We start from the raw sequence: 121,726 nt of genomic DNA, 5'->3' as shown, positions 1-121,726 counted from the left end.
CTGCTGCATCTTTCTTGAAAAGGTAGTCGAAATAGCGCCTGAGAACTGTCGGACATATATCAATCACGAGATAGACTATTTTGCAATAAACAGTCGCCATTTATGATTTATTTGACTCCAATTTCCCAAGTGTACCTATTTAAGGATCTGGAAAAAATATAAAAAATACCCGCGTTTATTTCACATTTGAATTATGTTATCTTGACAATGAAAAACGAAATCAAACTCAATACAAAAACCTTAAAAGAACCTTTGAATTGTGTTATTTAATGCAGGGATATTACCTCTACCATTCATTGTTGAATATAATAAATTACTTTCGATGCATTGCATAATTTTCTCCTGAATAAGATTCCAGTAAAGTTTGGCATTGGATTTTAAGTGTCAAATATTGTGAACAAATTAGAGATCATGCCATAAGTTGTAACATGTTGTTAATGTATTTCATATCGACACAGACAAATTAACTCCAGAAGAATGTTCTTTTGGGAAGACATTACACTACACGTCACATGAATGAATAAAACAGATGCGAAGATGTCAACACTTCCTTACGTCGACTTCATAAAACAAGCATTTGTAAAATCAAAAAATGGTCATGGCTCCTAGCGAAAAGCTTTTATTAAATGACACAGTTAATTTTTGCAATGTGCTTAAACTTTACATATCTGGATTGAACCTGTTATATTGATAACAATCTATAGATTAAACCAATTGAAAAGCTGATTAACATATCTAACTGAGGGTCGAAAATAAAGCTACAAAGCTGGTTTCTGTCCTTTTATTCTGACCTTTTGATTTTCATCAATATTACATGTTAAAAATTACAATGGGGAATCCATTAATTGGGTTTGTCGGAAAAACATCAGACATGGGTATGTTGTTTACAAAATTAGTAGCCGCGGAGCAGATAAGCGAAACAATACTCCCACGGCATGTACATCTATTCAAAAGATGAATGGCAACGTCAATTGCTGTGGCAGATATGCAAGAAGATCGACTGTTTTGTGCGCTTGAACGATTATATGCATTGATCTGTTTTATTATCGCTTTAATCAAAATCAATGATATAAACTCAGATAAAAGTATCAATAAGCGGTGTTACTGACAAAGGGTACCCTCCGTATTGGCTTATGTAGGGAACTTATATTAAAAACGGCAACTAAACAGTTTATATTGATAGTGTAGGCGTTTGTATACAATAACGTTTTGTCATTTAACATAACTGGTCGTTTACTCATTGATCTGAAATGTATAGAAGAATTTTGTTTTAAGGATAGAATAATGAACAAAACATTTTTAAATTGGCCAACATAACCAGTCTTTAAATTCAAACTATAGTTGAAATAATGTTTTTCCAAAAAATATAATAATAATATCAAAAACCACTACAAGCGTTATCATATATTTGCAGGTATTCGTGGAAATTAGACAAAGAACCAATTTAAAAAAGCAAGTATACCATACGTATCACAATAAAAACAACTCATTTATAATATATCTTGAATAAAGCAGGTATTCAATAGGTCTAGTCTATACTGTATATCTACGAATGACCCAATTTACGTACATTATTTAGATTTTTGTCGATTTGATAACTACTTTAAACAAAAAGAATACTATTTATTCTTCGTGCAACCGCACTACAATGATATTAAACAACTCATTGATCAGATACCTTAGACTTTTAAAAGTTTGACACGACATAATTAAAAAAACATTGTATATAAGTTGTTCTTATCATGATCAGTGGAATGCACATTTAACAAGAGTTGTTTGTCAAACAGTATGCACCCCCCCCCCACCTTGATGGTAAGGTTGTCAGGAGTATTTGGACAATTAAATACAATATACATAGACCGAAATGCCTGCTGATTTGACCTGATCACCTCAGAATCAAATCAATAGGGGTCATCTACTGGTCCACTCCCTACCTCCATGTCAAATTTGAGGACCGATGGCGAAGGCTTCAAAGTTCATGGTCATTATGACCCTGACCTTATTACTCTCAAATTAATAGGGGCCATCTACTGGTAACGCCTAACCTTCACGTCAAGTTTTAGGACCGTCGGTGCAGGCATTGTCAAGTTACAACTAGGACAAGATGTTCGTGTTCAAAGTCATTATGACCCAACATCCATGTCAAGTTTGAGATAAAAAGGTCTATGCATTGTTTTGCTATAACTCGGACAAGCTTTTCGTATTTAAAACCACTTTGACCTTGACCTTTGACACAAAAACCTCAAATTCAATAGGGGTCATCTACTGGTCACACCCTAATCATTCATGTCAAGTTTGACGGTTATGTGCGCAAACATTTTCAAGTTATCACTTGAACAAGCTTTTCGCACTGTGACATTGACCTTTGACCTGACGACCTCAAAATAAACAGGGGTAATCAACTGGTCATGCCCAACCCTAATGTTAAATTTGAGGACCATATGTATAGGCATTGTCCAGTTATCACTCGGACAAACCTTTGTGCATTCATGGCCGCAGTGACCTTTGAGCAGATGACCGCAAAATCAATAGGGGACATCTACTGGTCACCCTCTCCAGTTCAAGTATGAGGACAATAGGTAAAGGCACTCGGACAAGCTTTGGTCACGTGTATACAGCTAAATGTTTCAACATATTTGCATTTTCAGATTTAAACAGATCAACAGTTCAATAGTAAACTTGGTATTTCTCTGAAGCATTTCTTAATATATGTACATCGTACGTTATCATACAAGGGAGGTTCAATGAACAAGTGGCATTCATCATTTAACTCATTACACGCTGTGTAGAAACGCTTTGCATTTTTGTCCATGTTGTCAATACTGAACCGGTGTGACGATATTCGTAATTATGTTAATGCTATCTTAATAGTCTAAATAATAACAAGTTATACAAATTCTCTAAAAAAAACGTTGTTTTGGTAAATGGTAAATTTTTCTTTCACTACAATGTACTATTTTAAACCAGTATTTCAAAATATATGTAAATATATATGTTAAATGCATAGAATCTTGGAGAAGGTTCATTGGTCCCAGATAGAATATAAGTCTTTTATTCAAAGCTCTCCATATATAAAATAATTTACGCCTAATTGTTTCAAAGCAGTGTATTATTTCTATATTGTTATACCTCAGTTACAATATCAAAGCAATTTTTTTTACGGCATCGGTAGATAACAGAACTTTTTACTGTCTAATGAACTGTCAACCAGTATAGAAGTACACAGCTATGCCGATGTCAGTGCGCATGCACATTCAGCGATTTTTTTCATTTCCAATGTACACATACTGTTTTAAACTATTAGTAAGCGATTTGTGAAATACATGAGAAAGATTTACATTTTTGAATTGGTGTTGAGTGATATTGTGGAAAGTCCAAGTGAATTATAAACTTCACATGAGTTCTTTTACTATTTTTGGTAGTTTTCATGTTTGTTTTTTCGTCAAAAGAATGATTATGAACGGAAGAATGGTACGCCTTGATACCCTGCTGTATGAGATTTGTAAACATTTCATTGACAATATCATCAACAAGCAACACAAATACATATGAAACATAAGCAAATTAATCATTTTTTTATTTGGAATGATACACTCAGGTCATTTTATTAATAAATAAGTCAACACTTCAATTTCAGACAGCATCCTAGCCACTATTGTTTTTTTTAGATTAGTCTGTTTTTCTTAAATAATGTAAATGTAGCTTTATCTTGTAAACTGAACATTAATATCTTTAGTCAGCGAACATAATTAGCGCAAGTACGGATTAGCAAAGCAGGCTCTCCAGACGTTCCTAGTTTTTCCTATTTTTTTAAAGTGCTCATAGTTTTGCCTAGTTTTTCTAAATTCTTCCTAGTATTCCTAGTTTTTCATTTGCAGCATTATGTCTGAAAGTTTCAATTTTATGGTTTCATAGTGTTTTGAAGATTAACTCACCCGTTGTGAGTTAAGTTTGAACAATGCTGAAGTGACGCCAAACAGAAGCAAATTTACAGTCAGCTGAACACTTATATGTAAGGTAATTGGACAGTAAAGCAGTAGTAAGGTTATACTTTATCTGATAATACCTCCTAGTTTTTGTCTCAGTATTCCTAGTTTTTCTGTCTTCTGCTTGAAAAATTCCTAGGTTTCTCCTAGTTTTTGGACTAGGGCACTTGTGCCATAGTTCATAGTGGTGCAAACGATATTCGCATCTCTACGGCGAATACAGGGGTTCACTGACGTAATGTATCCATACGCTGTATTTTGATTGGATGTCCGTCAGCGAATTTCAACATGGCCGAGGAGTTGCGAAAGCAAATTTGAATAATCAAAGTAGTACCAGGTCTGAGCACCATTAATATTCTGGAACGTGAGAAATAGTCCAACAGGATTATGTCAAAATAACAACATAGAAATGACAGCAAGCCTACCAAAATGAATGACGTATTCAAGTTTTGCATTATAAAAATGAAAGTAATCGATTTAATGATATACAACGGTCTCGCGGAAATTGACATAATGTCGACGCTTGCATCTGATTCTATACCGTTCAATGCTCTGTATTGATAGATTGGTACCCTCTTTTTCTTTTATCCATCAGCTAACCCCGGTGACCGTCACGCATTCAAATGTCTTGAGAATACGTAAACCAAATCAAAATTGCGGTCTAAGTAGTAAGCAACCAGATTAAAATACGTTATTGTTATCTTTTGTATAGAATGTTGATATATATATTTTTTATTTATCAAAACGATTACCATTGTTAACTTCAGAAGTCGGTACCTGTACTTTTTTCGACAAAATTTGCATGTCGATAAAATGTTTAATTTTTAACTATTCATTGCATGACACTTAGTACTTTTTAAATACATCATAGTTTAATTATTTTATTACATCTGAATATTCTCGGCATTTTTATTATTTTTAAAATATGTGCCCTCACTTTTTCGAATAGTTTGAGGTTTCAAAAATATGTTAACGCATATCAGCCTTATGTGCAAATGGTTTCGGATACTTTTTTGCATATTTTCATGGATTTTTAAATGTTTTTTGGTATTAATTGTTTAAATATTATTAATGTTAACTAATAACCATATGCCGTGTACATGGCCCGTACCTGTCGTTATATTTTTGAGGAAAAAATTACTTAGGGTACCAGTCTACTATATTGTCCTCATTGACTCTGATCAGAGCGGCTGAATGATTCAGACATGTCAACACTACTTCCGGATGCGGATGATGTGAATTTTATACGTGTTTTATTGAAGTAATTTATCAATAAGGCCGCCCATGGAATGATTACCACCATCATACGGATTTTCATCTTACCGTGGGTAGCATGTATAATTTGACACGTAAAATTACATGCAATACAAGTTCGTTTGATCCCGACTTAATCATGTAATTTAAATTTTGCAAACTGGAGATAAGATAAAGAAATATCAAATATGCGCATAATTATTCACTAAGTTTCTTTCTAAATGAAGCCAAATGTATGAATATGTGCATAGCACCTGGTTTATGAATATGATGGCTGTTTACTGGTGCAAAGAAGTCTTCGGAAACATTTTCAGTGTCAGTACATATTTACTTCATACATTGTATTAGTATTTTTTGTTCAATGATATTGTGATAAACCATCGCTATTGGTAAAACTGTCTTATCTGCTAAATTTTGATTTTATATCTTAAAAATTATCAGGTTTTTGTTCTGGCGACTCTATGGGTCCATATCCCACTTTCCTAGCCAAGAATGAAAATCAATAATCAGAAATGGCGATGCTTTGTTGATAGATCGATACAAATTTGTGGAATATTTAAAGGCCTAGTTTAAGCCTTCTATAAGTGACCCCCCTCCCCCCCCCCCCCAAAAAAAAAAAATAATAACAAAAAAACTGTGTATAGAACACAACCTCTGTTTATTGATCTTAATCTACTTGCCTTGATCCCTCTTATCAGATCTCCGATCAGAGTATCCTGATGTGCAGTTTTAGAAGTTTCATTATAAAAATAACCCCAAATGGCCCTGAGCCAACAAACGAAAACACAGGAAATGGGCCCCTACTGTGACACCAGTGAAATCAGCAGGAGATGCACAGCAGGGTATTATCATGCCAAACATTCCTTAAACTAGGCCTTTAAGAGAAAGGTATTCGGTAAAATAATTTACATGTGTAACTTTTGAGTTTTTATTTAACAAAGCAGTGTTGAATATTGTGGAGTTAGAATCGAAGAATATATTTGACATTTGTATGAATCAGTCGACTTGTGGCGTTTAGGGAACAAAATGAAAATCAAAATTTTCAAAAATGTTCACTATCACGCATTGCTGTGACCTAGTAAATAATGAAGATTTAACCTCGCAACAGTCTTTCTAAAATTCCGTCCAGTCTTTTTTTATGATTTAGACTAACTAACCTAGCCATGTCAAACTAGAAATCGTCTTGGCTTGAGATTGGATCATTGGCTTGTGTATTCAGATTCAGGGTTTCGGTGTGCAGTTGACAACTTAACTCCAACCTGATAGTGAAACCCGCTACTTTTTAAATCAGATGATCCCTTAGAAAGGGCAATCCAACAACTGCTTTAAGGCAGAAGTTAGGAATATATTAGTTATACTTGGCAACCTAAATCAAAGATTTGAAAAAGGTAACCTGTGTCAATAAATCCAAGTATACATTAATAACTGTGCAAATCTTACTGTATCATCCAAATATGAATACCTCTCAGGGTGAACGTTATTTGTAAAGATTATACTAAGTGAGCTTTCCAGATCAGCTCTCCAATAATCGCATACACTTTTAAAATGCAGTTTGAAACCTGGATAATTAAAATAAATCTTGATTGCAGACCATTACTATGAAAATATTTGATAAGCCACAGATATTATAAGGAGCAGTTATTCACTAAACAACAAGGGAAGCCAATTCTAGAATTTAAGACAAACACAAACAGAACAGTACAAAGTTCACAAACTGTGAGCAATGTGAGAATACCTTACATAATTTAAAAAAATTCATTGCAATTCAGACAATTTTAATGCTGGAAATCACAAAAATCACTCACTTGAATTATCCCCGTCATAGTTTAAACTCATAATCTAATTTCACTAGGCACTGCATAATTTGATTGAAATAATTTTACACAGATGAAAAAAAATGTTATTTTTAATAAGCACAATATATCCTTTATGTGACCTTACATTATAATAAATTAGATCATAATTAAATGTAAACTGACTTTTCTTGCACTAAAATGTGAACAAGTAAGTATGCTTGGGATTGAACACTAAGGGATACAAATTTCGAAGTATAAGTGAATCGCAAAACATCATCAAAATCATACACACAAATGTTCTTCGATTTATAAAAAAATGATACTTCCTATTTTAAGACTATTGAACATTTAACATTTACTATACACGGTTACATGAAATGATGAACACATTTGGAGGATAAGATATTCTACTAAAGACAATTCAGCTTCGCTCATTTGTCTAAACTTTATCTCAGTGATAAGGAATAAATTGTATTTAATGCAGTTGTTTTCTATGTTCAAGAAAATAAGTACAAAGGAAACAATGCATTAACTACTGTTGATCAGTGCAGATTGTGGAAGGTCATGGTGAATTTCAATGAACCACTGATAAGCCCTGACAAATTTGGACACTGATTGGTCAGTCGGGTATCTATCGGCTGGCTTGGTTTGCAGGCCTTGCCTTAATGTAAATTTACAATGTAGTTATGCTTATGGTAGGCATGATAAGCATGATTCTTCATTTCAACAATCATTTATGAATGTTTACAAAATCATTGAATAATGAAATAAAACAACAAGCAAAAGGTGAGTTTGAACATGAAAGCCATCTTTACTCAGAATATGTGAAGTATTCAAAAAAGACCATTTTCCGGTATAATTCTTCATTGTTTGTCAGGAAAATGTTGAAATCTCATATCTAGGCCTATAGTGATCATACTTGATTGCTATGTTATTGCAATATGTTTTATTCATTGCAATATTTATGTAAAACATTATTATGTTCACTAAAGTTTGTAGATAAGAACTAATGGTATAGGATAGGTAATGTAGTTACATGTAGTTGTCTTTTACAAAGATTGTTGAAAGTATGGCCCTGTGGTTTAAAGATGCTCTGTCCAAGGGGTGACAGGTTTTCTATATAATAGGGTTATTAGTACTGTGTTTTGATCCAGTAGGTTGTATTCGACTCGAGTAAAATTTTGCATATTCGGATTTCACAAGGCGCAAGCCGAGTGAAATCAAAATTTGCAAAAATCCACGAGAGTCGAAAAAGACATTCCGGATCAAAACGCAATACTAATAACCCTTTTATTATACATATTACTGGTTTTATCACTTAAAAACCACATGTTTTCATAATAAATGTTATTTTAAGGACACACTCTGGTTTAATGACGTCATTTTAACATCGTGCAACGATACTTGCTATGACGTGACGTCACAAGAGTGGAATACGGCTGTATTGCACTGGAGTGGAATACGGACTACAGATTTTTGCGATATGTATTGCGTGTGGATTTATGATGGATATATAATAAAGAATATTTTTATGTTTGGTATTCCATTCTCACTTGCAGTGTGATTTACTTCTGACACCATGTTATGAAATTTGATGGTCAGTGTATATAAAGACAATTCAATGTTTCATATTTTAATAACGATATACATCTCATGATAGTCAACACGACTTTGCTATGTACAAAAGTCTCCAGCAGTAATAAGAATAACATAAGACAGTAGGCGGAGCCTAAAATTCATCAGCAGCTCTTAGTTATCATAGTAACAGTTTATATGAATGGAATACCAAGCACAAATTAAGAGGGAGAAAATAATTCTTCACTTTTCCAATTAAAACTTCTTCTTTTGTGTATGCAGTCTGACATACATGTACAATGTAGTTGTCTTTAACAATGATTGTTCAAAGTTTTGCCCTGTGGGTTAAAGCTGACCTGTCCAAGGAGTGACAGGTTTTCTATATAGATTATAATTACATCATTGAAAATCTTCTTCTCTGAAACTGCGAATAACAGACCTTTGATATAATGATGTATAATATCATTAAGAGGTCCTTTACCAAGCTTGTTTAAATTATGAAGATTTGGTCTTGTCCTGGCCCAATGCCCAGTTTTTTCTATATAATTATACACTTAAGCTTAAAAAATGTTCTTCTCCCAATTATTTAGTTAAGAAACTCCATTGTTACTGTCAAATTTCGAGGATTTATGTTTCCTTATTTTTTTTATTTAACGAACTTGACTGTCAGTTTAATTAAGGCATGGCCGCATTCAACACACTTAGTGATTTAATGTATGCATGTGTTTTGAGATAGGTAAAACTAATGCAATAACATAATAAATTATAATGCATATTGTTTGGAAATAAACCCAGAAATAAAGAATTATGTGTACTATGGTTATTATACGTCAGCCACGTAAATTAATTGGTATATGTCTGATTTTACGACATTGAGAAATTCAAAAGAACTATGACTTTATCTGATTTAACCCTTTATCACTCCCACTTAACGAGACTTTAAACATTTTCTATGCAGCTTGCAAACAGTTTTAGTCTAAAGTTTAAACTAGCCCATTCAACAGTGACCCCTTGTGGTGTGAGCCGATTTTTTCAATGCTTACAACATATGTGTCGACATTCCCCTAAATGAAGCCCTAGTCCATCAGTTCTTTCAGCACTGATTTCAGATGTATTGCAGGAGAGCCTGCCAAAGTAATCCCAGGCATGTACAAAAAGCCTTAATTGTTCAGGCGTTTATATGTTTGGACTTATATGCTTTAACCGCATGATTAATTGCTTAGTTTCATTATTGTTCCTTTTTTTAAATGAATAATGGCTGTTTCGTTGCTGATAAACTTTCCCATTGTTTGTATTTCTTTGAACAATAAAAGTTCTCTTGTTTCGGTGTATATAGTATATTTTAGATCGTCTCGGGTTTGTCTCGGTCGTTCCTTCGAGTTGACAATTATACGATCATTCGGTCAGACATCTAATATGTATATATTATTGGCTTGGGAAAATTCCCTTATTTCACATTCATAAAATAGATAAACTTTTCTCCCACCTCAGATAAGTAGATCCATTAATTTAACCATGCTAGAAATTCTTGTCTTGCCCACGGGCGAAGATAAAATGCCCGTATGGAACTTCTTTTTATGGTCACCACATTGTAATTACCTCCCTTGTTGAAGACTGTCGTCTGTCGTCTTACACTCTCGGCCATGGAAGATACTTATAGTCTAGTTTATCAAATAGATCAGACACATGTTCGGTTGATATGTAAACAAAGCTTAGAAGAAATTTCTTCAGTTTAAAAAAGGCCTTATTTGCCTGGCCTAAAACTAAGTGTTTTCAATAAACTTCAGAGAGGGATAACATACAGTTTAGCTAGGAGGAGTGACCTACTATACACCAAATAGTAATATAAGAACACATTTGACAACTTGACAGGGGGAGAAACTCCTTACTATGAAGAGCCACCTACTTTAAACCAAATAGTAACACATATTTATAAGTTAAACAAATACGATAACGAGATGGGGAAGGAACTCCTGACTACTTAGATTAACTAACCATACGCAATAAAAGTGTGTCCAAAATGCGACAGCTGGATGAACACCAGACTAGAAAAAGGCAACCTCACGAACACAAATATAAGAAAATATTCGATAGCGTGACAGAGATAGGAACTCCTGACTATACACCAATTAGTTTTCCCCTGTCCTTCCATTTGCAGATTTTACCAAACCCTTTATTGTTCAAACTGATGCAAGTGGTTATGGATTAGGCGCCGTTCTAATGCAGGAGCAGGATGATGGAACTGAGTGAGTTATTGCTTACGCCAGCCGAGGGCCCCACCCAAGTGAGCGGAAGTACACAGTCCATAAGTTGGAATTCATTGCGCTTAAGTCGGCAGTAGCTAATAAGTTCCATGATTACTAATACGGTAATCAATTCACAGTCACAACGGATAATAATACGTTGAACTATGTCATGACAACAGCGAAGCTCGACGCAACCAGTCACCGCTGGGTCGCTGCTTTATCAGTACAGTGTATACAATTTTTACATTGTCTACAAATCGGGCAACGGTGACTGTGATAGCTCGAGTCGACAAATTGTTCTCTGAAGCTACATGTATCAAAGCGCTTTGTCATATTATGGTTCTCCCTATTTCTTCAGCCGAATGCTTATCAGGATCTGAAGTTTCCGAGATAGAAGGAGAACTCCTCCCATTGACAGCTTCAGCAAATCCACCAATCAATCGGACTATAGAACATGCCAAAAAATACGTTTCTGTTCTCTGAATGGTATGATAAGTAATTCACTAATCAAGATCAAAATAGCACATTCATTTTAGCACATTCATCATATCATATTACAGGTACATTACAGATGTTCAGTCCTAACGCAGTCGGATGTGACCCCCAATGGCCTGCAGAAACTCTTCGACCGTCTTCTGTCCATTGGATAACTGCTGGCACAGGGTCTTCAACGTCTTCTGGTATCGTACTGTTCCCTTCCTCGCTGGCTTCTTTGATGGCTGGCCTCTCTGGACACGGAGGATCTCTGCTTCCACCATTGCAGCGTCCTTCTCGAAGCAGGAGATGACAGTCCAAAGCGAGGGATTGACGTGGCCGACGAGACACCGGAACCCATTGTTCCAGGCTTCACACACGTTGTTGGTCCTGGCCTCGTCGTTCAAAGTGGCTGTGTTGACGTTCCAAGTGGCTGGCTCGAACCTTGGTTGAGTGCGTCGGAAGATGAGGCCACCGGTCTGCGATCTGACAGATCTGAAACAATAAAACAATAACATATTTAGTATACATTAACAGTACATGGATATTGTTATGGATTAAGAAATAATCGTTTTGTAATTATTGACTCATTGATCGAGGTGACAATTTCGAAGCCCATCCTCCGAAGCGAACACCAGTACCCGGTCAGATCCACTGTCGTTGTCATATACTAATTGGTGGGTGTAACTCTCTGGTAGTGGAGACGGAATGGCATCCAGCTTCTCGGGGTTGTTAGGTGCATCACCGGCTCTCTTTCGTCTTATACCTCTTTTGATTGTCTCGGTTGTTCCGGCAGCAACTCTAACCTGGAATCAATGAATATAGTTTATATTAATAGACTTAATTAACTACGATTTATACTTAGTTCGAATGATAGATGTCTGGACAACACTGTTCTCTGCCCAAACATTAATATCAAACGTAGTAATGATATGGTATGCACGCATTTTAGGATTACAACATGAACGCTCTGTCGTTTCTGAGGTTTTTAGCTATTATGACAAAAGGGTAGATAACTCTCCATGCTGTTCGTGTTCAAAATGTATGACTAAACTTTTTTTGTTCAGCATATTATTATTTTTTTTTTATTAAATTAAATTCACTAAAAAAATATTTTTTAATCTCAAAAATATCACATAATTCGACTTACCTCGACAGGTTGAGAGAACATCTTGTCGGCGATGATCTGACCTGGCCACCCTCTGTTCGCCTGAACGCTGAGCTGGATTTCTTTCCGGACCTTTAAACCACCGACATGGGAGTCGTCTTTCTCGTGGTTGTGCTCTCGTGAGGAACGAATCTCTGTGGCCTGTAATGAATTTCTTTTATTTTATTAACACGCTGGACGACACACTCTATTGACAAGATTTCTAATTTCGAAAGAGTTATAACAGATTTATCTTAATTCAGTGAGTATTTAAAGAAATAACTTACTGGACTGTCAGTAATAACTGCTCCTTTGCATTCCAAGGTGCGTCTCTGTGAGCACTCCCAGGTGATGGTGGTCTTGCTGCTTTTCTTCTTCGTGTACGTAAAACTATCAAAGCAAAGCTTTGGTGCGCCTCTACTACTCGTAATGAATTCCATGTTGCTTCGTGGAAGTGAATTGTGAGTTGTAATTTGTGATAGGAAATACGTCCATTATATGAGTCCCGTGTTCTTAGTTTGTATTTTGAGCAAAAGTACGTCACATTTTTCTCGTTAATTATCTCTTCTTTGATATCATGCAAACAGAGGTAAATAGCGCGATCGAGATTGCTTTAATTGTTTCTCATTAATTAACTCTTCTTTGATATCATGCAAACAGAGGTAAATAGCGCGATCGAGATTGCTTTAATCGTTTCTCATTAATTAACACTTCTTTGATATCATGCACACATAGGTAATTAGCGCGATCGGGATTGCTTTAATTGTAGTGTTGGATCGCACTTTAATACAAACACATGTTTGGTGTTGATAGTTTGTAAGATTATTAAAGTTATCGCAAATGTCCGCCCCATCGAAAATGGAGGGGGGGGGGGCAAATGTCCGCCCCCTCGAACATTGAGGGGGGGCAAATGTCCGCCCCCTCGAAAACGGCGGGGGGGCAAATGTCCGCCATGGTCCAAAAGGGGGGCAAACATCCGGGGGGGCAAATGTCCGGGGGGGCAAATGTCCGTTTACCTACTCATTTATTCAAACTGTGACTTTGCTTAAATTATTCTTAAAGCCCAATTCATATTACAGTAAACTCTGCATGTTCTGACTGACTGATATTTCATTGTATTGAATGAATAAATGATCAGCATTTACAATTTAAGGGAGAAAACTCAAATATATTGTCTGCAATCACTGCAGCAGTACTAGCCCTTGTTGTTTAACTGACATTTCATTAATAATTTAAAGTGACTCGCTCATGTTTTGGACCAAACATTAGTTTTCTCGGTAATGCATATAAAAACACTTACTTTCTATGATATCGAAATTGCAGAAAAAAAACAGTTATAGCTCAAAAAAGTATTTTGGTTGTAGTGTGGATCAAGCCCACGCCGGTAAAGTCATAAAAAATTAGAAAACTGCCGCTTAGTCCACACGACCACCGGGACGGAACGGTGCCGACCTGTTCAGCTTTTATCAGCTGGTAAACAAGACAAATAAAAAGGAATTTTTGAATATGTGTTAAATTGTATCTGCTATTCTTAAACAAACATTACTATTCTCATTTATCTAAGACATTTTTGCATATATTAGTTGACTCTCCCATTGTACTTAGACCATTTTATAATTCGTAAACTTTAACACTGCATGAATCCAATGATCCATGTGCAATATTTATTCTTACTTCTGTTAAACGGGACTATCTGGTCTTTAAATATTTTATACCCTTGAATGTATGTTATGTCTTTGAATCCTCAATTTGAACCTCTGAATTGTATTGTCTTTATCAATTACCTCATTTTTTTCCTGTTGGGCATGAATTTGAGGGAATAAATGTGTTGACTTGACCTGTTGACTTGGCTTGTTCACGATTAATTGATAGCATGGTGTGTTCCCACTTTGCCAACCGATTATTTTTCCTATAGAAATTGTAGGTGGGGTTGGGGGATGTATTGTTTGTGGTAACAATAGAGTTGATAAGTGCTAATTGGTGAAAATGTTAGACTGGCCCCATTTTTTATTTAAAAAGTTTTAAGACAGCTGAGCCGTAATAGCATTTTTGCTACCATATACAGTATCAGAATGCATAATGAGTTTATAACTGTATAGGCTAGATTTTGACTCGTAGAATGTTGGTAATTTAGCCATAACTTCCTGGGTGGAATCATCCCACTCCATGGATCATGTGTTTGCCAACATATCATTGAAGATAGAGGGAACAGATTGTGCTGACCCCCTGACATGCTTTCGGACACCACTCATGATGTCCGCAGCAACAATGGCACTGACATCTCTGGGATGATTGTGTTCTCCAGATACTTTGGTAGTAATATCATTCCTAGTGTTTATCTTAGCGTTACCGACTGTGTCTACACAGCGCCAATAGCTACTCTCATTTTTCCTGGTTTTCAGGCTGTACATGAAACCATTTAAAACCAGTGTTCGACCTTCTCTGCTATTCTCAATGAACTTTACATTCACTAATGCGTTTGCCATTTTTGGTTTGACATGCCTGCTTAGGTGAAACTCCTTCTTATATACCATGTTAAACAATGACTTACAGCTAGTGAGCTGTTTGTCTTAGTTTTCATGTGTAAATTATCAGGAATGTATTTATTAATTTTAATAGGGCTGACTTTAGTGTTCTTTGCATTGTTTTATGTGAATTAACATAACTATAACACAATGCTATGGAATGGTAATTGTTAATTATAAACATTCCAAGTTTAAAGTGGATAATTGTACAAGCTTATTAATTATAGTTGTTGATTAATTAAGATTGATTAATGATAAAAATCATTTGGTTTATTGTATGATATAACTGTTACAATGAACAAGTCAAAATCAACATTGTTTTTTGTTGAAACTAACTTTTAAATTTTAATACTAAAACATTTTATATCTGATAAGGAAGGATTAGAAGTTAATTTCAACTACAAATAAATTTTGGTGCCAGTCTAATTGTGAAAATACAGGTAAGTTGGAGGTGCGAGGACAAAATTGGTAGTAAGTTTAATTGGAGGCAATTAACGGTTGGCAAAGTGGGAACAAACCGATAGCATCACGTAATAATTTCAATTTACCAATCACGCAACACCACAGCCGTAATTAATTTTCAATCGCGTTTTAAACGCTAGTGAACAATGTGGTCATTAAACACGATATTTGAGCAAAAAATGACATTTGCTGAAGGGTTTCAGCTTTTGGTATTTTTGTTTTAACACTCCTTAGCCTTATGATTTGCCACACTTTATTCTTTCAACTGGCGTGAATAAAGAACACCTAAAATGTTTTTATATATTGATTTACGTATAAATAATTATGCACACATAACCATTCATCTAGCTCAATGATTGTATAGTGGAAAATTTGATATCATGTTCTTATAACATTTCCATTAAAATAAAAGAGTTGAATAACTCATCTAATAAAATAAAATGACTTAAAGGTGCACCCTTACTCCCAAAAATGATTCATCACAATTAATAGTTTTGTTTTAATATTCCAAAAAGGATGAATAAATGTCGAAAACAATGGTTCTTATGAAGGATACCAAGTTTAATTTGAAAGAAATGAGCATAGAACACGGTATTTTTAACTTATTAAACTATAGAATATTACTGCTAAATACAAGAATAATATTTCAATTTGAATATTTGACTCCATATAAATTGTCCCATCGCATCATGTAAAAAACATAAAATTAGTGTGTGTGTGTGAATGCAAGATGAATGTACTAAACCGTTGATTCGTCAAGAGACTATCCTTAACATCTTTACGTTTTAAAAGCGATTGCTGAAGTAAAATAGGGTTTCATTGTTGCGTGTCGGTATGAAAGTAAACAATCTTTAGTTAAGATTTGTCAAGTGTAGGAATATTCAGACATCTAAGGTAAGTTGACTCTTATTTACCTGTTTGAAATGAAACGATATTTAAACTGCTTATTTCAGTATGCTACTTCACACGCTATGTATACGTCTAATTTAATTCCTCTTTTGCCTATGATTTAATTGTTTATCATCAATCAGAAAGTAGGGCAATATACAGCATTTAAGGGGAACCGTAAAATAACTCCCATGTGGACGAAACTTTACTCTTAGGGCGCTTAATTATTTATGCAATAATTCACTTTACTGGCAATTAATTTAAAATTAAATTAAATTAAAACACTACAATTAACATATACCATTATTTAAAAGTTTAAAAACTACTTATACAGATCCGAGGTTGTTTTCGAGATCCGATGTTGTTTTCAATGGAATATGGTCGAGGATTTCCGAATGTTGTATAATTTAAATCGTTGTATGCTTTATCTGATCAGTGGGCCCGTTATTTACAGTCATGTATACCTTAAACACTCTTTACATTTGATTGCTCTTGTAAATCGCTAACCAAGTCAAGGTAAAGTAGTTAAGCGAATCGAATAATCAAACAGCAATAGGTTTTACCAAAGTTAAGAAGTTATATATCCTTATTCAAAAGAGATTAAATCCTGTACCATTTACTATTGAGTCAAAAACAGCATTATCAGCAGCAGGAACAATATATATTACACTTTTTATGAACAAAGTCATTAGGAGTTTAATCATTAAACTAAAAACACAAATCCTTGGATAAGTTTTGCTGAGTTTAAAGGGACTAGACACCAGATGATACATTGCAAGAAAAAAAAAGGTTTTGAAAACGGACATAAAATTAACATCGTTGTATACAAGGCAGTGAATCGTACTTACTGATGTATCACATCGCTTACCACACATGCATCTCTCGCAGTGTTTGCGCTCTTTTCCTATTCGAAATTTACTGAGGTTGTCTATCGCATAAATCCCGGCTGGGAGTAGGATTAAATATTGGTCTCACATCCCAGTTTGTTTAAAAATAGTGTCGATGTATTTATCTGTGCTAATAAACAGACACGATTTAAACTGGGAAACCATTTTTTTCGCTATTTTCAAACGGGGAATCACAGATGAGAGAGAAACATTAATGTTGAGTTTATTATTTTTATCATGTAAAGTGATGTATTATCGGCCTCCTACTAGCTCACATTAACAATTCTAGGCTTATTTTGATGAAATACTGTATTTGACAGTTTTGGGACCAAGTCAAGCCTCTTTAATGGAAATATTTCAAACATTTACTGCCTGGTTTAAGCCATCTGTAACATTTTTTAAAAGGCTTTAAGGTAATATAAACATAATTAGGATGCAAAAATGTGTTAGTGCATTTAAGATATGAACATAGAGACTATGTTAAATTTATATTGATTAACCATTTAACGATTTTTGAGTAGATTGCAATTTTGAATGACATAATGACGTTACTATTATGATATTGGGCCGATTTCTCAAAACTTTTTAAGTCTATTATAACACGATTAAGCTAATCTCACTATATCTGTTCTACTGTTGTTGTTTTTTCAATTGTTACTTTTAAGGAAGTATTTTGACTGTTTAGAAAAGTTTTCTGTCTGATAATCACAAAAAAAGAAGTTTTATTTATCAAAATAGGGTTAAGGTTAAGAAATTTTGCTAAATGAAAATAAGCTACTTCGAGAAATTAGGGCATGATTTATTAAAAGGGAGATAATAAAGCAAATTTTGACTAAAATTATACAGGTATTGTATTAATTTGTTTCTGAAATAAAATAATTCCTTTATCAAACAAACTCTCTTTGAAACTAACTAAACATTTTGAATGAAACTTTATCAGAAGAAAATCTTTATATTCATGGTGGATGGCTTTCTTTAAACGAATAGATTGGAGAAGTAGACATGCATTTTAAGTTTCAGGCCATTAATTCAGCATGCGTATTATATTCCTAGATTTTATGTCAGAAATCCGGGTATTTAGTTACATTGAATACTTCTGATAATAAACCTTTGTTAACAAGATAAGTTTTTTGCAGTACCAAAAGATTTTAAAATACGTGATTTGAGTATTATAAATCATCCCTAAAAACATCCACACATTCAGAACTGTTAAATAAGCTTTTAAATTAGTTTTTTTTTCAAGATATTGTATTATGATAGATTGCAAAATTATGCACTATTTTATTGTGTTGTGTGTGTGTGTGTGTGTGTGTGTGTGTGTGTGTGCGTGTGTGTGTGTGTGTGTGTGTGTGTGCGTGTGTGTGTGTGTCGATGAGCTATATATGCATAAGTTCATAATACATTCTGTTCTGTTCTGTTCTGTTCTGATATTGAAGCAATCAGCGGTCATCAAAGATAAGTGGAGTAAAATATAACATTGACAGTACGAGCAAACTGCAGACGACTAATTCAAATTGTTTCACATTTGTCTTTAAAGGTACTCGCTCATGTTTTTGGACCAAAAATAGTTCTCCCGCTAATGCATCTGAAAACACTTATTTTTATCATTATTTACTCTTTGATATCAAAATTGCAGGAAAAATACAAGTGTAGTTAAAATATATATTTAAGTTTAGTTTAGTTTAATGACGCCTTCGCAACTAGACCACCAAGACATAAATGTTGGATTAACAATACATTGATAACATCACGTGGTAATCCCACCAAAAATTGTTTTCTTCAAAGACGATATTTGAGCAAATATCAACATTTGAGGAGGGTTCCAGGTTTTGATATCTTGGTCTTAAAGCTGCACTCTTACAGATTGAACGTTTTGACAATTTTTCTATTTTTTTGTCTTGGAACAACCCAATTTTTGCGAAAATCAATAAATCCATGGAAACCGGTTATATAAGACGGCTGACAAAATAATAGATCGCGGATTTATATATTTAAGTTCAAATATCAATGTTTAATACATTTTTTTAAACCGTAAGTAACGGTTTAAGCCATAAAACATTAATTTTCGAACGGAAATATGCACATCTGCGATCTGATCTTTTGTCAGCAATCTTTTTTCATTGGTTTGCAGTTATTTACGCAAAAATCTGCTCTTTCCAAGACAAAAAATAAAAAAAAGTTGTAAAAATGGTATATCTGTGAGAGTGCAGCTTTAACACGAACGCATTCACTTTTTACCACGGTAACACATCGTTTCAACAGTCATGTAATAAGATATGCAGACAAATTGGTAAAGAACATGACGGGAAACACAAATTTACCCTCGAGTACAGTGACAAAATTTTAACAGGCTAGTTTCATGATAAACATGGGGGAGGACGTAATTTCGTTTCATGCAAACATTAAGTAAGAAAATTGTATGCACCTGAAGAGAATCAGTAATACAAATCTTAACATCTGAAGCATTCATGTATAGTACTCGTTGATTTGCTGTCTGATATGTTATCATTTTTTTCTCTTTTAAAAATGGCCAAACATGGCATCAAAGTCGAGGGCTAAGCTATGCATTGTCATCAGAATAAAGCCTTAAAGGGAAGATCGGCTATAGAAAGCAGTGTTTCTCTGTGCTATATGGATTACAGAGCCTAAAAATCACTCAGTAACTACAGTCGGCGGCCCTGAACCTATAAATCCCGCCAAATACACATCAGTGCTTAACATGTTAGTTCCATTTCCCATTTTTCCGTGGGGAGCAGCCCCCTCCCCCCTGAAACCATACGGTTACAGAGATTTCATCCTCCAATACCCTCCCACTATTGTGCGTAACATTCAGCACAGCCTGGCTACGCCCCTGTTCATATTTAGAAGATGCCAATACTATCGTGAATGGAAGTGTTTTTCTTTGATCTTGGAAATTTGTACATGGACTGATATCTCTTGCCAATACGTAGCGCCCCCCCCCCCCCCCACTACAAAAATACAAAATACCGGCGCATCTGTGTATGCTGAAGTAGTGTATTTAAAAACGTTCCAAAGTTATCATTGGAGTGAAGTTACAGGTTTATTGCCTTATCGTAAACTATTTTAAAGCTATATTTGTTTGCAAATGCCATCATGTAAGTTATATATTGGGTACATTAAATCCGAATATTGCCGAGTATATACAAAATAACCCGTACATTAACGATAAAATGATGGATTCACAGCTTTTTCGTCCGTTTTTTTGCACTTCTATACTTTTAACATGACTATTCCTCATCCAATAAACAATACGTAGAAAATCTGACACTCTGCTAGGACCCCCGGGCAATAAGCAAATGTAGTAGTAGCCAGACATTTCTAAAAGGTGCACTCTTACAGATAAACCGTTTTGATAACTTTTTTTTATTGTTTTGTCTTGGATCGAGCTATTTTTTTAAATGCATGGTAACCAGTGATATAAGACTGCTGACAAAAAAAACGTAGAATTTTATATTTATGTTCAAAATTTGATGTACTTTTTTTCAATTTTCATAAAACCTTAGTTACGCTTTTAGCCATTAAACATTATTTTTGGAACGGAAACATAAAAAACTTCGATCTAATCTTCTGTCAGCAGTCGGATATCACTGGCTTTATATATTAACGCAAAAAGGGCTCATTCCAATGGCCGAGGAGTTCCGAATGGAAATGGCTAAGGTGTTCCAATTCGACGTAGCAAGTTGCTGACATTTGACATTTTTTAATTAAAGCACAATTTATTGTATATGTACAGATATGCACCACGTGCAAAATGTATTGATATACTATGGGGGGCTGGGCCACAAGTCATAAACAACATAAGAAAACGACCCTCCCAGCTTTGACGTTTATTCATTCAAAATTGAAAATAAACACGAAATATCGCAATATGTTTGATTGCATGACACATAAATAGCCATGTGTGGCTTGTTCTGTCGCAATATTTAGTGATCGGGCTTTATCCAGTGTGTTTTAGTAGAACAGACAGCCAATTATGTTGTTTCTTGGTATCAAAAGATTAATGCAGTCAATTTACAAATAGAAATACACTCGAAAAAGCAGAAATTCAATTACTCGAGACAAACGGTATGACAAGAATATTTGATAGAACGTCCGTCTTTTGATGTTCCATCCGGAAAAATGGTCAGCTGTTTTGTCATTTGAGCTAACATAATACGTTACTCGACGTAAACAAATGTTCTGTGTAAAGCCTCACATTTAATTCTTATTGCAACACCAAATTGATATTTCTTTCGTCGGATATACCGCACCATTTCTTACAGAAAAGGCCAAAAGTATCGAATTTTAAGTATCCGAATGAATCTCAAGTTTACTCACATTTAAGGAATCCGATATAAAATTATTGATATTTTGATGCCTGGTGTCACCATTTAAGGAATGAATTGCGGGGTGGATGTCATTATCGGGGAATGAACGCAATTGGGCTGGTCAAAGTGTTTGTCCGAAGGACTCCACGCGTACTTTGACCAGCCCAATTGCGTTCATATCCCCGATAATGACATCAACTCCGTAATCCATTACTTATATTTACACCAATAGTTCATTACGTCATTCAATAATTGTTAAAACATTTCTTCATTTCATTTAAACCTTTCAGTAACCCTTTCTTATCCATTCTGTAAATAGAACGACCCGACTGTAACCGGAAACATTTTTTTCAAATGACGTCACAATAACGCGGGAAAAGATCAACCACTTGAAATCACTTTAAAACGTAAAAATTGAAACACTTCTGGCACCAATATATTCAAAATATAATAAACTAACACTTTCTAAAATGTTGATCTATATTTTACGGGACCTGCTGACACAATACATCCAATTACAAGATCAATAGCTTTCATGTATATTGTTATGCAATGAATTACGATCCGAACATATCCGAATATGATGCGTTCATCGATTGATGAACGCAATTGCCGCAAGGCAGTTCATTTAAGGAATGGAAGTTGAGGTGTAAATATATACATGTATATTTACAAAGTAACGACAAATAATAATAATAATTCAACAACAAAATCGCCATTCCTAAATGTTAATCATAAAACTGCCCATGCTCCAGTTAAATCACATGCTTCGAAAATGGTCAAAATATCTTAATCCGAAAGAAATCAGGAAATAATAAGCACTGACAACGAAATTGACTACCATGAAAATGACCTTCCCTCGTAAGGTGATTATTTGTATCTTGCATGGCATTTCATATAAAAAGGTTCATCCATACCCGAGCCTAGCGTGTTATGCGGAAACAAGGTTACACAGTTTTCACTTTGCAAATATTACCATATGACAATGTTTCCATTGTGCTGCAGACAACGGTCTTCAACAATTTTTGAATCTACTTATCTGTGGAGGGGCGGGGAATTGAAATTGATAGCTTTAACGCTATAGAAGAACATATCACCAACCAGACACTTTAAGTGGAATCACAAGCCTCAAGATGTGATAATAAATTTTCATAGTTTATTCAAATGCATAAAGGCCATATGCCCATGAACATTACATATATCAATGGAATTCCTAAGATATGTATAATTAATTCATAAGATATATATAATTAAATGCACTTGCACTATGATATTTATTAATACACGTATACTTATCTTAACTAACAAGGTACATTCGAAACACAAATTAAACATAGACAGTACACATAAAATATAATATTACCCTAGTGAGGTGACAGTGGTTACAAATATCATTTCAATGAGTTATTAAGCAATCATTATAAATACAACAGGGACTCTCAATTAAAAAGATTTGTGGATAAACATTGCCAATTTCCTGTGAATAGTCTAATTGGTATTTGTAAATGCTCAACACAATTGGTTATATTTGGTTTATTTAAATAGTATTGTCTTCTTCTATAGCATATTAGTTAAGGTATAGATGAAAATGCCAACTTGGCTTTAAACTTAAAAGGAAGCTGGCACTAATGCCAGTAGTTTAGCCTCCTTACTCTTCGAATAGTCATAAATGACCACATATGTTAAAGAATATCAAATCATGAATTACTACATTACAGCTGATCCCTGAAATCAATCACGGGCACATCCCACACGAGAAACAAATCATTGGAATTTGTTGTGGTCGATTTCTTTAAGAATTAAACAAGTTTCAATCACGTATAATAGCATTTATGAAATGCTATCTTTTTTGCAAATTTTAGGGTTGGAATGGATATGTCCATAGTAATCCTTATTTTTTAAAATTTTATTTTGCTATATGTTACAACCCTTTTAATTTTAAGCCTGTTTAGCTCAAGTCTTTTTCAATAAATCAGGCCCATCTCCTTTTTTCATGAATGACTATTAAGCATCTTATCTTTACAAATATAAGTATGTATTTTTCCATTGTAATAAAAGCCATTTGTATGAAGACTTAAAATTCTTACAGAAGTAAAATAACAATAATAAGTTTAGCAGTACAAAAAGTAAAATAAGTTCAATCCTATGAGACCTTGGAATCTTGAGGAATATGCTCCTGCATAAAAGTCTTGGGATACAATTAAAAGATAAAACCTGACCATGATGGAAGTTACACTGTTAAAATTAGGATACTGGTACACATTGAAAATTGTTAAAACATAAAAGGCACTCAATCAAGGTATAAAGTTAAAAAATATAAATGATGAGCACATTGAAATCAATTTGATAGCTCTATCTTGGTAATGTAAGCTGAATTAACAATGGAATTTGTAAGTTCAATGTTTCAAAAATACCATGTTCAATTATGTGAAAAAAATGTTTTACTATCAGCACTTAATAACATTTTATTTAAATGATCAGTTTCTTGAAGTTCATTTTATAACTTAAGTACTAAAAAATTGACATTGCAAATGCACTTAACATCAATAATTATATGTGAACACACATATAATAGGTTATTTGTCTCTAAACAGGTTGACATTTTACAGTAACTATACAGTTTTTTGTTCTGCTCTTCAACTCTTTCATTTTGGATATATTGATACTGTAAATCTCTTTGTAAAAACCATCACAACAATAAGTGTTTTTTCTCAAATACAATTATTTTTTGCTATCCAGATGAATTCCATCCCAAAGATTGCGTCAGTTCAGCAGATGCTATAGGATCAGTCTCAGGCAGGCATTTGGAAAAATCTCTGAAAACCAAAAGTTATTCTTAATTAGGCATATGTTATGTGTATGTTTGAAGTTATTTAGTATTGTTGTTGTTTTCGGCCATATTGTTAACAATAAAAGCTTAACACCTCAAATGTTGATTTTACTCAAAGTAGAAAATTATTGAGCAAAAATAATTAAATGAAAGATGACAGCGGAAAAGCAACTCGCTGTTTTTTTAAGATTTTTTAATAGATGATTTTAATGATGATGTCATAATTAAACTAAAATACATTTGTATAAACTAAAATAATCATTTGAAACAATTGAAAACAATGTAAATAACTGTGTTACCATATTTTTAAAGTTATCTTGTCTAAAAAATGAATGAATGTTTAGAAAAGGGTAAAACAACAAGACACTTTATTAAGGAATGGACATTCTTAAAATCTTGAAAAAGCAGTTGATACCATTTATTATGTTTTCCTGTTGTTATTTCTTTGAACATTATTTTGCCAGTCATTATCCATAATTGCTAGTGAAGTGTCTGCATCATGTTAAGTAAATGAAGACAGTGTTGTGTGTTTTCAGAAATATGGTAACAATATGTGTGTACTAAGAACACTTGAAATAAACAAACAAATTTACCCTGTGGGTCTTTTTAATATCTGTACAAGTGTACAGATGAGTTAGTTTTTTGTTCTCTAAATTAAATTACATTGTTACAATAAGCACTCATAATTAGTGAATACTACCACACTCAAAAGGAATATATGTCATCAATACATCCATTTGACTTGTAGTCCCATGTGGCTTGTTTTATTTAATGCATACATACCAACAAGTAAGTCACAATAAGAAATACATATCACTTAAAAGTTACTTTCTCTTAATGCATGTTCTTCTAGGGATAAGCAGAAAAAACATCAATGGTGCCTGTATTTCAGGTTCTGCCCAATAGGCTGTTTTCAAATTAAACAAAGGAGTAACTAATTTGATCAATCACAACTACTTTAATCACAAAACTATTAAACATCTGCAAAATAATATGATAAAACTTGCTTAACATGTTCAAAGCATACATACTTTTCTGATCCACTTTCCGGGCTTTATCCATACCTCCCTACTTCTACCATAGAATTTTCATCTTTAACGATCTCTGTCTCTTCAGTCTTTTCTTCTTCTCCACTGAAAATAATAAACACTTTTACATCTCAAGTATCCGTGACGTTCTTTCATCTAAAATCAAATAAAAATGATATACATATGAAGATTTCAGCATGCTAATGTCGCTTGATTGACGGGAGACATGGAAAAAAGAATCAAAAACTAATTGCAGAATATAACAAAAAAAGTAAGCTCACCAATCAAAAAATCCAAAACTGATCCCATGTTAGTCAGAAGTCCCATAAGACCAGTCAACTGGCTCTCTCTCTGCAAATAAAATCAAAATGTGCATTAACTCATATAATATTAATAAACTTGTACTTATCTAGATGAAGACTTACGGTGTCACAACAGCTCCTTTTCATATTTTTAACCTTTACTAATAAAAGGGTCAATTATTTTATATGTTAAATGTGTATTGACTATGTTTAACTTCCATTACAAACTGACAATATATGGATGCAAAAAGATGTACATTATATTGCTTTAGTTTCTTTTTTTCATTTTTCAAATATCAAATATGTGGTGTTTTAAAACAAATGCATATACTTATATCAACTATGTGTTATTTCCATCAGGGCTGAGGTAGAGCCTCAAAATTGGTCTCATTTTATTTGTTTGACAATACAGTACTCACCTATACCTAGTTGTATGGGGTCACAATCGCATTCTTGTTCAACTTTTTTTACTAACAGAGTCATATTTTTCAAATTTTCAATGCACACCCTCATGCCATCTATGTGTTTTTTGCTATCACGGCCGAGGTAGGGCCTCAAAATTGGTCTCATTATGATCGTATAAATACACAGTTCTTACCTATACCTAGTTTTATGGGGTCACATTCGCTCCTTTACCAACTTTTTTATAACTTTTTTAATTACATGGTCATTTTTTTTTAAATTTTCAATGCACATCCTAATTTCAACTGTGTGTTTTTTTCCATCACGGCCGAGGTAGAGCCTCAAAATTGGTCTCATTATGCTCGTATTATTATACAGTACCTACCTATACCTAGTTTTATGGGGTCACATTCGCTCCTTTACCAACTTTTTTAAACTTCTTTACTTCCAGGGTTAATTTTTCAAATTTTCAATGCATATCCATATTTCAACTATGTGTTTTTTCCATCACGGCCGAGGTAGAGCCTCAAAATTGGTCACATTATGCTCGTATTATTATACAGTACTTACCTATACCTAGTTTTATGGGGTCACATTCGCTCCTTTACCAACTTTTTTAAACTTATTTACTTCCAGGGTTAATTTTTCAAATTTTCAATGGCATATCCATATTTCAACTATGTGTTTTTTCCATCATGGCCGAGATAGAGCCTCAAAATTGGTCTCATTATGCTCGTATTATTATACAGTGCTTACCTATACCTAGTTTTATGGGGTCAAATTCGCTCCTTTACCTACTTATTTAAACTTTTTTACTTCCAGGGTCATTTGTTTTCAAATTTTCATTGCATATCCATATTTCAAGTATATGTGTTTTTCTATCAGGGCCGAGGTAGAGCCTCAAAATTGGTCTCATTATGCTCGCATTATTATACAGTACTTACCTATACCTAGTTTTATGGGGTCACATTCCCTCCTTTACCAACTTTGTTATAACTTTTTGACTTACATGGTCATTTTTTTCAAATTTTCAATGCACATCCTAATTTCAACTGTGTGTTTTTTCCATCACGGCCGAGGTAGATCCCCAAAATTGGTCTCATTATGCTCGTATTATTATACAGTACTTACCTATGCCTAGTTTTATGGGGTCACATTCGCTCCTTTACCAACTTATTTAAACTTTTTTACTTGCATTGTCATTTTTTTCAAATTTTCATTGCATATCCTTATTTCAACTATGTGTTTTTTTCTATCAGGGCCGAGGTAGGGCCTCAAAATTGGTCTCACTATGCTCGTTTTATTATACAGTACCTACCAATACCTAGTTTTATGGGGTCACATTCCCTCCTTTACCAACTTTGTTATAACTATTTTACTTACATGGTCATTTTTTTCAAATTTTCAATGCACATCCTAATTTCAACTATGTGTTTTTTCCATCACGGCCTAGGTAGAGCCTCATAATTGGTCTCATTATGCTCGTATTATTATACAGTACTTACCTATACCTAGTTTTATGGGGTCACATTCGCTCCTTTACCAACTTTTTTAAACTTATTTACTTCCAGGGTTAATTTTTCAAATTTTCAATGCATATCCATATTTCAACTATGAGTTTTTTCCATCATGGCCGAGGTAGAGCCTCAAAATTGGTCTCATTATGCTCGCATTATTATACAGTACTTACCTATACCTTATTTTTATGGGGTCACATTCCCTCCTTTACCAACTTTATTATAACTTTTTGACTTACATGGTCATTTTTTTCAAATTTTCAATGCACATCCTAATTTCAACTGTGTGTTTTTTCCATCACGGCCGAGGTAGAGCCTCACAATTGGGCTCATTATGCACGTATTATTATACAGTACTTACCTATACCTAGTGTTATGGGGTCACATTCGCTCCTTTACCAACTTCTTTTAAACTTTTTTACTTACAGTGTCATTTTTTTCAAATTTTCATTGCATATCTATATTTCAACTATGTGTTTTTCTATCAGTGCCGAGGTAGAGCCTCAAAATTGGTCTCACTATGCTCGTATTATTATACAGTACCTACCTATACCTAGTTTTATGGGGTCACATTCGCTCCTTTACCAACATTATTATAACTTTTTTAATTACATGGCCATTTTTTGTCAAATTTTCAACGCACATCCTAATTTCAACTGTGTGTAATTTCTATCACGGCCGAGGTAGGGCCTCAAAATTGGTCTCATTATGCTCCTATTATTATATAGTATTTACCTAAACCTTGTTTTGTTGGGTCACATTCGCTCCTTTACCAACCTTTTCTAACCTTTTTACTTATAGGGTCATTTTTTTCAAATTTCAATGCATATCCATATTTCAACTATGTGTTTTTTCTATCACGGCCGAGGTAGAGCCTCAAAATTGGTCTCATTATGCTCGTATTATTATACAGTACTTACCTATACCTAGTTTTATGGGGTCACATTCGCTCCTTTACCAACCTTTTTATAACTTTTTTACTTACATGGTCATTTTTTTTTCAAGTTTTCAATGCACATCCTAATTTCAACTATGTGTTTTCCATCACGGCCGAGGTAGAGCCTCAAAACTGGTCTCATTATGCTCGTATTATTATACAGTACTTTCTTATACCTAGTTTTATGGGGTCACATTCGCTCCTCTACCAACATTTTTATAACTTTTTTACTTACATGGTCATTTTTTTTCAATTTTTCAATGCACATCCTAATTTCAACAGTGTGTTATTTTCATCACGGCCGAGGTAGAGCCTCAAAATTGGTCTCACTATGCTCGTATTATTATACAGTACTTACCTATACCTAGTTTTATGGGGTCACATTCGCTCCTTTACCAACTTTTTTATAACTTTTTTACTTACATGGTCATTTTTTTCAAATTTTCAATGCACATCCTAATTTCAACTGTGTGTTTTTTTCCATCACGGCCGAGGTAGAGCCTCAAAATTGGTCTCATTATGCTCGTATTATTATACAGTACTTTCTTATACCTAGTTTTATGGGGTCACATGCGCTCCTCTACCAACATTTTTATAACTTTTTTACTTACATGGTCATTTTTTTCAATTTTTCAATGCACATCCTAATTTCAACAGTGTGTTATTTTCATCACGGCCGAGGTAGAGCCTCAAAATTGGTCTCACTATGCTCGTATTATTATACAGTACTAACCTATACCTAGTTTTATGGGGTCACATTCGCTCCTTCACCAACTTGTTTATAACTTTTTGACTTGCATGGTCATTTTTTTTTCAAATTTTCAACGCACATCCTAATTTCAACTGTGTGTAATCTCTATCACGGCCGAGGTAGGGCCTCAAAACTGGTCTCATTATGCTCGTATTATTATACAGTACTTTCTTATACCTAGTTTTATGGGGTCACATTCGCTCCTCTACCAACATTTTTATAACTTTTTTACTTACATGGTCATTTTTTTCAATTTTTCAATGCACATCCTAATTTCAACAGTGTGTTATTTTCATCACGGCCGAGGTAGAGCCTCAAAATTGGTCTCACTATGCTCGTATTATTATACAGTACTTACCTATACCTAGTTTTATGGGGTCACATTCGCTCCTTTACCAACTTTTTTATAACTTTTTTACTTACATGGTCATTCTTTTCAAATTTTCAATGCACATCCATATTTCAACTGTGTGTTTTTTTCCATCACGGCCGAGGTAGAGCCTCAAAATTGGTCTCATTATGCTCGTATTATTATACAGTACTAACCTATACCTAGTTTTATGGGGTCACATTCGCTCCTTTACCAACTTGTTTATAACTTTTTTAATTACATGGTCATTTTTTTTTCAAATTTTCAATGCACATACTAATTTCAACTGTGTGTAATATCCATCACGGCCGAGGTTGGGCCTCAAAATTGGTCTCATTATGCTCGTATTATTATATAGTATTTACCTATACCTAGTTTTGTTGGGTCACATTCGCTCCTTTACCAACCTTTTCTAACCTTTTTACTTATAGGGTCATTTTTTTCAAATTTCAATGCATATCCATATTTCAACTATGTGTTTTTTCTATCACGGCCGAGGTAGAGCCTCAAAATTGGTCTCATTATGCTCGTATTATTATACAGTACTTACCTATACCTAGTTTTATGGGGTCACATTCGCTCCTTTACCAACTTTTTTATAACTTTTTTTCTTACATGGTCATTTTTTTCAAGTTTTCAATGCACATCCATATTTCAACTATGTGTTATTTTCATCACGGCCGAGGTAGGGCCTCAAAATTGGTCTCATTATGCTCGTATTATTATACAGTACCTACGTATTCATAATTTTATGGGGTCACATTCGCTCCTTTACAAACTTATTTAAACCTTTTTACTTCCCGGGTCATTTTTTTTTAAATTTTCATTGCATATCCATATTTCAACTATGTGTTTTTTCTATCAGGGCCGAGGTAGAGCCTCAAAATTGGTCTCATTATGCTCGTATTATTATACAGTACTTACCTATACCTAGTTTTATGGGGTCACATTCGCTCCTTTACCAACTTTTTTATATATTTTTTAATTACATTGTCATTTTTTTTCAAATTTTCAATGCACATCCTAATTTCAACTATGTGTTTTTTCCATCACGGCCGAGGTAGAGCCTCAAAACTGGTCTCATTATGTTCGTATTATTATACAGTACCTACCTATACCTAGTTTTATGGGGTCATATTCGCTCCTTTACCAACTTTTTTGTAACTTCTTTACTTCCCGGGTCATATTTTTCGAATTTTCATTGCATATCCATATTTCAACTATGTGTTATTTCCATCACGGCCGAGGTAGAGCCTCAAAATTGGTCTCATTATGCTCGTATTATTATACAGTACTAATCTATACCTAGTCTTATGGGTCACATTCGCTCCTTTACCAATTTACCAGGTGTAATGAAAAGAGCATGCTACATGTAGAATAACCAAGTCATTTGAATGTTAAATGACAGTGTTCTTAATTTGTTGTTGTATTTTTTGCTGCTTATTACATGTACATTCATGTCCAAACTAAAAAGGCACAGGCTTTAATAAAAAAACAACAAGAACACTTACTTTGCCATTACTATTGTTTGACTTTGACATATGTATGCAGAAAAACTATCGCAATTCCTTACCACTTGCTGTTCATGTGTGGTCTTGTTCTGGTACTGGCTATGCTTCTGGGGGAATCCCATTGCCAAATACACCGGAGGCCTTGTTTTCACCAAGGTACAGGCAGATGTAGTAGTGCACCTGGTATGGAGACTCTTCCTCTTTCATGAAGGCGATGAGCGACGGGACTGGAAGGGAGAATACATACTTTCACACACCTCTTGTATGAATATTGTGAACTTTTGAAGCACAAGGAAATATGATTTGTAAATTAAAGAATTTATTTAAGACTTTTACTTTTTTTCAAAAAAAAGAAGAATGATTTATATATACATGTAGATAGTACTGACTTCTAATACCTACAATCAACTGATGTAATCATGTTGTTGAGCTAACGTTTACATCAACGTGTTGAAGTCATCCTCATATGAGCACTAAACAGCCTTTTGAAAATGCACCATATTCATGATTCATCATCTGTTCACGTTTGGCTAAATCTCGAACCGAAGTTCTCAAGTCTTATTAAACAGGATTCAGCTCATCTCACTATTTTGAACTGCTCTATTTTACGATATATTTGCCCCTATAAGAGACTTCAAGCCAATTGTGTGACTAACCATCATACTAATTTAACATATTGTGAGCAGAAAAATATTGTTGACATAAAGCTGTTTCGACAGGATTTTTTCTATATACGTACCGTTCAAAACATATCAAGCGGGACAACTCTTTTCTTATCGGTCGATGAAGTTGGTTGGTGGTCGTTACTATCGGTCGCTAGTTTGTGCTCACTCGAGATGGGATGTCTGACTATTTGCATCAGGGAGATATCGCGTAAAAGTATGGTATACCATTTGGGTCAAAATCGCTTAAAACCAAATGGAGAGCAGAAATAGAGGTGAACATCTATGAAAATAAGAGCTGCACCTCTATGTAGTTTGGAGGTTCACATCTAAATGTTTGGAAGCACACTTCTTTATGGGACAAAGGTGCAGCTCTTAATAATAAGGTGCAACCTAATTTCTACGAATATCATAACAACTAGTAGAATGTGACTTTGGGCCCAAGCGGAAGGTCATATGGTCAAGTGTATACATATACACGTGTTCTGCCTTGCAAAGCCCATTTTGTCCGTATTCTTTGAACAAAAATTAGTTTTCCTTGTGATGCACCTGAGAACACTTATTTTTTCATTATTTTACTCTATGATATCGAAATTGCAGAAAAAAGACAGTTCTAGCATATATTTTTTTTATTTTGGTTTCAGTGGGGTGCGAATCCACGCCGGTAAAGTCAAGAAGAAAAAGAGAAAAAAAACGACCCCTAAACCACAGGGCCACCGGGACTTTCGGAAACTTGAACTCTCAACTAGACGCATGTTCAGGTAAGAATTCTGGTTGCTATTGAAAGAATGTAGGATAATGTTCATAATTATAGGCTGCATGTTTTAATTGAAAGAATGTAGGATAATATTCATAATTATAGGCTGCATGTTTTAATTGAAAGAATGTAGGATAATATTCATAATTATAGGCTGCATGTTTTAATTGAAAGAATGTAGGATAATGTTCATAATTATAGGCTGCATGTTTTAATTGAAAGAATGTAGGATAATGTTCATAATTATAGGCTGCATGTTTTAATTGAAAGAATGTAGGATAATATTCATAATTATAGGCTGCATGTTTTAATTAAAAGAATGTAGGATAATATTCATAATTATAGGCTGCATGTTTTAATTGAAAGAATGTAGGATAATGTTCATAATTATAGGCTGCATGTTTTAATTGAAAGAATGTAGGATAATGTTCATAATTATAGGCTGCATGTTTTAATTGAAAGAATGTAGGATAATGTTCATAATTATAGGCTGCATGTTTTAATTGCAACTTTTTGTAAGGCTACTATTCTTGGCATGTTTTTTGTACTCAAAACATTTCGATCAAATTTAAGACGTTCAGATATTAAAGCATTTCGAAATTTCCTGAAATTGTTAAACTGCAGCTATCCATAATAATTTTATGCAAGATAGTTGGAAGGAGTGACCCCTAAATCTGAAGAAAAAAATAATTTAGGTTAAATGTCACTAAATTTTGAACAGGTCGTATGACACCAAAGCAGTTACTTCCAATCAAACTACTGTGATGATTGGCTTTGTAAACGATAATAAAAAATGTGGTCTATTAAGACGATATTTGAGCAAATGTCAACATTTGCTGAAGGCTCAAGGTTTTGGCATCTTAGTTTTAACTCTCCTTATGATTTGCCAAACTTTATTTCGTCATACAGAAAAGGGCATTTTACAAAAACATGAGCGAATCCCTATAAGTGCACTTTTGTACAGACATGAGCATTGTCAGATTGTGTTTTCTGCTATTGAGGTGTGTTGGTAATATGTTCCTTCGTAGCCACGCCAACATTTCCGTCATAAAATGCATGTCCCTGTATTGTATTTCCATTTCAAATGCATTTTAGGCTGTCACATTACTTGCCTTTTTTATTTGATAAAAGATTGATTTTCTCTTGGTTTTAAAACAGATGGTTTTCGGATTAAAATGAGAATTAGTGCGACGTATCATTTTTTACTCTAATGGGCAAATGTTTTATGACGCAGATCAAACGACAATTTATTGCGTGTGTTAAAGGATTTTGGTTTTCCTCGAAGTGAACACAACCACGTAAGCACACACGTATTTTATTTGTATTCACCATTCGCCGATCACCATAGAAAACAAAACAAGAAACATAACCTCTGAAATATATATTTGAATACGACTTAAAGGGACTAGACACCAGATGATACAGTTGCAAGAAAAAAAGAACTTGTCAAAAACTTACATAAAATTGACTATAAGTATCTTCCATGGCCGAAAGTGTAAGATAGGTTTATTCCGACCCGAGCGTATGGTGTTTTGCGGAAACGAGGTTTACCGAGTTTTCGCAAAATACCCTGCGCGGGGATCTGGATGAACCTATCTTACACGAGCGGCTATGGTAGATGCTTTTTCTCCCACCTCAGTTAAACAAAATAAAGTAAATTTGTATTTTTTGCTGGAACTCTTTTGTGCTTTTCAAAAATAAATGCGAATGGATATGTGATAATTCATGGTTGTCATGGAAATGCGCGCAGTGATTCGGGTTATGTTAACAGTCAAATCGGTCTTTAAATACAACATTAAGGTCTGAGGAGAGTGAAGCATTTTTTCTTGAAATGTGCGTGAAAACTGTTTTATAGTGACATTTGAAGCGAGAAATAATTATTCAGCATTCTAAATATTGCCACTAGACAAGGTTTTCATGGTGCTACAGACGGCAGTATTTAACAAGGGAGGTAATTACAATGTGACCGACCATTAAAAAGGAGTTCCATACGGGCATTTTCTAGCATGGTTAAATTATTGGATCTACTTATCTGGGAGAAATTGTTGTATACAACCCATTGAATCTTACGTACTAGTGTGTCACATGCATCTTTCGCATTTTTTTCGCATTTTTCTATTTCGAAATTTACTGGGGTTGTCTACGACGTAAATTCCAGTCAGTTTAAAAATAGCGTCGGTACAGTTTATCTGTACTCATATACAGATATGATTTAAACTGGGAAACCATAATGCGCTATTTTAAACGAGGAAACACAGATGAGACAGCAACACTAGATTACTATTTTAACCATGTAAAGTGATGTATTATCGGCATCCTACTAGCTCACACTGACAATTCAGTGCTTGTTTTTAGAGAATACTGTATTTGTCGATTCTGGGGCCATCTGGTGTCTAGTCCCTTAAAAGGGGCACATTATAGATTTTCACTTGCTATATGTAAAAAAAAATCAAAAGAATGCTGAACTCATTTGAATTTAATAATAAAACAATAGTAGCTTTTATAATTGGGGTTTTCAATTAATAGCTACGTGGCCACTCATTTTAAAGGCGTTTTACAAATCAAACCACTGTGGAAAAATATTTCCATAATGAACTAGTTATAAGTATTTAAAATTTAAATAAAATCGTTTGAAGATCAAGTTATGTACATTTTTACGTTGAACTGCCTTTTTTTGATAAAGCAAAGACACGGCAGTATTAACTTCATACACTTTCCAGACAAGAATCGATTATGAGCTTATTCTAAACAATTGAGACAAATCTTGTTTCAGAAGAAAATGAATCCAAAGTGCATTTTATGCTCGCTTCCCCAGCCCCTGTCATTAAGTGGCGAACAATATATCACGGTCAGTCCAAAGACGAGATGCCTACGATTTCGGCTTTAGGAAGAGTTTTCTTTGATAAAAAGGATCGATAAAATAATGTGAAAATATATGGCACTCTAGCAAAGAAAAAAATACATACAGATCGTTACAGTCGAACCCCGTTGGCTCGAACTCGCTTGGCTCGAACTCCCATGAACCGGCAAAAATACTTCGAGCGTAGAATTTTTTTTCGAGTCAAGCGGAAATGTTTTGTATAAAAATATCGGTGATTTACATCTTGTTTGAGCCATCAATGAATTCGAGCCAAGCGAGTTCGAGCCAACGGGGTTCGACTGTAACGATCTTCACTATCGAGCTAAAAACTATATATTTATTATTGTTAAGTTTAATAAACAATGAACCGTATTCTCGGCACTAAACAGTTTCTAACACAAATCGCATGTCCACATGTCATGACTTTAGTCAGCCAGACACGACAGCCCAATCATCAATGTCAAATCTGTCCTTCTGTCATTCAGTAATTTCCTGCAATACAAATTGTGTGCCTGAAACCAAAATTGGCATGGAAACTGAATAACCCGCTCCCTACAGCTTAGTAAGGCATGCTTTTTTGAGCTTATGTAAGATAATGAAGTATTGTCAATAACCTCCATTACAATGCCTAAATCTGGAATTCTCAGAGGCCAAAACTGCTGGAAACTCCATGAAATTCCTTAAATGAAGTACCATTTGTGACAACATTCAACGAACCATATAGAATTAGAGACAATTGACTGGCTGTTCAAAACTTTGTTAATGTAAGCAATGTGATTAACGGCATCGATATTAAATTTTCAAAGCGAATCTTTGTATGATTTGATAATACAGCTGTTAATTCTACTGCCTCTAAAGCTACAGCTGCTTGTACTACTACAGCTGCAGCTACTGTTGGCGGTCATACAACTGATGATATTACAGCTGTTAATTATACTGCCTCTACAGCTACAGCTGCTTGTACTACTACAGCTGCAGCTACTGTTGGTGGTCATACAACTGATGATATTACAGCTGTTAATTATACTGCCTCTACAGCTACAGCTGCTTGTACTACTACAGCTGCAGCTACTGTTGGTGGTCATACAACTGATGATATTACAGCTGTTAATTATACTGCCTCTACAGCTACTGCTGCTTGTACTACTACAGCTGCAGCTACTGTTCATGATACTACAACTGATGATACTACTGCTGTTGCTGTCAAATCTTGTTAGAAGTACCGCATATCACATATGTGCCCTTGCAAGTTTCAGAGATTATATTTAATACTGGTCTTAATTGGATCTTAGAACGATGTAGCTAAACGGATTGCTAGACCTAAATAACGGACATACACAGTGAATGGAGTCAATGATGTATGACCATAAGATTGACTTAAGTTGAATACTGAATACCACCCCAGACCTATACAGTGAATGGAGTCAATGATGTATGACCATAAGATTGACGTAAGTTGAATACTGAATACCACCCCAGACCTATACAGTGAATGGAGTCAATGATGTATGACCATACGATTGACTTAAGTTGCATATTGAATACCGCCCCAGACCTATACAGTGAATGGAGTCAATGATGTATGATTATAAGGTTGACTTAAGTTGCATTCTGAATACCGCCCCAGACCTATACAGTGAATGGAGTCAATGATGTATGACCATAAGATTGACTTAAGTTACATATTGAATACCACCCCAGACCTGTACAGTGAATGGAGTCAATGATATATGACCATAAGATTGACTTAAGTTATATATTGAATACCACCCCAGACCTGTACAGTGAATGGAGTCAATGATGTATGACCATAAGATTGACTTAAGTTACATATTGAATACCACCCAGACCTGTACAGTGAATGAAGTCAATGATGTATGACCATAAATTTGACTTAAGTTACATATTTAATACCACCCCAGACCTGTACAGTGAATGGAGTCAATGATATATGACCATAAGATTGACTTAAGTTGCATATTGAATACCACCCCAGACCTGTACAGTGAATGGAGTCAATGATGTATGACCATAAGATTGACTTAAGTTGCATATTGAATACCACCCCAGACCTGTACAGTGAATGGAGTCAATGATGTATGACCATAAGATTGACTTAAGTTACATACTGAATACCACCCCAGACCTATACTGTGAATGGAGTCAATGATGTATGACCATAAGATTGACTTAAGTTGCATATTGAATACCACCCCAGACCTATACAGTGAATGGAGTCAATGATGTATGACCATAAGATTGACTTAAGTTACATATTGAATACCGCCCCAGACCTATACAGTGAATGGAGTCAATGATGTATGACCATACGATTGACTTAAGTTACATATTGAATACCGCCCCAGACCTATACAGTGAATGGAGTCAATGATGTATGATTATAAGGTTGACTTAAGTTGCATTCTGAATACCGCCCCAGACCTATACAGTGAATGGAGTCAATGATGTATGACCATAAGATTGACTTAAGTTGCATTCTGAATACCGCCCCAGACCTATACAGTGAATGGAGTCAATGATATATGACCATAAGAGTGACTTAAGTTGAATTCTGAATACCGCCCCAGACCTATACAGTGAATGGAGTCAATGATATATGACCATAAGAGTGACTTAAGTTGAATACTGAATACCACCCCAGACCTATACTGTGAATGGAGTCAATGATATATGACCATAAGATTGACTTAAGTTGAATACTGAATACCACCCCAGACCTATACTGTGAATGGAGTCAATGATGTATGACCATAAGATTGACTTAAGTTGCATTCTGAATACCGCCCCAGACCTATACAGTGAATGGAGTCAATGATGTATGACCATAAGATTGACTTAAGTTGCATTCTGAATACCGCCCCAGACCTATACAGTGAATGGAGTCAATGATGTATGACCATAAGATTGACTTAAGTCGCATTCTGAATACCGCCCCAGACCTGTACTGTGAATGGAGTCAATGATATATGACCATAAGCTTGACTTAAGTCGCATTCTGAATACCGCCCCAGACCTGTACAGTGAATGGAGTCAATGATATATGACCATAAGATTGACTTAAGTTGCATTCTGAATACCGCCCCAGACCTGTGCTGTGAATGGAGTCAATGATGTATGACCATAAGATTGACTTAAGTCGCATTCTGAATACCGCCCCAGACCTGTACTGTGAATGGAGTCAATGATGTATGACCATAAGATTGACTTAAGTTGCATTCTGAATACCGCCCCAGACCTATACTGTGAATGGAGTCAATGATGTATGACCATAAGATTGACTTAAGTTGCATATTGAATACCGCCCCAGACCTATACAGTGAATGGAGTCAATGATGTATGACCATAAGATTGACTTAAGTTGCATATTGAATACCGCCCCAGACCTGTACAGTGAATGGAGTCAATGATGTATGACCATAAGATTGACTTAAGTTGCATATTGAATACCACCCCAGAGCAGTTAAGACTTGAAAGGTTGTTAATAGCGATAAGGTTGAAAGCGTTGTGAACCATGGGCCCATTAGTATCTTTTTATGCACCAGTCAATTGTAACTACGCCCCCCCCCCCCCAGGTCCGGGGAATAGCGAAAACTTTGACTTTCAGTCCAGCCAATCCCGGGTAAAATCACCGTCCTGTGCGGACAAACTGCTGGTAAAATCCCTGCAGAATACCCCCGCATCCCGGAGATATCCTAGGTAAGGCCAATTTTCCGCTATTTTCGGTGTGAAAACATAACCACCGCAGTTACTCAGCACTGCGGGGCCACCTGGAACGTCAAAACACGGCCCATTTCCCCTGATTCCCCAGTATATCCCGGTATATCCCCGGACCTGGGAGAGTGGATACAATTGACTTGGGCATTAATTAAAAGGTCTATGACTGTATTTAAATTTGGTAGACAGACAGATCCGTACTTTTTCTCAGAATCCGAACAAATGCGCAATAAACCTTTGCAAGAAAATAAATAATTCGCTGATGAAGATCGGTATGGAGGTCGAACATTTCCAGCTTATTTAGTTAGATAGGCAGTGAATTTGACATTTATGGACTATAAGCAGACAATTGACTGACATAAATTGCCAGATAGGGATTCATTTAAGGGGAATGTTACGTTTTAATTAAAACTTTTGTAACAGAAAGACAAGTTAGAACAGGTCAATGATAATGAGGTTAAATCCATACACAAAATTGGAATAAATAAAATATTGCAGAACAAAACATCTGCTGCTACCAATATTTACTTTTGCTTTAGATTATCAGTAACAGGTGCGTGTGACGTCAACAGTCAATGTGCCTCATCGGAGTGAAGAATCACGTGACTTAAAGGGGTTCTCACATTGGTCACCACGGGTCACAACCGATATAAACAAAAGTTAATTGACATTAATTTTTAAAAAGCTATTATGACCGAAAATATATGAAAATACTTCTTAGCCTATAAAAGACAACGTTATTTTCTGCTTCTTCACGTGTGAAGTGTTTTAGGTTTGCTTGTATCTCAATAATGCAATCCTTGGCCAAAATTTTAACATGCTTGAAATTTGTGCAAAGATTCCTCACCCTGTCATATATGGGTAATGATTGTGTAAGACCTCTATGTTAGCTCATAATGGTATTGGCGCCATTATAAGAGTCCAGTGTGGCCCTTCTGAGGTTTTGTCCCTTTTGGTGTTTGTCCTTGTAATTCAAGCTTATTTTGGAAAAGAATCCAACAGTCATGATCCTTTATACATAACAGACAACAACAACACCGCAAAGTTGTGTTTGTCCCTGTAGTTTAAGCTTAAATTGGAAAAGAATCGAACAGCCATGATCGTTTGTGCGTAACGAACAACAAAAACACCGCAAAATTATTGCGTGAGTTATATCTGATGATTTACAAAATGATTTTATTTTCTTCCCTGACTTTAAATTAAATTTCGTGAAATGAACTTATGCAACCTCCATCACAGGACTTCACATCATTGGCACCCTATTTAAAAGAGATCGTACAGCTGATTGACAAACAGCTACGTATTATCTTACTGGAGCACCAACAAACGTTGTTTTACTAGACTCCGGGGGTTGGTAATTGAGTTTCTAAGCTATTCTTTGGTTTTCCCTACATAGTTTGTATTGCAGAAAATTACTTGGTAACAGTGAGACAGATTTCACATTGATGATTAGACTGTCTGGCTTACAGAGGACGTGATATGAGGACATGCAATGTGTCAAATATTTCTGTGCTGTGCAGTTTCTATTCATTTTGCATTTTTTTCTTGTTATTATAAAAATATGAAAACAAATCCATTTTCCACTTCGCCTGTTCTCGTCATTTTTTTTGTGATTTCAAAAAGTATGAAGTTATTTGATAAACTGCTGTTTAACATTATTTATATCGACAACAGTCAAACCCCGTTGGAATGGTTTCCTTCAGTGTATGAAAAAAAATCCTTTACATACAGTTCGAGCCAACGAAAAATTCGAGCCATGCGAGTACGAGCCAACGGGGTTCGACTTTATGTTATTTCGGATACAGAAATCACCTTTAATTGTTACAATAGCACCGTTGATATAGTCTTTAATCCTTTATTTAGCTGTTTTCTCATGTTTGTGATGAATGCACTCACCAGCTATCAAGATATCATTGGAAGATATTTGAAAGAGATTGGACGGCAAATTGATATACAGTTTCCTATTATCGCACACAAGCCAAACAAACATGATTTAACTAGCCTCGGGAGAATGCGTAATTGAGTTTCTAAACTGTACTTGGTTTCACGGACACGATTTGTTTTGCGGCCTTTTCCCATCGAAAACAACCTCGGATGTATATGATGGATTTGCAATGTCAGAAATCTTTACATTTAACTACGTTGCAAGTAGATCGCGTAGTAATTTCAATTTAGCAATTCAATTTTACGACATAGCTCTTGGGAATCTGTATAATGTATGCAATAATAAACTTCACTGGCAATCATTTTAAACTTAGTAATACAAAATACACGTGAAAACACTACAAATAATTAATACTGTTATTTAAAATTATAATGTTTGTCAGAATGGACACACATTTATTATCACAACAAAGATGGTTTTCATGATTTTCTTAATTATTTCTAAATGTAAATGATTGTTACCTAACGTAAATGGTCTTTGTGTATAAATGATCTTGGAAATGATATTTGACCGACCTGTGAAAATGATGTGGGAGTTTTTGTCCACCTAGTCAAAAATGACATGTGGGCATTTTTTCATAGGATTTTTTATCCTACATTCGTCGAATGGCTATCTGGAATCATAAACCGGGTACAAACAAGTATTATTTCGCCCCCTATTGTGAATGGAAGCAGGCGAACAGCGACACGATACACGATATTAATTTTTAAAGTTGCACTTTCAGAGATTGACAAAAAAAATTGTCAGCTGATATAGGCACCAATGCTTTAAACTCAGTCATTTAAGATAACTTATATTTGAACAGATCTCAATTATTTGGAAAACTGCCGAAAACTTCATGTTTCATGTTTATTTCATGCCATACGACCTAAGAACAGTTTAGAAACTCAATTTTCCACTCTCGAGAGTTTACTTATTTAATGGAAAGTATAAATATATTATACAATGATAACTACATAGGCAAACCCTGTAGTCAAAATCCAGTTGTCAAACATGTAAATAGAAACGCTGTGTTTATGCACAAGGCTAGGACAAGGAAGAAATTGAACGGAATGTTTACTGGTGTTTCTGCTACATACTGATACTAGAAACCTTTTCACCAATTTGCTGCATGCGGGATGCGAATCCATTCGGAACTCCTCTGCCATTTTCCATCGAAAACAACCTCGGGGACATCCAGTATCAAATTTGAGCTGTATTACGCTCAGATATTAAGGCATTTTGAAATTTCCTGAAATTGTTAACCTGCAGTTATCCATAGTTGGTTTATGCTAGATAGTTGGAAGGAGTGATCCCTTTGATAACTCTGAAGAAAAAAACAACTTAAGGTAAAATGTCACTAAATTTTGAACACGTCATATGACACCAAAGCAGAAGTTAATTCCCATCGAACTATTGTGATTATTAGCGTTGTTAACGCTAATAAAAATAGGTGTCTTCAAAGACGATATTTGAGCGAATGTCAACATTTGCATTTGGTATCTTAGTTTTAACTCTCCTGATGATTTGCCACAGCTTATTTCGTCGTACAAAAAAGTGCATTTTACAAAAAGATGTAAAATTGCTCAAAAATCGTCTTTGAAGATCACAATTTTTATTAGCGTTAATAAAGCTAATGCTCACTTATTAATTACGGCTTTGTTTTTGCATGATTGGTTGATTGACATTATCACCTGATGCTATCAATGTATGGTTAATATGTCAAAATATCCATCACTTTTGTATAAGTCCTGATGGAACACCGCTATTTCCGATAAACCGAATTTATCGGTATTTCGAACTTTTTTTCGGTCCAGATTGTTTTTCCTTCTTTATTCAATGTAAAAATTAATGTTTATAAACCAAACTTCACTATTTCAAATAAATCGATTTTTGGACCAAAATATTCGGTCCCAAATATGTTTTCACGTGTATTTATCAATCTTTATTTCGAATTCGAAACTATGCACAAAAAATAATCGATGTAATTTTCGAATCCGCTAGCAGACGACCCATGCTCCTCGCTTTGTTGTGTTTTCCCTCCTACGCTGACATCGGCGTGACAGACCAATTAACGCTATAATAAGGTGCAATTATCGCGGTTTAAGGAATGCCTTGGGTTAATTGGCGCGTATATGGAGCAAACAACGGTATCGAATACATAGAGTGATTAATGTTGAGTGATATTATTTGTATATAACGGATGTTTTTTTTTTCGGTAAAATCGTCATTCGAAATGTCTGCCACTACAACACCGATCGATGCTTTATTCACTCGACCCACTGCCCAGCAATCTGGAGAAGGGCCCGTAATTTATGCTATTATATGTTTCTGTTATATATAAATGTAACTTTTACATTATTATTTGTGTAAATAATATAATAAAAAAATATATGTTTCGGAATTTTATTAAACATCGCTTTACATAGTGTAAAATACAATGGTATAATGCAGCCATTTGAAATTTCACGACACAAATATTTTTGTGACGCCGGTAGAGTAGAATTCGGATGCGCCGGATTTCAGAGACAATCGTTGGTGGAACTACGGATTATTTCTCTCAATGTTTATTTCGAATAATCGTTATTTCGAAGTAGTTAGCTGGGTCCCGACGACTTCGAAATAACGGTGTTCTACTAGGGTGGGCTTCCACCCCAATGAAACCAAAATACTTCGTATTCTATTCTGCAATTTCGAAATCATAGAATAAAATAATGATCACATAAGTGTTTTCAGATGCATAACCGGGAAATCTAATTTTTGGTCTTAAAACATGAGCGAGTCACTTTAAGAGCTTTATAGGACAGACATGAGCATTGAAAAGAAAAAGGCCAAGTAATGTGACAGCCTAAAATGCATTTGAAATGGAAATAAAATACAGGGGCATGCATTTTATTGCGGAAACGTTGGCATGGCAACGACGGAATTTATTAGCAACAATAGTAGAAAACAAAAGCTGACAATGCTCATGTCTGTCCTATAAAGCTCTTAAAGCTTTTGATAAAATATTGATTTTCTCTTGGTTTTAAAACAGATGGTTTTCGGATTAAAATGAGATTTAGTACGACGTATCATGTTTTCCTCTAATGGCAAAGTTTTATGACGCAGATCAAATACCAATTATTACATGTTGAAGGTTTTTAGTTTTCCTCGATGTAAAGACAACCATGCAAGCACACACGTATTTTGTTTGTTTTCACCGTTCACCGATCACCATACAAATCGAAACAAGATACAGCACCAATGAAATATATATATATATATATATATATATATATATATATATATATACACCTTAAAGGGAATAGACACCAGATGGTCCCCAAATCGGCAAATACATTATTTCCGCCAGACAAGCCTAGAATTGTCCATAACAGCTAGTATGAGGCCGAAAATACATCATTTTACATGATAACAAGAATATTTTGTCGCTGTCTAAGCTGTGTTAACTCGATTAAAATGAGCTCATAATCTATTCCCAGTTTATAGTGCGTATATTGAGCATTTGAAAGTCACGTGATTAGTACATATTTATATATATATATATATATACCGACGCTATTTTTAAATTGACCGGGGTTTCCTTGGTAAGCTCAGTAAATTTTGAATTAGAAAAACACACAAAATCTGCGAAAGATAGATTAGTCATAAGCGGTGTGTTGCATCGGTAAATAAGTTCAATGCTTTGTACACAACGATGTCAATTTTATGTAAGTTTTTGACAATTTTCTTTTTTTAGCTCCACTGGCCGAAGGCCATGGAGCTTATGTCGTCACAGATTGTCCGTCGTGAGTGCGTGCGTGCGTGCGTGCGTGCGTGCGTGCGTAAACTTTTACTTTAAACGACATCTCCTCTGAAACTGATAAGCGGATTTTGACAAAACTTCACAGGAATGTTCCTTTGGTGGTCCTTTACCAAAATTGCTCAAATGGTTCCGGTCCATTGCACAATATGGCCGCCAGAGCTAAAAATAGCAAAATCTTTAAACGACATCTCCTCTGAAACGGTTCGGCAGATTTTGAAGAAACTTGACAGTAATGTTCCTTGGGTGGTCCTTTATTAAAATTGCTCAAATAGTTCTGGTCCATTGCACAATATGGCCGCCACAGCTAAAAATAGCAAAATCTTTAAACGACATCTCCTCTGAAACGGATAGGCAGATTTTGACAAAACTTCACAGGAATGTTCCTTTGGTGGTCCTTTATTAAAATTGCTCAAATGGTTCTGGTCCATTGCACAATATGGCCGCCACAGCTAAAAATAGCAAAATCTTTAAACGACATCTCCTCTGAAACGGATAGGCAGATTTTGATGAAACTTGACAGAATTGTTCCTTGGGTGGTCCTTAACCAAAATTGCTCAAATGGTTCCGGTCCGCTGCACAACATGGCTGCCAGGGCAAAAAAATAGAAAAACCTTTAAAGAACATCTTCTCAGAAACCGATGATCAGATTTTGATGAAACTTAACAGAAATGTTCCTTGGATGGTCCTTCAATGGTTTCGGTCCACTGCACAAGATGGCCCCCAGAGGTAAAAATAGAAAAACCTTTAAACGACTTCTCCTCAGAAACCGATGATCGTATTGCAATGAAACTTGACAGAAATGTTACTTGGGTAGTCCTTAACCAAAATAGCCCAAACAGTTCTGGTCTGCTGCACAACATGGGCACCAGAGCTAAGAATAGAAAAAAAAACGTTAAACTACATCTTCTCAGAAACCGATTATCAGATTTTGATGAAACTTTACATAAATGTTTATCGGGATGCCCTTTAACCAAAATTGCCCAAATGGTTCCGGTCCGCTGCACAACATGGCTGCGAGAGTTAAAAATAGAAAAACCTTTAAGGACTTCTCGTCCGCAGTCTTCACGAAAAACATTTTAACCTACTAGCCAGTTGGACTAGCATAATGGCATATTTTACTAGTCCGAATGACAATCTAGTAGTCCGACTATTTTGCCACATTATAAAACTGTATGCTTGAGGTAAATACCTATTTCAATTGAGCAGCTTGCAGTTTGAGTAAACATTTCTTTATTATGATGCTCATGCAGTGATAGGGAGTGACATCCTTCTGTTGGGAATAGTGCTCCTTGTTTTTCAGAACCTATGGGTACTATGTAAAAACAAAAGGCATCTTGCTTGAATAGACTGTAATAATATCAACATGGTTAGAAAAGAAATGCCATGCTTTAATAGCTTTGATTACATTTTACTACTGAATTACCTCCCTTTAATAGAAAAAAAAATAATGTCTTAATTTTTCACGTATAGCATCTTTAAATAATTTTTAAACAATAATAATTTATGAGTAAACATATAAGCATAAAGTTCTCACAAAAAGATCAATTTAAAAACCTTACATTTATACATAGGAAAGTATATATAGACTGAACATTAATTTTCGTTTAAGTGACATTCTGAAAGTTTATGAAACAGCTATTTTTAGTAACTTAAATGGCCGAAAAGTGTAAGTGAAACACCAAGTCGATTCTATCTCGTCAGTTCTTGTTCAGGTTAGATATTTGCTTCATAATCTATTCAAATTAAATGTTAACCGATGATCAGATTTTGATGAAACTTGACAGAAATGTTCCTTGGGTGGTCATTAACCAAAATTTGTTAAATGGTTCCAGTCCACTGCACACCATGGCTGCCAGAGCTAAAAAATAAAAAAAATCTTTATACGACTTGTCGTCGAAACCGATCACCTTTTTTCGATAAAACTTGACAGAAATGTTTGTTTGGTGCTCCTTTACTCAAATTGCCCAAATCATTTCGGTCCACTGCACAACATGGCAGCCAGAGCTATTAAGTAAAAAAAATAATTAAATAACTTCTCCTCAAAAATTGATGATTGTATTTCTATGAAACTTGACGAAAATGTTCGTTAGGTGGTCTTTGCTTGAACCTTTTGGCCAGTGGAGCACAGGCACTGATGTGCCTCTTGTTCTTGCAATCGTATCATCTGGTGTCCAGCCCCTTTAAAAGGGCACAATATAGATTTACACTTTATACATGTAAACAAATATTTTTCACTTTAATGCATTATTATGTTTAACTCATTGAATTTAATGATAAAAAATATTAGCCTTTATAAATGGTGTTTTTAATAAATAACAACGTAGCCACAAAGTCTTCAGTTTGAAAGCGTGTTACAAAAACAAACCACTGTGGAAAAATATTTCAATTATGAACTAGTTATATATAAATAAGTATTTAAATAAAGCTGTTTGAAGATCAAGTTAGGTACTTTTTTACGTAGAACTTCCTTTTCTTCGATATAGCAACATACAGGAGTATTAACTTCATACACTTTCCAAACAAGAATCGATTATTAGCTTATTCTAAACAATAGAGACAAATCTTGCTTCGGAAGAAAATGAATCCAAAGTGCATTATATGCTCGCCTCCACAACCCCTGTCATTAAGTGGCGAACAATATATCACGGCCAGTCTAAACACGAGATGCCTACGATTTCGGCTTTAGGAAGAGTTTTCTTTGATAAAAAGTATCGATAAAATAATGTAGAAATATATGGCACTGTAGCGAAGAAAATATACATACTGTCCAGCGCACATAATCCCTTCACCAAAAAGCCATGCCATTTTACCATGATCAGTTTTACATACCGTCGAACTGCGTTTGGCTCGAACTCCTAGGGACCGGAAAAATACTTCAAGCGTCGAAAAATTCTAGCCAAGTGGGAATGTTTACCTTAAGTATAAAAAAACGGTGATTTACATCTAGTTCGAGCCATTGATGAATTCGAGCCAACGGGCTTCGACTGTAACGGGGTTCGATTGTAACTGTCTTCACTATCGAACTAAGAAGTATTTATTTATTATTGTTAAGTTTAAAAAAGCAATGAACCGTATTCTCGGCACTAAACAGTTTCACAAATCGCATGTCCACATGTCAAGACTTTAGTCAGCCAGACACGACAGCCCAATCGTCACTGTCAAATCTGTCCTTCTGTCATCCAGTAATTTCCTGCAATACAAATTGTGTGCCTGAAACGAAAATTGGCATGGAAACTCAATACCCCGCTCCCTAGAGCTTAGTTAGGCATGTTTGATGGAGCTTATGTAAGGTAATAAGGAACGTTTCAGCAATTTGCTGTTGAATGTCTTTAAATGTTGATGTTGATTACCATGTAATGGCAATTTAGTGGGCATTGAAAATAGATAAATATATTAATTGGTCATCGAATGAATCGGTCAAGCTGGTTTCACCATTAATTTATAGCTAAAGGAAAAAAAACCTGTATCAAACCGCAGTCAACATTCGAAACACCATGGTCCTTTTCCGAAAACAACCTCGGATGTATACGGACTGTTTACAATGTCAGAAATCTTTACATTTAAATACACGGCAAGAAGATCGCGTAGTAATTTCAATTTAGCAGATTAACTTAATGACTTTACTCTTTATGCTTCAACATACCTGTTTCCAAAATAATGTTCTGATAGTGCTCCTTCAGACGGACGTTTTGTCCTTCAGACGGACGTTTTGTGAAAAGGTTTGTCTAAATGTTTTAAGAAACTAATCTCTAAATCAAGCTCTAGTAAAGAACGACATGCGGGACTATGTAAGCGGCGTAGACTGTGCTATATTTTATTTAAAATGGTGAATAAATAGTGAAGTTACCTTTGTTTAAAGTCTCCATTCGAAGGAAAATGTTGCCTTCCGACGTAGCATTTATGACGTAATTTACCACGTGGTATGACACGCACTGACACTGAAATTGCGCCTTGGTATACACAAACTGATTTAAATGGTGAAGCCTAGTAGCAAAGACATTTTACTTTTGTTAACACATTATAAAATATTTTTTAGTGTTTTACAAACATGACTACAAACTCTACAATTGACAACAAATTTGCATTCATGTAATCAGAGAGTAAAGTGACACTCTTACCCAAAACCAACAACTTACTGAATAATGCATTTATGGAAATATTAATAAATGATAACAAGATTGTAACCGTGTATTTAATGCTAAAAATGCACAGATATAAAATGAGTGGTGACTAGCCAAAGATTTACATTGATCAACTATCGTCTTACAAGGTCGAAATATCGTGTTTTCTGTACATTTCTTTCAAATTACTCTCGGTATCCTTCATAAGAATCATTGTTTGTGATATTTATTCATCCTTTTCGGTAAATAAAAACTAGTGCATGTTTGTGGTACATCTTATTTGGGAGTAAAAGTGCATCTTTTAAATATACATCGCACACATAAAGTTGATACAGTGCGTCAATGCAGTGCTTATTGCCTACTTGAAGTGGGCCTGAAAGTAGGCCCCATAAACAATTAAAAAAATCTATGTTTTGCATAGAAAATCGAAAAATGTATGTTACATGTTGAGTAGAAACCCCCATGTATGTGTACTTTAAAATATAATTTATTGCAAGCAATGTTATACGCTTCATTTATAGCTATGTCATGTTTTACTTTTTATTATTAAAAGCTGCACTCTAACAATTTGATCATTTTGACAACTTTTATTTCTTTGTCTGGGAACGACACAAATTTTGCGTAAATGTCTTAACTTGCGATTTAAGGCTGCTGATAAAAGACCAATTCGCACATTTTAAAAATTGATTTTTACATGTTTTATGGCTAAAAGCGTTACTACCGCTTTCAAGTGATAATTTGTGCATAAAAACAGTAAATATATCATTGTTTAAGAAGAACAGGCATGTTTAATGCTTTGAATTAGCTGACTGCTTTATCGACGTTTTTTGAAAAAAAATGTTGATAATCGCTCAATGTGTTAATGTGTGCATAAAAACAGTTAATATGTCATTGTTTTAGAAGAAAATGCATGTATACATGTTTTGAAACAGGAAACCATTTTAGGCCGCTAGGCCGCCAGGCCGCTAACTTCACGCCGCTAGGCCGCTGAAATGCTCGATCGACTTTTTGGAAAAAAGTTGGAAAATGCTTCAGAGTGATAATTTGTGCATAAAAACAGTAAATACATCATTGTTTTAGAAGAACAGGCATGTTTAATGCTTTGAAATAGCTGACTGCTTGATCGACTTTTATGAAAAAATATGTTGATTATCGCTAATAGTTCAAAGTGTTAATTTGTGCATTCAAACAGTTAATATGTCATTGTTTTAGAAGAAAAATGCATGTATACATGTTTTGAAATAGGAAACCATTTTAGGCCGCTAACTTCACGCCGCTAGGCCGCTGAAGTGCTCGATCGACTTTTTTTGGAAAAAAAAATGAAAAATGCTTCAGAGTGATAATTTGTGCATCAAAACAGTAACTACATCATTGTTTTAGAAGAACAGGCATGTTTAATGCTTTGAATTAGCTGACTGCTTTAACAACGTTTTTGAAAAAAAAAATGTTGCTAATCGCTTCAATGTGTTAATGTCTGCATAAAAACAGTTAATATGTCATTGTTTTAGAAGAAAATGCATGTATACATGCTTTGAAATAGGATTCAATTTAGAACGCTAGGCCGCCAGGCCGCTCATTTCACGCCGCTAGGCCGCTAGGTCGCTAAAGTGCTTGATCGATTTTTTTGAAAATAGTTGAAAAAACGCTTCAGAGTGTTAATTTGTGCATAAAACAGTTAATTTAAAATTGTTTTAGAATAAAAGGTAATGAAAAATGTTCTGAATAGAAAACAATTTAAGGCCGCTATGTGAATGAATAAAAAACTTTGATTTATCATGGTTTAAAAAAAACGCATTAACAATTGCTTGGAAATAAAAAATAAATAAATAGGCCGCCAGGCCGCTAGGCCGCTAGGCCGCCAACTTCACGCCGCTAGGCCGCCAGGCCGCTAACTTCACGCCGCTAGGCCGCTAACTTCACGCCGCTAGGCCGCTAGGCCGCTAACTTCACGTACATATACACATCCGAGGTTGTTTTTGATGTTAGAAAGTAAAAAGGCCGAGGAGTTCTGAACGCTGCAAAACAAATTGTGTGCGTAAAACCAAGAGCAGTTTAGAAACTCAATTACCCATTCCCCAGAGGCTAGTTAAACCATGTTAGTTTGGCTTGTGTGCGATAATAGGAAACTGTGTAACAATTTGCCGTTCAATCTCTTTCAAATATCTTCCAATGATATCATGATGGCTGGCGCATGAATCACTCACAAACATGAGAAAACATATAAAATAGGAGAAGGAAAGACTATTACAACGGCGCTATAATGTAACAACTAAAGGTGATTTTTGTATCCAAAATAACATAAAGCCGAATCCCGTTTACTCGAACTCGCATGGCTCGAATTTCTCGTTGGCTTGAACTGTATGTAAAGGAATTGAGTTTATATACTGAAGGTAAGCATTCCCTCTTGGCTCGAATTTTCCGAGGCTCGAGGTATTTCCGCCTGTCCATGGGAGTAAGAGCCAACGGGTTTCGACTTTAGTCAATATAGAGATTATGTTAAACAGCAGTATATCAAATTACTTCAAACTACTAGTATATGAAATCATTTAATATGACGAGAACAGGCCAAGTAGAAAATGGATCTGTTTTTACATTTTTTAATGATTACAATAAATAAAATGCAAAACGAATAGAATCAGCCCATGTAACCAAGCAAAACACAAAACAGCATAGAAATATTTGACACATTGCATGTCCTCATGCCATGTCCTCTGTAAGCCAGGCAGTCTAATCACCAATATGAAATCTGTCTCACTGTTACAATTTTCTGCAAAACAATGTTTGTTTTTGTTTTTGTTATTCTAGAAATTATGTTAAACAGCAATTTATCAAATTACTTTAAACTATTTGAAATCATAAAATATTACGAGAACAGACCAAGTAGAAATTGGATTTGTTTTTTTTCTGTATTTATAATTACAAAAAAATAATACAAAACATATAGAAACTGCACATTGAAGCAAGCAAAACACAAAACGGCACAGAAATATTTGACACATTGCGTGTCCTCGTGTCACATCCTCTGTAAGCCAGACAGTCTAATCATCAATATGAAATCTGTCTCACTGTTACCAAGTAATTTTCTGCAATACAAACTAGGTGTGGGGAAACCAAAGAATTGGTTAGAAACTCAATTACCAACTCCCCGGAGTCTAGTAAAACAACGTTTGTTTGTGCTCCAGTAAGATAATACGAAGCTGTTTGTCGATTAGCTGTCCGATCTGTTTTAAATAGGATGCCAATGATGTGAAGTCCTGTGATGGAGGTTGCATGCGATCATTTCGCGAATTCTAAAATACTTTACCCGTGAAGAAGCAGAAAATAGCATTGTTTTTCATAGGCTTAGAAATATTTTCTTATATTTTCGGTCAAAAAAGCTTTCTAGAAATTAATGGCAATTAATTTTTATTTATATCGGTTGTGACCCATGGTGACCAATGTGAGAACCCCTTTAAGTCACGTGATTCCTTACCCCGATGAAGCACATTGACTGTTGACGTCACACGCACCTGCTACTGGTAATCTAAAGCAAACGTAAATATAGGTAGCAGCAGAAGTTTTAGTATTTAATATTTTATTTATTGTGAATGGATTTAACTTCATTATTATTGACCTGTTCTAACATGTCTTTTTGTTACAAAAGTTTTAACTAAAACGTAACATTTCCCTTAAATGAATCCCTATCTAGCAAAAATGTCAGTAAATGTCTGTTAATAGTCCATAAATGTCTAATTCATTTCTTATCTAACTTTACTAGCTGGATATGTTCGACCTCCATATCGATCTCTATCAGCAAATAATCTATTTTCTTGCAAAGGTTTATTGCGCATTTGTCCGGATTCTGAGAAAAAGTGCGGCACTGACTGTCTACCAAATTTAAATAAATTCACCTTGAAAATGTAACATCGATGTCGTTCATCACGTTGATTAATTAATACATTTCTGAACAGTCAGTCAATTGTCTCTAATTCTATATGGTTCGTTTAATGTTGTCACAAATGGTAGTTCATTTAAGGAATTTCATGGAGTTTCCAGCAATTTTGGCCTCTGAGAATTCCTGATTTAGGCAGTATAATGGAGATTATTGACAATACTTCAATGTTAACTAATAACTAGAGAGGCAGTTAAACTAGAAGCTGGCTGGAAGTCGGGCCGATAATTAATTGTCTGATCATGAGTTTATTATCTGAAGAAAACTGACTGAGTCAAAAGTCTTTGAACTATATATAAATATAGTAATATAAACAATCCCCTTGTGCTTAACTACACGAAATGTCTATTTTTACAATCCTTTCACCTTTAAGTGCATTCAATCTTTTAATATAAAACACCTTCAGAAGTTCAGAACCTCTATGAAGGGTATATAAACATCCATTGAGAAATATTATAAAACGTCTGGGAATAACGGCATATGTTGTTTACCAATCTAATACAATATTGACAGAATCAATATTTTTTCCGTTTTGAGGAAACAAGGAAGTCTAGATTTTTCTGAAACAATGTCGTCATAAACCCGACACAACTGTCAGCAGAAGCTAGATTGGTTGCATTCGGAACTCCTCGGCTATTTCCATCGAAAACAACCTCGGATGTATGCCGGTATATCAGTAGAAGTAGTTTGTAAATTTTTAGATAAAATTATTAATGAATTAAAGTGTGTTAACGTGTATGTTGTATATATAAGTTCAAATTGATTGTCAGCGAAGTGTTTTATTGCATACACAATGAAGATTCCGATAAGTCAAGTCAGTAAATTTAACTGCTGAATTGAAATTACTACGCGTTCTACTTGCAGCGTTGTTGAATGTTAAGATTTCTGACATCGTAAACCGTCCATATTTTTGATAGAAAATGGTCAAGGAGTTCCGAATGGAATGGTTGTACCAAGATGTTCCAGGGCTCACATTTACTTATTTTCACCGTCTGAATTCCATATTCAAGACTCAATAGTGCAAATCTTTATTTGCTATAGCCGTATTAAAATAATGATGGAAACATTATATGTAAATATAAAATATAACAGACTTTACTATGATCCAAACTTTTTTTTTATCGATAATAATAAAAAAAGTTTTGTTGCAATAAACCAAATGATCTTCTGGGCCAGAGTTTCATAAAACAGACTTTATGGGCCCCTACTTCGACCAATCTTTTACAAACTTGCAGGATTTGTTTTAAAGCAAAGAAACTATTGATGCCGATTGAGATAACAATTCGTATTTATAAGGTAGGATTTGTAGAAAAAAGTGTTGAATGTTTAAGATAGTAGAAGAAAGAGGGAAACAGTATTTGTAGCAGTAGTAATCGTAGCATTAGCAGCGGCTATAGTGCCAGCAGCAGAAGGGAAAGGACCAGTTACATTAGTATCAACGGCTGTAGAATCGGCATCAGTAGTACCATCAGCTGTAGTGCCAGCTTCAGTAGTACCAGTAGCTGTAGTATCAGCAGCGAATGTATAATGAGTTGTATTATCAGCAAAAGTAGCTGTAGAAGTAGTAGTACAAGCAGCAGTAGTTGTAAAGGAAGTATAATTAACAGTTTTAGTACCAGCAGCAGTAGTACCAGCAACAGTAATTGTAGCAGCCGTACTACCAGCAATAATATATGTACCAGCAGTGGTACCAGCAGCTGTAGCTGTAATAGCAGTGGTACAAGTAGCGGTAGCTTTAAAAGCAGTGGTACAAGTAGCGGTAGCAGCAGTATGTCCAGCAGCGGGAGCTAAAATAGCAGTAAGGGGAAAAGGAACATGAGCAACAGAGGAGGAGGAGGAGGTGTAGGAGGACTAAATGGAGTAGAATTTCAATAGAATTTCAATTTTTATAGTGCTCGTAACAATATGATGCATATATAGCGATAGTGGCTTTATCAAACAAACGTTTGTTCTTTGCCGTCTCTTCTAAATTTGATCATAAACAGATTCTTCTTGAGCTGCAGGTAACTGTAGTGGTTACTATGGAGACAAACAGAGGACTTTATAGTATTGATATAAAAATACTTGTCTTTGTATCTAACAGTTAGTTATAAAAACAACGAGCGCCATGTCTGTATTCATCATATTGGACTTGCTAAGATATCTGTCAGTTTTTCATGTTTGCCGATTATCATTTAACAGTATTTTAATCAAATATTTCATTTCGAAGACATCAAAACACTATAAATTGCAGCAGAGTACTCGCTTTGCGAAGTGTTCTCTGTTGATTCAGTTTTCTTTAGAATGTAATATATTTTTAGGCAGATGTTTTGTCAGGAGTTCATATTTAAGTCCATTTCAAATTTTACATAAATAATGTCAAAATTCGCTATGAAGTCGTTCGTACCTTTTAAATACTTCGAAATAACGAACATTCGATACACCGAAATACATAAAATGAATAATTAAACCGAAAACAAAACGACATAACCATACTTTCGAGTTAACAGAGTTCGACATAGCAAGTTTCGACTGTATACGTGAATGTCTTATAACTTCAAATTTAATGTTTTACGTATTGTCGATATAAGCGTAACTATATTCTCAATCAGTATCATACCCATAGGACAAAGGCAAATCAGGAACTAGACCATCTTTCTCTATGTTGGAGGTAGGCTATTTGACGTCTGATAAATCGTCTCCGATGGGGGCCCCTCCGGTCGCCCATTTCTGTAATTACTGTTTACGCTCTTGGAACTCCTAATAATAGCTACCATCGGCCCGGCCCGATCAATGTTGATAGTCTATTGCTCTATGGTTTCTATATGGTGCGCTACTAAAGGTTACAGTTTTCATATCTTCTATAAGAGCATCCTCTTTTATCTGTGTGGGGATTGATCAATGCTTTCTTGTCGATCGAGCATTCAGACAGTTTGAAGATGAGAAATCAAATTTATGTGTTCCTTTTGTGTTTTGATGTCCATTGTTTGTCTTGGCGTGGTAATACAATAGACGGCGGCCGAATAATATTGCAACCCAGCAAAAGGCAAGCGAAAATGTTCTTTTTCACACAGTTCGTCCGAAATCGTAACATAAATAAGGGAACTAAACCACAAGGCATAATCCATTATTAATTAATTGATGGCATGAAAAGACAAGGTTTCGGTAGAAGTATATCACGACTGTCGTAACATATAAATCAAGGTTTTAGACGAGCCTTCTCTTAATTGAGATTGTTTTTAGAATTGGAAAACACTGTATTTGAAGTACAGTCAAATCTCGCTATGTTGAAGTCGTTGGTACCTCTAAAAATTCTTCGAGGTAACGAACATTCGATTTAACCGAAATTTATAAAGTGTATAATTAAATTGAAAAAAAAAACGAAAATATTTCGACATTACCTGACCATCGATATAATAGAGTTCGACATAGCGAGTTTTGACTGTATTTATATTGTACAAATATTTATAATTTGATACAATTTCAGTCCATGCTTTGTGTGTTCGTGAAGAGTCTTATTTAATTTTAACTGACATTAAAATGCCTGTCTGTACAGGTGTGTGTTGTTTGCGCTATATAATGGAACATTGGAGCCTTTGTTAAAGTACGAGCTAAAAACGACACAAATGTTTAATCGTCCGTCGCTATTATTAATACATGGTTTATGCAATATCGACAACATTCTGTTCCACATTCAGAATAATCCAAAGTTATTTAAATGCATTAATAAGAAAACCCACGGGGGTTTAATCATTAGGTCTAATATAGGTTCCCTTAGAATGCCTGTACGCCCTCTTTATCCATTTAGAGGATGGAAATTTTCTCCCGATATTGAACTTATTTTCTCCTGGAATAGTTTGTTCAGATTATTTGTCACAGTCTGCGATGCCGCTTAAGCCAGGATGTATTTAAGGAATTAATATTTCTTGGAAATTCTGTTTGGGAACTATACTCGAGGTATTTGATTTGTCACTTTATTGTCAGAGATAATTACGTCTCCTTTCAGGGACTTTCTTTCTGTAGAGATGTTTTAATGAACTGTGGAGTTGTATGTTTATCCGTTCTGCTCTGCTCTCTTCTATTCTGTACACAGTTGTTGTTTTAGAGGTATGCATATTTTTATCTCTTTAAAGGGGCTAGACACCAAGGGCGGTATTCATAAAACTTTTTAAGTCATTTCCTAACTTAAGTCAATTTCTTAATTTTTTTAAAGTCAAATGAAAAGAAATGTCTAAGTGTTTTTAACATTAAATTATGTGTTTTTTGGGGCAAAATTGTCAATAGAAATAATGTATTTTGGAAAGTCTTTACTTTTTTATTATATATGACTAAAGAGATACTAATATTAGAAAAGTGACATAAGTTAGGAAATGACTTAAGTAGTTTTATGAATACAGCCACAGATGATACAACTGCAAGAAATAAAAAGAGAAAATTGCCAAAAATTTACATAAAATTGGCATCATTGTGTACAACGCATTGGAACTTACTTACTGGTGAATCACATCGCTTACGACACAAGCATCTTTCACAGATTTTGTGTTGTTTTTTTTTCAATAAGAAATTTACTAAAGTTGTCTACCACGTAAATTCAATTAGGTTGAGAAATAACGTCACCAGCATATGTATTTGTACTCATACACAGATGTGATTTAAACTGGGAAACCATTACGCGCTATACCAAACGAGGCAACACAGATGAGACAGCAACACGATTGTTGCATTCATTATTTTTATCATGTAAAGTGATGTATCGTCGGCCTCCTTCTAGCTACCATTGACAATTCTAGGCTTGTTTGAGGAAAAACTGTATTTGCTGATTTTGGACCATCTGGTGTCTAGTCCATTTAAATATACATAAAATAAATGTATAATTAACGTTCACGGGTAATGTAATAGTTACTTCTCTAAATACTCCAGTTACTGATATGACTATACTAGTATATGCGAACGCAATGCGCGAGTTTTATCATTTCAATCATGAGGTTGGTGTCAAGTACAAAGTCGGTTGTACGGTTAGCGCAGTGGCTAGCGCACTCGCTAAAGCGACCCGGGTTCGATTGAGTTTGGTTAGGGGTCACCAAGCTGGACAAATGGGTTTTCCGGTTTCCCCACAACACAAGACCACACTCTCGCGCAACGTCGTGCCAACGAGAGTGACTTAGTATAAGCATTCATAGCTTTCTTCACAGTCGTTGTAAAATATATTTCGTTATGAGTGAGTTCAACTTTCCATAACTAGCTTTATCACTGGTTTTCAGACATTTACGCAAATTTTGACTCATTCTACGACATTTTTTTTCACTGAGTTGTTTTTACACTTTTGCTAGATGACAGACCTTTTATTACAGATCGAAGTGTTGTTCTTGATTTTACGGGAATAGTAGAAAATGTCGACAATTTCTCTAAATATTCTTCAATGCAAAATTTGAGAAATACAGTGTTTTCTGCACCTTTTTTCAAGTAATACACGGTATCCTTCATAGGAACAATTGTTTTTGATATTTGTTCATCCTATTAAATTAAAACAATTGTATCAACTGTAAAACATCATATTTGGGAGAAAGAGTGCATATCTTTAACAATTATCTTTCTCTCTGTATTGATTAATATTGGTCATTAAAGATACTCTAGAAATAGATATTAAACCCTGCATTTTCATGCACTTCTTGGTAACTTTCCTGCCATGGAAATACAATTAAAGAAAATTGTCATTGTCTTTGTCATCTGCATCTACTTTATATAACGTGTTAATATATACAAGGACATTTTGTCTTCGAAGAAAGACACATTCCTTGTACATTGGACATGACTTTGTTTATTCTGATTGTATCCTTGATATATTCGCAGTTTGCGTATGAAGTAATGTTGTTTGTTTTGAAAAGAAAAAACAACAACAACAACTGTAACTGGTCATGCCATATACATACATTATTTTACATAGAATTGCTATTTTTTCTATATCCAATGTGAATCAAAAAGATTCTATGCGATAATTTAATGTCCTTTCGATATTTTTTATTGAAACACAGCTTTCGCCCGGAAATTTACGATTTAAGCCTTACCGTCTTATTTGAAACGGGGCCCTGGGGCCATATTCACATAGCATATTACTGTCGAAACTCGCTTTGTTGAACTCTGTTATCTCGATGTTCTGGTTATGTCCATTTCCCCAAAAGTTTGGGTTAAAAAGACAAGTATTTTTATTTTGGTTATATCGAATATTCGTTACCTTTTTCAACTTCGGGAAACATTACTCATTTTTCTTAATTGATTTAAAAGAAAAGTACAAAAATGGTCAATAAACAGTTATTAATTAAATCATCATTAATTAATGAAAAGACGATGGTATTTTAAAAAGTCGTTGTCAAAAACTCAGGAATGTTCACTAAGTTGAACATTTTCTCTCAGAAGCTGTATGAATGCTGTCCGTGAGGCAATGACTGATTGGGCTGGTAAAAGATACTCGCCATACAAAAACATTAAAACAGTTCGGTTAATGATAAAACATACAGAAAAAAAGAAGAAAAATAAGGAAATCTACAAGTCGTAGTGTTGGCATTTCTGACAGCCATCAATGCCTCTTTACGATTTGTTCATTACGTCGTATATTTTGTCTGGAATTATTTCATATAAATATTTTATTCCAAGATCAATGAACATTCATTTTGTTAGCGCTCAATTGCCCAGATAAGGTTTTTATTATTGTCTTATTGTTTACTTAAACAAGCTTTCAGATTCGATCAGCAAATAGAGGCGCAAAACCTCTGTGTAATTGGGTTTGCAGTGAACGGAAATGTGGGTGTTTAAGTGCAGCCTTCAATGAATACAACGTCATAGGATTAGAAACCGCTTGGATCAAACACATATTCCCGTATAATTAAGTTATATTTGATAATTTGGTTAAACAATATTAATTTAGATAAACACTACATGATAAAGATTACGAACATTAAGCGTAATCAAACTCGTTCAAGTGAAAACTCCAGCTCAATTACATGGAAAATGCATAGTGTTGTCGAATTGAGAAAAAATAAGGCTAATACAATGTCAAGTTTGTGATAATTTCATTTCAGTTCCAAGCTTTCAATGCTTAAAACGCCAAAGTGTTACAAACTGCTTGAAACAAAATTATTTACTTTTCCTGAAGTAATATTTTATCATTTAATTTAGGTTCCAAATAATTTCATCCAATCGCTTTTGCCTGTCTTTGCGGCTCGATTTAAAATGAATTAAAATACAAACACTTAAAACATAAAATAGTTCATCCTTTAACTTGATTATCCAGCAAAAAAGATTCCAGTGTGAATCATTCAACATTATGTTCGTTTCCTTTCTGTTCAAAGATATTGACCATTTTATGCTAGTAAATGATCGGTACATCTTGTATTTCCGTTGTCAATAGATATTTCTTGGAAAAGAAAAAGATCATGCAAATTGCCAATGAGCCATGCATATGAACTGCCTTAAGCCTTTTCTTGAACATGCTTACAAATGATGCTTCATCGAGAAATGACACAATTTATCCGGGAAAGACGACTCATCGCGTCATTGGCAATGTCGTTAAGTAGCTTGATGAAACACATAAATCAAGAGCATTCATTGAAAAAGAATCGCTCGGAATTTGCTCCAGTAGAAAAACGGTGAATGCGACGTTTGTTCAATCTTTGTATACGGATTATTGAGCATGGTAAGGCCGTGTCAACTTGATATCATGTTTAGCGTCCACTGTTTAGTAGCTGTGTAGCTTTTCCAAATAGAAACACAACAATTATCAGAAATAAAGTAAATTAGAAAACTGTATTTAGTGAACAAGTCATGAAACAAGCTTAGAAGTATTTTATTTACCATACTAATAAGTCCTTTAGAAATATATGCGCCTGCACGTTTACTTTATCAAGTTTCACATAGCGGATTGCTTTTTCCGAAGCACTTGGCCCCAATTTCTCGAAACTTTTAAGTCCCTTATAACAGGATTAAGCTAAGCTCACTTTTTTGTTTTGCAACAATTTGTATGATAATCACAATAAACCACTTTTCAATTATTAAAAAAAATCAATTTAAATATGTATTTTGGCTAATTGAAATAAGCTACTTAAGTCTGTTTAGCTTTAGAAGTTTCGAGAAATTGGGAGCAGGATTAAGCGAAATTCACTATTTTTGTTGTTCTATAATATGCGTTATATTTACTTCTTTAAGAGTTTTCAGAAATTGTATAAGAAAAATATGTATGCTAATTTGAAGAAACCATTTTTCATTTATCAAAATTCATTATTAGTATGTATTTTGGCTAATTGAAATAAGCGACTTAAGCCTGTTAAGCTTAAAAAGTTTCGAGAAATTGGGGCATGATGTATTTAAGGGAGTTAAATGTATGTGCTTGTTTTTTCATGGGGTTTTGTTTGTTTGTCCTGCCGCTTTGTTAGGCTTTGAAGTTGGAACCATACGTTCAACGCAGAATACATTTGGTATTGCCTTAACGCTATACTCTCACAGAGTGCCCGTTTTGACATATTTTTGTTTTTTTATGCCCCCCTTCGAAGAAGAGGGGTATATTGCTTTGCACAGGCATGTCGGTATGTCGGTCGGTCGGTCGGTCGGTCGGTCGGTCGGTCGGTCGGTCCGTCGGTAGACCAAAGCTTGTCCGAGTGATAACTCAACAATTCTTGGACGTATGGTGACCTGGAGGTTGGGCCTGACGAGTAGATGACCCCTATTGATCTTGGGGGGTCATCAGGTCAAAGGTCAAGGTCACAGTGACCTTTAATGTTAAAATAATTTTAAAGCTTGTCCGAGTGATAACTCGACAATGCCTGCACCCATGGCCCTCAAACTTGACATGGAAATTGGGCCTGAGCAGTAGATGACCCCTATTGTTTTTGGGGGTCATCAGGCCGTAGGTCAAGGTCACAGTGACCTTGAATGGTAAAAGGTTGTCAGAGTGATAACTCGACAATGCCTGCACCCATGTCCCTCAAACTTGACTTGGAGGTTGGGCCTGGCCAGAAGATGGTCCCTATTGATTTTAGGGGTCATTGGGCCAAAGGTCAAGGTCACAGTGACCTGGAATAGTAAAAGGTTATCCGAGTGATAACTCTACAATGCCTGCACCCATGGCCCTCAAACTTGACTTGGAGGTTGGGCCTGGCCAGAAGATGGTCCCTATTGATTTTACGGTCATTGGGCCAAACGTCAAGGTCACAGTGACCTTGAATGATAAAAGGTTGTCTGAGTGATAACTTGACAATGCCTGCACCCATGGCCCTCAAACTTGACATTTAGGTTTCTGGTGACCAGCTGATGACTCTGGATTTTGAGTTAATAGAGTCAAAGGTCATGGTCATAACACACTCTATCCTCATACTTTAATGGTCATAATCTTAAAACTGCCTTAACGGCAACAAATCAGCTGTCATTTCGGTCCATGCATATTTCATTCAATTGTCCATATAATCCTGACAACATGGCGCTCAGGGGGGGGGGGGGGGGCATAATGTTTGACAAACATCTCTTGTTTCTTATAATGTGCCAATTTTTGCGTAATTGTGCTATAAAAAGGCTGACTAAAGATTAGAGCACAGTTCTTCATACTAAATGTCGAAAATTGATTTTTCTGGCTAAAATCTTTACTAACGTATAAGAAAATTGAAGGTTTTGGCCGTTTTTCGAACAATTCAAATCTGTCATATTGGGATATTTCTAACGTTACTGAATTGAACGGATTGATGCCAAAATCAGCTGATTTTGAGATAAAAACTAAAACAATGTCAAAACTGTCAATCTGTGAGTGTGCAGCGTTAAGTGCTTGTGCTAATTAGGGGCATTACAGATGTCATTTTCATATGCTCCAAACCTAATCAGATTCACAATTCCTTGATTATTAGTGCTCCCTCATGGTTGTATTGATTTTCTACACATTATTATCTATAAATGCCGTATAAAACTGATTTTTGAATATGAAAGCAATAAGTGAGATCAATTCTTTCCTTGTCTGGCTCATGTACAACATTATAAGTAATCCGAACATGTTCCATATACTCGAACGCAACTTTTAGCCTTTTCATACATATTATTTACAACACTAAACAACTTTTCCTAAATAAAATATGTCTGCATATTTCCGATTTTAACCATAACGAATTTCTATTTATAGAATCAAATTTAGCTTTTAGGTCAAACATAAAGGTAGTCTAAAAGCATTTTTCACATATTATCTTCTGTTGGAAAACGTCGATCTGAAATCGGCTTGATAATTACTTATCAAAATATCTCTTTCAACATTCTTTAAAAGTATATTTACTCGTATTAACGTGCATAACTTTCTTAAACAATTTAAGTGCTTGTACTCATTAGTGACATTACAGATGTCATTTTCATACGGATCCACACCTAATGAGATTCATTATCCCTTGATTTTTAGTGCGCCCTCACGGTTGTTTTGATTGTCTACACATACTTCTCTATAACTGCATTATAAACCTGATTTTGGAATATTGAATAAGCATAAATTCTTACACAATACAACACAATTCTGTCTGACAAGGAAGAGAGATCTGGCATTACATCTGACTGAATGACGCCACACGGGGAAATAAATTGAAAATTTTAGAAATATTGGAGTCATATTTGATTGTTCATAGCAATGCAGAACACTCTAGAGTCATAACCTCTGTGTGATTTATGTTTTGTTTTCTAAATGTTTTCCGGTGATTTATCAGTGACTGCTTCAAACATAAAAAATATCAATTTCATATTGGTTACTGTTTTCAAATCTTAGCCTGTTTTGCTGTTGTAATAGAACGTCAGCAATCACAGGGACGGGTCAAAATATCAACGACATTATTCTGGATATGACCTTACGTGTGCATACAGTCTAGTGCGTTTTTTTCCAATAAATTGCGATTTTATGTCTTTAAAAATCACTTTAAAGCATACATTGAAAAGAAGAAACAAATGTTTCTTTACGATTTGTTCATTACGTCGTATTTATTGCCTGGAATAATTTCATATTAATGTTTAATTCCTAAATCAATGGACATTCATTTTGTTAGCGCTCAATTACCCAGATAAGGTTTTTATTATTATCTTGTTGTTTACTTAAACAAGCTTTCTGATTCGATCAGCAAATAGAGACGCAAAACCACCGTGTGACTGGGTTTGCAGGCAACGGAAATGTGGGTGTTTAAGCGCAGCCTTCAATGAATACAACGTCATAGGATTTGAACAAAACATAGTTCCCTTTCCTCAATTAATAGTTAATAATTTTGTTTAAAGAATATTAATTCAAATAAACAGTACAAGATAAATATTATAGACATTAAGGATAATCAAACCAGTACAAGTGAAAATGCAATAAATATTTTATTTTAAATGCATAATGTTGGTCGAAATGTATTGAAGTAATTGAGAAGAAAGCTAAAAGCGTTTACACTATCTAGTTTTTGATAATTTCATTTCGGTTCCAATATTTTTAGGAAAAAAATACAGCAACAAGCTCAGTTGCCGAACGTTTTAACATAAATCCCGTTTACCGGCACAGGGTAAACGCCAAAGACATAACTCATAAAAACAAAAAAATCACAAACCAGAAACATGAAACAACAGCACAAAACACAGTACATATATATTTTTTTTAAAAATGGTGTGTCTATCAAAGATTGTTAGGTACCGCCTTGGAACAGTCACTAAAATGAAAATTTACTGGGGGTAACTAAACAAGATTGTGTGCACAACCTTACCCTTATCCCAACAATCCCGAATTAAATACAAAAAGTAAATCTTCAATGCCTACAACGTCAAAGTGTTATAAACCGCTTGAAACATAAATATTTTCTTTTCCTGAAGTTATATATGATCATTTCATTTAGGTTCAAAAATAGCTCATTCAAGCGGTTTTGCCTATATTTGCGGCTCGATGTAAACGAATTAAAATACAAACACATAAAACATAAAATAGTTCATCCTTAAACTTTATTTTTTCTAGCACAAACATTCCATTGTGCATAATTTAAAATTGTGTTCGTATTCTTTCTTTTCAAAGACATTGACTATTTGAAACTAGTAAATGATCGGTGCATTTCATATTATCGTTGTCAATAGATATTTCTTTGAAAAGAAAAAAAGATCATGCAAATTGCCAATGAGCCATGCATATGAACTGCCTTAAGCCTTTTCTTAAACTTGCTTACAAATGATGCTTTATCGAGAAATGACACAATTTATCCGGAAAAGACATTTCATCGCGTCATTGGCCAGGTCGTTAAGTAGCTTGATGAAACATATAATTCAAGAGCATTCATTGAAAAAGAATCTTTCGGAATTTGCTCCAGTCGAACAACGGTGAATGCGACATTTGTTCGTTCTTTGTATATGGATTATTGAACATGATAAGGCCGTGTCAACTTGATATCAAGTTAAGCGTCCTCTGGTTGATAGCTCTATCGCCTTCCCAATTAAAAACACAACAATTATCAGAAATAAACTATATTTGGAAATTGTAATTAGTGAACAAGTCATAAAGCAAGCGTTGAAGTAGTTTTTTTTTACCATGAGTATTATTCTTTTAGAAATATTATGAGCCTGCACGTTTTTATACACGGCGGATTGCTTTTTCCTAAGCGCCTGATGTATCTTAAGGGAGTTTAATGTATCTGCTTGTTTTTTCTTCATGTTTTGTTTGTTTGTCCTGCCGCTTTGGTAGGTTTTGAAGTTGGAACCTAACGTTAAACGCAGAATACAGTTGGCATTGCCTTAAAACTGCCCTCTCACAGAGTGCCCATTTTGACATTTCTTTTTGCTTTTGTCTTAGAATGAGCCAATGTTTCCATAAATGTCTGAAAACCAGTGCTATTATAATGCCGACTAAAGATTGGTTCGCAGTTCTTCATATTTAAAGTCGAACATTGATGTTTTGTGGTTAATTGAATTTTTTGGCCTTTTGTCGAGCAATTGAGATCAGTTCTATTGGGATTTATCTAACATTACTGATTTGAAGGAACTGATGCCAAAATCAGCTGATTCTTAGATAAAAACTAAAACAATGTCAAAACTGTCAATCTGTGAGGGTGCAGCTTTAAGTGCTTGTGCTCATTATGTGTATTCCAGATATCATTTTCATACGGCTCCGGACCTAATGAGATTAATTATCCTTTGAGTATTAGTGCGCCCTCATGGTTGTATTGATTGTCTAAACATAATCCTCTCTAAATGATATATTAATCTGATTTTGGAATATGAAACCAAAAAAGGACACGACCCCTTCCCTTCTCTTACCACTATACAACATTGTAGGTAATCCGAACATGTTCCATTTACTTGAACAAAACATATTTCCTCTTCATACATATTTGTTTACAACACTATTTTCCCCCTGAATACAATAATTTTCCAATTTTAAACATGACAAATTTCTATTAATAGAATCAAATGCAGATTAAAGGTCTATGCACGCGCAGTATAATTTGATGCTAAAGTATACAGGCAGTCTATAAGCATTTTTAATACGAACGTATTATCTTCTGCCGAGAACGTCGGTCTAATCATGTTTCTCACCAAATTTTAGACGTATATTATTAAAGCATTAACGTGAATAGCTTAAGATATTGTACTCATTAGGGATTTACAGATGTCATTTTCATACGGATCCAGACCTAATGAAATTCATCATCCCTTCATTATTAGTTCGCCCTCAGAGTTGTATCAATTGTCTACGCATAATTCTCTATAATTGACTAATACACCTGGTTTTTCAATATTGAATTTGCATACACTCTTACACAATACAGCGCAATTCTGTCTGACAAGGGAGAGAGGGCTGGCAATAAATCTGACTGGATGACACCACATGGGAAAATGAATTGAACTTGTATAAACATGGGAGTTACGATTGATAGTTCATAACAATGTAGACTCTAAGGTAATAGCCTATGTGCGATTTATGTTATGTTTACTATTTGTTTTCCGGTGGTGTATAAAGATTTATCAGCGACTGTTGCAAGCATTACAAATATCAATATCATATTGGTCACTGTTTTCAAATCTTAGCCTGTTTTGTTATCGTTATGGAACGTCAGAGATCAAGGGCTGGGACACATTATAGTACAATAATGCATATAGTTCAGCGCTTTTTCCGATCAATTGCAATTGCATATCTTTAAAAATCACTTTCAAGCATACATTGAAAAGAACAAAAAAATGAGCCATGCTTATGAACTGCCTTAAGCCTTGTCTTTAACATGCTTACAAATAACGCTTCTTCGAAAAATAACACAATTTATCCGGAAAAGACGATTCATCGCGTCATTGGCCAGGTCGTTAAGTATCTTGATGAAAAACATATCTAAAACATTCATTGAAAAAGAATCTCTTGGAATTTGCTCCAGTCGAACAACAGTGAATACAACGTTTGTTCAGTCTTTGTATATGGATTATTGAACATGATAAGGCTGTGTCAACTTGATATCATGTTTAGCGTCCACTGTTCGGTAGCTATTAAGCCAAATGAAAACACAACAATGATCAGAAATAGATTAAATTAGAAAAATGTATTTAGTGAACAAGTCATTAAGCAAGTTTAAAAGTATTTTATTAACCATACGAATTGGTCCTTCAGAAGTTTATGCGCCTGCACATTTACTTAATAAGTTTTCATGGCGGTTTGCTTTTTCCTAAGCGCCTGATGTATCTTAAGGGAGTTTAATGTGTCTGCTTGTTTTTTTCTACATGTTTTGTTTGTTTGTCCTGCCGATTTCGTAGGTTTTAAAGTTGGAACCTAAGGTTAAACGCAGAATAGAGTTGGTATTGCCTTAAAGCTGCACTCTCACAGAGTGCCCGTTTTGATTTTTTTTTTATTTTTGTCTTAAAATAAGCCAATTTTTGAGTTATAAAAAGGCTGACTAAAGATTATATCGCAGTTCTTCATATTTAATGTCGAAAATTGATTTTTGTGGCTAAAAGCTTTACTAATTCTGTAAGAGTATTGAAGTTTTTGACCGTTTTTCGAACAATTGAGATATGTTATATTGGGGTTTATCTAACACTACTGAATTGAATGCATTGGTACCAAAACCAGCTGATTCTAAGATAAAAATGTCAAACTGTCAATCTGTGAGAGTGCAGCTTTTAGTGTTTGTGCTCATTAGGGACATTCCAGATGTCGTTTTCATACGACTCCACACCTAATGAGATTCATTATCCCTTGATTTTAGTGCTCTCTCGTGGTTGTATTGTTTATCTACACATAATTCTCTATAAATGCCTTATAAACCTGATTTGAGAATGTTGAATAAGAATAAACACAATACAGCGCGATTCTGTCTGACAAGGACTAGAGGTCCGGCATAACATCTGACTAAATGACGCCACACGGGGAAATAAATTGAAAATTGTAGAAATATTGGAGTCATATTTGATTGTTCATAACAATGAAGAACACTCTAGAGTCATAACCTCTGTGTGATTTATGTTATTTTTTTCCGGTGGTTTATAGTGATTTAACAGCGATTGTTTCAAAAAGTAAAAAAATATCAATTTCATGTTGGTCACTGTTTTCAAATCTTAGACTGTTTTGCTATCGTAATGGAATTTTAGGGATTTCAGGAAACATTTTACTTTGAGTAATTTCAAATTATGTTCGTATCCTTTCTTTTCAAATTTATTGACCATTTAATACTAGTAAATAGTCGGTACAGTTTGTGTTATCGTTATCAATAGATGTTTATTGGAAAAAAAAAAAGAAAGCAAGCGAATTGCCAATGAGCCATGCATATGAATTGCCTTAATTTAAGCCTTTTTTCTTAACATGCTTACAAATTACGCTTCTTCGAGAAATAACACATTTTATCTTGAAAAGACGACTCATCGCGTCATTGGCCAGGTCGTTAAGTAGCTTGATGAAACACATAAATCAAGAGCATTCATTGAAAAAGAATCTCTCGGAATTTGCTCCAGTCGAACAACGGTTAATACAACGTGTGTTCAATCTTTGTATACGGATTATTGAACATGGTAGGCCGTGTCGACTTGATATCATGTTTAGCGTCCACTGTTTGGTAGCTATTTAGCCAAATGAAAACACAACAATGATCAGAAATATATTAAATTGGAAAAATGTATTTGTGAACAAGTCATAAAGCAAACTTAAAAGTAGTTTATACTATAATTATTAATCCTTTATGAATGTATGAATCTGCATATTTTTTATAAAGTTTTACACATGGCGGATTGATTTTTCCGAAGTGGCTGATGTATATTAAGGGAGTTAAATATATGTGCTTGTTTTTTTTAATTTGTTTGTTTGTCCTGCCGTGTTGATTGGTTTTGAAATTGGAACCTAACGTTAAACGAAGAAACAATTTGGTATTGCCTTAAAGCTGCACCCTCACAGAGTGCCCGTTTTTGACATGCCTTTTCTGTTTTGTCTTCATATGAGCCAATTATTGCGAAAATGTCTGGAAAACAGGGCTATAGCAAGGCAGTCTGAAGATTAAATCGCCGTTATTCATATTTTTGATCGGATATTCATGTTCTGTGGCTAAAAGCTTAACTTATGCTTAAAGGAACTTAAAGTTTTCGGCCGTTTTTTTCCCCGAATAATTGAGATTTGTTATATTGTGAGTTATCTTATATGACTAAATTGGATGTATTGGTGATTCTGAGATAAAAACTACCAAAATATCAAAACTTCCTCTGTGAGAGAGCAGTTATAAATGCTTGTGCTCATAAGGGGTATTACAGATGTCATTTTCTTATGTATCTTGACCTAATGAGATTTATTATCCGTTGATTATAAGTGCCCCACTCGCTTGTATTGATTGTCTACACATTATTTCCTTTAATTGCCTTATAAACCTAACTGAAATATTGAATTTGCATAAACTCTTACACAATATAGCGCAGACAAGGGCGAGTGGTCTGGCAATATATCTGATTGGATGACGCCAAATGGGAAAATGATTTGAACTTGTAGAAACATAGTAGGCACTTTTGATTGTTCATAACAATATATACCGCTCTAGAGTTATAACCTCTTTCGCTCTATATTCATAAATATAAGTCATTAAGGATACTCTAGAAATAAGAATTAAACCAGGCATCTTGTGCACACATTTAATATACTTATTTACTCACAATGATCCTTGATATATTTGCAATTTGTCTATGGTATGCCTGTGTTTGTATTAAAGAGAGAACAAAACTGTAACTGGTTTTGCCATACAGATACATGTGTGATTGTCATTTAGTAGAAAAGGAAGCTCCAATTCGTAAAGCACCTGGCTAATCAACCAAAAGAGGTCTGTTGTACAGGTTTAATGTAATAATTTGAACACATGGTCGTCTATTGATATAGAGGCATTGAACCGGATTGCCAGAAAATATCAAAAAAGTGTTTTACACAACGCACATAGGACTTGCGCTAAACCTATTTACGTAGAGCCTTTATGAAGTGAATAAATATTACTTAAGGAAAAGAAACTCTTTTTGTTTCAAGCGGTTTGTAACACTATGGCGCTGTAAGCATTGAAGGCTTGGAACATAAGTGAAATCATCAAAGACTAGACATTGTAAAACCTTTAAGCTTTTTTCTCAATTATGCATTCTCCGTGAAGTTTAAGTGGAGTTTTCACTTGTATAAGTCTGATAATGCTTAATTTTTGTATTCTTTATCTTCTAATGTTTATATAAACTAATACTGTTTAACCCACATTATCAAATAAAACATGAGGAAAAGAAAGCAATTTTTGTTCCAGGCAGTTTCTAATACAATGACATTGTTACAATAAAAAGCTGCATTTAAACACCCACATTTCCGTTCTCTGCAAACCCAATTACACAGAGGTTTTGAGCGTCTATTTGCTGATCGAATCAGAAAGCTTGTTAAAGTAAACAACAAGACAATAATAAAAACCTTATCTGGGTAATTGAAATCTAACAAAATGAATGTTCATTGATCTTGGAATGAAATATTTATATGAAATAATTCCAGACGAAATATACGACGTCATGAAGAAATTGAAAAGTGACATTAATGGCTGTCAGAAATGCCAACAATACGACTTGTGTATTTCTTCCTTTTCTGTATGTTTTATCCTTAACCGGACTTTGGAATGTTTCTGTATGGTAAGAAGCTTTTACTAACACAATAACTCACATTACCTTACCACAGGGATCGCATTCATAAAACTTCTAACAGAAAATGTCAACAAAATTATCTTATAAAAAAAATCTTGATTTTGCCATTTTTTAGTGTGAAAACATTGTAACTTTCCGTTCAATTGAACTTAGAAAAAAATATTGTATCGCTTTAAGCTGCTCCCTCACTCAATGCACTCAATGTTTTTGTCTTTAAATGAGCGAATGTTTGCGTATATGTCTTGAAACCGATGTTATAAGAAGGCTGACTAAATATTAGATGGCAGTTCTTCATATTTAAGGTCGAAATTGATGTTTTGTCGCTAAAAGTTTTACTAACCAATTAAGGAAGTTGAATTTTTCGGCTGTTTCCCAAACACTTAAGATCTGTTCTATTGTGAGTTATATGACTGATTTGAAGGAACTGATGCCAAAATCAGCTGATTCTTAGATAAAAACTAAAACAATGTCAAAACTGTCAATCTGTGAGGGTGCAGCTTTAAGTGCGTGTGCTCTTTATGTGTATTTCAGATATCATTTTTATACGGCTCCAGACCTAATGAGATTCATTATCCCTTGATTATTAGTGCGCCCTTACGGTTGTATTGATTGTCTAAACATAAGTTCATTCTATAAATGCCTTATGAACCTGATTTTCAAGTATGAAAACAATAAAGGAGATAAACCTTGTCTGACCCCTATACACCATTGTTAGTATTCCGAACATGTTCCATTTACTCGAACGAAACTTTAAGCCTTTTCATGCATATTTTTTCAACGCTAAAACACTTTCCCTGCATACAATAATTTTCCGATTTTAACCATAACAAATTTCTGTTTAAAGAATCAAATGCAGCTTTTGGATCTATGCACGCAGAGTTTAACTTTTTGGGTGAAATACAAAGGTAGTCTATAAGTACTTTTCATCATTACATATCATCTATTATCGAGAACGCCGGTCTGAAATCGGCTTGATAATTACTGATCAATTAAAAAAAAAATTGATATAGTTTTAACGTGAATAGCTTTCAAAAACAACAGAAGTGCTTGTACTCATTAGCGGCGTTACAGATGTCATTTTCTTACGGTTCCAGACCTAATGAGATACATCATTTCTTAATCATTAGTGCGCCCTCACGGTTGTATTGATTGTCTATACATAAGTCTCTATAACTGCATTATAAACCTGATTTTGAAATATGGTATTTGCATAAACTCTTACACAATACAGCGCAATTCTGTCTGACAAGGGAGAGAGGTCTGGCAATAAATCTGACTGTATGACGCCACATGGGAAAATGAATTGAACTTGTATATAAACATGGGAGTCCCATTGGATTGTTCATAATGATGTAGACTCTAGACTTCAGCGATTTATGTTAAGTTTATCATGTGCTTTACAGTATTTTATAAAAATTATATCAGCGGAAAATTAAAAAAAATATTAAATTTTTACCTTTTCAAAAAGTAAAAATTTCAATTTCGTATATGTCACTCTTTCTACGCTACTTCCGAAATGTAACTTTTGATGCTCACTCGGTAAAATATACTAAGCTCTGAAATTGAAACAAACATTATCCTCTATATATTAATATACATGTATGGTCTTGCAACTCTGCCTTAGAGTAGCTTTGCAACGTCCACAATCTGCATTGCGGACTAAGGGGCAGGGGGGCTTGTACTCGGAGCGCACCCCTCTACACCCCCCCCCCCCCTCCCTTTAAATCGTCCAAGTATACTTTTAATGTCGATCTCGAAGAAAGAAATACATAAAGTAGTCTACAAATGTACCATTTCGGACTAGAAAACTTTCTTTGGGGAAGAACCCCAACCCTTACAAACATTTCATGGTATAAACATTTCGGTTTTGAGGTATTTGTTTGTATTTGAAAATAACTTCATTAGTATTTGACATCCCATTTAATAATAGCATCTCAACTAGGTTTGTCTTGGTATCATTTAAAAGATGGTAAAAATATGTCATTTCATGTACGATTTCATTTCAATTAGCAAGAACATTCCTTTAACAATGAATCTACTAAGTATATGTTATCGGGAAGTAGTGCCCTTTCAAATAAGATACAGTCAAAACTCCATAGTCGAAATCGTTTGCACCTCTTAAAATCTTCCAGATAGCGAATAACGATAACATTTATTCTGTATCACTTTAAAGAGTATTGCTTGCTGAATACTTGTATGTTAAATAAATGGCCGTAAAATAATTATAGATAATGTTATTCCAGTTTGCGGTCTTTAATCTAATAAAACTCAGACGTGAAATGACCTTATTTGCAATATTTCAAGACCCAAAAAGTTAAATTATAATATATTTCTCCTTTTCAGGTTTTTTAAAACATTTTTTCTACCTATGAAACTATTATAAACGATATGGGGTCTTAAATATCTGGTTTGTGTACTCAATCCCTAAGGCTGTGTGTAAAAACCTTTGGTTGAAAATAGAAGAGGCATGGACTGGTATTCAATATTTGTCCTAATTGGATCAAAAAAATGATGTAGCTAATCGAATTACTTGTTATTAATTACTGAACAATAGAGTGAATGAATTCAATGATGGATTCCTATAAAATTAAAGTGACTCTCTTATTTAAAGGCCGGGGTGCTTGACCCCAAATATCCTACCGGACAGCAATAAAGCCTATTTGGCAGAGGAGGCGTGGTTAATCGGGTTTATGAGGTCTGCTCTGGTCAGCAGTTTTGATTGTAAACATTCACATGGCGTGTGGTATTATATCATTCAGGATAGAGTGGTACATAATAATTCGTCCATTGGTTTCTCATTTGAGATTAGATAAATAAAGTTTCGTATACCATGACCAATACTTCACGAATTTTGTTACAATAAGCCATTTGATAGTATATATCAACCCAGATAATGGATGTTTCCCACCATATGGCAGTTACAACCTCATACTATGATAGTAAACCTGTAGTAAACAGGAATCGGTAGTGAAATTCAGTTGGCTGTTAGAGGGTCATGAACTTTCAAGATCTGTCAATCAACATTGCTGGGAAATTTGAATTTGTTTGACAGTTATAAAAAAAATAATTGAAAGTTGTATTTATAACTGTTTGAGAGACTTGAAATTCACAAAATATGTTTTTGATACATTTAATGAACCATCTTGCAAATTTTAGCCTTTTTTGTTCGTTAATTATTTGTATATTTGAAAAAATGTACTGGCAGTCTGTACTAGCAGACAGCTCTGTGAGGTCAAGTGAAGTGGCCATTTTTCTGACTGTCTGCCTTTTATACTATTACCCCGGCCTTTAAATACATATACATGTTTAACAAACATTAATTTTGAGTGATTAACTTTCAATTACTAACTAAATAATGCATTTATGGAAAATATTAATTACTGATAACAAGTTTATAACCGTGTATTTAATAGCAGAAAACGCAAAAATATTAAATGATTGGTGAATGCTAAAAGATTTACTGTGATCTACTATCGCCTCATGAGATAGAATTAACGTGTTTTCTGCTTCTTCCTTTCAAATTCAACGCAGTTCCCTTCATAAGAACCATTGTTTTCGATATTTAGTGATTCTTTTTGCTATATCAAAACAATTGTATTAAATATGGTAAATCTTACTTTGGAGTAATAGTGCATCTTAAAGTTGAACACTAGTATTGAAAACCACCACTGAGCTTGACTGCAATCTTAAGTGAAAAACCTTTCTCATTTGAATCCGTATTTAAAAAACCTGATGTGACAAACCAATTTTTCGTGAAAGACAAACGTCTTAGGAAATAATATACTATTATGCAAGAGAAAAACAAAGTATTAATATGTAGGGGCCACTTTAATTAAAAATACTAGACATAAAATGGTTTCCCGCCAGAAAATCTATAATCCGATAAGAGAATATTAAAAGTAAAACCAATCAGGAAGCCGGAAATGAAATAAGTGATAGGACTTCAGTGTATTTGTGAAACCCCAGAAAGGAATTAGTTTCACAATAAACTTAAGCTACGCAATCCCTTTGCGTTTACATAATTGGATGGTTATCAATACTTACTAATCGGATTCTAAGATTTCAGGCGGGAAAATGTTTGTGTTTTCGTCAAACCGTTCCGGTGTCCAGGTCTGGTATTCAATATTGATCTTAATCGGATAAAAGAACGATGTAGCTATCGGATTACCTGTTATTCATAACTGACCAATAAAGTGAATGAAGTCAATGATGTATGACCATGAAATTGCCTTAAGTTGAATAATTTATACCAGCCCTGGTCATAACTGTTTATGTTATAAAGCATAGAAGCATATGCATGTTAATTAAATGAATTGGTGTACATTTACAGTGAAGCTTGGAAACACTAAACGACCACGTGACTACCAGGTGTCGCCATGGCAATCCACATCCCTGGTTTGATCTCCATTATTGTGTTTTACTTGCTCATCCTGGCGGTCGGGATATGGGCGGGACGGAAGGCCAAGCAGACGGGGTCGGACGCCAACTCCGAGAATGTGATGTTGGCTGGTCGTAACATTGGTCTCTTGGTGGGGGTCTTCACAATGACAGGTACGAGGCTTTGGGGTAGAGGGATTGAGGACGCAGCCTTTATGTGTATAAACATTTAAATATGGACCACCATCTGATTCAATTAAGATTTAAATCGCCAATTTCAAAAGGCAATGTTAGTCAGTTTGGTAACATATTGCCTTGCCTTTCGTAGGGATTGCTTGTGGCTAGGCTTGTCTTTTTACTGCTCATATTTACGGTTTTAAAAAAGTACCATGTCATTATTTTGAGATATTTTGTTTCCTTTTGATGCATAATTATAATTATTATTATTTTTATGATTATTATTATTATTATTATTATTATTATTATTATTATTATTATTATTATTATTATTATTATTAATTATTATTATTTCTTTTGTTATAATTATCATTATATTCATAATTATTATTATTATCAATGACTAAACAATATAAGCGTTCTTTAAATCAAATAACTGTACAATTATTGGTAACAATAATAATGTCTAGACAAAAAAGACACAGAGGAAACTCTTTCCGTATCTCATCGTGTTTGTGGATCGATACTCTCAGAAAGACGTATGCTCTTCTCTTGTCCAAATGTTTGACCTCGCTATGTTGGCGTTGGTGACGCTCTAGATCTTATAAACATATTGAGTAATTCAAAATTTGGAAACCATACCTTACAATACAACCTACATTTACAGCCAATGAAATGGCAGATAGGCAATCATGAAGTACCAGGCTTAATCATTAAGAATTTTAACTTTGGCAGGTGATTTAAGGGCCAATCATCCGATACACAATCACTGCGTCAGATTTTGAGCTAGGCTCACTCCGCCCATTCTAAGTCATTAAAATGTTCCTTCATCGAACTATTCCATAAACCACATCATGAATATCAAACCCTTAATACTAAAACAAGCATCTGCCTTATCATATCTCCATATTACATCACCATCCTAATAGTCATATTACAATATATCAAAACCAACAAAAGTGCTTTTGACATTTATGAAACTCTGTTTCTCCCCAGAAAGAAACCTTATTTCATGCCTATCATCCTCTTTCGTTCTTTAAATTAACGAGAAACAACCTACATGACTTTCTGAATGCGATTTGGCATTTGTGCCAATTGGAAATTACTGCTCACGCGGTTGGATCAATACAGAAAAAACTTCACGATTACAGCATTACTCTATATGATCCTGAATTGCAATCTATTGAGAATATGATTAATATTCCTTGTGAAAGATACTGCAGACGGTAGTCCGTGTGGTTGCCTTAAGATGACGTCACAATTTGAGAACTTTCTCATTTACTAAAGATTAATGGTCGCCTACGCACTAAGTTATTGTTTTGGTCTTAAAGGTCATTTTTGCATTTGCTTTGCGAGGACGCTCGCGTAAAATTATTTGAGATTTTGCCTCATATACTATTCATATACTTTTTGTTAAGGTTATAGCTCGTTCTAATTATTTACTTTTTTATATTTAAAGTGTGTGGGCAACGTATCATATCACCGTCGGAAAGCTTGTGAAAAGTTAAGCTATGAAATCAACTTGTGGTAAGAAAAAATTACAGCGAACTAAATAAAGTAGGACGTTCATACAATTTCATCAACAAAAAATGAAAACGTGTATTGTCATTTTTCCCTAGAAAAAGACATGAGTTCATGCTTTTCATTATTTTGTATTACGTTCGTTTAACAAGCGTCTTTCTGTATGCGATTTGGCAGTTGTTTCAAATTACCGTTCAATCTCTGCAATGCGTTTGATCAATACTAAAACAACCTTTCGATTACGGCCTTCTTCTATGATCTAGAATGTCATTTAAATAGAAAATATTAAACATGTTTGAAAGTAAATGATGAGTGTAGTCTTTAAGCAAAAATATGAAATTTTGAGAACTTGTGTTATGAACTTAACATTAATGTTCACCTTCGCACAATTATTTTGATTAGGTCCAAGCGTCATTTTTTGTAATTGCTCCGGTACATGTATTGTCAAAGTATGGACACTTGTTTAAGAAGAATGCCAGGATTGGGCTGATGTGCTAACTATAATACTCTGAGATTAGTTTCTTTTTTGCAGAAAATTAGTTATAGATCGTTATAATTATTTACCTCAGATGCAATTTAAAATCTATCATTGCACCGTCGAGATGCATATTAACAAGGTATGAACTCTTCTTATAGTAAAATTTAGAATTTGGGTTTCGAATGAAATGAAATAGGAACATCGATTGCACAATTGCTTTAAATTTAGCGTGTTTTTATGTTCCATAAACATCTTTTACCTGAAAGTGATTGACAAAATCTCATCGGAAAACAACTCTTACAAATGATATAAAAGTGTTGAGTCCCAAATCATGTCCATACAAACAGAACATTACAGAACACTTACTACATAGCTCGTAGTGGTCAAGGATGCTACCAAAAAGATCAAATGTTTCCATAGCTGACCAAATATTTGACGTCGTTTTGTTGGCGTCTTTGCCGTTTTAGATCTATTATGATTCTGAGGCTATTCTAAACTGAAAGAAAACAAGCAAAAAACAAAAACAATAATGTACCGATTGACCACACGATGCTTTAAGAAAACGAAATATGTGTGAAACCAACGAAATAACGTACGTAGTTGATATATTTCACAATTTATTAGGACCTTTTCTATTCAAAACACAGTCAATTTATAAAAAAAGTTAGTGCCTATGTTATTTATCCAAATGTATCGGAATTTCTCCTGGGAAAAGGCATTATTTCATGATGATCATTATTTTTCTTTAACAAGCAGCAATATTTGCTATTTTCCAGATGTGATTTAGCAGTTCTCCAGCTGATTTGAATGTACTGTTCAAGGTCGGCTATGCGAGTGCATCAATGCATAAAAATCCTAACGATTACGGCATTGTTCTATGATCTAGTATTGTCATTTCTAGAGAAAATAATAAAGATGAAATCTCATGCATAAATTCCATATAAAGTAAATGTAAAAGGTATTGTCTTCAAGCAAAGTGTTATTGTCTTAAGATGTTTTCTTTTATTTGGATAGGTTCTTAAATGCCAAAAAATAATGGTCGTCTACGCGCAAATGGATTGTTTTATGACCCAGGGCCCTCTTTGTGCATCGGTATTGTCAGCGTTTGGATAGTGGAGTGAGGTTATACAAAGATTATGCTCCGTATGTTCATTATACACTAAACGTTTATTTTTTATTCTCAAAAAGTTACTGATCTTGATCATCTTCCACCACAATTACCATTTTAATCGAGAGTTTTGAAACCTGAGTAACACCTCACAGACGAGAATTAAATAAAATTTTCAAAGAAATATCATTGAAAAGAGGTTTAATTTGTTAGCAAATTTCATCAAATACAAACGATTGTATAATTATCTTTCAAATAAACGTTTTATCAATATATCAAAACATCTTTGTAATTGAAAGAGATTAACAAAATCAGATTCAATTCTTATCCTTACAAATTGAAATCGAAGATAAAACAAACATCTGTTCAATTTTGGACTTTCTTCATATAAATGAAAAGAAAGACAACTCCTTCAAAGCATTGCATACATATGTATCCACACATGCCCAAAAATATTTGATATCGCATTGTTCATGTCTGTGTCGCACAGAAAAAAATATTGGAGGTCATTCAAGATTTGGAAACCTTATAGTTGACCGCAGGAGTATAAATAGACCACTTAAAACATATATTATATATTACAAAAGCAATCACATACGTAGTTTTACATATTTTACAGTTAAGGAGGACTATAACGGGTTACAAAATTTCCAAATAACAGCACCTAGATTAATGCTTTTGACATTTATGTAAATCTACTGCACATTCTCCCCGGAAAAGACATAAGTTAATACTTGTTATCCTTTTTCGTTACGTAAGTTTAACAAGCAGCAATCTGTGTGTCTTTCTTGATGTCAATTGGCATTTGTGCCGTTAGCCGTTCAAGCTCAACAATGCGGTCGAATCAATACCGAAACAACCTCACGATCACGGCATTGGTCTATAATCTAGTATTGCCATTTATAGAGAGTAATATATCATATGTATCTTCCTTGTGAATCTTTATAGTAATGTCGTCCTTAAGTAAGTGGTAGTTGTTTTAGTTGAGTTCTGCCATTGTGATACTTACTAATTTGCCTTATATTTATGTTCGACTATAGAAAATGTTATTGCTTTGAGTCCAAAGGTCAAATTAAAAATGATTGACGAACTTAAAATAGGTTTGGCCAAATAAACTAGCTGGGGTTTTTTCTATGCTCGTTCTTATTATTTACCAATTCGTTTAATTCAAAATCTCATAGCATCTCATAATCGAACCGTCAAACATTATGTGATATCAAATAAACTTGTAGTTAAATTCAGAATTTGTGCTAGTAATTTAATAAAATATTACATAAAACTGCGTTAAGAACCGTTTTATAAATATATCCAAGTAATCCCTTTCTTTAAAATGTCGAAATCTCGTTAATATATCATTCTTACAAATAACAAAAAGGTGTTGTGTCCTTGAATGCTGTCAAGATAAAAACAACAACAAATATAATGCATTCTCCTTGTGGTTGAGGATCGATACTGCCAGAAAGAGCAAATGAAAATGTACACTTGGAAAAATATTTGACATCGCTTGACATCAGTGCCGCTCTAGATCATACAAAGAGACGAGGCCCATTCAACATCTTAACAATATTTGATAAAACATTCGATCTTAGTAGACAACAAAACAAGCATGACGCAAAAACAATAACGTACACAGTTTTACATCTTTTACAATGTAAGATGATCCCCGCTTGCTTATTTATCAAAACACCGGTAAAGCTTTTGACATTTATATAAGTCTACTGTACTTTCTTTGCCGTTAGCCGATTGGAAATAACCGTTCAAGCTCGGCTATGCGATTGGATCAACGCATAAAACTTCACAATAACGGCATAGTTTTATGATTTAGTATTGCCATTGTTTTAGAAACTATTGAATATGCGTGGAAGAAATCTCCGGCATAAATTCCATATAAAGTTAATGTGGAATGTATTGTGTTTCACCAAAGTGTTATTGTCTTAAGTCGATTTCTGCCACGTTTTAAAACATCGAAAATTTATAAAAGTCTACGCGCAAAAATATTTGTTTACGAACAAGGGTCCTATTTTCAATTGCCTCAGTTTTGTCATGATGGGAATGGTCGCGTAATACCAACATTGTGCGTGTATGTTAATTATTCACTCAGTATTTAAATTGTGTTTGCAAAAACGACCAAGATGGCATTAATTATACCATAAATGATATTGCAAATGAGAAATGTGAAAATAACACCTTATAGTCAAGAATTATAATATGGGAACTTGAAAGAAATATCTATGAGATAGAGAACAGACATTGGGTGGCGAATTTCATCAAATAAGACGAACGAGCTTATAATTATCTTTGAAGTCAACGTTTTATCAATATATCCAAATGATTTGTAACTTTTAGGAGTTTGACAAAATCTTATTTAAGTGCTATTTTAACAAATGAAAATCGTACAAACAAAAACAAACTAATGTACAATTTTGAATTTTCTTGACAAAAATGAAACAAAATATCGCCCCTGCAAAGCACCTCATTCTTGCTGCCAGAAAGAGCAGATTTATATCTACACATGATCAAATATTTTGGCGTCGCATCTTTCGTGTCTGTGCCTCGCAGGATAATACTTAGATAGTGGAGATCAATCAAAATTTGGGAACCATGCTATATACCATATGAAAACAAAAATACCACACAGAACATGTGTTACCAAAGAAATCACCTACGTCGTTCCAAAAACGTTTTATTATTAGTCAGGACTGTCAAAGATTACCACATAACAGCACATAGTTCATTTCGCGGAATCTACAGTTTTCTATATTTATCGACATCTGCTCAGTAAAAAACAACAACATCATTTTATTCCTGTCGTCATTGTCCGTTCTTTCATTATACAAGCAGCAATATGTACGTCTGTACTGTCTAAGTGCGATTTCCCAGTTGTACTACCTACCGTCCCGACTCGACTATGGATCGGATCAATACAAAAATAATCTTCACGATGAATGCATTTTGCCAAGATCTTGCATTGCCATTTATGGCGAAAATAATGAATATGTCTAGAGGAAATATATCGTACAAATTTCTTAAAAAGGTTACTGAAAAAGTGGTGTTTAAACATTTGTCTGAAGTATCATTTAGAATCTTGTCTGAGATTTCAAAAACATACTTTTTTACCATTGCAGAGAATAAACGTTTTATGAGTGTATGCAAGGAATCTGAAAGTGAATGACGAAATCTCATTAAACAATCTTAATTACATATGCCATGCAAAAAAGTTTTATTCCCTAGAATAGTGTCCGATAGGAACAAGCAAGGACATCATTCCATAGCTCCTCGTGGTTGATGATCGATACTGCCAGAAAGAGCAAATGTATGTTCACTTGTCCAAATATTTGACATCGCTTTGTTAGCATCGGTGTCGCGCTAGATCTTACTAAGAGACAAGGTCCATTCCACATCTTAAAAAGCATTGGAAGTTCGCTATATTAGTAGACAACGTATCAAGCATGTCACCAATACAATAACGTCCATAGTTTTACATCTTTTACAATGTAAGATGATCTCCACTTTCCAATTTATCAAAATCACTGGTAGTGCTTTTGACATTTATCGAAGTCTAATGCCCATTCTCTCAGTAAATACTTATCATCCTTTTTCGCTCATTTGAATTAGTAAGCTGCAATCTTTACATCTTTCTTGGTGCGTCTTGGTTTTTCTACCGTTAGCCGATTGGAATTTACCGTTTAAGCTCGGCTATGCGATCGGATCAATGCATAAAAAACTTCACGATAACGGCATTGTTTTATGATCTAGTATTGTGATTGATTGAGAAAAAATTTAATATGCCTGAAGGAAATCTCCGGCATAAATACCATATAAAGTTAATGTAGAAGGTAATGTCTTCCAGCAAAGTGTTATTGTCTAAATATGCTTTCTGACCTTTTGATACGTTCTTAAATGCCAAAGATAAATAATCGTCTACGCGCAAAGTTATTTGTTTAGGTACAGGGGTCCTATTTTCTATTGCCTCTGTATTGTCAGGTTGGGGATGGTCGCGTGTGATAATACAAAAATTATGTTCTTATGTCTATTATGCACTGAATGTTTAATTTGTGTTCGCAAAAAGTTACTAACCGTATTAATCATGCGCCACAAATATCATTTTAATTGAAAAAAATGAAATCCAATAACCTAAATAATCTTGTTCGGTCTTTTAAATTAGCAAGCTGCAATCATGGCGTCTTTCTGGGTGCGACCTGGCAATTCTGCTGTAAACCGATTAGAAATAACCGTTCAAACTCGGCTATGCGATTGGATCAATGCAAAAAAACTTAACGATTACGGCACTGTTCTCAAATCTAGTATTACCATTGATTGAGAAAATAATGACTATGTCTGGAGAAAATCGCTGGCATAAATTCCATATTAAGTTAATTTGGATTTACTGTCTTCCAGCATGTTTTATTGTCTTACGCTGATTTCTGCCATTTTGATACTTTCTAAAATGCTAAACATTAATGATCGCCTACGTGCAAAGCTATTGTTCAGGTATAGGGTTCCTATTTTGATCAGCCACGGTAATGTCAGGGTGTGGATCAGTGTGAGTATACCACGTGATAAATTACGTCATATATGCTACGTCGTAAGGCAATTTTTTGCTTAAAATGAAGACCAAAAATAGTGTGACGTAGAATCAAGTGATGAAAGCATTGCACTTGATAGTTATGATATTTTCAGAAAGAGCAGATGTACACTTAGATGTATGAATAATTGACGTCGCTCTGTTGGCGTCTTTGCGGCTTTGATTTAAATGATCGGGGGGTATTCAACATTTGGAGACCATAGGATAAACCACAGGATACTAGTAGACAACAAAAATCTTGTCACATCAAAATATTTGCGTATATAGTTCCGCCTACCGATTTTTCAAATCAAAGCACAAACCGCCAAAGAGCAAATTATCAAAACAACGGTTATGGCTTGGACATTTAAAGAAGTCTTTAGCACGTGCAAAAACAGGCAAAAAGAAAATAAATCAGTTCATGCCTTTTCGTTTAGCGAACAGCAGTACGAGTTTCCTTTATATGGCGTGATATTATTTTGTTTTCTAAATAATTGTAATAGAATGCATTACTCGGGCGCCACAAATTTCTGTCTGGCAATATTATTGAAATGTTGTTGCAAACGACAATAAACTAGAGACACAAACGTCAAAACACCACAACCAAAAATACAAAGAGACCACAAACGCATCAAAATAGCCTTACCGATAAATGATGCTATCATGTCATCAAGTGAAAAACTCTAAACAGAAGTGCCGTTTGACCAGAAGTATGAGCTTTTCTTGTCCCACCAAGTAGAATAAATATATAGTAAAACTATGCGGATAAATTATAACGTTATTTACTTTTACCGTAAGCAAGTTATTGAACGTGGTCCGTGCCAACATGGCACGAAACGGTAACATCACCCATTATCCTCGTGATTGAAATTTTACTCTCTCTCTCTCTCTCTCTCTCTCTCTCTCTCTCTCTCTCTCTCTCTCTCTCATATAGATTGCTGTTGTTATGGAGCGCTCGTGTAAAAACTTGGGTCGTAAATACAATAAGTATTACTTGTTTTACCAAATATTTTAATTCTAAACCACATGGCACACTTAAATAATTTCATAATTGTTGTCAAAAGGTTTCAGATGGGCTACACTCAAAAAAGATTGCTGAGCGTTTCATGATTCATGAGTCCAGATTATTACTAATTAACTAATTAATGGATTGTCCATATGTAACATTTGACATTTTCCCACTTTCCCCCGTACAAAAACAAATGAATTGGCCAGAAAACAACACGTACACGTCAGCCAAGCTATTGAAGGGTCATAAACCATTCAGCCATCAGTTCTGAATTTGGAAACATTCTCAATGCGATTTCCCAGTTGCGGCGCTAGGCGGCTGGAAATTAACTCAAAGAATGGAGTAATATCTTTGAATCAATAAGGGCAACCCGGCCATTACGCCTTTGCTGGGAATGATTTAGCGCCTCCGTATTAGGAAAAAAAATAAAGATTGCCTTATATAGAAATCTTTGTGAGTTTATAAACTAATATCGAGGAATGTTTGAAGCAAATTTGATGTTTACATCGAACGTATCAAAGAAATTACAGAGCTCTTTGTGATATTTTAAGAGGCGATTTCGGATGGATTTAACGTTTACAAATGTATCTTATTTTTTTGCAAAGCCCATTTACTTCAATTGCATTTTAATTAAACATTATATATCTATACTCTTTTGAAATGCAGACATATATACTATTTTAAGATGCTCCAAACAGAATTAAATATTCATAAACGCATGTCATCTTAGCAAGTCAGTTCTTCGAAGTAAAATGTCGAGGTATTTCGTCGTCAATTTCATCGCACGCTGTCCTGGATGTTAGCATTATGCGAATAATTAATTGCTGGCATATAACAAACATAACATATGTGTTAACATTCAATGTTCTGCTTCGTGGGGTTCTGGTTCAAAGTCGATTTGTGCTAACATTGCAAATATGAGTTATTGATATATTAATGTTTGTATTTTAAGTGCTTTTTAAAAGCGAGTCTCTCGGCTCCAATGTCGTGAGATGTCGTTTCATTTAAAGATATTCGCATGAAACTTGGAAACATGAAAATTATATATAATGGAAATGGCCTGATGTGAAACATGGCCTATCATACTAGCTATGCATTTTAAAATCATGTCCCTTGATGGAGTTAGAACCAAGAACAAGTGTTCGCGTCCGTTTGCAATTTTGTCACGTTTTTCCATGACATAAAACTTTAAAAAAAATATAACGTTTGTTTTTCATATTTCAGCTACATGGGTGGGCGGAGGTTTTATCAACGGAACAGCGGAGTACATAGCACGTGATGGGTTCGTGTGGTGCCAGGCGCCCTTTGGTTACGCCTGTTCCCTCCTCCTCGGTGAGAAAACTACTTATGTGTGTTTTCTTACTAGCTGAAATATTTAGATATAATGTTTTAAGCTTTTAAATAGCATTCCCTGCAATTTAATGTGCAAACTTTTGTACCACAAGGAATTTATCTTCAAGAACTTGTGCAAAATGGAACATGCTCATAGTGAAAGTTATACTCGAATTTAAAATAAATACATACCTACATATGTATAACAAACATCAATTTGGAGTGATAATCCTTTTACTTCTTACTTAATAATGCATTTGTGGAAAATATTAATTACTGATTAGAAGATTGTACCCGTGTATTTAATAGCTTAAAACGCAGAACGATATTAAATGACTGGTGGTTACGAAAAGCTTTACAGTGATTAACTATCATCACATTATGTAGAAATATCTTGTTTTCTGCACCTTTCTTTCAAATTAAACACGGTATCCTTCATTATAACCAGTGTTTGCCATATCAATGTATCCGTTTTGGTAAATTAATCCAATTGTATTAACTGTGGTTCATCTTATTTGGAAGTAGGAGTGCATCTTTTAACTATTATTACGAAGTCAAAATCAGCAACATATGGAAAACTACACCACAGACTCGCGCGGTACGTCTCATTTTGGGTCCTTAGTTTTTGACACAATAAAGAACCAATGGCAACCATGAGAGTGATTTTTTTTAAATCTAAACAATCATTATGCGTCTTTCCTCGCAGGTGGGTTTTTCTTCGCTAAGAAGATGCGTTCCCAGGGTTATGTGACGATGCTTGACCCTTTCTCCCAGAAGTACGGTGAGAGAATGGGAGGCCTGCTCTACATTCCAGCCCTGTTGGGCGAGGTATTCTGGTCTGCAGCTATCCTAGCTGCTCTAGGTAATTGCACAAGTTATTTAGATAAATTATTTTGCATCATCGAAATATGTGTTCATGCAGCTCAATTCAACTGTTTAAAACTTCCATTCCTCAAATAAGTTCATATAATTATGTTTAAATACTTCCTTCGAATGTCTATTCATTCAAAACCACAGAAAAATCAACAATTTTAACGTTTGAAGTTTTCCGTATTGTGTCACAGTTTTCTCTGGATGAGATGCATCTTATTCAAAATAAAAATTAGCAATATCTTTCAGGAACAAAGGTGTTTTTAATAGTGTTTATTTATTGCATACTTACAAAATAAGAAGAAAAATAAGCATATAAGCAATCAATTGAAAGTAAGCGTATGCCAATATTAGGGTGTTAGCTGATGAGTTAGGGAAGGCTGCTGCACCCTGTCCGTGTTCGGTAGCACCCTTTTGCCCTCATGGAGACCAGTATGAGCACCCTCCTGTCTTCATAGAAAATGCTTAAGTTGATAAAATAGTTCTTATGGTTTGATTCAAACCTATAGTATGATTATAAATAGTGCACATACAACATGAACATACTTGGCAGATGAAACCTTATATCACTTCACTTTAAACACAATTCGTTGCATCTTCTGTGAAATTCATTCTCTGCAGTCCGACAAATGACGCCCTTAGCACCCTGCCCCTTGACTGAAGCAACATGTGCTTTTTAAAATCTGGCTAAAGCCCTACAATTGTCGGGAAGAGACACCCTTCGGACACTCAAAATACAGCCAACAAATGGAAGCGTTTTGATGTGGACTTTTAAATTATACTTCAAACAAAATTGCAACGAACATACAATTGACTTTGATATTTAAAGTATTCTTCAATTTCTTACAGGGGCCACATTGTCTGTGATCCTGGAGTTAGATACCAAGATCTCCATCATAATATCGGCATGTATTGCCGTGTTCTACACGCTCTTTGGGGGCTTGTACAGCGTCGCGTACACAGATGTCGTACAGCTTATATGCATATTTGTGGGATTGGTAGGTGTTAGTTTAGTTTATACCAGAGTGTTTGTCCCCCTTAGGAGAAAAAGGCCTTACTCTTGTTAATACTTATTAATGTCTCAGTCTTATTGGTATTTCTAGGAGTTAAGTTTTGGTTAAAAATACCAATTTACAGGGTCTAGACACCAGATGGTCCAAATCGGCAGATACAGTATTTCCTCAAAACAAGCCTAGAATTGTCAATGCGAGTTAGTAAGAGGCCGATAATACATCTTTTGGCATAATTAAATGAATACACGCAACACCCATGTTGCTACCTAATCTGCGCTTCTCCGATAAAAAATAGCGCCTAATGGTTTCCCTGTGTAAGTAATATATGTTTGTGAGTACAGATAAATATACCGACGCTATTTTCAAACTTACTGAGATTTACGTGTTAGACAAACCCAGTAAATTGAAAAATAAAATGCGCTGAAATGCCTTGTCGTAAGCGATGGGATACATCAACAAGTAAGATTCATTGCGTTGGACACAGCGATGGCAATTTTATGATTTCCTTCTATTCTTGCTATTGTATCATCTGGTGTTTAGTACTTTTAATGTCTATATATAAGCTAGGACTGGTAGGTGTCAGGTTTGTTTATCCAAATAAAAATCTCCACCTTACCGAAGACTAGGTCTGAGTTTTGTTTATAACTTGTTTATTTAAGCCTCAGTATAATCTCAGAATAAAAAAACCCCCATTTTTTAATATATTCATGTAGGACACGCATGCGCTATTTTGGAATGTGTGTCATTGTTTGGTAAAATGTTTCAGAAAAGATCACTTTAAAAGATGTTCGCCTGCTTATTAATATGAAGTGCATTGACTCTTAGACGTCTTACTCTTTACATTTGTTGTGGAAACATTTCTGCTTTTGTCTGCAATATAATTTGATACTAGGGATAGGCTGTATCTGTAGAAAAATAAAATTGAGGTTTTACGAGAATTGTGCATGTTTGATTGTACTGAACATTCAGATTGGCATACAATCAAGCTATGTGAGTGCTTCTTTTTTAAATACCATTTTCAGCCAACTGTAATATTAAGACTAAATGAATATATATTTATATTCAATTTAATGAATAATTGGTGCTTAATAAACGCTTCATTAGAATTGTTCCAGTCTCCGAACGATTTATTTCATCCAACAAATGCCTTAGTGGAAAACAAATTTTATCTGCTTTAAAGGAGGCTCAGTGAAGGGCAAAAAAAACACAGATGTAATTGACATAAGAAAATGCACAGATTCGATCGAAAGTGAATTTCATGTTAAGATTATGATGCAAATTATACCCAAAGCTTGTTTGAAATTTCTGGCCAAAATTCGGAGGAATATTAATCAATTACAGTGCTGAAGAGATAGTGATTCATACGTGTTAAGACAAAATGTCCTGATTTGTTTTATATAGATTCCTTCGAAAGTTAATAAGGCACTTATCGATCAGTCTGTTACAAATGATTGGTGATTTATATCTTTTTCCCGGAAAGAATTGATCAATTTTCTAAGAAAAATAATTTGTCTGTCTTTAATACACAAATAGAATGCATTTGGAAGGTCGATATTTAAGATGACTTTGTTGGCTCGTAAGATAATTAAATAATTGTAAAGGAAGATAACAGCATGTTGCATATTCTGTTCCATTTACCAAGTTAATATTTAAAAATGGTTAATTTAGTTAAACCTTACCTTTCACTGTCTGACATGTTTGCCAGTAATCAAAAAAATTGCCTTGCAAAAAGATGAATATAATAATTGAACATGGTTTGAAATAGGCCATGGACTATTGTTGACATTCCCTTAACACGCTATCTTCCATCTAGTAAATCGAGAAAGCTAGTTTAACAAATTCAGCTTGATTACTTACAATTGAAACTTGTCTTAACATTTTGCCATTATACAATACAGTGGATATCAATCCCGTTCGCGTTCTCGAACGAAGCCGTGGGTAGCATCCAGGTTAACGCCACGCAAAACTGGATCAAGACTCTAGACGGCAAATATGCAGGCGTCTACATTGACAGCTACCTGCTCCTTATCTTCGGGGGAATACCCTGGCAGGTAGTAGTTTATATAAGCTTGATCAAAACTAGACGTCATATATACAAGCGTCTACTTAGATAGCTACCTCCCCTTTACCTGTGGGGGGAATACCCTGACAGGAAGTGGTTTATATGATTTGGATCAAAACTAGACGGTAAATATACAAGCGTTTACAGTGACAGCTACCTCCTCCACATCTTCTGTGGGGGAATACTCTGGCAGGTAGTTGTTTATATTAGCTTGATCAAAACTAGACGGTAAATATACTTGCGTCTACATAGACAGCTAACTTCTCCTCATCTTCGGTGGAATACCCTGGCAGGTTATGTTTTATTTTAGCTTGATCAAAACTAGACGGCAAATATACAGGCGTCTACAGTGACAGCTACCTCCTCATCATCTGTGGGGGAATACCCTGGCAGGTTATGTTTTATTTTAGCTTGATCAAAACTAGACGGCAAATATACAGGCGTCTACAGTGACAGCTACCTCCTCATCATCTGTGGGGGAATACCCTGACAGGTTATGTTTTATTTTAGCTTGATCAAAACTAGACGGCAAATATACAGGCGTCTACATAGACGGCTACCTGCTCCTCATCTTCGTGGAAATTCATTGTTGATAAAGAGGTTTTTAGTTCGGATGAGTACTATGGCAGGATGATGCTTATTTAAAAGTCGATTTCAAATACAAATTGTTTTGTAAGGTTTATATTCTTCTAGGGACTTTGGAAATCATTGAGACTGTCGACTGTCGATTTCGTATATATGCCATTAAGCAGGAATCCATTAGTCCAAGAAAGGTAGAAATAAGTACTGATGGCCTTTTAAGGTGACACGATCTTACAGTTATAGTTGTTGAGATACAGTTTGCTTGATGGAGAATGTACTGTTTTGGAAACAAACTGAGTACAACTAATGCATTTTTACATTCAGATGAGTATGCTTCGCAAATAATATGTCTGAACACCGATTATCATTATCACAAAGCAGGGCAACTCATTGATTTTCCCTATAAAAAAGAAAATGAGAGAAGACGTTTTGTCACGTAAGTTTAACATAACAGTTAAAATGTAATAATCGCTGTGATTTCTATTTGTTATTTCAGGTATACTTTCAGCGGGTGTTGTCCGCCAGCTCGGTACGTAACGCCCAATTGCTATCCTATGTGGCGGCGTTTGGTTGCGTGGTCATGTCAATCCCGTCTGTACTGATTGGAGCCATCGCAACAGTCACAGGTAAGAACAGAAGTTAAGTCCAAACCAAGAGAAGCCTTCTCTATCACCACACGTAAGAACAACAGTGGAGCAGTTGCTGAAATCGCGCAGTAGTTTGAATGGAATGAACTTCTGCTTTGGTGTCATATGACGTGTAATAGTCTAGTGACATTTTATCTAAAAAAAACTCCTCAGATTTATCGAATTGGTCATTTCTAACGATTTTGCATAAAAAATATGAATTATTGCAGTTAAGCAATGTCAGAAAATCTCGAAATGCCTTAATATCAGATATTGTTAAACTGCAGTAATTCATGGTTATTTTATTCAAGATCATGGTAGATTGTTGGTAGGAGAGTACCCTTTAAAAACCTATAGAAAAACGAATACTTAAGGTTATATATCACTAAATGTTCACAGGTCATATGAAACCATAAGCAGGAGTTCATTCCAATCAAACTTATATGGAAAAACGCTGTCGGTACATGCTGCCAACAAAAACAACATTGACATACAAAGTAAATTTACACTAGATTGTAATGGCATTGAGATTTTTGTGTTGGCTGTTATTTGCTCTGTTTTATGAAAAGAAAATAGTAAAACTTGATGGAATACATCTTACAATAACCAACTCATATTTTCCTTTTTCAAATTAACTTGCAATGCAAACTCCTTGACCTGGGTTTTAACTTAAAGGTAACAAAAAAGTTATACACATGAAACAAAAAAATAACGTATTACAGGTGACAGTTAACCCATGTGAAAAGGGCACATAACTGTGGTTTTATTAAAAAAGAACTGAGTTAGAAAATAACAGACAAGGTGGGAGGTCCGCGTGTGGCGCTTTTATATCTGTTGTCATCAAGCTCTTACAACATGTAACATTTCACTGATCTTTGACAAACAGGCTCCAATTTCTCGAAACTTCTAAAGGTTAGCTTATTTCAATTAGCCAAAATACATACTTTGATTTTGATCAAATAAAAATTGGTAAATTGTGATTATCATAAAGATATGTCCTGTTTAAAGTGTAAATTATTTTAAAGAAGTACATATAACGTAAATTATAGAGAAATAAAAACAGTGAGCTTAGCTTAATCCTTTTATAAGAGGCTTAAGAAGTTTCGAGAAATTGGGGCCGGGATTATTTTAAACTAGGTAATACATCGAACTTATATATACCAATAAGTCTCGTAGCTATTTTTAGTACTTTAATTTCTTCCAGACTGGAACTCCACCAGGTACTTCGACTCTGGACGCCTGATTAACGGGTCATTGCAGGCGGAGGACTACAACCTGGTGCTTCCACTGGTGCTCCAGTACCTGACGCCCCAGGCCGTCGCTTTCATCGGGCTGGGGGCCGTCTCCGCTGCCGTCATGTCGTCTGCCGACTCGTCTATCCTCTCCGCAAGCGCCATGTTCGCCAGAAATGTCTACAAGCTAATCTTCAGGCAGAAGGTGAGTCAATTGAAATGTGTTTTTTGCTGACACATATGTTGATTTTGAAAGTATTTAAGATATCTAAAATAGAATGGAACACATTTTCTGGGAATGTAGATTAGTGAACAATTAGTGAAACCAGTTGAATAACCTATTCTTTTCTATGGATGTCCACATATGTCTTAATCTCAGAACTATAAGTGTTGGCTCCCCACAAAAGAGATAAACTTTAAGTAGTTTAATTAATTGTCTAGTTAATTTTCCGATCATGTTGTTAAACTCCTTCATATACGGAATGAAGCTCCACGATAATTCGGAACTCCTCGGTCATTTCCCATCGAAAACAACCTCTGATGTATGCAGGTACATCAGAAGAAGTTTTTCGATTTTTTTAAATATAATAGTTTTAGTTAATTGAATAGTTTTAACGTGTATTTTGTATATCCACGTTTAGACTGATTGCCATTGAAGCGTTTTTTTGCATAGATAATTGAGATTCCCAAGGGTAAAGTCATTAAGTTTCACTGCTAAAATGAATTTCTACGCGATCTACTTGCAGTGTAGTTAAAAGTGAAGATTTCTGACACTGTAAACCGTCCATATGCATCCGAGGTTTTTTTTGATGGAAAATGGAAGAGGAGCTCCGAATGGCTCCGTGATATTAATCCTACTTTGGCAGCTATTCAATTAACATAGGTCTTCGATATGAAAAAAAATATCAATACGACAGACAAGACAAGTTCCGCGAACAAAAGAGGCAAATATTAACAAAAGGGTTACACTTCAATATTAGCACCCTCTAGAACATTACATATGCTATTTTATAAATTGGATTAAGCAATGTAGTAAAGTTAATAATATTTATATTAGTAAGAATAAAGCTCATTATTTTTACCAGAATAAATAAAAAAAAATATGTTTCTTATAATGTATGAACTTTGTGCACCCGCTGACTTCGGCCTGAAATTCGGAGCCAGTTTCCTCAAGATTATCTTAGTCTTTAACCTTACGCTGCTTAGAGTTGCAATCTTACTTCCAAATAAAATGTACCACAATAAATTCGATTGTTTTAATTTACCGAAAAGGATAGATAAATATCGAAAATAATGGTTCTTATGAAGGATACCGTGTTTAAATTGAAAGAAAGGTGCAGAATACACGGTATTTCTACCTTATGAGCCGACAGCTGAAATTGAGTTGTCAAAAAAAAAACATTTAAAAAGGGCAAATAGAACGACAAAGAAATTATTTGCATAAATCCTCTTTAAATGATTTTAAATGAGTGAATTTTCAAATTCGAGGGGGGAGAATGGGTGTTTTCACCATACAAATCTAGTTAACTTGAATACGTGCCTGTTCAACAGCTTTATCAAATTGTACGACAAAAATATTTTACATCAATTTCTCTTTATATGATTTTAAATTAGTAAATTTTCGAATGTGAGTTGAAAAAATGAGTGCTTCCGCAATAAAAATATGGTTGAATTCTATACGTTTCTGTTCAATAGCTTTATCAAAGCTCGACCACCACGTGTGCCAATTGTTTTTCAACAAAGTCGCGTATACCAAATTATTTTTACTTTTCATGACATCGTGTATGTTTTTCTGCATCTCCATCGTTTTTGTTTGTGACATTAAGTTTACACTGGCATGACGTTTGTCACGTTTGGACCACAAAATTGCTCAAAAACTGCAACAAAACACTATTCTGTACATTCAGATCAGAATTGAAATAAGTTTGTGAGTTTGCTTTGAAAGAAGTATTTATGTGTCGGTATTATTCTATAAAAAATGCAGTTTCACTGAAACATAATAGTGGCAGTGTAAATATTAAATACCACTTCTTTCCTAGAATTCGATTCCATATATCCTCTTTTCTATGTTATGCTTTAAAGATGCACTCTTACATCCAAATAAGATGTACCACATTTACAATCCTTTTTTTAATTTACCGAAAACGATTAATATCTTATGAAGGATATCGTGTTCAGTTTGAAAGAAATGTGCAGAAAACACGGTATTTCTACTTTATGAGACGATAGTTGATCACTGTAAATCTTTTAAAACCCCCGGTCTTTTAATATCTGTGCGTTTTCAGCTATTAAATATACAGGAACAATCTTGTTATTAGTAATAAATATTTTCCATAAATGCAATATTTAGTAATTAGTTAAAGGTTAATCACTCAAAATATACGATATATAAATGTGTATGTATTGATTTTAAACACGATTGTCACTTTAAAGAGGGAACTTGCAGTATGTGTATACCACATGATAAATTACGTCATGTATGCGACGTCGGAAGGCAACATTTTGCTTAAAAGAATGACTTTAATCAAAGATAACTTTTCTTTTACTACACCATTTTAAATAAAACAAAGGGCAGTCTATGCCGCTTAAAGAGCCCCGCCTTCGTTTTATTACCGAAGTTTAATAAGGTTATTAGTTTCATCAATCACTTCGACAAACCTGTTTCCAAAATAATGCTTTGACAGTGCTCCGTCAGACGGCCGTATTGTGAAAAGGTTTGTCGCAGTGTTTTAAAAAATTAAACTCTTAATCAAACTTTGGTAAAAAATGTTTCATTTAAAAAGGTGAAGAAATCGTGAAGTTATCTTTGTTTAAAGTCTTCATTCGAAACAAATTATTGCCTTCCGACGTAGCATTTATGACGCAATTAATCACGTGGTATACACACACTGACTTGGGTAAAATACTTTTGTACTTTAAATCAACTAAAGTGATTAAACATTAAAGTTGTCGTACCATTTGTAATCACTACAATGACGTCAGTAAATGACGTAAGTAACTGAGTATGTTTTTCAGGCCTCTGAGAATGAAATCCTGTGGGTGATGCGTATTGCGATATTCGGTGTGGGCTTCCTGGCCACCATGATGGGTATCGTTGTGGACTCCATTTATCTTCTCTGGTTTCTTTGCTCCGACCTCGTCTACGTTGTTCTCTTCCCTCAGCTCCTGTGTGTCATCTACGTCCGCTGGAGTAACACCTACGGCTCACTGGCGGGCTACATAATCGGATTATTCTTCCGCCTGGCTGGTGGTGAAACGGCTCTTGGCATTCCCGTGTTGATAAAGTACCCGTTCTACAATGAGGAAGATGGTCAATTGTTTCCGTATAAGACGTTGAGCATGTTGATCACACTCAGTTGCATTCTGATTTTCTCGTATTTGACAAAATACATATTTGAGCATGGAATACTTTCTGCGCGGATGGATATTTTCATGTGCGTGGTAAGTTCCCCTGATGAAGCAATTTCACTACGATTCACAGAGCACAGCGATATCTCCGCCATGACGCCGGTGGATGAGAAAAATGGAAAAATAAATCCTGCACTGAAGTTCTCCTCTGATGATCTGTTGCAAGTTAAGAATGACGTAAACTTGAAGTCAGGCGAATACGCACCAGATGGAAAATAATTTAGACTTTAGTTTTAGATTCATAGACACTAGATATGAATAATGACATACGTGTATTGTAAACGAAGAATCATTACATAGTTTTCATAATTACTACTTTTAGAACAGGAGAAATAAATGAAGGCAATGTATATACAAACACGTTCATACTCTAGTTGTTTTCATAAAACCTCACCACTATTGTGAACGTATAAAATATTATTCATATTTATGTACGACCAACCGCAACAAGTAAAAGGAGTATATTCTTTGAATTGCTTAATATAAAACATTGCATCATTCAAACTGTTTAAAGTTTTTATGTGACTTACGTTTTAATAGTTGGATGATATTTTACTTAACTCATCTTGACGCATGAAGAACAGACATTGTAAACACCTTATTATAGCATAAAATGTGTGTTTTCGGTCCGTTATCGTGGTGTATTAAAACGCAAAAACCCGGGCGTTATCGGTAGAAAACGTGCAATATTTAGTAAATTCACGTGCCGTTAATGCCCGGTTTTTTGTTTTACATATGAGCTATCAGGGCCCGCATCATACCAATGGAGGCTGAGCGACCTGGTTTCTGACCGAATGTGGGTCAACGATGCAAACTTTTGCACAAAAACATATTTTAGCATATATAGCTGCATACAAATATCACACATGTAATAAACCACATATAACTTACATATTTTCTGCTAAGTTGTCTTTTCCTGGCAAGCTGATATGTTTACTAGATAGTTCTTTCTGCAGTTGTTTTGACTTATTTGTTTCCCTTAAAAGCACTAAATTATGTCTTAAACTACTTTCTCCTCCGAACTTTAGTTATTTCTGTCGATTTTATTCACAACATACGACTTATATGGACACGATTCCATTACGTCGTATGCAATGAACAAAGAAATATCAGATAGATTTTTCTCTGATGCTGAAGATGCTGTACATTTTATCAAGAACATGTTTACAAAATTTTCAGGCTTAGTTAACAAAACAAATAATGGTTAAAGTAGGACTGTATCGGTAATTAATTGATTACCCAATATATATTGTGTGTAAATAATCCCAGTAATAAAAAAAACAACACTTTCCAAACGAATGAACACTGCAAAAAATGGCATCAAAACAAAATGCAACTGCCGAGTTATGTTGCGGCCCGAATCGAGCTTAATGTAAAACTTTCTCAATGACATCACTCATGAAGTCACACAAAGACCTGTTATAGAGGTTATTTTGAACTTACTGTTTTTGCATTTTCGTGACATTTAACAGCCTTTTTAAACACAAACGCTTCTCATGGTGTGTATTTTATGCAATAATAGCGATAATACACCTTTTTCGGTAGTTACCATCTGCAGAGGCCCTTAAAATAGTTTACAACCCTCGTACTACGCACTCGGGCTGTAAACCATTTTGGGGGCCTTTGCAGATGGTAACGACCTCAAAAAGGTCTATTAACCCTATATTAACACACGATCAAATTTTCCATTTCATATTCGTTGTTAGAATATGTATTTCAAACCTAACACATTAAATGTTTTTGTTTTAATTTACGAGTTTAACTTTGAGTTAAGTTTCCATTCACATTTACTAAAATTAGGGCTTTAGCTAGAGGGGGTCTGGAGGATGCTGCATCCAGTCTTTTATTGGAAGCACCCTTCTCATGATTCTGCCCTCGTGAAGATCGAAATGTGCACCCTCCTGATTTCATAGAATAAAATGCTTAAGAAAATCAAATATTTCTTTTGTCTCTTTTGTTTGGATTAAAACTTTTAATATGATTATGAATTCAAACAAACGTTACATTTTTAGTAGTTGAAACCTAATATTGCTTCAAATAAGCTCAATTTCTAACATTTGCTATGAAATTCATAATGCTTTAATTATTAACTGCCCGATAAAATGTGCCCCTTTTTTACCTCAGCACCCTGTTCCTTTTCTGCAGCACCCTGTCCCTTCTAAAACCTGACTAAAACCTTACTAAAATTCTTATGATACCCAGTGGTGCGTTCGTTGTAACCTTCGGTCTTATTTTCAAAAATGCGTTAATCGGTTTACCTTCTTCTTTCAATGCTATCTACATGATTATAGTATTCATAGACAATATATTTTTTCCAACCTGGTATATACTTTTTATATTTATAAGTTACGATGGTTGCTGTGTTAAATTGTAAGGAAACGCATCAATAGTAGTTCAGAGAAAAACAGTAAAACTGCAATCAATCATGACTTTCTAAATAAATAAATCAATAAATAATCAATCAATCAATCAATGTACCATTTATGATATGTGTATTATGTTTGTGACCTCAGCTTTTAATTAAGGTTATTTTACACCCATTATTTAGCATAGATATGTATATTAATGATGCAAACTTTCAGCGTTGCATCATTCTACAAAATGTCGTAAAGTTAAAATTTTGGACAAGAATTGCATCATTGAAATACAAGCAAATCTAAATACTTCACACGTATAGAAGCAGAAAATAGCCTAGTGTTTTGTAGACTAAAAAATATTTTCACATTTTTTTTCTGTCAAAAAAGTTATTTAGAAATTATCGTCACTTAACTATTTGTTTACATCGGTTGTGTACCGTGGTGACCAATGTGAGAACCCCTCTAGGTCACGTGATTCCTCATCTTAACCTTACTCAATATGCATTAGTATTTTTAGATTTCATATTTGAAGTACCTATAAATGATTTTAACACTGTGAGCCAAATATTGGTATACTTGTAATGAATCCGACCCACGGATAAGCAAGTTCTCTGATTGCTCCATTACGCAATGTATATGCTAGCTGATAACAAATGTGTAAACTATATGAACATACGAGGGTTGATCCAGAATTACGTGGACTTTTTTAATAATTCAAATATCGTTGCACATACAACATAGAAACTTCATATACAATACATATAACATATCCGGTATAATGACTGAATTTTGGCGGAATCTCATAGATAAACGTGGAAGAAAAGCATGTTGTGAAAGATGCATATTTTTCTGTAAATGTACATTTTAGACGGTGCGCCGACCGTGCGTTCATGTCATTTTGAAACCCGTAATTTTTCAATACTCATTCAATTTACAAACCTAAAATTCTTATCGTCTATGCAGAACACTTTTAATAAGATATTCATGAATTTTTAAATGATTTAAACGAAAAATATAGAAAATATTTAAGAAGTCGACGTAATTCTGGATCGCCCCTCGTACATAAATCATATATAAATAATGAACTATACTCCGACATACATTACATATTTGGCAACCTTTGAAGACAAAAATATTATTTGTAATATTTTTCCCGTTTTTTTTCGAGTCCCTTCTAACGTCTGGACTCGTTTATTTTTCAAAGTTGCGTTATTGTCATAGCCATTGTGTCTTCATATCTTCCGCGTCGTCGTCGAGCTAAAACATTAACCTTCGGTCCAAAAATGAACATCTTTGAGGACATTGGTATGAAACTTTGTACATATGATGATTTAGCAAACCCCATATAAACTCCTGATAAAATATTTTTCGAGTATTCCAATTTGATTGTCTGAGAAACACGTAAAACAGTCGAGTCTCGTAATATTTAACTCTATTCTCGATATTGGTTATTTCGAAAAAAATCGAATGTTTTGGGTTAAGCTATACACTTTTTATGTTTCGATTATATCGATTGTTCGTTTTCTCGAAGTATTTTCCGAGGTCCCAGCGACTTCGAAATAGCGAGTTTTAGCTGTAATGTGTTATTGATGTATTTATAAGTATCACGTTACATTTGAGAATATGCAAGGTGCTCATAGTTTGTTGTTAAAGGAGCTAGACACCAGATGGTCCAAAAGTACTGTATTTCCTCAAAACAAGCCTAGAATGGTCAATGCGAGCTAGTAGGAGACCGGTTTAAATATTAAATGCAACAATCATGTTGGTGTCTCAACTGTGTTTCCCCGTTTAAAAATAGCGCATTATGGTTTCCCAGTTTAAATATTTAAATCTGTTTATGAGAACAAATAAATATACCGACGCTATTTTTAAAATTACTGGAATTTACGTAGAAAACAACCCTAGAAAATTTCGCTTTGGAAAAATGCGCAAAAATGCGAAAGATGCATGTGTCGTTAGCGATTTGATCAATCAGAAAGTAAAATTTCAATGTGTTATACACAACTATGTCAATTTTATGTAAGTTTTTGACAATGTTCTTTTTTCTTGCAATTGTATCATCTGAGGTCTTGCCCCTTTAAACTTTTTATGAAATTGATTTGTGAAACTTTTAGATTTGAATTAGAAGTAAGTTAATATCTGAGACATTCACTGACTCGTTCCAAGACAAAAAATAAAAAAAGTTGTCAAAACGTTCAATATGTGAGAGTGCAGCTTTAAAGGAGCTTATCTTTATGATAACCATAGTGAACTGTCTTTTGTTATGTAAACTCAACTTTTAGTAGTTTGCTCAACGACATAAGATCTTGATAGGCCTAAGACTTTTTGAGAAATATTGTATGCTGTAACATACATTACATTTATAAAAACATGTATGTATGTTGTTTTATAGTAGTGTTATTGATCTGTTCATTATTATGAGTTTTGTGTATTTTCGATATCAATTTTAAGTGCTCACATTTGAAAACCAAAGAGTAAATGTGTATTAACAATTGAAAAAAATCGGCCATTCTTACATAAACATGCTTATATTTCGTCATTTAGGAAACATATCTTTTTGTAGTATAATGCAAATTATTTTGCATGTAGATATATAGTTACATTTTGATATGCATTGTCATGAATATAAATATCCCTCTAGAGAGTTGCATTTGTATGAAAAACACGTGTTTATTAACATACCAGATAATACTAACATTCCATTTTTAATGGTCATATTTTTTGTGATTGAAATATCCACTTCTCAGTTTCTTTTATTGTATAATACATTCAAAGTTAGTTAGAAGAAATATATATAGAAGTACACCATGGTCGTTATTGTTATATCATTATTTCAGTAGAAACGTTTCAATAAACGAAAGAAAAAAAAACAGTTTTCCTTTTACGTATTTTGTTTTAAGCCAGGCTCTCACTTCTACCCCGATTGCCCACGATTTCAAAATGTAAGTGCTTGTGAATTCATAAAGGCGTGACTGTATCCAATTAATTTGGCTAAGCTACACCTTATGAATCGGGAACAGTCATGACAATTTAGCAAAAAATATGTCCGTCGTGATTCTTCTCCAATGTGCTTTGATTTTTTTTCAAAACGTAGTCAAATGATACTGCAGTCTTAACTAAATCGGACATAGAAAAAATCCCGTCGTTGAATCACCGCAAGCATTCGTATTCCCACTGTTGGATAATCGCAAACATTCGTATTCCCACCGTTGGATAATCGCAAGCACTCGAATTTCCCACCGTTGGATAATCGCAAGCATTCGTATTCCCACCGTTGGATAATCGCTAGCATTCGTATTCCCACGGTTGGATATCGCAAACATTCGTATTCCCACCGTGGATAATCGCAAGCATTCGTATTCCCACCGATGGATAATCGCAAGCATTCGTATTCCCACCGATGGATAATCGCAAGCATTCGTATTCCCACCGTTGGATAATTGCAAACATTCGTATTCCCACTGTTGAATAATTGCAAGCATTCGTATTCCCACCGATGGATAATCGCAAGCATTCATATTCCCACCGTTGGATAATCTTAAGCATTCGTATTCCCACTGTTGAATAATTGCAAACATTCGTATTCCCACTGTTGAATAATTGCAAGCATTCGTATTCCCACCGTTTGATAATTGCGAGCATTCGTATTCCCACCGTTGGATAATTGCAAACATTCGTATTCTCACCGTTGGATAATCGCACGCATTCGTATTCCCACCGTTGGATAATAGCAAGCATTCGTATTTCGACTGTTGGATAATTGCAAACGCTCGTATTCCCTACGTTGGGTAATTGCGAGCTTTCGTATTCCCACCGTTGGATAACCGCAAGCATTCGTATTCCCACCGTTGGATAACCGCAAGCATTCGTATTTCCACCGTTGGATAATTGCAAGCATTCATATTCACACCGTTGGATAATAGCAAGCGGCCGTATTCCCACCGTTGGATAACCGCAAGCATTCGTATTCCAACCGTTGGATAATCGCCAAGGCTCGTATTTCCATCTTCAGTATTCGTATTGAAACTTAAAGCTTGGGACAAGAACCCCCGATGAATCACAATTAACGCCTCTCCGACAAGTCGAGGGAAGTCGGAACTTGAATCGTGAAAGTTGGAGCCAAGTGTTATTTCCAAAGGAATTATTCCGTTACCGTATATAATGTGGTTTAAATGGCATATCTCTATAGGAAAGACAATAAAATTATTTAATGTGACTTTATCCAATTTTAAAGTGATGGTATCGTGCTTTGTGTGGAAAGAGTTGCAGTCGGTCATTTTGCTATGTTTGTGTTATGTTAAAGCTGCTTAAATAAATAGATATAATTGATCCTGAAAACTTGGAGAATGGAACGACCATTACCTGGAATGCCTGTCTGGTAATGGCAATAACTTTAGGTTTTGTAGACAAAAATATGGATCTGTTTCTGTAATTTGCGAACTGTTTCCGGGTATAGACGAAGCTGTTGCGTGTCTCAACATTCGTGGTAACCCTGGACAATCAGTAATAAATCACATTGCGGGGAACAGTTTTCAATTCTTGTTGGGGTGTCCTATAGTCCTATTGAATCCATTCGAAAACATATTCGTCAACATTTATTAACATAACAATGAATGTAACGGGTTTATATCACTAACACAAAAGCACCTGATTTCAGTACTTGTAATGTAGTTGTTGAGAAATGTCGATGTTATATGGAACACCAATTGAGATTGTAATTGTATAAAGATACAACAATATTTGTAGCGTAGCATGCATTTAGAAACTAAAGTTATTATCCAGATGATGATTGTATTCTATGTTTGACAATTAACATTTGACGTTGCCCCAATATAAGGCAAATACTTAAGTCAAATATCAATCTCAGACTCAACTCATTATACCACAAAAAAACATTAAATGATTCAAAATCTTGCATGTTATTATACTTTTTGAAAACGTACTTTTTAATGGATTGTGTTGATAAGAAAAGAATGTTGATATTTCAGAGGAATAATGATTCTAGAGCTAAACATATACTTGAGTAATTGTTAAAAAAATAATGGATTGTGTTCAAACAATATTTTGGCTGTATAATAATTTTTAACGGGAATCTTGAGCAAATGTTTTAATCAACCTATTCTTTGAGAGAATGCACTCATAAAAGGTGAAAAAACATATATGATTTTTAATAACTTTTGATTATATATGGTAAAAAGGGTTAAGATTGAGATTAAGATTTGATTAAAGTATTTTCGAGATATTGGTGCCTGCTTCCTCGGTAAAAATACAAATGCGTTTACAGGGAGTTGAACGCACACACGTCAAACAAGCCAAAGAAGGGATCATACACCATTCAGCCATCATTTTATGGATAATTTATTGAAATGGCTCTGAATTTGGTAGCTTTTCTCGATGCGATTTTCCTGTTGCGATGTTAACCGATGGGAAATCAACAAAGAAAGGAGCAATTTATAAAAATCAATAAGGGCAATCCTGTCCATTACGCTATTGTTGGGAATGATTCAATGACGCCGTATATAGAAGAATTATGACCTTTGTATTTAAAAAAGTAAATGTCTTGGAATTTTTTAAGCAACTGAGATGATTTTGTCGAACATTTCATAAAATAGAGATCTTTTTTCTTCTTCTTCTTTTTTATAAGGCTTTATTTCATGGCATACGTTAACTCAATTACGTATACATTTATCTCATTTTAGCACTGCCCATTTACTTTAATTGTATATCAGTAATTAAACCTTATGAATCTATAGGCTATTGAATGCCTTATATTGTACTTAGTACACATATTTTGTTGAAAAGATTTGTCAAACATTATTAATATAAACTCATGATTTATGTCTTAGCTTGGAACAATCAGTTTTCTTTCATGCTTTTGGATGAAATATGGAGATTTATTAGTGAAATAACAACAGTGAAAATATCAACTTTAAGAACGTCCTTTAAAATCTCTGTAGTAACTTCCCCTTGATCAAAACTAAACACGTCACTTCTGAACCAGAAATTGTTGCCAAAAAATAGTTTGAAAATTAAAAAGTTGCATTAGCTTAAATGAAAATATATTGGAAATTTATCAACTAACACTTTATTAGAAAAATGGTTATTCTGTTCCTCAAAAGTTTTCTTGAACTTTGAAGCCGAATGTTCGAATATATGCTTTCTTACAAAACAAATTACAGACGAAAACAACTTTTGTATAAACCAAGTTATGTCCAGGTCTCAGTCAGTACTCGAATGTGCTATTTTTGAATGTATGGTCAATGTAGGGTAAAACGTCTCCGAAGGAAAGACGTTCAATTAAATATATCTCAGCCATGATGGAGGAAAGCTTATAAGTATCTAGTTATTTAACCCTAAACTCCTTATTCCGACCAATTGGTGAAATTACATTTTGAGATATATTCTCTAGGATTTGAGGAAATGAAATTGAGGTTTTACGGGAATAGAGCATGTTTGATTGTACTGAACAGTCCGATTTGAATAACATCAAACTATGAGTGTGTTTCTTTTTTAAATGAATGTTTGAACTTCCAACAGTAGTATTGCATTTAGGTCTATTAATCTACTTTTTAATCAAATATTGGTGCCACATGATAAATAAACGCTCCTGAATATTAGGTCCAGTCTCAAAACCATCCACTTTATCGAATAACCGTCATAGAGGAAATCAGAATTGGCGTGCTCAGAAGAATATGAAGGGCGAAAAAACACACAACTTTATTTCATAAAAGGATATGCACAAATTCGGTCGAAAGTGAACTTACTGTTAGAACTATCGTGGAAATTACAACCCAAAGCATGTTTAAAGTTTCTGGCAAATTTCGCATGAATGATAATCAATTACCATTCTGAAGTGGTAGCGATTCATACGTGTAAAGACAAATTCATCTGATTTGCTTTACAAAGATTCCTTCGGAAGGCTAATAAGGCACGTATCGATCCGTCTGTTACAAACGATTCGTGGTTTATATCTTCCCCGGTAACAATATATAAATTTTCTAAGAAAAAATATTTGTTTGTCTTTAAGGCACAACTAGAATGAATGTGTACGCATTGATCAGGTCGGTATTTTATTTGTTAACTGTAAGATAATTTATGAGATTTAGAAGAAGTTAGCAGCATGTTGCACATTCTGTTTTCATTCACCAAGATAGGAACGCATACTATAACCTTAATTTCATTGGGTTGAGACTTTATTAAGTTTGTATTCGGCAACAACTTACCAGTAGTCCAAGATGTACATTGTAATATCAAAAACATATGAGTCTATCAATTCCAACTTGCTTACTTATAATTGAAACATGTCTCAATATTTTCCACTATATATGTAGCATCCAGGTGAACGCCACGCAAAACTGGATGAAGACTCTAGACGTCAAATATGCAGGCGCCTACATAGACAGCTACCTGCTCCTTATCTTCGGGGGAATACCCTGACAGGTAATAGTTGATATTAGCTTGATCAAAACTAGAAGGAAATATACAGGCGTCTACATAGACAGCTACCTCTCCTCATCTTCGGGGGAATACCCTGGCATTTAGTGGTTTTAATTAGCCGTGATCTCCAAGCAAAACTGGATCAAGACTCTAAACAAAAAATATATAGGCTTCTCCATAGATAATTACCTGCTCCTCATATTCGAGTGAATATCCAGGCAAGTAAGAAATGACTATGACGCATATCATAAGGGACAATATTTACAACTAAACTTCCATTCCTTTTCCTTTCGGCAATTGCGATTATCATCTTTCTTTCATTTTAGCCTCCTGAGTCAGTATGTAAGGAAACTGGAAGTTGTCACAAATCAAGAAGAAAGTCTAAAGGTCCATATTATTGCCAGGTAGTTTAAGTGTACATGTAGAAATATTAAAATAAAAACAACTGAGCACTAAAAATGTTTAATATATATTACAAGCGTAATGCTATAAATCTGAATTTTACTTTAGCAATAGACTCACTATATCGTTATTTTAATTTAAGGTAGAATTAAAGGAGAAAGAACTTGGCTCACGTGTGAATGTAGAGTGTGAATGCGCCATAGCCCTAAACGTTTGCTGTGGACATGGCTCTTTCGTCTGGCGTGAAAACGGCATTGAAACCATATACTTTAATACAGGTTTGTGGGGAAATGTGAAAAAGTTCACATGTTCTTTTTCAATAAATTTATTAAGCTATTTTCACATCGCCCGACGACCATAACTGAAAAGTGAATAGATGGGGATGGTTCTACACATCGATAAAATGTTAGAAACATTAATTACATATCATATTAAATATCCTGTATATGAGTTCATTAGATTGTCAGTAGTATTTCAGCATGTCATTAATATCTCTCTGTTGATCATTATGTAAAGTTAAATTGTATTTAATGTGAACTTTCGATGATTATATAAACAAACAAAATAATGAAATATGTTTAAATCAATGTGTATAGGTAGCTGTGATAATGTCCTCACTGCTACAACCAGGCTGAATATCTGATGCCAATGTTGCATAACCATCATCTACGAATTGTATTCTGAAATAATAGTGATTTTGTCAACCAGTGTTGCAGTTATAAATACTCACTTCTTGAATACTAGAACGTATTGAATGTTGAAGTTCAAGTGCATGATTTTAATTCATAGTTTGATAAAGAAAGAAAAAGGTTGGTGTTTATAAAAGAAGCAAACAATTGCAAAACATTTTACAGACTGCCGTTTGTTTATATCAATAAAAATAGATAGAGTTGAATTTGGGGCTATTATGTGGCAGTGGGCTTTCTTGTCAGCAATATTATTGGTGTAGTTCCCTCAATCCAGTCAGAAACGTTAGGAACTGTTTCTTCCTTAGCTCGTGTGCCTTTGAAGGTGTCCATCTCATAAAACCCTCTGTCTTTAAATGCTTGGAATATACAACGGTTGTCTTTGAAACCTGCGGGAGAAAAGAACCAAGTTTGGTTACGTATGTACAGTAACTCTACAAACATTATCATTCTAGTTTAAAGAAATGGCACATATTTTAAAGATTTTCTTTGTCATATTTATCATCTGGGAAAGCCAGCTAATACATATTGTCAAAGACAATATCCTCAATTGCATTAAACTCAAACAGTCAAAGTATTTGCTATATGTTATTAATGCAAGTGCTTACCTGGAAGTCTTAGCCTGTATCTTTTCTCACTTTCACCATCCATTGTTTTCTTATAATATTTTTTTTTAAATTTGTGAAAGCTGATTCTTCAACATTACAGTTGTAATACACAACAATGATAATTAGAAATCTGCACACAATTACTTGGAAACACTACTTATCCTAAAGTAGTCATTGATATCAGTGACCAATGTTTACATCTGACCCATCTGAGCCTCGTTCTGAGAATGGAATGTTAAGCATGCATAAATATTGAGAAGGGCCTATGAACGCAACATCTTCGGGTATGATCGGATCGCGAAACGTCGCTTAACAATATACATGGAAATTGTTTATCTTGTTAGTTTTTGTATTGTGTAAGCAGGTCTCGTAAAATAAATTAACATTTTAAAAAGTGTTTATTTATGATAATTTATGTTAAATGTATTGTAGCCATTAGTATTTCAATGTTGCGTTTAAAAGTGATTTCAAGTGGTTGATCTATCTCCGCGTTATTGTGACGTCAGTTGATAAACTGTTTCCGATGGCTGTCAGACTTTTCAACTCCTTTGTCATTTGTGAAATCAAAGACTTTTCAACCCCTTTGTCATTTCAACCCCTAAATGTGCTAAGACTTTTCAACCCCACCTTAAACAAAGACTTTTCAACCCCTAATAAACGAAGGGCTTTTCAACCCCTTATTTTCTCACCTTTTTAAGAAAATAACTACAACAGTAAACAATTTATTTTGAAATTTCTTTTAAAAATCAAGAATATATTAAGACTAAAAATATAACAGACAAAAAATATGTTATACATACAAAATATACATACTTGAAACACATGATAATACAATAATTCATTAAATATTTACATTGAAATAAATAAAAAAACAAATGCTCGACTGTCCATTTAGCTGTTTAGTCACTTAGCCATAAATCTTCCCTATCTCCCTGAGGAAATCCTCACACAATATATCATGTGCATGGTACTGCTCCATAAATTAATTGAAACAGCATTTGTTTTTCTTTTAGTTTTTTTAAACACTTTTTTAAAAACATTTTGTCATCAATAAAAAAGACAATAAAATGAGTTGAACTTTAAATAAAATTCTTCATAATATTTCAAAATATCTAAATTTAGCAGACAATGTTTATGAAATACAAAAGTATACATTGAGTTCAAATTTGTTAAAAATGTAGTATATATTGAGTTTTAAATGCTTTCAAATTACATAAGTGTAACAGAAGATTTTATTAACGTTTTTTTCTTTCTCAGATAAAAAAAAATCAGGACATTCTATTATGAAGTGGTTTATATGTAAAACAATACTATAAGCATTATATTGTCTTTTCATATATCCAATTAAAGAATGGAATGAAGGTCGCACATCCATTAATGGGCATTCGTATTCCCACCGTTTGATAATCGCACGCATTCGTATTCCCACCGTTGGATAATCGCACGCATTCGTATTTCCATCTTTGGATAATCACAAGCATTCGTATTCCCACTATTGGATAACCGCCATTCGTATTGCCACCGTCGGATAACCGCAAGCATTCGTATTCTCACTGTAGGGTTATCGTCATCAATCGTATTGAAACTTAAGAGCATGAGGCATGTACCACCGATGAAGCACGATTAACGCCTCTCCGAGAACCGAAGGGAGCCAAGTGTTATCTCAAAGAAATCATTACGCCATTGTTTAAACTGTGGTGTAAATGGTTTATCTCTATATCATACACAATACTACATTCAACTTATTTAATGTTATTTTATCCAATTTTGAAATAATGTCATCGTGTGCTTCGTGTGGAAAGAGTTGCAGTCGATCTTTTCGTTATGTTTGTGTGTAATGTTAAAGCTGCTCGAATAAATAGATATTATCGATCCTGAAAACTTCGAGAATGTAAACCATTACCTGGAATGCCTGTCTGGTAACGGCAATAACTTTTGGTATTGTAGACAGAAATATGAATTTGTATCTGTAATTTGCAACCTGTTTCCGGGCAAAGACGAAGCTTTTGTGTGTCTCAACATTCGTGGTAACCCTTGACAACCAGTCATAAATCACATCGCGGGAAACAGTTTTCAATACTTGTTGGGGTGTCTTATAGTCATATTCACTCCATTCAAAAACATGTTTGTCAACATTAATTGACATAAAAATGAATGTGATAGGTTTTAATACTTACACAAGTTTTGATTAGCACCTGGTTTCAATAACTGTATTGCAGTTGTTGTAAAATGTCGATATTATATGGAACACCAAGAAACAACACTGCTTTCAAAGCGTAATATGCATTTTGAAACTAAAGAAATGAGCCAGAAGATGATTGTCCTCTATGTCTGACAATTAACAATTGACGTTGCCTCAATATTAGAAAAATACGTAAGTCAAATCTCAATCTCAGACTCAATTCATTATACCAAATAAAAGCATAGTATGATCCAAAACCTTGCATGTTATTATAATTTATGAAAACGTATTTTAATGGATTGTGTTGATAAGAAAAAATATCGATATATCAAAGGAAAAATGATCCTAGACATAAAAAATACTTGAGTATTTTTTTTTCAAAAATGGATTGTGTCCAATCAATATTTTGGCTGTTAGTTGAAATCTTGACAGAATGTTTTAATCAACATATGCCATGATAGAATGCGCTCTTAAAAGGTGTAAAAACAAATATGGTTTTTTAAAAACTTTTGATAATACAGTTTATGGTAAAATGAGTTGAGATATACATGTAGATTTAGATTTAAGTATTTTCGTGATATTGGTGCCTGCTTTTTCAGTAAAACTACAAATGCATTTGCAAGGAGTTGAACGCACACACGTCAAACAAGCCAATGAAGGGATCATACACCATTTGAATAGCCATTATTTTATAGAAAATTTATTGAAATGGCTCTGAATTTGGTAGCTTTCTCGATGCGATTTCCCTGTTGCGATGTTAACCGATGGGAAATCAACTAAGAAAGGAGCAATTTATTTGAATCAATGAGGGCAACCCTGGTCATTACGCTATTGTTGGGAATGATTGAGCGTCGCCGTATATAGAAGAATTATAACCAACGCCTTATAAAGAAACCTTTGTGTTTAAAAAAGTTAATGTCATGAAATTTTTGAAGCAACTAAAATTGATTTTGTCGAAAGTCTCATAAAATAGAGATCTTTTTTTATTCTTTTTTATAAGTGTATTTTTCGTCGCATACGTTAACACAAATACATACACATATATCTCATTTTTGCACTGGCCATTCACTTTAATTGTAAATTTATTAAAGCTTATAAATATAATATAATAGGCTTCGGAATGCCTTATACTGTACTAAACTTACATATTATGTTGAAAAGATGTTTCAAACATTATTAATATAAATGCATGATATCTGTCTTAGCTTGAAATAATCAGTTTTTGTTTATGCTTTTGGATGAAATATGGAGCTTTATTCTTGAAATAACAACAGTGAAAATATAAACTTTAAGAACTACTTTTAAAATATTTGTAGTTACTTCCCCTTGATCAAAACTAAACTTGTCACTTCTGAACCAGAAAATGTTGCCAAAAAATAGATTGAAAATTAAAAAGTTGCATTAGCTTAAATAAAGATGTATTGGATATTTATCAACTTACCGTTTATTAGAAAAATGGTTATTCTGTTCTTTAAACGTTTTCTTGAACTTTGAAGCCGAATGTTCGAATACATGCTTTCTTTCAAAAGAAATTACAGACGAAAACAACTTTTGTATAAACCAAGTTATGTCCAGGTCTTAGTCAGTACTCGAATGTGCTGTTTTTTGAATGTATGGTCAATGTAGGGTTAAACGTCTCCGAAAGAAAGACTTTTAAATAAATATATCTTAGCCATGACGGTGGAAAGCTGATCTAGTATCTAGTTATTTGACCCTAAGACTCCTTATCCCGATCAATTGGTGAAGTTACATTTTGAGAGATTTTCTTCAATTTGAGGATTTGAGGAAATGAAATTGTGGTTTTATGGGAATAATGCATGTATGATTGTACTGAAAGTTCTGATTTGAATAGCATCAAACTATGTGTGTGTTTCTTTTTAAAATGAATGTTTGAACTTCCAACAGTATTATTAAGATTGCATTTAGGTCTATTACTCTGCTTTTTAATCAAAGATTGGTGCCACACGATAAATGAACGCTCCTGAATAATTGTTCCAGTCTCAAAACCATCTACTTTATCGAATAACCGTCATAGAGGAAATCAAAATTTGCGTGCTAAGAAGGTTGTGAAGGGCAAAAAATAACAATTGTATTTGACATAAGGAAGTGCACAATTCGATTGAAAGTGAACTTACTGTTAGAACTACCATGAAGATTACAAAATTAAAGCATGTTTAAAGTTTCTGGCAAATTTCGCATGAATAATAATCAATTACCATTCTGAAGTGCTAGAGGTCAATATACAGGCGTCTACATAGACAGCTACCTCCTTATCACGTTCGGGGGAATACCCTGACAGGTGATAGTTTATATTAGCTCGATCAAAACTAGAGGTCAATATACTGGCGTCTACATAGAATGCTACCTCCTTATCATCTTCGGGGAATACCCTGGCATGTAGTAGTTAATATTAGCCGTGAGCTCCAAGCAAAACTGGATCAAGACTCTAAACAAAAAACTATACAAGCGTATCCATAGACAGTTACCTGCTACTCATATTCGAGTCAAAATCCTGGTAATTTAGTAATGACTATTAGGGATTATCATAAGGGACAATATTTACAACTAAACTTCCATTCCTTTAATAAACTGCCTTTCGGCAAATTGCCGTTATCATCCGATGAACGCCACATCTTTGGGTTTATTCGGATAGCAAATCATCGCAAAACAATATAAATGGCAATTGTTTATCTTGTTAGTGTTTGTATTGTGTCAGCATGAATAACGGGTCATTGCAGGCGGAGAACATCAACTTGGTACTTCCACTGGTCATCCAGTACTTAATAGCCCATGTCGTCGCCTATCCTGATGTTCAGGCAGAAAGCAAGTCAATTAAAATGTGAGTGTTGCTGATACTCGCGTTGATTTTGAAAGTATTTAATTCAATGGCACACATTTTCTGGGAATGTAGATAAGTAAAAGAATAGTAGAACAAGTTAAATAACCTATTCGTTTCTACGGATTAACACATATGTATTTATCTGAGAACGATTAGTTTTGGCTCCCTATAAAAATACAATTTTAGTAGTTTTATTAATTTCCTCATCGTGTTGTTGAAAAGGCTTGCATAAATTTCCCTTTACATGATTTTAGATGAAAGGATTTTCGAGTGCGAAGGAAATAAATGGGTACATTTGCCATTAAAATCGGGTCGAAGTGAACTCGTTTCAGTTTTATCTCAGATCCTAATAATCGACCCACTCGCACGCACAAAAAACCTGTCAAATAATAACAAATTAATATGGGATCACCAGGCTTCAAACTCCTGATAAAATATTTTTCGAGTTTTCGAATTTGATTGTCTGAGAAAAACGTGCAGTAGAGACTCGCTATATCAAACTCTGTATTCTCGATACTGGTTATTTCGAAAAAAAATCAAATGTGTTGGGTTAAGCTGTACACTTTTTTGTATTTCGGTTATATCGAATGTTCGTTATGTCGAAGTGTTTATCGAGGTCCCAGTGACTTCGACATAGCGAGTTTTGACTGTACTGTGTTTTTGATGTATTTATTAGTATCACGTTACATGTGAGGATATCCAGGGTGCTTATACTTTCTTGTTAAAGGCGCTAGACACCAGATGATCCAAAAATACTGTATTTCCTCAAAAACAGGAGTAGAATGGTCAATGCGAGCTAGTAGGAGACCGATAATACATCCCTTTACATGGTTTAAATAATAACCGCAAAAATCATGTTGATGTCTCATATGTGTTTACCCGATTAAAAAATAGCGCGTCATGGTTTCCCAGTTAAAATCATATTTGTTTATGAGTACAGATAAATATACCGACGCTATTTTTAAACTTACTGGAATTTACGTGGACAACCCTAATAAATATCGATTTTGAAAAATGCGCAAAAACTGCGAAAGATGCGTGTGTCGTAAGTGATGTGATAAATCAGTAAGTAAGATTCAATGCGTTGTACACAACGATGTCAATGTTATGTAAGTTTTTGACCATTTTCTTTTTTCTTGCAATTGTATTATCTGATGTCTTGCCACTTTTAACTTTTTTATGGCTTGGTCGCATGTGAGTTTGGTTTGTGGTCACCAAGCCGGACAAGTGGGTTTTCTCCGGGTTCTCCGGTTTCCCCCACAACACAAGACCACACTCTCGCGTAAAATCGTGCCAACGAGAGTGATTAATATAATGTTGTAATAACTTGTTTCACAATCGTTGTAAAATAAATATGTTTAAACTAAACTATTTTATGAAATTGATTCGTGACACTTTAAGATTTGAATTAGAAGTAAGTTAATATCTGAGACATTCATTGAGCTAAATGACATATCGGATACAGGCAATTAAGGGATTATAAATAATGCTCTTACCCCAATTTCTCGAGCAATCGTAAGTTATCTCTAAACGGACCAATATTTATATGAAAAACTACAAAAACAAGCCCAGTAGTCAAAAAAAACCGTTTAAGTTTAACACATTATTTTTACTTGGGTATATTTTGTATAATATTATCATTTTGAAAAGTTTCAGGCTTTTAAAGGGAATTATCTTTATGATGACCATAGTGAAATTTCGTTTGATTTGTAAAACCAACTTTTAGTAATTGGTTAAAATACATAAGGTCTTCATAGGTTGAAGACCTTTTGAGAAATAGTGTATGCTGCAATAAACATTAAATTTATAATAACATGTATGTATAATTTATAGTAGTGTTATTGATCTGGGGCCGTATTCAATAAGCATCTTAGTGAATATTTTCAACTTAGTGAGAATTTCGTAATATTTAACATCGTTTATTTTAAATACCCTCTACTTTTCATCAGATTTATTCATATGGATATATCGTTTAGACCAATGTTCGTTTTTTTAGAATTCAAATTAGAAAAACGGCAATATTTCACTAATTTGAAAATCGTTTCTAAGATGCTTAATGAATACGGCACCTGTTCATGGTAATGAATTTTTGTATTTTCAATATCAGTTTTTAGTGCTCAATTTTGAAACCAAAGAGTGAATATGTATAAACAATTAAAATCATAACTCGGCCATTCTTACATAAACATGTTTATATTTCGTCATTTAGGAAACATATCTTTGTGTAGTATAATGCAAATTATTTTGCATGTAGATAGACATTTTGATATGCATTGTCATGAATATAAATATCCCTCTAGAGAGTTGCATTTGTATGAAAAACACGTGTTAATTAACATACTAGATAATACTAACATTCCATTTTGAATGGTCATATTTTTTGTGATTGAAATATCAACTTTTCAGTTTCTTTTTATTGTATGATATGTTCAAAGGTAGTTAGAGGAAATATATATAGAAGTACACCATGGTCGTTATTGTTATATCATTATTTCAGTAGAAACGTTTCAATAAACGAAAGAAAAAAACATAAGTGTTCGTTTTACGTATTTTGTTTTAAGCCTGGCTCTCAATTCTACCCCGATTGCCTACGAGTTTAAAATGTAAGTGCTTTTTGACAAATCTTAAACATAGAGGTGTGACCGTATCGGCGTAATTTAGCTAAGCTCCACCTTATGAATCGAGAACAGTCATGAACATTAAGCAAAAAATGTCAGTCGTTATTCTTCTGCAATGTGCTATGATTTGTTTCAAAACGTAGCCAAATGATACTGCAGTCTTTACTAAATCGGACATAGTTATATGTCCGTGAAGTTGGCAGCCTCACAGCCAGGCAGCGAAAATAAGCAGCGTGGCAGCGTGAAGTTAGCAGCCCAGCAGCCTGACAGATTAGCGGCGTGAAGTAAGCAGCCCAGCAGCCTGGCAGCGTGAAGTCAGCAGCATAACATCGTGACAGCTTGAAGATAGCAGACTGCCAACTTCACGAACATTATAGTTATAAATGTACAGGCATGCGTTGGGTTGTCATGGTGTAGTAAACCGTGGATGGCGACTGTCATGTTATAACGATTTCGAGCGAAAGCGAAAACGCTTTAATTCGATTTGCTACTGGTCATAGAATTGTATCTGATCTTTGAAATATTCCCGTCGTTGGATAACCGCAAGCATTCGTATTCCCACAGTTGGATAATCGCAAGCAGATAATCGCATGCATTCTTTTGGCCACTGTTGGATAATCTTAAGCATTCGTATTCCCTTCGTTGCATCATCGCATGCATTCGTATTTCCACCGTTCTATAATCGCACGCATTCGTATTGCCACCGTTGGATAATAGGAAGCATTCGTATTTTCACCGTTTGATAACCGCAAGCATTCGTATTCCCAACGTGTGATAACCGCAAGCATTCGTATTACCACCGTTGGGTAATCGCACGCATTCGTATTCCCACCGTTTGATAACCGCAATCATTCGTATTCCCACCGTTGGTTAATCGCGAGCATTCCTATTTCCACCGTTGGATAATCGCACGCATTCGTATTCCCACCATTGAATAATCGCACGCATTCGTATTCCCACCGATTGATAACCGCAAGCATTCATATTCCGACCATTCGATAATCGCAAGCATTCGTATTTCCACTGTTTGATAACCGCAAGCATTCGTATTCCCACCGTGTGATAACCGCAAGAATTCGTATTCCCACCGTTGGATAATCGCATGCATTCGTATTCCCACCGTTTGATAACAGAAAGCATTTGTATTCCCACCGTTAGATAATCGCGAGCATTCGTATTCCCACCGTTGGATAATCGCAAGCATTCGTATTGCCAACGTTTGATACTCGCGATCGTTCGTATTTCCACCGTTTGATAATCGCACGAATTCGTATTGCTCCGTTCGTAGTCGCAAGCATTCGTTTTGCCACCGTTGGATAATCGCAAGCATTCGTATTGCCACCGTTCGATAATCGCGAGCATTCTTATTGCCACCGTTGGATAATCGCGAACATTCGTATTGCCACCGTTGGATAACCGTAAGCATTCGTATTGCAACCGTTAGATTATCGCAGGCATTCGCATTCCGACCGTTAGATAATCGCAAGCATTCGTGTTTCCACCGTTGGATAGTCGCAAGCATTCGTATTCCCACCGTTGGATAACCGCAAGCATTCGTATTGCCACTGTTGGATAATCGCAAGCATTGGTATTGCCACTGTTGGATAATTGCAAGCATTCGTATTCCGACCGTTAGATAATCGCAAGCATTCGTGTTACCACCATTAGATAATCGCAAGCATTCATATTCCCACCGTTGGATAACCGCAAGCATTCGTATTTCCACTGTTGGATAATTGCAAGCATTCGTATTCCGACCGTTAGATAATCGCAACCATTCGTGTTACCACCATTAGATAATCGCAAGCATTCGTATTCCCACCGTAAAATAATCGCAAGCACTCGTGTTCAAACCGTTGGATAATCGCAAGCATTCGTTTTCCTACCGTTTGATAAACGCAAGCATTTATATCCCTACCGTTGGATATTCGCAAGCATTCGTATTGCCACCGTTGGATAATCGCAAGCATTCGCATTGCCACTGTTGGATAATCGCAAGCATTCGTATCTCCACCGTTGGATATAATCGGAAGCATTCGTATTGCCACTGTTGGATAATCGCAAGCATTCGTATTGCCACCGTTGGATAATCGCGAGCATTTGTATTGCCACCGTTGGATATCCGCAAGCATTCGTATTCAAAACGTTGGATTATCGCAAGCATTCGTATTGCCACCGTTAGGTAATCGTAGGCATTCGTATTACCACCGTTAGATAATCTTAAGCATTCATTATAATCGCAAGCATTCGTTTGCCTACCGTTGCATAATCGGCAACACTCGTATTTCCACCGAAGGGTAATCGTCAGTATTTGTATTGAAATTTAAAGCTGGAGGCATGTTCCCCCGATGAATCACGTTTAACGCTTCTCCGACAAGTCCGGGGAAGTCGGAATTGGAATCTTGAAAGTGGGAGCCAAGTGTTATTTCCAAAGAAATCATTCCGTTACCGTATATAATGTGTGTAAATGGCATATCGCTATAGGAAAGACAATAAAATTATTTAATGTGACTTTATACAATTTTAAAGTGATGGCATCGTGCTTTGTGTGGAAAATAGTTGCAGTCGATATTTTTGCTATGTTTGTGTTATGTCAGTGCTGTACAAATAAATAGATATGATTGATCCTGAAAACTTCAAGAATGGAACGACCATTACCTGGAATGCCTATCTGGTAACGGCAATAACTTCTGGTTTTGTAGACAGAAATATGGATCTGTATCTGTAATTTGCGGCCTGTTTCCGGGCAAAGACGAAGCGTTTGCGTGTCTCAACATTCGTGGTAACCCTGGACACTCAGTTATAAATCACATCGCGGAGAACAGTTTGCAATACTTGTTGGGGTGTCTTATAGTCTTATTGACTTCATTCATGTTCGTTAACATTATTAGCACCTGATTTCAATAATTGTTTTGTAGTTGTTGAGAAATGTTGTCGTTATATGGAACACCAATTGAGATTGTAAATGTATAAAGATACAACACTGCTTTCATAGCGTAGCATGTATTTCGAAACTAAAGTAATTAGGCAGATGATGATTGTCTTCACTGGTTGACAATTAACATTTGACGTTGCCCAAATATTAGATAAATACTTAAGTATGATTCAAAATATTGTATGCTTTTATAATTTAATGAAAACGTTTTTTAATGGATTGTGTTTATAAGAAAAGATATCGAAATTTGAAAGGAAAAAATATTCTAGAGCTGAAAATATAATTATTAAAAAATGGATTCTGTTCAAACAATATTTTGGCTGTATAATATGCATTTTTACACCCAAATAAGATTTACCACAATTAATGATATTGTTTTATTATTCCAAAAAGGATGAATAGATGAGGATGAAAGTTTAAAAATGGTTCTTATGAAGGATATCTAGTTTAATTTGAAAACAATGAGCATAAAACAAAGTATTTCTACCTTATGAGTCTATAGTAGATCACAGTAAATCGTTTAGCATTCACCAAACATTTAATATGTTTGCGTTTTCGGCTATTAAATTCAGGGTTACAATCTTGTTATCAGTAGTTAATATTTTCCATAAATGCATTATTTAATAAGTACTTTAAGGGTTATCAGTCAAACTTTGTGTATGTTATACATGTGTATGCATTGATTTGGAATAAGAGTGCCACTTTAATCAACATATTTCATGATAGAATGCGCTCTTAAAAAGTGTAAAAACATATATGGTTTTTAATAACTTTTGATAATATATGGTAAAATGAGTTGAGATTGAGATTAAGATTTGATTCAAGTATTTTCCAGATATTGGTGCCTGCTTCCTCAGTAAAATTACAAATGCGTTTGCAAGGAGTTGAACGCTCACACGTCAAAAAAAACATTGAATGGTCATGCACTATTCAGCCATCATTTTATGGATAATTTATTGTAATGGCTCTGCCATTTCCCTCTTGCGATGTTAACCGATGGGAAATCAACTAAGAAAGGAGCAATTTATTTGAATCAATGAGGGCAACCCTGGTCATTGCGCTATTGTTGGGATTTATTTAGCTTCGCCGTGTATAGAAAAATTATAACCAAGGCCTTATAAAGAAACCTTTGTGTTTAAAAAATAATATTATGTAATTTTTGAAGCAACTAAAATGATTTTGTCGAACGTCTCATAAAATAGAGATCTTTTTTTTTCTTTTTTATAAGGCTATTATTCGTCGCAAACGTTAACAGGGTTACATAAACATGTATCTCATTTTTGCACTGGCCATTTAAACCTTATAAATCTATAGGCTTTAGAATGCCATTTATTATATGCCTATCAATTTCCTTTTCCATACACAACAGCGAAAATACAGCACCCCGTATTGAATAATCCGTATCACTATTATACTGTCTTTTTCTGATTCCGTATCATGCGAGTACCGTGTGAAGTCTCGGAACTACTTTCGTGTTGCTAAAAATAGCGTGACAGAAAAAAAAGGTAAAACCTGTCCAATTTTATTTAAAATACATAATTCATAAAATTATTCCACGCTCCAGAAGCATGTTTAATGTTAATATTCAGGAACATGGTTCTTCAAAGAAACATGAGGATAAGCACGAAGGTCGAAGCGGACAACACTTCCAATCTATCCAGACAGCTTGATGTTTTGAAGCGATTTTGAAGTTCATAAATTGTAGCATAATCATGATCATGAGAAGCTCACCAATACAAAGAAGACGATTTTGCTTCATCAATAGAAAAAGCGATTGACTCATGAACTTTCCTCAATTTTGCATATAATGATTGTCAAAAAATCCCACGAATGTTAACTTTGTTAAAAATGGCCGCGTTGCGTCTACAGGAAATGACGGTTAGTGTAGTAACTCGTAGAATAAGTACCGTTTTTGTTATGCTTTTTTGTACTGTAACATTTACTAATTGTTTAAGTATCAGCAAATTGTTAATTTTGCTAACATATAAAATATTGTCTTCTTATCTTCCATAATAATGTGAATTCTGTTACTTCTGACTTAATTTCGCTGTTGTAGCCTCCCTTGACTTCAATACACAAAAGTACGTAACACATTCGAAAGAATACGTGCATTTGACATATTTCGGTAAAATTAAATCCAATTGAAACAGAAAAATAAAAAGGAATAATTAGATAGGCAGGTATATATATAATAAATGGAATATTACGATAAAACCCTTTTCTGGTGACCTGCATCACGTCACGTTCTGTGAGTAAACGTGTATCCGTCTCGACCTGCGGTTTCGACGGATATGTGTTAACACACCAAACTCGACGTGATACAGGTCATCAGAATAGCGTCCTATCATGATATCCCCTATATACTGTACTAAGCTTACATATTATGTTGAAAAGATGTTTCAAACACTATTGGTATAAACGGATGGCATCTGTCTTAGCTTGGAATAATCAGTTTTCTTTCATGCTTTTGGATGAAATATGGAGATTTATTAGTGAAATAACAACAGTGAAAATATCAACTTTAAGAACTACTTTTAAAATCTCAGTAGTCACTTCCCCATGGTCAAAACTAAACATGTCACTTCTGAAGCAGAAAATGTTCCCAAAAATAGTTTGAAAATTAAAAAGTTGCATTAGCTTAAATAAAGATATAAAACATTATTGCAAATTTATCAACTTACCGTTTATAAGAAAAATCGTTATTTTATTCCTTAATCGTTTTGTTGAACTTCGTTCGAGCATCTGCTTTTTCTCAAAACAAATTACAGATGAAAACAATTTTTTTACAAACCAAGTTATGTCCAGGTCTTAGCCAATACTCGAATGTGCAGTTTTTGAATGTATGGTCAATGTAGGGTAAAACGTCTCCGAAAAAAAGACGTTCAATTAAATATATCTCAGCCATGATGGCTAAAAGCTTATAAGTATCTAATTATTTGACCTTAAGACTTCTAATCCGACCAAATGGTGAAGTTATATTTTGGGCAAGTTTCTTCAATAAGATTTGAGGAAATGAAATAGAGGTTTTACGAGAATTGTGCATGTTTGATTGTACATTCCGATTTGCATAGCATGTGTGTTTGTGTATGTTTCTTTGAATGTTTGAACTTCCAGCAGTATTATTAAGATTGAATTTAAGTCTATCAATCTGCTTTTAAATCAAAGATTGGTGCCACACGATAAATAAACTCTCCTGAATAGTTGTTCCAGCCTAAAAAAACATCTACTTTATCGAATAACCGTCATAGAGGAAATCAGGATTGGCGTGCTAAGAAGGTTGTGAAGGGCAAAAAATCAACAAACAATTGTATTTGACATAAGGAAGTGCACAATTCGTTCGAAAGTGAATTTCATGTTAGGACTATCGTTGAAATTACAATCCAAAGCATGTTTAAAATTTCTGGCAAATTTCGCATGAATGATAATCAATTACCATTCTGAAGTGGTAGCGATTCATACGTGTAAAGACAAATTCATCTGATTTGCTTTACAAAGATTCCTTCGGAAGGCTAATAAGGCACGTATCGATCAGTCTGTTACAAACGATTTGCGGTTTATATCTTTCCCTGGTAACAATATATCAATTTCTAAGAAAAATGAATTTGTTTGCCTTTAAGGCACAGCTAGAATGAATCAGTACGCATTTGTCAGCTCGATATTTGAATTGTTGACTTGTAAGCTATTAATTAGTTTTAGATTAAGTTAGCAGCATGTTCATTCACCAAGATAATAATACATACTGTAACCTTATTTTCATTTGGTTGAGACTTTATTAAGTCTTTATCTTATCTTTATAGTCTTTAAGATTTTACTCTGCACAAATATGACAGTCAATTCAACATGGTTTCAAATTAGTCATGGAGAGTTCCGGACAATCACTCTATCCGCTCTATTCGATCTATGCTCTAGTACATTGTAATTTCAAAAACATATGAGTATATCAATTTCAACTTGCTTACTAATAATTGATACATGTCTTAATATTTTTCCACTATCCATGCATCACAGTGGTTATCTATCCAGTTTGCGTTCATAATCGAAGCCGTGAGTAGGATCCAGGTGAACGTCACGCAAAACTGGATCAAGACTCTAGACGGCAAATATGCAGGCGTCTACATAGACAGCTATCTGCTCCTCATCTTCGGGTGAACACCCTGGCATGTAGTTGTTAAAATTAGCTTGAT

General features: G+C 34.5%; 2 protein-coding genes across 2 annotated transcripts; one reads left to right on the top strand and one right to left on the bottom strand.

The window, feature by feature from the left end:
• Positions 1-11,327: 11,327 nt before the first annotated feature.
• LOC128205751 (uncharacterized) lies at positions 11,328-13,335 on the bottom strand. Its single transcript, XM_052907685.1, has 4 exons — positions 12,766-13,335; positions 12,482-12,640; positions 11,965-12,137; positions 11,328-11,826 (listed from the first exon to the last, which is right to left on the bottom strand). Exons 1-4 carry the CDS (start codon positions 12,916-12,918, stop codon positions 11,439-11,441), a joined length of 873 nt encoding a protein of 290 aa, XP_052763645.1. The 5' UTR covers positions 12,919-13,335; the 3' UTR covers positions 11,328-11,438.
• A 2,881-nt stretch (positions 13,336-16,216) lies between these two features.
• LOC128218177 (high-affinity choline transporter 1-like) lies at positions 16,217-100,640 on the top strand. Its single transcript, XM_052925761.1, has 10 exons — positions 16,217-16,359; positions 32,523-32,639; positions 75,450-75,670; positions 85,578-85,685; positions 86,392-86,547; positions 87,405-87,553; positions 89,467-89,619; positions 90,709-90,838; positions 92,043-92,275; positions 95,086-100,640. Exons 3-10 carry the CDS (start codon positions 75,496-75,498, stop codon positions 95,695-95,697), a joined length of 1,716 nt encoding a protein of 571 aa, XP_052781721.1. The 5' UTR covers positions 16,217-16,359; positions 32,523-32,639; positions 75,450-75,495; the 3' UTR covers positions 95,698-100,640.
• The last annotated feature ends 21,086 nt before the right edge of the window (positions 100,641-121,726 follow it).

Source organism: Mya arenaria, chromosome 2, assembly GCF_026914265.1.
Source record: "Mya arenaria isolate MELC-2E11 chromosome 2, ASM2691426v1".
Classification (NCBI taxonomy): Eukaryota; Metazoa; Mollusca; class Bivalvia; order Myida; family Myidae; genus Mya; species Mya arenaria.
Note: the sequence above shows the minus strand (reverse complement) of the source record. Positions and strands in the feature narration are given on the sequence as shown.

Excerpts from the sequence above, each read along its gene's own strand:
- LOC128205751 (XM_052907685.1), bottom strand. The coding sequence starts at position 12,918 with ATGGAATTCATTACGAGTAGTAGAGGCGCACCAAAGCTTTGCTTTGAT. Across the intron at positions 12,138-12,481 it reads TGTTCTCTCAACCTGTCGAG|GTTAGAGTTGCTGCCGGAAC; the intron begins GTAAGTCGAATT and ends CATTGATTCCAG. Across the intron at positions 11,827-11,964 it reads GGATCTGACCGGGTACTGGT|ATCTGTCAGATCGCAGACCG; the intron begins GTTCGCTTCGGA and ends TTATTGTTTCAG.
- LOC128218177 (XM_052925761.1), top strand. The coding sequence starts at position 75,496 with ATGGCAATCCACATCCCTGGTTTGATCTCCATTATTGTGTTTTACTTG. Across the intron at positions 75,671-85,577 it reads GGGGGTCTTCACAATGACAG|CTACATGGGTGGGCGGAGGT; the intron begins GTACGAGGCTTT and ends TTCATATTTCAG. Across the intron at positions 86,548-87,404 it reads AGCTATCCTAGCTGCTCTAG|GGGCCACATTGTCTGTGATC; the intron begins GTAATTGCACAA and ends AATTTCTTACAG.